The sequence below is a fragment of the Sphaerodactylus townsendi genome, linkage group LG01 (assembly GCF_021028975.2).
Source record: "Sphaerodactylus townsendi isolate TG3544 linkage group LG01, MPM_Stown_v2.3, whole genome shotgun sequence".
Taxonomy (NCBI): domain Eukaryota; kingdom Metazoa; phylum Chordata; class Lepidosauria; order Squamata; family Sphaerodactylidae; genus Sphaerodactylus; species Sphaerodactylus townsendi.
The window spans coordinates 114,852,795-114,985,380 of record NC_059425.1 but is presented as its reverse complement, the minus strand read 5'-3'; the positions used below and the strand labels follow the sequence as shown (position 1 = coordinate 114,985,380).

The window sequence follows — 132,586 nt, the reverse complement described above, 5'->3', positions numbered from 1 at the left end:
GTAGACTCATTTTAAATATACTCCCTTGAAAAATATGTATAATTCCCTGTACTTTAAATGACCTAAACTGAGGTGTAGGTCATTTAAAGTACAGGAAATTATACATATTTTTCAGGGGAGTATATTGTTGTTTGAGTTCAAATAATTGAACCCATAGGAATAAAATGGCTGAAACTACACGTCTTACATTCCTCATTGACAGAGGAGGGCAAGAAGGGACTTGATAAACTTTACTGACTATTACTTTGGTTCCAGCATTCTAGGCTATCCTCAGCATTCAAGCACTAAACACATGCCCTGAAACAACCCTGCCCAATTGTTTAAAAAATTTTTATAAGTGGCAAGTGTGCCTATAAACCTGATAATCAAGGTCTTGTCAGAATTTTGCAGACAACCAAGTTTCTGGTTTGCTGACACAGGAAAATTCCCAAGTTAGAGAAAGGAAAAAATAAAGGGGGGAAAAATCAAGTTTTCATCAAACCACTTTTTAATTAGAAAAATAAATAATGGACCACGTCTCAACTGTCCAACTCCTGCAAAGATACATGTGGTTTGCCATAAAGAAATGTCATGCTATCCTATAAAATGGCTTTTGATAACTGCTGAAGCCTGATCAATTAATACATCTTCTTAGGAGTGGGTTCTTTAATAGGTTTAGATAAAGTTTATGCCCATATGAATACTACAGTTTGGTATATCAAAACACCATGTAACATTCTGATAATATTTCAGATTCCTTCAGTCTGAATATATCTGGACAAGATGTGATCTTACAGTCTCTATAGGGATGAGCCAAATTGATTAGTTAATTGCTTCAAATTAGAATATCCAAAGTGCCCTGAAATATTGGTTAGTACCCTCGTACTAAACATTGGTTTTCTATCTTCTATCATCTGTCTAATTTTTAGCCAATAATTAAATAACTTGATCTCTATCCTGAGATATATTGAAAGGAAACCTACCCCAGCCCCTCAGAGTTTCAGGACAGAACAAATCTGATAACCAGCATAGCCATATCAATGTTTGAGTAGTCCTTAAAATGTCTTTTAAAATCCAATAAAAGTAAGTATTATTTCAAAGGGAGTCCTGTAGAGAGCACTAAGGGGCCATCAGAAAAACTCTTAACCAATGACTTCTCTGAGATTAAACAGAAGCTTTAATAGCAGTATCTGGTAGAGACAGTTCATTCTAATACTTTTTGACAGAGCTTTCCCCCAACTTCCCATTACATTAATATTTTGCAGAAATCTTCCTTTCAAGCACTCCTAAGCCAAAAGTGGGAAATTAGTGATGAATAAGTAACATAATCTACTAGTCCAATAGTTTTCCACAGCAGCCATTTCCATGGCAGGGGAACAGTGTCACCTGAAACCTCTTGCAACTGTTAAGTCAGGAAATCATATTTGCTATAGAAGTATATGCAGTCTCCTAAATCAACAATGTTCAGATTTGTCCATAAGAAGAGGAAAAAAGGCTAGAAATAATGCACATCACCTTGTCCAATGTATGTTCTGCAGTATATTTATTTAGATACTTAATCTCTACTTTTCTTCCAAATGCCTCTCCTCCCCGTCTTCCCATGCTCTACTTCACATCAGGAGGCCATGGCTTCCTTCAGTAGCTAATCACAAGGTTTCAGTGTTGCATAGGGCTATGATTGATGGATGTCCGCAGAGTTGTTAAAGACTCAAGTGCAAGTGCCATGTAGGGGCGTTCTCCCAGTTCATCTCACTGTCTTCCCACTTCCCCCTTCTATGAACTCTAAACCAGACACTCAGGAGCCAAATAAGGTTGCCAGCTCCAGGTTGGGAAATGCCTGGAGATTTTGAGGATGGAGCCTGAGAAGGGCAGAATTTGTGGAGGGGAGAGACTTCATTAGGGTCCCTTCATTAGAATCCATCTTTCAATGCAGCCATTTTCTCCTGTTGAACTGATCTCTGTCATCTGGACATCAGTTGTAATAATGGGGCATCTACAGCCCCTACCTGAAGGTTGGTAACCTTAGCATAGAATAATAGCCAGATTTGAATGTTTGCAAATATTATCACCCTCATGTTTGCAATCTGGATTTGTGACAATAGCTGTATTGAACAGCGAGTGCGCTTCATCTTTGTTTTCAGTAACTAATGTTTACCTGCACAACCATAGTAGATTGGTCAATTGAATCTCCCTCATGTAAAATCTTGTACAGGAGCTGATGGGAGGAGGTTGGGACCCAGGCTCTGACTGATGCCAGATGGGCCACAATACGTGGGACAATCACAGATGGCAGCATGAAGCCTGCAATTGATGCACAGGGACATAAGAAAGGAGACAGTCCATCAGATATGTGGATCCCTGATCATGAAGAGCTTTACAAGTCATAGTCAGCACCTTGAACGGAATTTAGAAACAAGCTGGCAACCAAAATGAGATCCTAGTAGCTAGCTCCTGACTATAGTTGGGCTGACACATTCTGGACCAGTTGCAGTTTCTTCAAAGGCTGCCCCACATAGAACACTTTGTAGTAATTCAGTCATGATGTTACATATGTTTGGATTATTGTGGCCAGATTGGCTGAGTGTAGGTAATTAGAGAGTTTGTGAAATGTATGCAGCTAAAGGTGCTCCTGGCCACCATGTTGACCTGCTTTTCAAAGAGCAAGGCAGGGTCCATGAGCACATTCAAGTTCCTATCCTGTTGCTGCTGTTAAATTAAAATCACTGGGTTTCAAATTGGTCCAGGAAGATTGAACAGGATCATATTATGTTACTACATAAAGGAAGATTTAACAGGACAAACACACAAAGACATCTTCCAGTACAACCATTTTTCTTATTTTAAATCTAGTTTAGCAGCCAGTAGATATGATTAACATGGCCGAGTATTAACATGAGTGAGTACTAATTCTCTGGTCTGATGGCTCATTCTTCTCCTCTGAATGTGAATAACATCTACCCCAGTGGAATGAATAGAAAGTACATGAATCCCTCATGGCTTTGTACAGATGTTCAGATGTGACAAGCTGAAGTTGCTCGGGAGAAAACCCACAGCTATGGGCCATCTGGTTACATATCATAAATTTTAATCTCCCCAGCCTGATATTTGGCAAATCTGCAATTGATAGGGAATAATTTATTTCTTTGCGCTAGGTATGGCCAACACATTGCACAAACAATGGCTGCAGGCATATTTTACATAAACTACTTAAAGTTTAAACTAAGTATTTTACTGCAATTAAGAGTTATTGGATGGTGGATCTACCCTTAGCAGTCTCAATGCTTTTCAGTTGGAGTCCTCTGAGTGGCTAAAATTCTCTTATGCATTTCTGTGTACCTTCAAAGATATCTTATGCAAAATAATAATTAAAAAAAGGAAAACTATATATTGCCGGAATCAACAGGACCAGCTGAGTACAACTATGTACTTTTTGAACTGAAAAGGTCCCAGCCTCTCCTCCCATTAGCTCCTGTACAAGATTTTACATGAGGGAGATTCAATTGACCAATCTACTATGGTTGTGCAGGTAAACATTAGTTACTGAATACAAAATAATACTCAGTTATGGACCCATAGCAACAGTGGGGCTTACAAGGGCAACCCCACACTCCTGGGGCAATCTTCACCTGCACACAAAATGTTGGGCACAAACTGAGCATGAAACTAACCATAGGCCAAAACAATCGGGTGATAAAATAAGATGCCTACTGAGCTCTGCATTCCACACACCCAGACAGGAGATGTCATGCAGGCGGTTTGGAGGAAAAATATGTACTTTGAAGCATTCTCCAAAATAGATGCCTTGAGCTAAAATAAGGCATCCCGAGGACCTCTTGGGAAGAAAGCTGTGCAGAGTGCCTTCCCAGGACACCTTTCTTAGCATACCTAGGATTCTCATTTTGTGTCAATCACCTCACAGCATCACATTGATGACCCATCCAACTTCAAAACAAGCAACATTTTGAGTACTTTTGATCTGTGCAGATGGCGGCATTTTGCATGGCAGCTGGTCAGATAACTGTTGAGGGTGCCTGCTCAACAATTTGCCAGATTGCTTGGATTGCATGTGCCCCAGGGCTCCAGGGCCATTTAAAATCAGCTATATTTCAGGTATGTGTATCGCTTTCTCCACTCTGCAGTCAGCTTACTGGATCATAGCACAGTTCCCAGGCAACAGTGTGAGAACATACAGAGTAATTGTGATCCAGTTTAGCACACTCAACTAACACAAACACTGTCTGTTCTGACAATCAGGAGGCAAGGCCAGAATACTACCAAGATAAAAGAATCTCACTCTCTCCACTCCCAGCAAGTCAAGGAATCAAGGAAAGAACCCCTTCCATTAGTTAGCTTTTTACATATCAGGTGGAATGGGTGAATAGTGGACAGGGGAGAGGAACCAGAACTGCTATGGGGAAGTAGTGTAAGAATTCACAGAAAACAACTGCAATACAATTTAGAATGATTTCAAATATTCAATTAAAAAGCCATTTTAAGTATTTGAAGAAGCATCTTTGTCTATGTGACCAAATCACAATTTAATCAAAGGTGTGTTTGCCAGTCACTAATTTAAAGTGCATTTGTGGAAGGATGGGCCTAAAGAAGATTAGAAGTAGGACCCAGAATCACCTTTGATGCATTAACTCTAAGCACTGTACAGAGCTCTGACTTTCTGTGGAAAACACTCCTAGCTTGTGCTATTTAAAACACTTTTAAAATTAAATTATGTTAATATGTTCAGTAATAGCATGAGTGATCCTGATGTAAAAAATTGTAAACATGGCAGGCAGATTTATAGGGAAATGGGAGAAACAGAAATTCATGTAGCCAGAAGTAAAATTAATTTGGTGTTCCAATCCAATCCAATCCAAAAACCTTTATTAGACATTAAATATCTTCTCTCAAAAGAGAACCATAGTATATGTAAAAATTCCCACAGTAATATTATAAAAGCATTTCTAAAAGAGAATATTACATAACATTTAAGATACATAAAGATTAATATAAAATACTTAACATTTAAAATTTGGTTATAAAACATAATACATAAAATATAAAGTGCATAACATTTAAAATTTGGTTATAAACATGTTGTGTACCTAACCTGTGAGAACAATAATAGGCAGTGTATCAAGGCAACAGAAATATATACAATAAGTTTTTTCAGAATTTGCATTCTGGTTCTTAACACTTCAGCCAGGAATTCAGCCACTTAGACAATAATCTCAGGCACTTGATCATTTAAGAGATAGCATAAAGTATTGGTGTTCCGAGGTAAATTTCTGGATTGAAATAAAGGAAGTATATGAGTATTACGTGAGGCGGTATGAAAATGACAGTCTAATATGATGAATTGTATCAAGAGTATTGTATCAAGAGCATTTATAGGACAATTACAATGTCTCTTATTCAGTGGACGTCTTTGATATCTCCCTGTCAAAATTTTGGAGGGAAAACATTAAACCATGCCAATACAAAGTCTCTATGCTGTATAGGACTATCTATATTATGGAAGCTGTTTTCCTATGGGAGATTGCCAACTTCAGTGAAGAAGGGGAGCAAGTTGGTGGGTGATGAGGAAACATTTTCTGAGATTCCAACTCGAGAAGTCTTTGCTTTATAAGTCTATAAATATAACTCCAATTTAAAAGTACAAGGAAACTAATAGAAAAGCCAATTGAGCAGTTTCTTTCTTCTACATTGGAAAACCAAGAAATACTGTCGGTCTTTTCTTATATGAGATATAAAAGAATTATGGTTATAGCTAAAATGAATTTTAAGCCAATATCTAAAAAGGTTTAATTGGCTTTAGTTTCTGTAGAGTGTTGACCCAGCTCTGCACATATGACAGAGTTGGGTACATACTTAGGAGCTCCAAGAATTCTGCAAAAGAAGTTGGTCTGTAATCTTTTGATATTACCATCAAGAGCTTTTGTCCAAACTAGAATTCCATATACTAGTTCGGATACAATATTTGCTTCAACTGTTTTAATAACTGATAGTATAAGATGGTTTCCTTTTAGACAGAAGAACTAATTGATTGAGAAAAGTGAACATTTTACTGATTGACTTAATCAATCTTTGTGCAAAGTCTAATGAAGATTATATTGAAAAGTAATACCCAGGTCATTGAAATTTTCAACTTGTGTAATAGGTTTATTGTTCACTTTCCATTTCTGGAGTTTTCAGTTTTTGAAAAATATCATGATAGGCAGTTTTTGAAAAATATCAATTTTGATTTTGAAAAATTAATTGTAAGTAGATTTTCTTTACAGTAATTATAAAATGTTTGTAAATATCTCAGAAGCCCCACTCTAGTAACTGATAATATTGTGGTATCATCAGAGTAGGGTAATAATAAAGGGAATTTGGAGTGAAAAGAATATAAGATTCACAAACTCGCATGGCACATAGGCACTGGCTCAAGCTATATTACCTGTTAGTTACTTGTAAAGTATGCCAAATTGTTGGCTATTAGACTTATCAAACTATTATATCTCCATAACACATATATATCTCCACTTTAAATCCAATTCATGCAACAATTTATTACAAGACAACCTTCTCTCAAGTCCATAATCATGTATTTGTTAAACCAACAATGTCCATAATCTTGTAAATATTATTGCGTTAATGTCACCCGTTGTGACTGTAATACAAGTTCATAACAATTAATTAAAATCCTGAATTGGTGGCTTGAATTACTTATAAATACCGTCCCAATTCAAGGGCAGTCAAATTTCTCATCATTTTCATTAGATGCATTTTGATACATCCCCCTCATGCCATTATTCTTATACAATTCTCCTAAGCAGAGTTATCCATTGACTTCTAAACCCATTGACTTGAACTCTTCTTAAAAGAATACTGTCTATTCTGTCAATTTTCTACATGTATGTTCTAAAATGAGACAGCCAGTGTGGTGTAGTGGCTAAAGTGTTGAATTAGGATCTGGGAAACTCAGCTTTGAATCCCTACTCTGTCATGGAAACTTGCTGGGTGACCAGTTGCATACACTCAGCCTCGCCCTGGCAAATATTTGGATGAGAGGCCTCCAAGGAATACCAGGGATATGATGCGGAGAAGGGCAGTGGCAAATCATTTCTGAACATTCGTTTCCTTAAAATCCCAGCAGGGATTCTGATAAGTCAGCTGTAACTTGACAGAAAAAAAAGTTCTAAAATAGGAAAATGGTATGGGAGAAAAGGGTACCCTTCACTCCCAAATTAGCAGATACCGCCCCCAACTCTCTCTCTCTCTCTCTCTCTCTCTCTCTCTCTCTCTCTCTCTCTCTCTGCATTCAGTATTTAAAGTCAGGAGATCAGTCACTGATATTTTTTCTTTTTTCTTTTTTGTTGTTATTATTAATAATAATTCAATTTAATATCAGTAAATAGAGAACTTTAGTAAATGTAAGGCAAGAATGAAGAGCCAGTTCAGACTATATTTAAGTTCAAGTAAGCATGTGATACTTACATGAAGTTTTGGGAGGAGTCAGAATACTACTTGATGTCTTTATGTCACACACAGGTTTTTAGATGGAAGTGATGTCATACACTGTGTAATGTTATTTCCACCTTTCCAGAGAGTAAGGGCAAACTCATCAGTGGGAACTTTCCCACCAGAAGTGGGCTAATTAAAAAAACTGCCTATTATTTATGGCTAATTTAAAAATCACACATGTCAACCAAAGAAAATATCTCTTGCAGAGCATTAATCTGTAACAAATCTTTCAGGAGACAAACAGATCAGAGGCAATTTTGTAAGAAACACCTACCTCTGCACTCAATTCCACAACAGACAATAAGACTGACTATGGCAGTCACTGATATCAAAGCATAATGGGCAGATTGATACTAAAAATGCTATTAGCAATACAGATGTTAAGAGGGATTTGCCATTGCATCATACTCCTGGTATTCCTTGGAGGTCTCCCATCCAAATACTAGTCATTATCAGGGCTGAAACTGTGTGACTGGCCCAAGGTCACCCAGCAAACTTCCATAGTGTAAGTGGGAATGTGAACCTGGACTTCCCAGGTCTTGGTCTAACACCTTAGCCACTGCACCACGTTGGCTTTCACTGTAATGATGAACGATGTTTATTCCAGCATAAGATTTTGTAGACACAGGCTCACTTTTTAAGATCCAGTATGTCTTAAGAAGCAAGGTGTAGCCCATGAAAGCTTATGCTGGAATAAAATGCTTTACAGTATTGAAAGCCTCCTGCTTTATTTTAGTAGAAATCTATGAGCAAGATGGGCTGTTATTGGCATGTTACAGAACAAGCATGAAACTGTACCCAGGGAGATGAAACTCCATGGTTTGTGAAAATGGTTTGCAAGGTGTTAAATCTCACCTCTGTATTATTATGATAACATTTTGCTCACTACAAGAATGACACAAAGCAAAAATAATTTTTAAAATTCCAGTTCTATCATGCTACTCAGATTCAGTTTTTCATTCAGCGTTTCTATTATGTCTCCACTTTATTTCCTTTGCTTGATAAATGTAAGCACAGTTTTATTGATCTCTTTTATCACTCCTGCCTTTATAGTCCTGGAACTAGAGTGTCTTCTAAATCAGTTTGATATTGCAACTGTCATCAAACGTGTAATGATTTTTCCAACTCTCCCATCTTAAAGTAATATAAAGGGAAGATTTATACATCCAGAGGTGCAATATTATTTGCCCAGTGGCAAAGGCAAATTTTGCATAGCTGAGAGGACAACATAATCCAAGAATTTGGACGCTCCATATACTGAATTACAAGGGCCGTTTAATGTTTATTATGTCCTGTTTATTATTATCCTGTCCTTCCTTGCTGGATCCTGGTCATCATTTTTATTGCACTTCTCAGGTACCTCACACAGGAAGGAGGCATTTCTTTCCTGTTGCATTTTGCAATCATACAAAGGAATGAGGTTTTCATTTTATATTAAATCTGGGAAAATATGTCATTTCTTTTTTCTAACATTCACTAATGACCTTGTTCCATTACAGATAGACAACAAGGAGCCCTTCTACAGGACAAGCAGGATAAGACCTAATCTCTCCTCTTCAGTCTTCAAGCCTCTTCACATCTTTAGCTCCAACCTACCCAGTTCCCTTCCACATTCTCATCTGGCTGGCTACTGCTCAGTAGGTACCATTCCCATAGACCAGTGGTTCTCAATCTTCCTAATGCCGTGACCCTTTAATACAGTTCCTCATGTTGTGGTGACCCCAACCCTAACATTTATCCATTTTACAGATGGAGAATACTGGTGCAGAGTGTCCTAGGTGACCCCTGTGAAAGGGTCGTTCGACCTCCAAAGGGATCCTGACCCCCAGGTTGAGAACCACTGCCATAGACTTTCCTAACATCCTACTCCCACATAGAGACTCCTTCCTTCCATCTACACCCATTTCCCTATCTACCCTCCACATTTTTTTTTGTATTTCTCTTGAGACAACCCCAAAACCTTTCTCTGTTTTTGGGTATCTTTTCTTATGAAGTTGTCACGTGGGAAGGACACATTAACCATAGAAATAAATGTATCTGAACTGGACACTAAGCTGTTCAAATGGAATATCATCATGGACTGAACTAATTGACTAGCTGCTCTATTTTTGACTACTTAGGGGTTTTGCTCATGACTTCAAAGCTATTTTCTCTCCTCTTGCTACTTGGTATCTTACATATCCTGATGTGGGCATCCATTTTGGTAATACAACAATACCAATAATAATTTAAGGATATATCTGAAGATATGCTGGTCAACTGAATGAGGCCTATAAGAGATACATTCATTTTTGTTTTAATTAAATTGTAAACTTTTTAACCCAATAGATTTTCATTTGTGCAACTTAGAATTAGTTTAAACCTGCTGGGAAATGTTAAGAGGCAGTAGGATTGAGAATACTCTGTCTTGAACTATATGAAAAATATAAAGGGAAAATTCTGGGGCATATATATAAATAAATGGTAGATGATAAGGAATTCATGATAAGAATATTGAATCAAAAATGGGAGAAGGAAGGTTTTTTTAAACACTGGAAAAAGTGAAAAATTAATAGACAGTTGGAAAAATATAAAGATTGAGAAATATATGGAGTTGGAAAGAAAAGTGATATTGAAATGGTATAGAACACCAAAACAACTAGCATATATGATAAAAGGAGATCAGGATGCATATTATTGTCATATGTGGATGGATTGTGAAGAAGTGAAAAAATATTGGGCAACTGTATTGTTATATATTGAGAGACTGGTGAAGATTAACATTGTTTTAAATAATGATTTAATGTTCATGGGGGTAATGGAGGATAGAAGGGTGGATAAAAAATATAGTTATATGTATAAAATAATGACTAAAGCAGCCCATGCAACAATAGCTTTAGGCTGGAAAGAAAAGGAAAAAAAGGACAATCCAGAAATGGTTGGAATGGATGAAAGAAGCTGGAGTCAACAAAGAAATATGGAAGAAGTGGCTACAAAGAATGAACTTACTGCTGTTTGATAAAAATATGAAGAAGATATTAAGGGAAGAGGAAAAAAAAGGGGGAAAATGTATTGTTTGAAAATGTATGATGAAGGGTACTTATATAAAATGGAAATGGGCTTTTGGAGTGTCCAGCCGCTGATGTGCCCCTTCTATTCCTCCGACTTGGAGTTCCTTTGCCATCTAGGGGACCCACTTCTCTGCTCTGTTTCCCCCCTCTCTGGGAGGGTTTTAATTGGGGTTATTGCTGACGCCATCTTTGTTAATTACCATCTTTGTTAATTACCGCTGTGTTTTAATATAATTTAAATTTTAATGGGGTTTTGTTTGTATATGCTGTGTGAGGAAATTATGTTGTGCACCGCCCAGAGTCCTTCGGGGGTAGGGCGGTATACAAAACCCATAAATAAATAAATAAATAAATAAAATAAAATAAATAAAATTCAAATGATACAAAAAAAAGAGAACAACACTCTGGACTTCAGGGAATGGATTTCTAAAAGTGTTTATTTCATATGTAAACTGCAAACAGAAAACTAAAACTTCAGGTTAAAAAGTTTTGCTTCCTGTTTTTTGAGTGTTAGCTGATTTTGTTTTCAGATAGATTTTAAGAATGGCAATTTTCAAAATGTAAATTTCAATTATTCTCCATCTGCAGTTTTAAGTGGTGCAATCTCTTTTACCATCCCATTTTACCAACTTATTCCCACATAATGTTCAGTGTGTGTTTGAATCAGGCCTTAGACAATGCCCTTGAGGGCTTTTAGAATATGGGGACTGCACGGAACCAATGCTAAATTAATCTGGGCCTACCCAGAAGGAACAGGGAAAGCAAAGGCAATTAAATTTGGGTTTGAAATTTCTCTTTCTCTGATTTCATGATGGGATCATGGCACTAGTTGATTGATAATGCATTGTAGCAGACCTTGAATCTGCCATGTCTGACTCATCTTCAACTGAAGCTGTAGTTGGATACAAAATGTACAGTTTTTATGAGGCATGCAAGAATGGGCTTGAGCAAACTGATCCAAATCTGAACAGTTATTTCTGCCTTAGTCATTAATGAGTACATCAGGCACAATAAGAGACACACAGGAGACACCTTACACTTAGAAATCAATAATTAATGTTTTGTGTAATTAAAGAATGTGATGAATAGCAGAAGGGAAGGTGGCAGTGACCTTGGGGAGAAGCCGTGATAAACCATATGCAGTTGACTGTTTTGCACATTCAATTTTTTTCAACCTCATTAAATGCTATTTTGATCCTTTTAGAAAATATCCGGAAAGAGATAGTGCCATAGTGTTGCTGTTGCAAGGCATGGTAGACTGTGACTTGCTGCAATCATAAAATGAAGATTGAGAAAGCTCTTTACAAAGTTTGTACTTAAGATTATACTGCAAGGTTATAACTAGTGCAAAAGATTACACAGCAGGCTGAGAAACATTATAAAATCTACAGACATGTGAAGGCACTAAAATCCATATTAATATCTTGGCAAATGGCGCTCACAACCCTTTGCTGTGTTTCAAAATAAAATCCCCTTTTTAAAAAAGTCTAATACATTTGTAGGCAGAGCTTTGCAAAGCTCTGGAGTGCTTTCACCTCCCACAACAATAGTGGCTTTCTCCGTTTAGAAATGTAAAGATATCATCTGTAATTATGTATGAAATTTGATAGAGTTATATCTAAGAACTCAATTTGAGTCAGGTGAGGTGCAAATAATCTGGAAGTGTGACTTACACTAAATGCTATAACACCATATTTAGCACTAAGCATCTGCAGATCATAGTTTGAGGTTCATTTGAAGAGGCTGGTCTGGGTCCTGGGAACCTGTTCTGCTAGCAGTGAAACCTTCTTCCAGTACAGTGGTTCTCAACCTTCCTAATGCCGTGACCCTATAATACAGTTCCTCATGTTGTGGTGACCCCCAACCCTAACATTTATCCATTTTACAGATGGAGAACACTGATGCAGAGAGTGGCGTGGGGGCATCAGAGGGGGCAGGCAATCTGCAGCCAGCCTCCCCAAAGGTCCGGCGGAATCATTCATTTTTGCAAGCCCTGTGGAATTCACTAAGGTCCCGCAGGGCCCGAACAGCTAATGGAAGAGTGTTCCACATGACCTGGGTAGAGGCCAGCCGCATCATGGAGGGGCTACCTGCAGAATGCAGAGGTCTACCTGGGACATATGGGGTGAGATGGTCACGAAGGTATGAGGGCCCCTGGCTGTGAAGGGCCCTAAAGGTTAACACCAACATCTTGAAAATGATCCGGAATTCCACTAGGAGCCAGTGTAGGCAGCGCAACACGGGGATGATATGATCTCTAAAGGAACCACCCACCAGAAGTTGTGCCGCCGTATTCTGGACCAGTTTCAGTTTCCAGATCAGCTGCAAGGGAAGGCCCGCGTAGAGCAAGTTACAATAGTCCAGCTTGGAGGTGACCGTTGCATGGATCACAGTGGCCAGGTCGGCCTGTGAGAGGTAGGGGGCCAGCCGTCGGACATGACAAAAATGGAAAAAGGCAACCTGAGTAACATGGGCCACCTGGCTCTCCATAGAAAGAGAAGAATCCAGGTGGACCCCCAGTGCAGGCCAGGGGAGTTGGGGTTAAAGAAACCTCCTCCAGTACTGGCGGCTGAAAGTCCCTGATGCCCTTCTCTAGTCCTGTGGCACATCTCCCATCCTCTAAGAGAAGTTGAAGATGATGGACAAAGGCTCTACAAGCTGTCTAGAAAGTTCTTTGAATACTCTTGGGTGAATATCTGGCCCAGAGGATTTGTACTTTTCTAATACATCCAAGTACTTCTCAACAACCTCTCTATCCATGTCAGCCAGCAGCCTGGACATTGTACTTTGCCTTCTACCATCTCTAGATGGGCCTATTCACTTCTCCAGGGAAAAAAATTGAAGCAAAATAGGCATTGAACATTTCTTATTTCTCTCTATCTTCTATCAGATGGCCTTTCCACATGGGTGATACGGTGGCCCAGGGACGGCAAAAATGCCGTCCCTGGGCGGCTGTTTGAACAGGAGGAACTGCTGCATCACAGCAGCGCCGTCCTGGGCGCCAGAAAGCGGCTTGAAGCCGCTGCTTTTAACCTCACAAAACAAGCAAGGTTTTTGCAAAGGAGCATCTTCCCAGTGGCACAGTGCTTCCCCTATTGCCTCCACTCACTGTCATGTCCAGCATCGCCCTGCAGCCCTCCAGGGCGATGCTGGACATGACGGTGAGTGGAGGGGGCTGATCGAGAGGCCTCTCCGGCTATGCGGGGAGTGGGGGCTACTTGCAAGCTAGCGTGTGAACAGTCCCAGAGCCTCCATCGGCATAAATTATGATGGTGGAGGCTTGTTTCCGCCCTTGTGCGGAAAGGGCCAGAGTTTCTCCATTTTCACCTAACTGTGGCCTATTGCCTCTTTTGCCTTGCATTTTCTCCTCACCTATCTGGAGAAGCTTTTCTTATTGTAGCAAGCCTCTCTGACTAACCTCAGCTCACTCTGAGATTTGATTGCACTGATGGCTGACTTGCAGTGCATAGCAGCCCTGGCTTAGATACTCTTCTTTAGAGGTATACCCTTCCCTCCATTTCTTGAACATTTACTTTTTGTTCCTTAGCTCATCATGGAATTCTCTGCTCATTCTCATTGACTTCTTTGATTTCCTGCTATGTTTCCATCTTGCTGGAATAGTGATGACTTGAGCTTGCAAGAGCTCTTGTTTTATGAGAGCCCACACTTCACTTGCTCCTTTCCCATCAAGCATTCTTGCCCATGAAATGACTCATCATGCCTCTGAGTTCATTAAAGTCTGTCCTACTAAAATATAACATGCACATACGTCCTTAGCTCCCTACGGCAAAAGGAATTCTAGGATGTCATGGTCACTTCACTGTAGGATCCCTGTAGAATCTCCACCCCATCTGCCAACTCTTGTTTGTTGTTGTTTGTTTGTTGGTTAAGTATGACCAAATCTGTTGTAGTTTCCTCAACTATTTGAGAAAGAAAGGTGTTGATTTGGAGGATCCAACCCATTACCTTCTTAATTTTAAAGCCTGTTTCTATATGCTATTGTGCAAGCAAATCAATGTATGAGATGGACTTAAGATCTGCTGGATTAATATAATATCACTGCTAGGATGCTGCTATTGAGTGCTTTCATGGGACATGAGACCAGCAAAGTGGCATGGCTTGGTGTAACACATGAATGTGGAAACCTTCATCACTACCAGATGAGTTTGAAACTGTTGGATAGCACTGAACATAATTAGTGTGACTTTCATAGTATTTGGGGGAGCTTTTGGATCTCCTTGTTATGTCTGTGGCCTGGAATTTATTTTACATCTACACTTAATGAGCAAAGTATATTCAGCCAGTGGTCATGATGAAATATTATAGTAGGAAAGCATACAACCATTCAACCACAAGCATGGAGATAGCTTTCATTGTAAACTGTGCCCTACATTTGAGTGCCCTACAGTGCAAAGGTTCCTATGAAAAAAGAGGAGGAATGATGGCATAACTATTTGCCCAGCAGAGTGCTGGACTAGATGGACTCTGGTCTGATCCAGCAGGCTCTTTCTTATGTTCAGTTCACATTGCAGACTATCTGCATGGGAAAGTCTTTCACACCACTGACCCACTAAACTGTAGGGATGTGTTGGATGAATAGAGCTGTATCTGGAAAGTGGGTATTTGGCACCAATTATCCTTGCTTTTTTAACCTCCAGAGTTTCTTTCTATAAGTTGCTTAACATGGATTTACCTTAAGAAGCATTCAGAAGATGCAGCTATTGCAAAATGAAGTAATCCATCCTTTAGATGGGGCACACATGAAAATGTTGCTCTAATTTGAATGTATTGTACTATGTTTTGCACTAGTATCTAGACACAATTTGTAGTTCTGGTTTGGTCATTTATAGATTGGTTCCAGTCCATTTTTCAGAAGCATTCTTTCTATCAAAATCCCTTCTGTCCAATCAGGTCACCAGCTTTCGATATTCACTGCTTGCCAAGCAACATCAGGGGAAGAGGAGAAGAATTAACTTTGTATAGTTGTAGCTCCAGTGGTATGAAATTCCTTTCCTAGGGTCACTCACCATTTCCCATGTTTACCTTTTGGAGATGATCATGTTTTTAATCTTTTCAGGAATTAAATATGATCTTACCTTGAACTGATACATTGAAATGTATTGTTAAGGATTTATTTTACCTTTTTTAGGAGTATTAATTGTTAGAATTCACACTGGATTCGTTTATGTAGAAGAGCCTAGTAGAAATATCTTGAATTAACAAGTAAATATAATCCTTGGCCAGGGCAAATCTGTGCAGCTAATGTGTTCTGTTCCCCAAGTGAGACATCTTAGGTGCCCTGTACTTGGCCAGAACAGAGTGGGAGACTCACAAGCAAGGTGTAACAGTTTTTTTTAAAAGGGGTTTTATTGCATAGAAGAATTGAGACCCTAACTCCTCCCAGGGTCTGACTAAAACAAAGTACTTGCTTGACTGGAACAACGTGAAGCTTGAGACTGATTCTTTCTTGACTTCTTCCAAGAAAGTCCACTTTGTCTGTGCTTTCTCTTGTTTTTTTCAGTGTCCTCTATCTGGACTCTACTTTCCGTAACACCTTAGACTTAATGCTCTTTATACACCTTAGACTATACACCTTAGAATGTTATACTCCTTATACACCTTAGATGTAAGAGGTATTGCAGCATTCCAGCTCTACTGGTACCTTAGACTAAATTGAACTGAACAGGAGCACTACTGGGTAATAAGGAAGACTGCCTCCAGGGGGCTCCTTAAAGGGACGTCTAACTACAGTTCTCTTCCTTAAAACACTATACAAAGGAATTAAACCCACACTAACTGAAGGGACAACTGAGACTTAATAAAGAAAATAGTAAGAGCTTCTCTGGAGGCATGACACAACGTCTGATAAAAAAACCGGTTTGCTCTAGTGGTGTAATTGACAAATAAAATACCAGTTTTGCTTGCCTTGTATGTTTGGTTGTACGGAAATGGCCCCAGTGCATCATCACAGCTCCACAAAATCCCAGCATAAGGTGGAGTACTTTTGGGCTGATGGATTAAGCAAATTTATTGATGCCTTTTCATTCTGAAATGTTTGGTTTATCTATGCTGCCACCTTGCAGCACACATTAATCTTCCTGTGATTTGAATGCACATCAGGGAACAGATGCAGCCCACAAGTATCTGTGTGGAATATTGTCCTGGACCAAAGAGGGATGAATCAGGAAAAATGGGAGGGGTGCAATTTGAGGAAAACCTCCCTGAGAATAGGCAATGAACAAAAATGTGGCAATATGTAAATCTACATGAAGCTTCTCTATTTCTGACCCACAAAGCCAAACACAGTCCCAATTCATGCCAACAGCTTGATACTATTTTTGCATCCTGCCTAAGACAGCAAAATGAGATTTGTCAAGTGCTTTATAGGTCACAATAAATAGTTGATGGGCAGTGTTTTGTTTGATGGTGTTAGATCATGCAGTGTAAAACTAGCGCCCACCCTGCAGGGGCCAGGGAAGCAGCTGCACACCGAGGTAAATGAGCCCAGTTCAGCCCTGGGGCCGTTTGCAAACTTCCGTGTGGATGCCCCGAAGCTGCTGCTACTCGCAGAGGCACCTTCTCATGGAGGTGCATCCTTTTTGTTTTTAAACAGACCTTCTCTTCCCTTCAACAAGGGGGCATGCCCCCATGGCCATGTCAATGCCCCAGGGGTCGGAGGACAGGACGTGTGTCCCCTCATCCCTCCGGAGCTGTGCAGGAAGAGAAGGTAAGCTGGAAAGAAAAAAGGATGTGCCTAGAAGTGGCACCTCCCACTGGTGCCGTTCGCTCGGCACTAAGTGCAAAGCAATGTTTGAAAAGCTCATTTAGCAAGTTTCAAAAACACAGTTTCTCCACTGGTTATGGGGGAGGGGGAACCATGGTGCAGCCTCATTTCGGAGGTGGCAGCCGTGCAAAGTTCTCCTCCAACCGGTGTTTTTACCAGGCCCGCACCAGTGTTTTGGCCTGTGTGGAGTGGGCCTAGGAGCCCTGTGGATTAAGAACTGCTATGATACACCATCTGGAGCTACAGACTGGAGGGCAAAACTTCAAGTCAGAAAGATATGTGATTGTCAGGGTCCCCCTCCAGAGTATCACAGGGGAGCCCTGATGCCTTCCCTCCAAACCCTACCCAGGGTTCTTGTTCCCGGCCTCACCCCTGTTCTAGGGAGGGGTGGTCAAACAGTGGGGCCTCAACCCCCTCAGGGCCCGCCTGGCCTCTTCACACAGTTCCCCTAGGGGAGCCTGTTCCTCACACAGGACTCCCCTTTGTTTCCCCGAGGGAGCTTGTTCGCTCCACAAGTCTCCCTTTCATATAACTGGGGAGCCTGTTCTCTCCACAGGCCTCCCCTGCTCTCCTCCTGCCCCTCAGTGGGCCCTTCCAAACTTCCCCTTTGTCCTTCAGCTCCCAAGCCTCTCTCTGCACACCCTTCCTTCTGCCTCCTGTCCTACAACTCCCCCAGCTGCTGCCGTTCTTCTCCCTTTATCCCCTCGCCGCCTCCCACGTTCCTTAAAGGCCCCTCGCCTTGCCGGCTCCGCCTTCCCCCAGACCTCCGGGCCCGCCCCGTCATGCCGGACGAGCCCGGGAGGGCCGCATCGCCGGTGCCGTCAGCTGGCCAGGCCACGGAAGTCACGCGGGGCTCCCTCCTGGGGAGCGGCCGGCCAGCAAGTCCCTCGGCGGCAGCGCTGTAGCGCTGCAGGGCGTTGCTCCCTCGTCGCCGGGGAGGGCCTGTCCAGCCGTCCCTGGTCGCTGCCTCCCCCTCCAAGCCTGGACCGGCCGCGGGGAGGCTTAGCGGGGCGGGCGGGCCGGAGCCCGCCGGAGCGTTCGACGGCGCGCCGCCGGAGGGCTTTCCCGCCCTGACCGACTGCCGCCGCGGGAAGCCCCCGGCCTCCCAATCCAGTTGCTGGGGAGGCGTCGGGCGCGGCGGCGAGGCGGACATCGGGTGCGGGGCCGGTGGCGGCAGTAAGTCCGGGGAGGGGGAGCTCCCTGCTCCCGGACAGTGATAAACTCAGACATCCATTCCATGGGCTTGTACAAGCCAGAGAAAAATGACTTCATTTCCCTTTCCCTGTGGCAGAGGTTTATGAGAGTATGGGATATTGTGCAACTTACTGTAGACATTGGATAGCACGTTTCTGAGGGTGCTAGAGTGAAGGCGGTCAGCCATGGACATGACACTGGTCATACTTGTTCATTTTCAAAAGAGAACCTGCATGGGCAGCAGGGGCAGAGCAAGGGGAAACTGCACCTGGGGCATGCGGGCACCCTGCCACAGAGCCGCCTGCCCCACCCCGGAACACCCCGACCATGCCCCTGCACCAGGCACGGTCGGGGTGTTGCTCCCTTCCCCCTGCCTCGTGGGCGCTATGCCACTGATGGGCAGATATCCTGGCAGCAGGGCCACAGGGATTACATCCATGCTGGCATTCCTAGAAAGAGTGAAATAGTATCCAGAGGATGCCATTGGAGAGAACCAACTAACCATGCATCAGCAGCCACAGGCAGCTGTCACTGGGCACAGAGGCAAGGAAGATCCAGACCCACGCACTACCGGTCCGGGCACACTATACACCCCTCACTTTTTTAAAAGGCACAATCCCACATCATAGAGAACAGAGGCAGCAGCACTAAAAAAAGGGAAGGACCCCCCAGCACCCTGCACACCAGAAGCAATTCGTGGTCTACCCAGAAATAAGCCACATACAACACAAAGAAAGCAACCCCAGGAAAATGGCTCAGGGAGAGCAAAAGGAACATTGGGCAGCCCACAGGTGCCAAAGAGGGCACCTTTCACTACTATAATCATGGGGTTGAAAAAGGTCTGAGTTACACCCAGGCAACCCCTTCTGCTACCACCAATAGAGCAGGAAGGAGACCACATGCCTGAAGGTCAGATGGCATTCCACAAGCAGGACCACAGTACATGCCTACTGCCTACCCACGCTCCCAGTAACAGCCACCAGCCACTTGAGGTACCCAGTAGATGCTGACTGAGTGGTTGTGAGGCCCTACAAACACTAAAGACCCTGGACCACAACACTGCTCCACTCATGCTGGGTCTCCAGCCATCCCCTCTTGATAACTGCCCACATGGTTGAGAAAAATGCACTAAACTAGGTGCAGACTCTATGCCTAGGGTCCTAACAGAGGCTTTGAATCTTAAGCTCCACTGGGGACTGTACTGGCTACAGGATCCAGGGCACCTTGACTATGGCAGCCTCCCCCTCCATTTCAGCCCTCATCCTACCCTGTTCACTGCAAAGCCTTGTCCACAACTGCTCATCCTGGGGAGTCCATGATCCCCAAGGTTTAGGGACAACCACCTTGGTCTTCATGGCCCACCTGAAGATACTCCATGATACCAGTTGAGAAAGAGCTGGGGGGGGGGGGCAATGGAGACTAACACATCAGTCAGAGGGACGAACCTGAACCACACCTGGTCCATGGACGTGTCCATGCCAATAGCCACCTAATCAATATCCCCATTCAGCCCTGCAGCCAATGCAGTGGAGCTGGCATCTCCATCAGTGACCTCCAGTTCCTCCTAGTTTGCTGTTTAGGTATGAGTGATAAGGGAACTGTTGTTATTTTTGCAAGCGTCTGTCACAATTTAGTTACTAAAGGGTTAACTGTTTGTGTGTAAACCAGTTGCTGAGGTCACTGTTTTATGACCTGCTCTATTGATGAGCTGTTGGTCAGTCAGTCAGACCTTGGTTACATGCCAGTGGTCAAGTAGCCCAAGGTTATAAAGTTAACTCTATTTCTTTGTTTGAGCAGACTTGTTCAAAGCCACAAGGCTTGTTAGCAAATTAACTGCAAGATGTACTCTTCTACTGTAAATATGTAATGGAGAAGTATAACTTGTTGTTGTTTTATCCCATGTAACCCTTCCTAAGCCAGTAAAATATATTTTTATTCAAAAGCAACTCAAAGCATCCCTGGCTATCTTTATTTTCCATTCTGCATCTTTGCTAAGTATCTCTTTGAATATATTAAAACCTTACAGAAACAGATCACTAGAGACCCATCATAGAAGTCATTCTGTGGCTTGCCATTCTCTTGCCATGGGTCTTCAGCCAGGGCCATGATCCCTGAACATGCCGCTCATCCCACCTTTCCAGCTTTGGCACCCAATGGCCTAGCACCTGTCTCTCTGTTCAGAAGTCACCTGCAGGGAGCAAGGTGGTGGGGGACAACATCTGCAGTCTGTCCAAGCCTGTACAGAACCACTGTACGAAACCTTGACACCATACCCAACATGCAAGAAATTACATGCAGCATGGCAGACTCATGCAACAGGCAGGCTCTCTCCCCCACTGCCTGCAAAGGTCCACCTTTCCGCAGAGGGCAGCAGATTCACAGGAGTCTGCTGGCTCACTGCAGATGCTTCTGCCACTTATTTGCCACATCCATGAGTTGTACTTCTGTATGGTGGATCCATTGTCTAAGTGTGTGAGACACCCCCACAGTGCAAGATTCTAAGTCCCAGGTTGTATGGCTGACCAACATAGCCCCATGCTGCACAACCCACTCACTCCACTCAAACTTGGAAGCTCTGTTTCAGTTGCTCCCACCATCTGAGGCTAGATGGGTGGCAACCCAAGAACAGGTCTTCTCTGGTGTTGTGGCACCAAATGTTTGGAACTCTCTCTCAGGAACATTCATCTGTGTCCCTCTTTTGCCAGAACATGAAGACTTTTTTTGTTTTGTCTAGTATTTCTCCAAGAATGATTACATGCCCTCTTTCTAGTGTTGCTTGTTTGTATGTTTTTAACTGAATTTTATATTTTAACTGTATTGTTTAAATGTATATGTAGATATTGTTGATAGTTGCCAAGGGCTGGGGAAGAGAAGCAGGCTGAAAATATTTTAATCATAAATAATAAATTGATGAATGAAGAGCTTTATAGTAGCAAAGGATAAAAAAAGATATTTGTAATACCACAGGCTGAAGTAACCAAACAACTGTACTTTAAGAAGGTGACAGATGAGCAAATTCTTCTCAAGAACTCTGAGGGGCGGTCAGCACATTATAAGCCATCAAACAGACAAAATATGATGCTTGTACATGTGCACCCTTCCTGTTTGGGTGTGTAATTAATTAATGAATATCTGATGATGTCTGACATTTTTAGAGATGTTGGGATGTTTTGAATTGTATTATATACCACACATGTTTTATCACTTCTTTTGAATTCTATGAATTCTGCATCTCCAAAATGTCATGCCTGAAAAGGCTACACATCTCAAATAAAACAATAAATATACAAATAAACAACAATTGGGATGGGGGTTAAGTACAAAATAATGGGAGGACGTTTAAATACAACAAGTAGGTTAAAATCTTCTTTACTATAATTAGAATTTTATTCTGAAAGTTTGCAATTTTTAAAGACTTAGGGGCAGAATTTTTTTGGGTAAATAAATGTCAGAAAATAAGTTTAAGAGCAAAAGAAATGGATCAGACTTAGACTAGTTTGCCCAGTGGGTCTAGCAGTAACCAGCGGCAAGCCAACAAAAACAGTGTTCAAAGCAGACACCAGCCTTAATAACTCATTACAAACTGTTTTAGTCATAGTGGCCTTAATTTTGTTATTGATTTATATTAATAACCTACTTTGCTCCTTATTGTAGATCCAAAGCAGCTTACAGTATTGTTCTCCCCTCCTCCATTTTATTTCACAATAACCTTGTGAAATGGGTTAGGCAGAGAGAACAATTGGCCCAAAGTCATTCAGTGAACTTCTGTGGGAAAGTGGGATTCCTACCTATCAGCTCAATCCAGAGCTGTCAGGTGGGTGGTGACAGCACCGCTTCTCCACGCTCTCCAAAGGGCTTTCCTGCAGCACTCTCACCTTTGAATTCCCCATAGGTGAGAATGGAAATTGGCATATCTCTGGGGATTCTGTTGGTGCACAGGGGACGGAGCAGGCTCTGAAGGCTGACTAAGGTTGGCTCCATCCATGGAACGCCCCCACCACATCAATGCAGTTGGGAGTGTTGGCACAGAGCTGGGTGCAGCATGTAGGCATCCCAGGGTCCCTCAGCAACAGGGCGCTGGTGAATTTGCCACACTGCCAATGTAAGTGCCCTGGAAAGGACAAATCCAATGGCATAAGCTTGTGCTGTTTTCAGAAGGGGATCCCCCCCCTGCCTCTGGATTGGGCTATCTGTCTTCTAGATCCTAGCCCAACGATGTCCACTATTTTATTTCCATGCTGGATAGCCTTATGTTCCCCCTCCCCTCCCAATTTCATGCTCTAAACATGTGAGAGAATAATCAGTACTTTTTAAATTGCTTAATTAAAAAACCCTAAAAAATAACAATGTCCTCCATGTAGAATTTTGGAACTTCAAAGTTGTATGGAGATGTTAACTAAGTAATCTATAATATCTGAGCAAGGAAGTTAATTAAATATTACTGCACATTTTTTTAGAGATAGGGAAATAGATTCCAGGAGATTGAGAGCTTCCAGCAAGGTTAGAAGGCTGCATTTCACAACTATTTAGACACGAGTCCCTCTATTTCAGGTCCTGGACAGACGAAAAAGCTACTTCAGCTACCACACAATAAGAGAGGCCCTGGGGAGAGCAGGTAAAAACTAAAGCAATATCTTTTGCTTTGCAAACTGAGCTGAGAAAAAAACTTGGGCATTAACGGACATTTACAAACACTCTAAATACGCATTTTAAAATTCTTGTTACCTTCTTATTACTTTTCAGTGATAGGCACAGCTGTGCAGACTGCAGATCTGGGGCAGCTAAAGAAATCTTCTGACCCCTTGGAATCAGTCATGAGCAGTGGAAGAACAAAAGTCGACATCATGCAAGGCCCTATAATACATTCTTGAATGCAAAAGTGAATACAATTTCCTTCCAGCACAGAAATATGTGTCTTTAACATAACAAAGTATGTTAAAAATGTTCAAATTTCCTGTCTCATAGTACAAAAAGATATCTTTATTAAAATTGAAGTGCTATATAAGCATATGAACTTCCAGAGGTCGTTTCCAAAATGGAATGTTAAATCTGCTGTTGCAGAGAACTGGATCAAAGGTATTCCAGAGGCTAAAAAGGCAAATGAAACCTTATACTCGCAACAAGAGATGAAAAATGTAAACAATATTGTTCTCTCTCTAAAATAACAGTTATGAGGAACTGATCTGTAACAAAAGTAGATATTGACCTTCTCTCTAAGAGTCCCACAAAATAGAAAGTACATGTTACTTGGAACAATGTTGGCAATACCATAGATTTACTCAAGAAGTAAAATTGCAGCCATTACTTAAACAATGGAGCCATTAGAACAACAACTACCAGAAGAAATTCAATGGTGTCATGTATGGTTGAAGTTTGTGTCCCATCACAGTGGAACTGGCTCAAGTACTTGGAAAGGTGTTCCAGTCATTACTAAGGAACCAAATTTTGTTAATTCCAAGATTAAGTAACTCTTGTAGAATGTGTAAGATTTATAATATTTTATAATAACACATCTAAATTGGTATCAATATATCTAACTAGCGGGGCCCGGCCACGCGTTGCTGTGGCAATTGTCCTTCTCATCACAGTCCGCAACCCACACAGATGTCCATACAGGTCCAATGATCCCCAGCATTTAGTGTAAGGTAACCCTTTCCATTCCACAATGGAACTGTCCAGAGTGCGAATCCCGCTGTCCGTGAGGCTGGTTGACACGCACAGTCCTGGCTTGGGTAAGGCAGAACGGAGGCAAGGAGACCATCTCAGTCAGGCAGCAGAGCAGGGTGGTGAGGCGTTCAGATCGAGGCCAGCTCCCTGGGTTCTTAAAGGGCCATGTGCAAAAAAAGCGGAGCCAGTAGTGTCGAAGGCTTTCACGGCCGGAATCACGTGGGTGCTGTGTAGTTTCCAGGCTGTATGGCCGTGTTCTAGCAGTTTTCTCTCCTGACATTTCACCTGCATCTGTGGCTGGCATCTTCAGAGGATCTGATGTTGGGAAAGCAAGTGGAGTATATATACCTGTTGGAGTGTCCAGGGTAGGTGAAGAAACATTGTCTGTGAGTAACATCTAAATAGAAGGTGAGGGCATCTAAATAGAAGTATGAGTAACAATTACGTCTATAGCATGGGAGTAACAATGAAGATAGCAAGGTCAATAGGTGGGAGCATCTGAATAGAAGTATCCTGGTCTTGTTTCCTTCGTCTATAGTCATCCTATGTCTACAGACCCACCATGAAAATTCAACAGATGCTAAGTTCAGCAAAGGATAAGAGGGATCCTCTAGCTACTGCAGGAGTCTATCACATACCATGCAGCTGTGGACAAGTCTACATAGGAACCACCAAACACAGCGCTCAGACATGTATCAAAGAACACGAAAGGTACTGCAGACTATTTCAGCCAGAAAAATCAGCAATAGCAGAACACATGATAAATCAACCTGGATATAGAATATTATTTGAAAACACAGAAATTCTGGACCACTCTGACAACCACTACGTCAGACTACACAGAGAAGCTATTGAAATCCACAAGCACATGGACAATTTCAACAGAAAGGAAGAAACCATGAAAATGAACAGAACTTGGCTGCCAGTGTTGAAAAATACTAGAGTCAAGACAGTGACTAATCAGCTCCACACAAACATAGGATGACAATAGACAAAGGAAACAAGGCTAGGATACTTCTATTCAGATGCTCCCACCTATTGACCTTGCTATCTTCATTGTTACTCCCATGCTATAGGCTTCATTGTTACTCATACTTCTATTCAGATGCCCTCACCTATTGACCTGGCTGTCTTCTTTGTTACTCACAGACAACATTTCTTCACCTACCCTGGGCACTCCAACAGGTATATATACTCCACTTGCTTTCCCAACATCAGATCCTCTGAAGATGGCAGCCACAGATGCAGGCGAAACGTCAGAAGAGAATGCTGCTAGAACACAGCCATACAGCCCGGAAACCACACTGCCATTAAAAGTTTCTGAATTCTGTATCCAAAAGAGCTTCAGTATCTTGTCTTCAGCAGCAAAATTAAACTTTTCATATATTTTTTCCTTTATAAGTCCTTTATACAATGAGAATTGACATCAAATGCTATGATTCCATATTTATGGCTTCACAATGCAAAGTACAGGACTAAATACGTTTTAGCATCCAGGTCATCAAATATAGAAATGACAGAAAGCCATATATCTCTGAATTATACTGCAAGTGTACCAGTAAAGGTCACAGAAATCTAATGGCATTTAGGAACGTATAAGGATGTTTACTGGAGACAACTTCTTTTGACACAGAACAAATGTGTGCATCCAGGCTGCAAAATGTATTAAATGTCTCATAAAGATTAACTAGACAACCCTGTTACTCTGGTAACAAGTCAGAGCATCATTATGTACCACAAAGATGCAGGACTGTGTAACAATTTACTTTTATAAGATGACAGCTGGGTGGTAGAAATGGGAAAAAAACACCGACTGGATGGACCGGCTTTTTGCCCATTGTTCTTTTTGAACATCATCAAAATACATAGTGAGGGTGCTTATGGTTTGGCCACCGTAGTATGTGACTATAAATCCCATGAACAGCTACACATCCCTCCTCTCCCAGAGTCATTCATAACTTCTCTATATTTACGAATTAGCTAGCAACATAACCATTATAAATTGTGAAGTAGAGGCTCTATGTACTAAAAAGAACCTCCGGAGTAGACTGTGTCCATTACATACAAGGATATATTGTGGTCTCCCATGGTGTTCCTCTCAGAGAAGACTGAGACACCTGAAGTCAGCTGTCTTAACTTGAATTAGACCATTGGTCTGTCAAGGTCAGCCACTCTCCAGGGTCTCAGGTGGAAGTCAGGAATGGGCAGGTTTTTACTCTACTATCATGATGTGAGAGAACCAGAACAGTGTAGTGGTTAAGGTGTCAAACTAGGATCTTGGAAACACAGGTTTGAATCCCCACTCTGCCACTGAAACTTTCTGGTAACCCTGGGCTAGTCACACATTCTGAGCCTTGTCATTGGCAAGTATTTGGATGGAAGATCTCCAAGGAATACCAGATCATGATCTGGAGGCAGGCCATGGCAACCCTCCTCTGAACATCTCTTGCCTTGAAACCCTAAGGGGTTGCCATCAGTCAGCTGTGATTTGATAGCACAAAAAAAAATCATGATGTGAAAAGCAGATATCCAGTAGGACTTTTGGAGGTCTGCCTTCCCTCCCTCGCTCTCTCATTTATGTGTATCTTTACCTCAACATTACATCACTTATCTGAGATGAAATTGACAAAGCGGATACAGTGAACCTGGCCTGTGTCCCTCCCCTATCATTACTTTACTATGTATATTACTTTACTAATGGCAAAAAGAAACACTTTTAAAAAATCCTTTCCAAAACAGAGGATGAGAGGTAGGAGAAAATGGCTAAAGGGGAGATTGGGCAACTACATTGGGGCATGAATAAGGGCCAGATGTTTGATGGAGTGAAGAAATAAATATTGTTTCAACATAGTTGCAGTATAAGTACTGGGGAAAACAATGGAAGAAAACTGAAGGGGAAATGTTTCCAGAACCAAATGGAGGGGGAAAGTGCAGAATAAAGGAAAAAATGTAGCATTTCACAGCAAGATATGTTGTAAACAAATCCTGGTGGGCAATATTTTGTTATTTCAAATTCTCTTCAGGCATATATAGACCTCCTTCTCTCCCCCCCCCCCCCCCATTGAAAGACTACAGGGGTTGCTGCTGGCAGTTCTCATATTGATGCTCTGAAGTGAGAGCTAAGCTCCAACACATCATGGGTATTCGTCTTTCCTGTCCCAAACCAGTTGCCTCTTCAGCCAGGCCTCGGGCACCCATGAAAGGCAACAGCAACTCATTCCTACTGCAGTTTGGGAATCTCAATAGAGTGTGTGTGTGTGCACGAAGTGTAAGGCGGCGTCGGGAGTTTTGGAGGGCTTTTGTCGACTGCGTAATGGTAAATAAATATTCAAGCGGTCTGCTGGTGGATCATGAAAGGATTCAGCAGCAGGTGCAGAAAGGGGCAAAGGAATGGTGGGGGCTATTCTTGGAAGATCGTTCCTCCTGTTCCCCTCCCGCGCCTTTCCTTCAGCTCCCACTCCCAAGTCGGAAAGGGGGGGGGGCACAAGCTCGTGCCGGGTACTAACAATGCGCGCGGGGGCGGGGGATTCGATCTGGAGTAAGTTGCAGCAGCGGCTGCCGCCCAGGGAACCTTGATTGACGTAAACCTGCTCGAAGCCGCGCATCAAACACAAGGCAGAGCAACAGCGGCAGAAGTCGCCGGCTGCTGAGGCAAGAACACAAAGGCGGCGGCGGTGGTAGCAGCACAACAGCCGTCCAGCTCCATCTTCCCTCTTGGAAGAAAACCTCAGTCTCCTCCACGCCCTCTCCGTGGTCAGACGGCATTAGCAGCTGGGAAAGGGATAGAAGAAGCGCGGGATCCAGGGTCAGGATCGCAGCCCCCTGGAGCCCACATGGGCATGTCCTTGGCTGGCCGGCTTCATTCTGCCCGCTTCTCCCTTGCCACCTCCCAGCAGAAGGAGTTGTTGCTGATGGATGCCGGAAGGTGCCGCATTGCCTTGTGTATGTTTTGCCCGCTCGGCTGGTAGGATTTACTTGGCTGTTCTCCCCCCCCCCCCTCGCGCCCCCGAATGCTTTTTTCTTCTGGGGGATTGCTGGTGTGGGGGGTCTGCGAAACGTCTGAATCCACGCTTTCCTCTTAGCGAGGGAAAGAAGCAGGCGGGAGAAGACCGGAGACCCTGCGAGAGCGACATACGACAGCCTTGCTGGTATTAGATGAGATCACTGTGCGTGTAGGAGGGGAAGAGGGGCCATCCAACTCGAGGTCCATGGGCTAAAAGGGAAGGTTTCAAACAAAAAACCCCTCCCCAAACCCGCTGCCTGCTTCTTGAACCTTAGCATGCATTGTCTTTTAAATGCACGAATCTCTTAAAAAGCCTTTGGGGTAGCTTTGAACTACCCTTTCATTTCCCCTCTCCCCCTTTTCTATAGCTATTGCAGTAGGGGGAGATCACTGGCTTTATCATGGAACAGTGGGGGGATATTAAAGATCAAAATTAAATCCAGCATTAGCACCGCCCCTGATCGAAGGGAGAGTCCCAGTTTGGCTGTCTGGCCTTGGTCTCTGTTATTATGGGGCTTCATGGCAGCTACTGATCAGGGCATTTGATTACCCAGCTGAAATGCCCATTTAACAGGGCAACACTGCAGGGGCAGGTATGAATCCCATTGATTGAGGGGATTATAAGGATACCATCTACTTGAGGCCCTGCAGAGCCTTTACTCCTGTCAATCTGCGGACAATTGCAGCAGAAGGATAGCAGAAGTGCATTTATACGCTGGCTGTACTTTTACTGCAGCTTCAAGTCATTGATGGGTGCTGGAAGGGGGAGTGATCTGTGTTGGGAAAAAGCAGAAGCTTAGGGGGGAATAACTGTCCATTGATCCAAGTGAACATTTGTCATGAAAAGTGCAAACAAAAATTGAGGGTGTTCTTTAGATCAAAAGGCATCAGGCAATGCTGCTGGAGAGATTCATGTTGTAAGGAAAAGGAACACTGAATCAATTGAATTATGGAAAGAGAAGGATCCCTTTAATAACAAAGGATCGGCACACCAGAAATAGTGATACATTTGGGGTTTATATTCTTCCTTCCTTCTGAGAGAAGTGGACGAAGCAACATTGGGCAAACTGGCACGATGACTCATTTGCAGGCAGGTCTGTCCCCGGAGACCCTGGAAAAAGCCCGGCTAGAACTGAATGAGAACCCAGACACCCTGCATCAGGACATCCAGGAGGTACGGGACATGGTGATCACCCGGCCAGACATTGGCTTCCTCCGCACAGATGATGCCTTCATTCTTCGCTTCCTTCGAGCCAGAAAGTTCCAGCATTTTGAAGCATTTCGCTTATTGGCCCAGTATTTTGAGTACCGGCAGCAAAACCTGGATATGTTCAAGAGCTTCAAAGCCACTGACCCAGGCATCAAGCAGGCATTAAAAGACGGCTTCCCAGGAGGGCTGGCCAACCTGGACCATTATGGCAGGAAGATCCTGGTGCTCTTTGCTGCCAACTGGGACCAAAGCAGGTAAAGGCAGAATTGAAGTTATAACCTGTTGTGGGAAGCTGGGGTAGGTTGAGATATGCATACAAATTTATCTCAGCCCTACTATCTGTATGTTTCACATTGAAAATAAGTAACTTGTTGGGTTCTGATGGTGAAATTAAGATGATAACATTGCATTCCCTACCAGCAAAATGCCTGTCTTTACTTCTCACTTCAGTGTGTGGAAATTATAATTGTGATGAGAGATCCAGTCTACTTTAATCTAAGTGTCTCCTGGTGGAGAATTAGACATATGTTATTGAAGTTCTTTCCAGATTTACACCTCTATGATAGGGAAATTGAACATACACGGATTCATAGCTTTACCTGTCTTCCTAGGCTGTAAAATGATGGAGCATGGAACAATCATCACAACAGATTCTAATTTGCACCCTTTACATTTATATTGTTTTCCCAGAACAGTGCCTTTGCATGAGCTTAGGTACTGTTCACTTGTAGTAACATTTATCATACGGAGTTTTGCCTACTTGTTCTTAAACAGTTGTGGCACAAACTTTTGGTACCTTTGGTAGAACTCATTTGGTTGCAGTGGCATATCTACCTAGGGACAAATGAGCACCCCTTGTCCCCGGGCACCATTCTTCTGGTCATGTGGGGGGCGCAAAATCGGGGGGCCCCATGTGACCAGGAAGTCCTGCTGCCTCGTCGCATGCCTCGACCCCGTCCGTGTCAGTCGAAGCATGCAAAAACGATGAGGCAGCAGGACTTCCTGCACCCTCAATCCCACCCCTGGACTCCCCCTTCCCTTCCCCTCCTGCCAGCTAGGCTCCCAGCCAGCAGCCTGCAGTCTCTTCTGACCTCCCCTCCGGGCAGGCCAGAAGAGACTGCAGTCCCAGCCTTGGAGGCCTGCTTTTATAAGCACTGAGGTGGGGGGGGGGGCTTGGGGAGCAGGAAGGGTAGGACTTCCTGCTCCCCAAGCCCCACCCCCTGGCCTCAGTGCTTATAAAAGGAGGTCTCCAAGGCCGGAACTGCAGTCTTTTCTGGCCTGCCCAGAGGGGAGGTCAGAAGAGACTGCAGGTTGGGAGCCCAGCCAGCAAGGGGAGTCTGGGGGGGAGGTGGGCATCCTAGACCTTGCCCATGTCCATGGTGACATGGGCGGGGTCAAGGGCAGTGGAGCCAGGATGGTGGTGGGGCAGAGCCTGTGGGGCGTCCTGGAGACAATTAGTCTCCAGGTGCCATTTACCCCCGGTACGCCTCTGGTTGTCACCTACTCTTTTACTAATGAGTTATGTCCCAGCTCTTATAATCAAAGTAAAAGTTTGAGGTCATGCTGTATTATTTTCTCATTCATAGAGGACCATGGTCTTCAGAAGAGATTACAATTGGAAAATGACATGTTCAAAGCATCTATGATAAGATTCTTTGCACCAATGTGGTTTCAGCATCCCAACATTTGTACTAGTCACTGGCAAAAACTAAGATACATTAATTCAAGGAGAGAAGTATGGGCATTAAGAGGAACTGTGACTGATTTCTAAGCAGAGTTTTGATGTCAGAGTCCGTTGATTTTAGTGGTTTTGTGGATTTAGAAGAGTGTAGTTCTGCTTACGATGGCATTGTGAGTTACCTAAGATTACACAGTGGATTAGAGAAGGTGGCTTTTTGTGTTTCTACAAGTCAGGACTTATTATTGCATCTTCATCTTGAGGAAAAGTGTGGAAAATTTACTCTACAAATTCATTCCACTGAGTTAGACCAGAGTAAAGGCACTTCCCTTTGGTAATTTCTCACACTATATCAGTAATGGCTGTGGGTCCACAGTCCATGAGTTGTACAGATCACATAGATGCTTCTCCGCGTAGCATTCTACCTTAATTGAGGTGCATTGAGAGGTGTGTGGGACATACTCATATGAAGCAGAAATTCAGATGTTACAATTGGAACATGAGAACCAATCACAAAAGGGCAAAAGTGCACAACAGCAAAATGTTGCCACAGAAGTAACATTTGAAAAATTACCTTTCCTGGTTCAGATGAATACTTTGGGTAAAGTGATGAATGCTGATGATCAAGTACTGTGGCAAAACGTTACTGACTCCATGAGTCAACGTATCATGTACACGTGGTCATCATTCTTATAGGTACCTTGAAAATAAAGCACTTTATCTCAGTCTGAAATGATGACTCCTGCCAATGTATTTATTATTAAAATAGAAACTTTCCCAGAGTAAAGCCTGAGATGTAACAATACAATTAAAATAATTAAATTATTAACAAGATCAAGGGCAGAGCCTGTCTCACAGCAACCGACTGAATATTCAGCCAAAGAGAAATATCTATGTTTTATTGAGATCCAATAGGGAGAGCTCAACTGAATCTCTGTAGTGTACAGATCGCAGGGACCATGCTGTTCCTTGTCTGGTGGATATCTGGGAGACAGGTAAGGGACAAGCCTGGGCTGACATGACAGGAATATGTGACATGCTGGAGTTGAATATGCATTCAGGAGGTCTACCTCTTCAATATTGCAAGCAGTTGTGCCCTCAGAGAAAATGAACACTTGGTTCTTCTCCTAAAGCAATCTTGAGTACTCAGCATCTTTCAGGATTACCAGTATACTAACTGTTGCCTGGAGTAATGGCATTTCTTGCAGAATTGAGCAAGCTCAAATGCTTGTGTTCCATCGCTCAACTTTTAATATCTTTCCTTAATTATGGTAACGGTGCACTGCCTGTCTGTAAATTCAGCATGCAGGTGTAATCATCAGCAAGTTCATAAAAGAATTACGAAGATGGTGATTCTAAAATAAATAAGTGCTATGCCATATACAATTTACTCCCTGCACTATTCGCTTGTAATTTACATCTCTGATTAGTACTGAGCCCAATTAAAGAAATTTAAAATTGGGTGTGTGAAAAATACTTGTCCTCGTGCTGAACAGTTGAATCCTCAGGTTCTCAGGTAGCAACATTGGAAAAACCTTGGTGAGCCACTGCCAGTTGGAGTGGTCTGACAGGGAAGAAAGACTAATTCTTGATTCAGGGACACACTTCTTTTGATGTAGGAAATTCATGAATGGATCACTGGATGTTTTCCCTATTCTTAAAAAGCTGCTGTTGTGTATGTGTGAGAGAGAAAAACAGAGAGAGATCACAATTCAGACCATGGCCATGCTTCTGGGGAAGAGAGTTTTTAAATTCTTCCTTACCATTCCCTTGACATAAAATGATTTGCTATGTGGCAGGAAAAAGACAAACATCCATACTACTTTGGTAGTGGCGCTTCAGGGGAGCAAAGAAGAGCAATTTTTTTGGGGAGGAATAATATATGAGAAGAGGATAGACCAGGGGTAGGGAACCTGCGGCTCTCCAGATGTTCAGGAACTACAATTCCCATCAGCCTCTATCAGCATGGCCAATTGGCCATGCTGGTAGGGGCTGATGGGAATTGTAGTTCCTGAACATCTGGAGAGCCGCAGGTTCCCTACCCCTGGGATAGACTAACACTCCTCTTTTATCATGCCCCTAATCCGCCCCCTGACTAATTTTAAAGAAAATGTAAAGATCTGATCATAGATATGCAATGTAGGTGTCTCTATAAGGTAGCTACACCATATGACGCTACTGTGAGTTCATGTGACAAACAGCTTCATGAGAGACTGAAATTTAGAGATGATGCTGTATTTAGATATGAAGCTGTAGGTATCTTCTAGTGAGAGCCAAACTACATGTTACATGGAAGGTCCATGATCAGATCTCTCAATAACGTAAATTCAAGTGCCATGATGAAGAGCCACTATGATAGAACAGAACAAGACAACAATTCATTTTCTAGGGTTAAGGTGCTTGATAACTGGGGGTAGGGGGCTGTAGAAGTGGATCCATTATAGTATCTGGGCACAGGAAACTTCTGTGTCACTACGCTTTCATGAATTTTCAATAGTTTCATTCATCAAATGCATGAAATGAAGAGACTAGGAGAACTGAAGCATAGCAGGGGCCTCCTAGGGAGCCTCTGGTTAAGGTGCATAATATTTTTGGCAAATTCTTGTTTATCCCACAAAATGTTTACGAAGTTTGGTCTGTGAGTATGTATCATGTTAGATGCCTACAGAACACAATTCTGAGACAAGAATACATTCTGCAAATACTGCATGTTTTGCAAATACTCTAGTTTAATTTTGGAAATTAATTTTGCTCCTGTTATATCTGGAGCAGGCAAAAGGCCTGTTCAGGACTTATTTGATCACTAACAATACAATCCTGCATTGAGTTAGTGATCAAATAAGTCCTAAACAGGCCTTTTGCCTGCTCCAGATATAACAGGAGCAATGAGTTTAAAAGTGTGCAAATCTGTTTAGGATTGTTCTGTCAGTGTAAGTTGTTCTTAGGATACTGAATCTGGTATGTTGCACCTATTCTTCACTTGTTTAACATAATGAAATACATAGCCTGAAGGTGAAGCAAAGTCCATCAATTCAGTTTTCCCAAAAAGACATTTTAGTTGGGCAGAAGTTCACCATTTATGTTTTGTTTCTATGGGGTTAGGCTGTGAAGACCTGAATTCAAATCTCTACTTTGCCTCAAATGTCACTGGATATTCTTTGATCAATCTCCTTCATTGAACCTAATTTACATCACAGTTTGTTATGAGGATATGTGAGGGGGAGGAGAGGAATATGTACTGCGCTACATTTCTTGAAGGAAGGATAACATAAAAATTAATTAGTAATATAGAGGTTACATTACACCAGTGTAAGTAATTCAGTTTGTGAATTGTATTGAGAATTGGAATCAACATGAACGAGCATGCCTGGACTATAAACACTTTCCAGTCAGGAAGCGGTATCTTTTAAAACACATTATAGAAATGGCATAATGCAAGTGCTTTTTTGCGGCACGCATAAAGAGAAGTCACTAGGAATAGTTAAATTAATTATGAATCTTAGATTGTCTGTAGAAATTAGTTATACACTACTGAGTACATAAATGTGACCCATGAGAGATCAAATGAAAAGGAAATTTGACTGAAGTCAGCTGGATGTAAAACAGGTTTTATGTTTTCTCACATATCAATGCAAAAATGGTACGTGCTACTATAATTTTTAAGACTTTTCTGGTATCTTCTATCTTTCTTCTGAAAAAAATTGAGAAGATAGTGATGGTGGGTGAAAGAAGAAGATATCTAACCTGTAAGAATTAGATTTTGTCACATGGATCCTCCAGTGTTGTGCCTGGGCCTCACACTGAAAAAACCTCTTCTATAAGCCACACATAATGTCTCATGAGGCAAACTGAATACTCCTTACTTTGAACCACATAAATGTTATTGACAGGAAAAGCATCCAAAGGGGGGGCCAGCGATGCTTCCACTTCTATAGATGTCGTTTTAACTAGCAATCTCTCAGAGATTTAGGGTATTAAAAACCTAAATATATTTAATACCCCAAATCCAAGAAATCCTATCATTAAAATGGCATTTGACAAAGTGGAAATATGAACAGCCTCTCTTTGTTGCATCTTTTTGCTAAATTATTGTGCACAGAGCTTGACATTATTATGCACAATACCATATTTGCATATTTTATTTTACTGGAAATGTAAATGTTTTAAAATAATATATATATTGAGAGATAAATATCACCCACAAATACTAAAGAAAGTCAGAGAGATAAATATCACCCACAAATACTAAAGAAAGTCAGACATTGGCCTACCTTTCAACAATGAATTAAAATGTTACCGTAATTGAAGTACAAAGATACTTTGTAAAATGGTGTTACTTGTTTTGGCGCGATTTATTTGCTGTTATGTTGTAAACTGTGCTGTAGAGATTGATCATTTAGTTAAATGTGATTGCCTGATGTATTTCAAACACTTAAGTCATGTTATAAATTGTTTTGGACAATGGGTAGAACAATGGCATGGAACTGAAGAATTTATTCATTTACGATATTTATATATCTCACTTTTGTCTTGAGAAAGTCAAGATCCAAAGCAAGTAACAATGATAAATAAATTATAAAAATAATCATGTATTGAAGTCAGTCAGACATAATTAACAATGCAGTCCTAATCAGGGTGGCACCAGTCTAAGTCCATTGAAGTTAAGGGGTTAGAAGGATACAACTGCTTAAGTCAGCACTGTAAAACAGATAAGCCATAGCCAAAATCTGTAACCTCTAGCGTGCTCTATAGGCTCTCTTAAGTAATGTCATTCTGCAGATTCTCTAAAAGGCCCTGAGGAAATGTTCCCATCTCACCCCTTTTGGGAGGGTGTTCCCAAGCAGCTGGATAGACATGACTAAGGCTCAGACTATAACAGATTCTGTTCTTCAGAGAGAGGGGGAATGGTTGGGAAACACTGTTTTGAGGAATACATAAGATATATAGTTCATATTAGGAGAAAATGATGGTGCACAGAGAAAAGATGAAGGAGAAATTAGTAGTTTTTACAAACATTCAAGGGATATGCGTACTGTGAATTTAATGGGAGATATTTTAGCTGTATGAGAGCTGGTGTGATGTAGTGGTTAAGCAGTTGGACTAGAAACTTGAAATTCGGGTTCAAATCCTCACTTGTGCCATGGAAGCTTGCTAGGTGACCTTGAGCTAGTCAAACACTTTCATCCCTGACCCTGGCCAGTATTTGGGCAGGAGACCTCCAAGGAATTCCAGGATCATGACACAGAGGCAGGCAATGGCAAACAACCTCCAAGTGTCTCTTGCCTTGAAAACCATATGGGGTCATCATAAGTCAGTTGTGACTTGATGACAAACATTTTTGCTTTTTTGTTAGCTGTATTCACAGAGCTGACATAGAGATCCAGCAAACCTTGATTAGATCTGAAAGAAATGTTAGAAAACATTCACAGTGAATTTGCTTTGAAAAAGTTGGGTATATGTTCTCCTAATTCAGCTGATCTACAGATTACAGAGATCAGTTCTTCTGGAAGAAATTGATGCTTTGGAAGGTGGACTTTATGGCATTTTATCCCACTGAGATCCCTGTCCTCCTCAGACAGTACCCCCACATCTCCTGGAGTTACCCAACCTGTATCTGGCAACCCTAATTTCAGTATGAGCTTTCATGAGTCATGACCCACTTTGTCAGATAGATTTGTTGTGGAAAACTGAATTGAAGAATTTTTATGGGGAATTTAGGGGGTCCCTTCCTACATTTTCTATATTAACCACTCCATTCTCCACTTACCTCAAGTTGTACACAAGAAAGGCTCATTGTGTAACTTACCCCAAATCTTGACACACACACACCCCAAGTCTGCCCCATAAACTTCTCCAGTAATGCTTCCATCACATATCTGTCTGATAAAGTAGGCTGTGGCCCACGAAAGCTCATATTGAAATAAACATTGCTGTCCTTTGAGGTGTCACTAGATTTTAGTTTTACTTTGCTGTGACACAACTACCCCTTTGAAGTTCATATAATTTAACAGGATTTGTGTTTTTCAGAGTAAATTTTTGATATTGTTTTTTAAAAAAAAATAAATTGGCAATTTTATTTTATTTTAAATTTATGCCAACATGTCATTTCTGTTCTAGTTAATGCATATTTTTCAAATCCCCAGAGTGTACTTCACAGTGGAGCATGTGTTGTAGTAAGTTAATGTTCCTTTACAGGCTTGTGACAGATGACTTCAGGTTTAGGTTGATCTGCCCTACTGTGCTGCCAACATGAATATAACAATAATGACGAGGTGAAATGTTGGATACTGCAGGTCTAGAGTGAATTTAAGATGAGCTTTTATGCAAATAGTTCCTTGCTGTGCAGAGACTTTAATGCAGCGGTTTTAATCACAATTCATTTGACAGAGCTTTGATGCTGACACTTTGAAAACAAAAGCTTGCAATCTGCAAAAACAGCAATATCAACTGTTATTGGAGGTTAAAGCTTCCTGCACCTCAGTATTGACCTACAGTAAATTTTAGAATGCTGTATTAAATTTTCTGTACTTCGGAAAAAGGAAACTTGTTTATTTACTGTTACATAAGCCTCGAAGAACACTATGCAAAAAAAAAAAATCAGGTGTCCCGCAGAGATTGCATATTACCTACTATTTTCAAATCCCTTTGATAGGGCATTTTGGATGAACAGGGTTTTCTAATGGCCTATACTGCAATCTCACAAACACTTAGGTTCCTGTAATCCCATTGATTTAAAAAGGCTTTAGGCAGTTTAACTGTGTGTGGGACAGAAGTCAATGTTGCTGCTATCTCTTGATAGGTAATGAAACCAATTTTGTGGTAGCTCAATTACGGGGAGGTGTGGGAAATCATGGAAATCTTAGTCATTCTTCAAGAAAGAAATGATTTTGTTTTGTTATCAGCCAAATAGCACTATAGTGGCTCAAACCCAGAATATTTGATATGTGTTAACTAGCATAAAAGGCTGATTCACACAGTCATTGCCTATGTGGTCTTACCGTTTTGGAAACTCACACTAACACACTTTTGGAAGAGTTGTATAAGCATGCTGAACCATAATTGACAGTGAAGCCATAGAACATATTCATCATATGCAAACAAACAGAACGCACAAAATACTCACACACTGTGACATGGGCAGAAATAGCAATGCCCTATTTGGACACATTTGCCTAAAATTTAATCAGTTTCCTGGGTAGCAGTGATTTATTGTAATTCATTGTGTGATAACAAATGCCCTTTCATATAATGACCACTTTATAATTGTCAAGTATGAGGACATCCTCAGCCTGTCTTTTATGCCTTTTCAGTGTGGGCACTATTTAATCACTCTTGTAAATATTTGTGTATGTGAGTGCAATACTTGGAACGGTCCTGGTTCCCTGTTGTGCTAAAACCAATTTTATGTAATTTATTACATCCACTTCTTACAGGCTGCTTTCACACACATTGAATAATGCACTTTCAATGCACTTTGGCAGTCATTGGCCACATTGCACACAGAAAAATCAAAAATGCACTGAAAGTACACTGCCAAGCTTGTATGAAAGTAACCCATTTGATAGCAAAAGAAGTTGTTTCTTCTGGCATCTAAACATTGTTAACTAGCTTAACCCAGTTCCTTCTCTTATATGTTGACAGATATACGCTGGTGGATATTTTACGTGCCATACTTCTCTCACTAGAAGCCATGATTGAGGATCCAGAGCTTCAAGTGAATGGATTTGTTTTAATTATAGACTGGAGTAATTTCACTTTCAAGCAGGCTTCTAAACTGACACCAAGTATGCTTCGATTAGCCATAGAAGGCCTTCAGGTAAAATCATTTTAAAATATTTTATCTGACTCTATGTTTTTTTTTCCTGAATGGCTGGCACTATGCTTATGCTGGTTCCATTTTAAAGACTGAGTATGCAGAACATGCAAAAGGAAAGGAGTGCTGATTGAAGTGATTTATGGTCTATGGAGAATGGTTCCTTCACAATGTCCTCTTTTTGCTTATATGAAGAAATATTTGATAAGAGATAGAGTAATTTGGCGGGGGGTTGATAGCTGAGTTTTATTTAAGTTCTTAGAGGAGTATATAAAAAAGGTATAAGAGACAAAAACACAAAAACAGTTTTGCAAAGGACTGAGAAGATGTACAGTTCAATCCTAAACAGAGTTACACCCTAGGCATGAGCATAAAAGACATTGTTTTCCAATTTTAGTATATTGAATATGCCTCTCATAGCAAGAACCCACAAGCCCAAAAGAATCAAAGCAGAAGCCAGGAATCCCAGTAGAACTTCAAGTCAATGTGGCAAGCCCAACAGAACCAATATCACACTGGAGAACCCCAGCACAAAATTCAAGAAACTGGTGCACCTATGTAAGCCCAATAGAACCAGTGTCTAACAGAGAAGCTCAGCAGAACCCTCAACAGCAATCCACAAAAGCTGAGGACAGCAGTCTTAAGCACACTTTTGTATGTCCAGCAGAACTGACTATAATGTGCAGTCAGAAGCCCAACAGAATGCAGGACCTTTTTGGCAGTGTAAGCCCACCAGAATCAATGTCAAACCAGAGATTCACTGCAGTGAGCCTCTTCACTGTCCCATCCCAGCCAGAGTTTGGGGTGGTGGAAGGTGGCTGTAGAGTGCGCCTCCACACTGGTGGGTGGGGGTGGAGGTTGCAACCCACCCCTTCCTTTCCACTTCTCTAGTCCTCTCCTTAGCCTTTCTACCATTGCCCTACTATATTCCTTTCCTCCTGCTCACCCTGTCCCCAGGCCAAGTTTTGTCTGGCTACTTGTGGAAAGTTAGGTACCTAGCTATGTGCACTACAACCTAAAAAAGTGTGAAACATTCTTAGCAGCATTACCCCCCAAACACCCCCCCCCTAAATTTTTGTTTTGTAAAGAGGCATTTAACCTAACTTCTTTTAGTGGTTTTCTTTTTTTCCTCTTTTTAAAGAACTTGTGAATTTCTATTCTAAAAGCCTGACTAAAATTTAATTGAAAGGATCAATAAGATGAAATTTGAAAACTTTTATAAAAGTGTAAAGGAACTGCATTGAACTTTTCCTGACTCTTCTGGAATGAGCACCCAGTTTCCTTTAAATAATTTAGGATCTCCCTTCTGAAAAATGGAACTATAGGACAGCTCAAATCACTATTATACCAAAACCACCCATGTTCAATTGTTGTGAAACTCAGAGCAGACACCATTTTTCCCAGTTAATCTATGCTGCAGGGTTCCTCAGGTTATCGTATATACTCGTGTATAAGTCAACCAGCATATAAGTCGAGGCACCTAATTTTACCACAAAAAACTAGGAAAACTTATTGACTTTATGTTAGCAGTACCAACATTTCAGAGTATCTTTAGGAGACCCTCCTGATGATACCACCCAGGTTTGGTGAAGTTTGGTTAAGAGGGTCCAAAGTTATGGACCTTCATTGGAAACAATGGGGGATGGGAGCACCCACTTTGGGGATCCATAACATTGGACCCCCTGAACCAAACATCACCAAACCTGGCTGGTATCAGCAAGAGATTATCCTGATGATACCACCCAGGTTTAGTGAAGTTTGGTTCAGGAGGTCCAAAGTTATGGACCCTCAAAATGTATTCCCATATACTATTAACTCCCATTGGAAACAATGGGAGATGGGGGGCCATCTTTGGAGGTCCATAACATTGGACCCCCTGAACCAAACTTTACCAAACTAGTATCATCAGGAGTGTCACTTGATACCCTGAAATTCTGGCGCCGCTACCCTAAAAACTGCACCCCTTGCTGGCCAACAAAGTAAAAACCCTAAAATATTTTTTAAAATACAGCTGACTCATATATAAGTCGAGGGGGGCTTTTTCAGCACAAAAATGTGCTGAAAAACTTGACTTATACACGAGTGTATACGGTACATGCTTTTGAATCTCTATGTAAAGCTCTTTGGACAAATCACTGGTAATTTGGGAGTTAGTTTTCATCAGTATGCTGATGATGCTCTTTATATTCTTATCCAAGTTTCATAAGCCCTTTCTGCACGGGCCATTTACAGCACCCTAGGGACGGCAAAAACGCTGTCCCTAGGGAGCTGTTTGCATGGGGGACGCAGCTGCATCACAGCCGCGCTGCCCTTGCTCCCCCCAGAGGCGCGAAGCCGCTGTTTCCAAACTTGCTCCGTGAGTGAGGTTTTCTCGAAAAGCGGCTGGAAGGCACCCCCCTTTTCCGATCGACTTACCTTCCCTGCGACCTTCTGGCGCGTCGCCCAGGCCTGGGGACATGCCCCCCTGCCCTGCGACTCCAGAGCTGTCGCGCAGGGCGGGGGGGGGGGTATGTCCCCTGGCCTGGACGACGCGCCAGAAGGTCACAGGGAAGTTAAGTCGATCGGGCGACGGCGCAGCGCTGCGCCGTCTTCCCTGCCTTTACTGGGACCGTTCATGCGAACGGTCCGGGGTGTGTGTGTCGGCATTGTATACGCCGACGCACCCCCCAGTGTTAGGCATAGTTAGGCAATAGAGGTCCTGAATTGCTGCCTAGCTGCAGTGGTTAACTAAAAGTGAACAAATTGAAACTAAACCCTTTAAAGACAGAGATAATGCTTTTTTGGGGGGTGGGGAAGAGGTCTTGAAGGAACTTGTTTACCCCACTTTTGATGGAGTTCAGCTGACCTTTGCTGACTCAGTTAAAAGCTTTGGCTATCACATACAAAGCATTTCATGGCCTTGGCCCATCGTTTATAGAAGCAACTCTCTTCCTGTTCTCTGCCATGACAACTTCGTTGAAGTCAGCAGGGGCTTCAGCAGGTGCCAACTTGCAAATGGGCAGAATCAACAACTGCCCATGCATATACTTTCTCCATTGAGGATTTTGTTTGTGGAATGGCCTGCCTGAGGAGGAAAGGTCCCACACATATAGCCTTTCACAAACTATGCAAAACTGAATTATTCAGGAGGGTTGTTCTGTGTAGGTAATAGGATTTCACTTTACAAAATGGTTTTACAAACTTGCTTGGACAAATTAATAGGGACTATGGCCTATACTGCTGTGTATATCTTAGTGTAAGTAGGGTTCTATTTCTGTAATTTCTGTACTGTTTAATCTGTCGTGTGAATACTTATGCTGTGCTTCAGTTATTTCTAGTGGTTCCAGACTTCTAAAACCATAATGCACTGATTATTCAATGTCCCATTTGTTGACTGTTCTGACTTACTATGTGTAATCTATCTTGAGTGCCTGTAGGAGAGATGTAAATAAATAAATGTGGCAAAGTGTGGATTAAGTGAAAAAGCAGTCCTTAAAACTGGGAGAGGGTGAGGTTCCAGTAAATAATCACATGGTATCAGCTGCAGGTTGCACCATTCTGTAATAGATTAATTTTGAAGTTCTTTCATATGTCCATTCCCCATTCACCAAATGGCTCACATGACTGAGTCACTTGGAACTATTGGATCTGGACACTTCTGTGATGTTTCTAATCTCTGGCCGTAGTACATTGTTCAGTAGATTAAGTCAGTTGTCTTGGGTGGAGGAGAGAGATTGTGGATAGATAGGTTTTGAGGCCAGAAATGGAATTTTGGTCTTTAACAATGATTCCATCTCAAGCCCATCTTCTTTCACTGGAGCATGATGAATGAGTACTTGTATAAATGAATGAGATCTTACCTGGCCAGCATCATGGGTAGGGTGGTATCTCTGTACCAATTCAGATATTCTTTTTACCATGGGGATTGCTGTCTTTATGGTGAGGAATTCTGCCTTACTGGGGGTCTCCCAAAGGTACAACTGATTCATTGACAACAGAGATCCGTTCCCCGGGAGTTAATGACTACTTTGGTGGGTGGGCAATATGGCATTATACCCTGCTGTGGTCCCTCTCTTCCCCAAACCTTCCCCCAGCCCAGGCTTTCTAGGAATTTCACAACCCAGAGTTGGCAATCTTGCCCTGGCAGCAGCCACCATGGACTTATCATGGATTATGGCTTATTCTGAAATGGTGAATTCTGCTTCACAATACATTGGAGACATGGGACGCTCACTGCAGAATAATGATCCCTTTGACTGGGCATGTGTGAAATAGATTAGAATAATAGTGCTGGGAAAGTATAGCAGTTTAATTCTTTCTGCTGTACTATTTTCCCATTAGTCTAGTTCACAAGTTGTAGCAGATGTAGGTGGAAGCCATGTACAATTTACTATACGCAGTTTTAATGTAACTTTCAATGCATATACAACTAAACTTGTGATTGCAACAGCATATTTATCCAAGTTTTGGCTTCCAGTTTAACTTGTAAAGTGAAGACACATTGGCTGTTTCTTACAAAACAGAAGCACTGATATACAGGCAGGATGTACATACATTCACTAAACATGAACATGAAAATGTAAATGTAGCTTCAGGCAGAAATATAAGGCTGAAAATATTCTGAGAAAACCATGAAATGAAAATCTTCCAGAACAATTTCCAGAGCTTTATTTGCCTGTGGAAAAAATTCCATTTCTAAGGATGCAGTGCTTCATGAAATTTAAAAGTGAATGGACACTGTTGCCAGTACAAGCTTTAGTAGTTTCAAAGTAATTCTAAAGTTGTTAATGGCGAGGACAGTTCTTTGGGTATGGTATTATGAGGAATGTGTTCTGGCTTTTTTTAGATTTTACTTTTGAATTGGCATGACTGATAACTGCTTTCAGAAATTAGTGTGTCATCAGTGGTTTATTTTGTTTTATTTTCTCCTTGAATTTAAAAAATGTAAGAGAAGTACATTCTATATTGTCTTTGCAATTTTACATGTATTATTCCATAAAATAATTTCCGTATAAATCATTTAATTACTTGAAACATAAGATTTAAACCACACTTGATATGTTTGTTTTTCCTCCTTGTCAAATATTTCAGTTCATGTATATGTTGCTATTGGGACATAAAAAACATGAGGTACTTTAAAATAAATAAAGAATAAACAAGCTAAATTAATTTACCCTTTGTTTAGAACATCAGAGGATTTTACAGACAGTTTAAAATGTTTCCAGGAAACTCACATCACTGATTTCATGATGTGCATTATGTTGAATGTTACCACACATATAATGCCTGATATTTTTGAAAATCCAGCTCATTGTGAGACTGGAATTATTAGCAGACCACCATTCCATGCTTGTAACTGCCTTTGAGAGAAGGCTGGCATCTTAATGTTTAATAGTAGCTAATGTGAGGGGGGTTGTTTCTTAGCCATTTACTACTGACTTGATTAAAGTGAAGTATAGGCTAAAGTGCTTTTCTTGTATTGTTAACTTTTTTTGTATCATGGTGCCTAAGTGCTTTATGTGGTGTTAAATAAATGAAAAACTGTCTTCATTAAAGTAAATGCTTACCTGAGGGGAAGCTTAATTTTTCATATCCAAATGTTGAAGTTTTATTCTGCTTACTATATATAGGCCAATTTGCTTTTACACAAGGAAACACATTCATTTCCTTACATTTTTCTTAAAGTACTGAAATGCTTTTATGACTTCTATAAAGCACACCAATAACTGTCATTGTGATGTTTTATGTGTTCCGATACCATAGTGGCATAGTCAATTTCTGCAGGGTTTGCCATAATTTTCTAGTAGTTTGTATTTAAGGTTATTTTCTTATTTTAAATTGCCCCCTTCCACGTTAAATAATCGTGGCTTCATAAGGTTACAGACTTTCACAAAAGAGAGTTAGATAAAACCAATTAATCTGGAGAAAAGTTGCCTAGTTGTCATTGGTTTTTCTGAATTCTGAAAAGCTTATTTCATTGCTGGAAATTTTGAACAGTTGTGCTGTCTTAATTCTGTTCTTTTAGATGCTGTTTTCTTTGCCCTCACTGCCGTGTTTGTAATATACCATCATTTAATTTTACTGACTGTGGTGACTCCTAGGGTTTTTGCTGAGCATCTCACTAGAGCAGATATTTTATTTATTTATTTAACTGAAGCATGTTAATGCCACCTTTCCACCAATCAGGATCCCCAAGGATGAACACATAAAATCTTTTAAACATTTGACAATTAAAAACAACATTTCAAATTATAAGAAAATTCTATAAAAACTCATTAAGAAAAAATATCAGAATCCAGGATGAGAGCCAATAATATTATTTGGTGTATGCCAAACCAAATAAAAAATAGAGTGAGATGTGATTTTTGGTGACACAACTGAGAAAGTCCTTTCTTGGGTTGCTACCTGTGTAGCTTCAAATGGTAGCGGCAATTATGCAGAACCCAAAACATGACTGGAATGTAGGAATAGGTTCATATTAGAGAAGGCAATTCTTAAAGTATATTGGTCCCAGACCAGTAAGGGCTTTTAAAGTCCCTTGAGTTGAGCAAACTGGAAGCCAGCGTAGATGGAAAATGACTGAAGTGATACGGTCCCTTTGACCTACTCCAGTCAGGCCACAGCATTCAGTACCAGCTACAGCATCTGTATAGTTTTCAAGATATTACTTGAAGATATCTGGGGTTGCCAACAAAGTGGGAAAAAAATGTCCTGACCCTTTAACATAGAATGATGGGCTATTATTTACCAGGTGATGGTATTTACTTCCGTGCCCTGAAAAAGCTTTCCCTAACTATTTCCACACATTGAGCCTTTGTTAAATAGGACTAGGCATTTTTTCTCCAGGTTGCAACCTGGAGAAAAAACCTGAACTAACAACCAGCTTAAATCTCTACAGATTGGTTGGTCCGGGCCTGCAGAGCAACCAACAATGACATCTTAACCATTGTGTAGTTGTTAGGTTATCTTTCATCCTGTCTTCCCTTTTCTAGAATGGACCAGGCAACCTCACCATACACACCATGGCTGTAGGCATAAGATCAGGAATGAGTGTGAATATGGGGTGATGCTGTTTTTCCAAGCTGTGTGGCTGTGGTCTGGTAGTTTTTGCTCCTAACATTTTGCCCACATCTATAGCTGGCATCTTCAAATGTATGTCACAGTAAGATGTGTTTTTCTCTGTGGCAGAGTGTGGAGTGATTGTGTCATGTGGTGTGTGTTTTGTCTACCTCACAGGTGGGAGGGAGGGTGTGACGCAACATGTCTTATCTGTGCATGTGCAAGCCACAAATGCAGGCAAAACATTAGGAGCAAAAAAAATTACCAAATAACAGCCACACAGTCCAAAAAACCCACAGCAACCTGTTGATTCTGGCCATGAATGTCTTCAACAATACAACATGAATATGATTCTTCACAGGCTTCTTTTTTTAGACTGTTGCCAATTATTTCACTCTTAGTGGTGAAAGGTGGTTCATCCCTTCCTCTTATCACCTTGTATGATGCCATTTGAATTCCAAGCATGTATTGTGATTCTTAGAATAAATTTATACAGACCAGACTGTAGATATCTGCTTTCTTCTTTAAGCACAGCATCAAGTGCAGTTTCCTTTTGGAGCAGAAATGGATGTTACTTGTAACACAGCTCTATTCTGCACATTATTCTATGTATAGCTCCAAATAGATAAATAGAGATGTCAGGTATCTCTCAATGACACTGCACTACTATTTAAAAGACACTGAGGGAAAAATAGGAAAACTAGCACAATTCTTATTCCAAATATAACCAAGGGCAGATACATCAGCAAGGAAGGAAAACTGCTGGGGGTTCATATTCACAGAATCAAATGAGGCAGTGCTGGTGGCTGAGGAATGGTGGTGGTTTTCTTTTCATACCAAAGTGCAGTCCAAGAGTAAGATGGTGGCTTTCCAGCTGCAGGTACTTGGATCAGTGCCCACCAAAAGCTTTAAAAGGCCTTGCTGAACCTCATCAAAAGTCTGTGTGAACTGAGCAGCAAAGTGTAGGCCATGAGGAGCTGAATGTGATTGAGCAGCTATAGCCAAATATTTGAAGTTTGTTTCAGAAGAAGGGCGTCCTTATTTGGTAGGTGGCACAAGGCTGAATTCCCTGCTGCTCCCTTTGAATGCTTGCATTGATCCACCACTTGTTCATTGATTGACCAAATGTGTTGTGTAGATAGAATTAATCTTCTTTGTGAAGCAGGCTGAAACTGAGCAGACTGGAGAGGTGAAAAATCAATTATGTGTGCAACTCTGAAGCCAAAAAGACCAAGCAAAGTGGGAAACAAGACAAAAGAGACAAAATCTGTATCAGACTAGCTTTTGTTTAAAATCCTGAAAGGACACTTTGGAATTATGCAGAACTTTTCTTCAGAGGGGTGTTCAGAGCTCACCCCCTCCCCCCAGAAGATATGGATCAGAAGATCAGGAACACCCCCCACCAGTACCAGCATGGGCTCCTTTGGCAGAGGAGTGCCAATACAGTATGGTAGCAGCTTCCACTTTTGGGGAGTTTGTTCCAAGTTTCTGTCAAGATGCTATAGATTTAGTTGAGTAGAGTCAGCATGAAGTAGAGTTGTCAGTGGTGACTGACATGCAACGGGAGACTGGGGAGCTGAAATATGAGGGGCATCATGACAATGGTTTGATATCATTCATGGGATGGATTTGTGGGGTGATTTGATGCTCTGAAATTCAGCAGAAACTCTGCAGTTTTACCATATGGTTCCTAGAGAATCCTAGAGCATTGATGATTTTTAGCTTACTTTCCTCCTGCTGCCCTGAGCAGCAATGTGGGCCAAGGGCCCCTACTGGGAGGTTTCCCATCATAGCAAGATAGCAGCCCTAGTCTGGCAGTATACTTCCTATGCCCCTTTCCTCATAGGAGTGGCCTAATAAAGTGAACTTTCAATAAAAAAGTATGTAAAAAACTGCTCAAAGTAAACATCACATATTTTTAAAAATAAATTAGTTATCCTAAATAATAAGATTTTATTTAACAGGACTGGGGTTTTTTCTGAGCATGTTCAACTTTTAAAACTAGAACTCTGTACTGTTGTTGGCATTCTTTTGATTACTTCGCACCTGAACTGTATCAATAATAGGGAAAAATCATGCATTTATGTTACTTTGTTTACTTGTGAAAGAGCTGTAAAATATGACCATAGAATTACTAGTCTGAATATTTGTGTATTTATACTTCTGAAGCTAAGCATGTCTAAGCCCAAGCACTTGTGTGAGAAACTTCATGGGCTGCTCTGGGCTCCTTTGGAAAAGAACTGCGCTTACATTCCATCCCATTATGCGTGGCCCATAGACTCTCAGGACTGCATTTTGGGGGATTGCAAAGGACTGCAGTGGAAAAGGGAGCTAGAACATTCTAGCACAACATGGAATACCATGTGTAGTTGTTTGGATCCAAGTGATGGATCATTATCATAGTAGGGTAAATACGATCATGTATGCAGGCTAGTGTTTTAAAAAGCACAAGTATTGTCTGTCCATGGAGTATCACTCCCTTGCCTCTCCCTCCTGGGACAACCAAAAATGTCTCCCAAATACCTGTTCCTAGTAGTTTTCTTTTATGCTCCATTGGTGGAAATCCTTGTGCCTACCAAAATGCTAGTCTTGACCTAAGCCAGAGTCCAATAGTAATGGGGAGATTTATTTTCATGTGACATATTATTGATTTAGAAAGGCCACCATGTTCTTTGCAGGGCTAAATGGTTAGTGTACCAATTCAAAATCTGCCTGAAAAATTGCATTACTTCCTGTGATCTTTTTTTGGCTTGGAACAATTAGAATATTTGCATTGTTTCCCCAGGAAAGATATTTCAGTATCTGTTGGCCATCGTATTGTGATTCTAAACTGTTTCCATTCTTTCAGACAAGCTAATCATTAGTGGGTCTTTGGTTCTCCTTCAAAACAATGGTTTCTGTAACTTCCTGAGAGCAAAACAAGAAGAGGAAAGGTGGTGTAGCAGACCAAGCAGACAAAACCCAAAAAAGAACCTGCTATGCCAAAGCTACTGGCTTAAAGATATCAATAATTTAAAGAGATAGGGCTAAAAGTGCTGGCTAAGCATCTATTTCTTATGTTCTTATTTATGCTAACTTGTCTTTTGTGTGTGTATCATATGTCATATGGTAGTACTCTTGTACACCCTTTTTTAAACTGAGTCCTTTTCACACTCATATTTCTTTAAATGATATTTATCAGCCAGTATAGCAGGTATAGGTATACCAGATTCTGTAACTTCCTGTGCATAGTAAGCAATGACATGAGATATGAAACCTCTAAACTCTGGACATAGCAATAGAAAATTTCTTTTTTTAAAAAAAGAAAAAATCCTTTAACAGTTGCAACAATCAACACTGATAGCAAGTTTTTTTGCTGGACATCACATCAGCCAGAAGCATGGGGTAACCTATATAGTATAGAGCAGGCCATGGTCTCCCTGCTTAGAAACCAGTCATTTTATTATACATTTGTATTCCATCTGTGAATCACGAGTAGCTGAGAGTTATTAAGAACAACATAGATTTTGTGTCTGTTATAAAACCCTCTTAGTGAAAGGGTCAAAGGACAGAATTACAAATCATTCAGTGGATGATGGCAGGAGGTGCATTATCTATCAAAACCTTGTGGTCACATTGACTGTCTTGATACACATCACCTGCTATCATAAAGGCAGAAGGATGCTGGGAGATTTGTAGATTCAATCACTTCTCACAATCATCTTCATGATGACTTGTGATTAGGGCTGGAATGCATAAATTGGGCAAGTGACAGGCCCCACTCAAGGACAGAATATGGCACTAGTCTCCCCCACCCCAGGAGGGGCTTTGCTACATAAGCTCTGTAGAGACAATGCAGTAATAACGAGGAGTTCTTTGGAACTGAGACCTCCTTTGGTGCTTGTATAGTCTTTTGGTCTTCCCTTTGTTCCTTCCCTTGATCCTCCCTTTGTGACCCCAGTAAAATCTCATGAAATTCAGCTGATTTTAGATCAGAGCCTAATGTGGTAAAACATTATTTACTACATTTCTATTCTGTTTGGACACTCCTTGATGCCACTAAACCTTGATCACTCTATCCCATTCTTGGATAAGTGGGCCTTGCCAGAGTTGTGCCTTTCAACCATACTATAGTAGCTCTTCAGATCCTCTCTGTACTGCTTATACAGAGCATTGGGTTACCCCCATTATCCTCACTAGGGTATGATCCAAATGAGGTCTTGCACAGTTCCCTTGACTTTCACTGTGACTGAATAAATAGATATCTTTGTGATAGTAATGTTCTTGAAAACTGAACACCTGGTGTTTAAAATCTGTACTTGTTTCCTTTTCCTTTTTATGTTATTATATCTAATTGGCCTTCACAAATCACTGAGCATTTTCAAATAAGCTCATTAATTAATTAAACTAAAAATTACTTAATAGGAAACCTTTTGAGAACATACAGCTCTTCCATGCTTGAGTATATTGAGATATTAATTAATGTTTCTATAATTTCTCACACTTTCAAAAAGCTCAGAACGTATTGTCAAAGGCTTTCATGGCAGAATCATTGGCTGTTGTGGGTTTTCCTGGCTGTGTGGCCTAGGTCTGGTAAGTTTTGCTCCCAATGTATTGTCGAAGGCTTTCACGGCCGGAATCACTTGGGTGCTGTGTGGTTTCCGGGCTGTATGGCCGTGTTCTAGCAGCATTCTCTCCTGATGTTTCGCCTGCATCTGTGGCTGGCATCTTCAGAGGATCTTTGCTCCCAATGTTTTGCCTGCTTCTATGGCTGGCATCTTCAGAGGTATGGCATAGTGTGGAGTGACTGTATATTGGGGTATGTATTTTACCCACCTCTTGGAGAGGCGTAAGGCACATTAGCCTGTGTCTGAGTGAAGTTCATTTGCAATCATATTCACAACTGTATTTACATTTGAATTTGTAACTGCATTAGCTCATGTCTGAGTGGCGTTCATTTGCGTTTGCCTTTCAATATCTTTGGTTTTTTGGTTTTGGTGTTTTTTTCAGTACAGAAAGCCAGGTTTTGTTGATTTTCAGATGCTTCTCTTTTTTTGTTGAAACTGTCCTGGTATTTATGGATTTCAGTGGTTTCCTTAGGTAGTTTGTCTGGAAGCTGCTGGAGTTATCAAGATTTCTTGGTCATCAAATAAGATTTTATGTCCAGCTTGGTTTAGAGCAGGGGTAGGGAACCTTTAACACTCGAAGAGCCATTTGGACCCGTTTTCCACGGGAAAAGAAAACACTTGGAGCCGCAAATAATTTTTGACATTTAAAATAAAGATAACACTATATATAAAGGTTTTTTTTAACCTTTCACTCCGCTCATTCTGAGAAGCGCATGGATACGCCCACCCTGCTGCCTGCAGGGCGGGCGAGGATGAAGCCGGCAGCTCAGCCTTGCCGGCTGCCGGGAAAGCGCCCGCCCCGCTCCAATGGGGCGGGCGAGAGGGGAAGCCCGCAGTGCAGCCCAGCCGACCATGGGCAGTTGGTGCGCCCGCCTTCTGCCTGCAGGGCGGGCAAGGATGGGGCCGGCGGCTTGGCTCGTGGAGCCACAGTGCAAGGGCAGAAAAGCCGCATGCGGCTCTTGAGCCGCAGGTTCCCTACCCCTGGTTTAGAGCATGTTCAGCTACTGCTAATTTTTCAGGTTGAATTAGTCAGTAGTGCTTTTCATGTTTTTTAAGTTCTTGTTAGAAGGCTGTGTTCCCAACTGAATGGTATGGAATAGACTCTGGCAGAGGTAAGAGTGCCTCTCTTGTCCTTTGCTGGCCATAGCATTTGTAGCATTTTTCTGGTATGTCTGACGGCTATTTGAAGGCTATGTTTATCCCTCAGTTTTTCCATTCGATTGGTGATCCCCTTGGTGTTTGGTAGAAATATCTTCCCTGTGGGGGACTGCTTTTCGTCCTGTGTTTTTCTCTTGGTTTTATAGCTCTTCTGATTTCTGTTGTGGAGTAGCCACTAGCTTGCAGAGGCCAGTCTAGGTGATTCATTTCAGTGGTGAGAAGGTAAGTTTTCAGATTCATTTTGCATAGTCTACCAGAGTTTTGATTATGCCTCTTTTTTGTCATGAGTGGAGATTGGAGTTTTTATGTAGATATCTGTCTGTATGGGTTGGTTATCCATAGACTGTGTTGCCCCACTAAGACAAGTGCAAGTGTGCCTCACTCCCCTGTGAAGTGGACAAAATACATGCCCCACCATACAATCACTCCACACTGTGCCATGGACAGAAACACATCTTGCAATGATATGCCTCTGAGATGCCAGGCATAGATGCGGGTGCAACATCTTGATATTTTCTGTTCTCACTCCTGAGTCATGCCCAAAAATGCCTACATAATCTTCTGCTTCTAGTCCTGTACTGATCACTTCCAGTGACCTGTCTGCTAAGACTGCTACAAGTTTTCTTTAGTTCATGGAATCAGTGGGTTCTTCTCCCAATTTCTTTCATCACTTTCCTTGTCTTTCATCACTTTCCTTGTCTTCGTTGTGTCCTCATGATTTAACACTCTTTCCTACTTTCTCTTCAGAAGCATATCCATTTAGAAGTTCTATAGTCTGTCAAGACTGCAGTTCCTTTGAAGATGAAAAGAGATGTAGTCAAGAGGGAAATAAGGTTGCAATAAAAAATAATATATAGTAAACCAGACTCAGAATATTTGAAATTCTTCCAAATTAGTTTTCCTTGAAAGGGAGACAACTTTTAAACAGTTCTCATGAACTCTGCGGTTTTGTAGAATCGCAAAGATATTACAATCAATTATACCAGAATGTTTAGGGGAACCTCCTGGATAAGTGTTTGGAAAGGAAATATTATTTGATTTGTCTTACTTGATTGGTTTCATTAAGAGGAGTGCGTTGAGACTTAGCAGGGTTACCAACTCTGTTGGGAAATATGTGGAGATTTGGAGGCAGAACCCTGGGAAGGGGGCAGAAGCCTAGTAGGGATGTAATGTCATAGAAACCATATTCCAAAGCTGCCACTTTCTTCATGTGAATTGATCTCTGCGGTCTGGAGTTCAGTTCTAATTCCAGAACTCCAGGCTCCACCTGAAGGAGGGCAACCCTACTTTATCATACCTATCAAGGCCTACTGAGTTGAACCTAGAAAATTCCTTTAGCACAGTGTCAGCAGCATTTTTTATTTTCCTTAGCTAACGATAGCAAGCAAGTGGTATTTGTGTTTACATAGACCTTTCCTGAGTTGTTTGTAAAATCCTATCTCTTGGCTTTCAAGCTGCAACATCAGGGAGAAGCAAAGGTAGAAGTTATGATCTTGCTCCTCCCAGCAGCTTTTACTTGCCATCCCATCCCATAATGACATCAAATTTAGCTTGGATAGTTAAATTCAAGTGTAGGACCACCTTAGAGTGTTGACTTTCAAAAGCTTATACCCCATAAACCTTGTTAGGTCTCTGAAGTGCTACTGGACTCACATCTATATGCTCTACTGCAGACCAGTGTGTCTTCCATATTAAACTTCTTAGGTTGGATGCGAGCTTTATTGTTTGTGGATTTATTTATCTGGAACAGTTTGCTGGTGAAGTTGAGGCAGATGCTGCTTTTTAGAAAGCATGGCAAGGTGGTCCTTTTTCAGAGGGCTTTGACAAATGATAGCCAAGTGTTAAGGCAAGGGATTGTTTTCTTTTTGGCAAGCAGTTTAGGGTGTGAAGTGCGTGGTGTTTTTTTTTTGCTTTGTTTGTTGTATTATTGGTATACTTGGCATTCATACTGCAAGCTTTTTTTGGCCTCTTTTTATAGGGAATTGCAAGGTATAAATATTTAAAGTTTAAATACCCCAGCATTTTACATGGATAGGGAAAGATAAATGCACCTGCTATTTTATATCAGTTGGGGAGTAAACATTATGATTAATGATACAGAGTACCAAGAGGCTTTATTTTTCTTTCTTGCTGTGTGGAATATATCTCTATTTACACCATAAGCAGAATAATTTAGCAGTGTAGTTTTATTGTCAGACTGGAGATAAACTTTTCAGACTTTGTCATGAAGTTCAGTGAGAGACCTTGGGTTAATCACTGGCTCAGCCTAACCTACTTTACAAGGTTGTTGTAAGGATAAAATAGAGCAGGGAATAATCATATCCACCACACTGACTTTCTTGGACAAAGGCCTGTATTTAAATAAATGAATATATTAGAAAAATAACAACAGAATGTGTTGGGGAAAAAGATAGTTTATTTACTGGAAAAACAGGCTAACAGCAAAATCCAGTCCAGCTGGCAGAGATGGCATGGTGAAGGCCAGAGGCGTTCCAGGGGTAAATGGCGCCCGGAGACAAATTGTCTCCAGGACGCCCCCAGCCTCTGGCCCCCCTCTGCCCCTGATGCCCCCAGGCTCCACCCCCACTGCCCTCGACCCCGCCCATGTCACCATGGACATGGGAAAGGTCTAGGGTGCCCACCTCCCCCCCAGACTCCCCCTGCCGGCTGGGAGCCCAGCTGGCAGGGGGGAGGAAGGGAGGGGGGAGTCCAGGGTGGGATTGAGGGTGCTTGGAGGCAAGTCCTGCTGCCTCATCGTTTTTGTGTGCCTTGGACGGAGTCGAGGCACCCGAAAACAAGGAGATAGCAGGACTTCCTGGTCACGTGGGGGGCTGATTTTGCGCCCCCATGTGACCAGAAGAGTGGCGCCCGGGGACAAGGGGTACCCCTTGTCCCTAGGCAGATACGCCACTGGTGAAGGCAGCTCCATTGACCCAAATGGCTTACGGCACACAAAAGTACAGCGTAAGTCAGGGAGCCCAGGGGCTAGTGGTCCCAGGCTGGAATGCCAGTGGAAACTGACTGAATCCACATTTTGGGAATTCTCCACAATGCCTCCCCTCCCCAGCTTGTGTCCACTCAGGTTGCCAGTGCAGCTCCATGACACCCCAGACTCCCAGGTTTCGGCACCACGGAGAAGAGGAGCTGCTGTTTGGCTCCTGAGTTGGTGGGGCTGCCCCTCATGTGGTGGGGGGGGGGGAAATGTGCTGGTGTGACCCTCTGTCATTTCCTCTGCAGATTCACCACCCTCCCCACCATTTTGGATTGGGCTGAATCCCTTGTACCTAAGGTAGCATTTGGTTCTCTTAGTGGATTTTTTGTGGATTTATAATGTATTATAGTAAATTATTTTGAAAGGGTTATTGACACCCCTTCATCAAGCATGGACATCTCTGGATTCCCTTTCTTCCCAAATCTGTTGAATGGAAATGGAAGCAATCAGTACTTCCAGTAAAAAAAAATGACAGTACATGTTCCAGTCTTCCTTCCCATTTTGTGAACCTCGTGAGTTTTCCCCTCATGAATTAAGTTAATTACACTGGATATCTATTGTAGTGTCATGAGAAGAATCACGCTGATGGCATTAAAATATCTTATTCAAGCCAAGCTAATTAACAGTTCTGGTTTCAGGCCATGGTGAACTGCTGTGAATATTATGACAGATTAATGGGAGAAATATTGTTAGTTATCCATGTAGTTTTCTATTCACATGGTTCTCCCAAACCTATTCCCCAGTTAATTTGACAGGTACCACAGTAAGCCTTGATCAGTTAATTTCCAAACATTCATTAAATTGTAGTACAAAGGATTAGATCTTGGATGTTCAAAGTGATAAGTGCATGGTCAAAGGCCATATGAAGACAACTGCTCCTTTTTTGACTGTACAGAGGTTTATAGCCCATACTACTCCTGAAGGTTTAGGGGCATGTATGTATGTCTTAAAAACAATAAATAAAGCATGAGAATAAAAATTAGATCTATTAAAATACCATCTGTCTTTAGTAGCTTTTGCCTAGCAGTTAGAGGATTGGACATATTAAAAGTACTGAAGTTCCTGTATAGCATACTTTATTGGACATTTGTAGAACTGGAGTTTCTCATCACGGTAAGCCTCCTCATTGTCCATGTTTGATATTTTTGAGGGGACTAGTCAGAACTCCATGGAAGAGATTACAGCTGGATGGGAGGAGAGAGAAAGAGAGAGAGAGAAAGAGAGAGAGAGAGAGAGAGAGAGAGAGAGAGAGAGATTTTCACAGATATGATGGGCCCAGGCCATGAGGGGCTTTTGAAATTGTGACCAGCATCTTGAGTTTTTCTTTTCTACTTTTAGATTTATGTAGGGTTTTTAAAATGACAGTATGTTATATATCCCAGTCTTCCTTCCTACTTTGTATAACTCATAAGTTTTTCCCTGTGGTAAAGAGAAAAGAAGAATGGGATAGAAAGGACAGTTTCATCACTCTGACTTATAATAATAACTGTGTACCTCGGAGACTTATATGTCTTTCTACAACTTATATTCTACTTAGACCCATTCTCAAATATACTCTTGCTGTTCAGAAGCTCAACAATTACTCTACAGCAGATATTACCAATCTACACAGCTAGGATATTAGTAATAAACCAAACTGAGTCTCACAAGCATTTTTGTACCCATTGAAAAATGTTCTGTAGCTTTGGAGACTTTTGAGGGAAGGGACTTAACAGGGTGAAAAATGTTCGTGAGGAGGATGTGCATTCCCATTGCTTCAACAATCACAACTCTACACCTCATTTTTCCTTGCTGCATCACAACCATGAAGACATATTACTTCCACTTAGAAACCTTAGATCCAACTCCAGTTATGCCAAAATGTACATGTGAACACACACTCAAGAATTCATGCCCTTTAAAGCAATCTAGTGGAGGTAGACGACATCTGCACTGAGATGCTCACGCAAGGTAGCCATCCATATCTGATTGACTCTGTGGCTCCTTGATAACATTTTGTTCATTGTGTGATCTCTGGTGGGATGAGACCATGTAGTGAAGATGAAAGAAGAAACCCTGGTAACCTGTTTTTTTCCAGTGGTGCTGAAGCATTGACTGATAACTGGACATTGATTGCAGACAAACACCAAAAAGCTTTGGGAAATGAAAGACAGAGTTTTTTGGAATGTTTTTCAGAATCTGGGGGCTAAATGTCTAGGTAGAGGGAGTAAAAATTCAGCGCAGTTTGATTATATAATAAAACTAACTTTAGGAACAGTTTGGTTCATTTTGTCTAAACCCATCACCCCCAAATTATTTTCTCTAGTTCTTGAATAGTCAGATGTAGGAAATCTGGAATTGATTTCTTGCTCCCAATTAATCCAGTGTTTCCCAAATTTCTGATAGGCAAGGATTCTTTTTTCTGAATCAAAACTGGAAACACATTTTGCTCAAATTCTTGTAACAATAAGAATTTCCCACACTCAGTTCAACCCACACTCCCTTTTTAAAATATTCATCCTGGCTGGACAAGCACTTTAGTAGGATCTCTGAGTGTTGAAAAGTCTTCTTCATCTCTGCAGGGTGACTGAATTCTCTGAATACATTTGATGCAGACAGAGAGTACAATTATCAGCACTCAGCAGAAGTTCATTGATTGGGTGGAGGGCTAACAAGGAGACCGTAATCTCTGGGTGTGTACTTCAGAGAGCACAGGATTTTAATTAATTCGTATCAATGTAAATTTCCTTCATTGCTCAAATTAGGGAACTATTGAGTGGATGCTTTCACAACAGTGATTCTGCACAACTCAGCCATTAAATGTCTCTTAATAGATATTGGGGTCAAAAGCAAAGGTTGCTCAGGGTTGGAAGAGAACTCAAATAGAATTTTTTTTTCATAGCCAACCAATTCATCAGGTAAAATCTCTGATTTTAGCAGCACAGAAGCTTTGTAGTTGCAGAATACCAACATAATTTTTATTTTTATTTCTGTTTTGCTTTAGAGGCTACATTCATCTTTCAGGCATTGGTTTCTAAAATATGCAACTGAAATCTGGAGAAAGAAAGTGAATAATGTAAAAGTTTTGCTTGTTTTGCCTTGAAACTTGAAGGGATAGCAGTGTGCAACATATTCCAGTAGGTTATCTGTTCTTTTAGAGACCTGTTTGAATTAAGTCCAAAATATTTGTTTGGGGAAGAGAAACCATGCTGAAAATTAATTTTAAAGGGATTTACAATGAGATGATAGCATTGGCAGAAAGAATCTTTGTAATTGGGGCAGTTCCTTCTCTAAGTCACTGCTATGGGTAACATGGAACTGTAATATTGAGGCAGCTGTAGATTTGGATGATCCAGGCTAGCCTGATCACATCAGATCTCACAAGCTAAGTGGGGTTGGCCTTGATTAGTACTTGGATGGGAGACCACCAAGGAATTTGAGGCAGGCAATCGCAAACCGCCTCTGTTTGTCTCTTGCCTTCAAAATCCCATGTGGGGTCACCATAAGTCAGCTGTGACTTGAAGGCATTAAGACAGTTAAACAAATGTATCTTGTTTTATTTCAACACTAGCTGTGTTGTGTCATTTACACATGCACATGCTGTACATGCACGGAAAAGTGGGATGGTGCCCTTTGACTTCACCTCTGCATGGCTGCATGTACAGATGAACATCTGTGGCTGGTATGCATATGCAAAAGTGTGAGTTAGATCTAGCACAGCACATTACCTGTCCCCCCAGAAAGAAGCATGTGAGGCTGTTGGCAAGATTCAGATTAGAATTATTATTATTATGAATATAATAGAGCTGCCTCTCTATCTAGAGTTTCCGTTACAGCCACCTAGGCCAAGGGGCAAGGGAACTCTTCTCCCCTCAAGCCAGAGGGAAGAAAGAGAGGCAAAGGTTCCCAATCACAGACAAAAGTCTTACTCAGAATAAAAGCAGAGTTTATTTCTAAGCCAGCACAGATCCCACCTAAAATGAGAGCTGCCCCGAACTGGTGGAAGGTCCAGGGTTTTTAAAGGGTCTCTTTGGGGTACATCAAAGCAGAGTCACATACGTTGCAAAAGATTTAGGATTGCAACAAATTATCCCACGTCAAACATTTGGTACAAGTTCCCAAGCCACGAGCATTTTCTAAACCAAGTGAATGTGAGAACAGTTATCTATTGCATCCTGGCTGCTCGGCTATCACCGTGTTTATGGTACTTCTTGTAACAACAGTAAGGTCATCAAGTTCCTGAGAGGCCAGGGAAAACATGGACGGGTGTTTAGACATTCAGGTTGTTTATGGCTATCTCTGCATATTGGAAAGGGTTATCTTCCCAATATCTAACAGTAAATTAGCCCTATAGACTGAGGGGCTCCTTGTCTGGGTAATTAACTAAGGAATGTAGTTAGCCTAACCTAAGAGCATAGAGGAGAGATCTATATAAGTAATGCTACTATATTGATATCCTTATATTGTATTTCTTTAAAGCATTACCTCCAGTTCTTCAGTCACACACAAAATCCCCTTTAATTAATTGTGCCTGAAGGAACCTGAGGGGAGCACACACTGAACCAGGTTCAGTGTTGCATGCCTGACTAGGTAGAGACAATCTTAGGACCCCACTGTGGAAGGCTACTGGGGAGACGCCAAGATTGTTAAGTATTCTACAGTAATGTTTTCTACAGCAATACCATATATTTGTAAAGAATAGTGGGGACAGGGGCGACAGGCAGGAGCTAAGTAGGGTGCAATCCAATAACTGTGAAACGGGAGTTTAGAAGGGGTAGGGAGCATATACATAAGGGCAGCTAAGAAACTGGATCAAAACACAAAGTAAAAAAACAAAAACTTTAGAGTATTAACGCGAAGTTCTGCCTCTCAGCCTCGCTGGTGGTCCTTTCCAGCCATGTCTTCAACCGAGAGTTCCGTATTGTTGATTCAACACAAAATATAGTTCAGTGTCACAGGACACCGGGTCCCTCGAAAGGAAGAACCCGACTTATGCCTCTACTGAAGACTGAAGACTGTATCAGGAAAATACTCCAACAGGTAGTTTAGATGTTCGCTTTTCCGGCAAGGTTAGGGCTGCGCCAGTTTAGATCCCTTCTTCAGCTTCAGGTGCCGGAGGGGTGTTTACAGTGGGCTGGCTTTCTGCGGAAAAGCATGCGCAAATCAGATCCCAATTCAGCCGGACGTTTTCGTTTCTCTAGCTTCCACAAGGGGTGGTGCTGCCAGCTGTGTTTCAGGCGGTAGTGATGGACCCAGGCTTTACCTCCGACTTTCAATCGAAGCTTGAGTGGGCGCGAGGACTTGAAAAGGGGCCCTTTCACACCAGAATGAGAGGCTCCTTCTTGTAGCCTTTGATGTAGACCCAGTCTCCCGGCACGAAAGGATGCAGCGGGGCAGTCAGTCCTTCTGGTCGGATTTCGTTCAGGTCATGGTGCAGCCAGGGAGACTGAGGCAGCTAGGCAAGAAATAATATATTCGACAGTTAAAGCATCACCCACCCTGGCTTACAGCCAGGATGGTCGTGGAGATAGAGGGTAGGGTCTCCCATACAGGATCGGTTGGAGGAAACGCTTGTCCTGTTGGCAGATAACACAGTTTTTTTGTAATCGCTTCTGCCTGTGCTCTGACTTTGGCTCCAATAAAATATAGATCAAACCAATTTATCAGACCCTGACACCCAATGTGGGTGCCTGTGTGGAGGTTCTTCAAGATCTGAAATACTAGCCCTTCAGGCACAAAGATCTTTCCCTGCTCTGTTTCCCACCAGCCGTCCTCCCTGGAGTGTAGTCCACTCCCTTCAGCGAATTTGTTTTCCTTTTGTGTGTATATTGGGTCTAAGTCCTGCACTGCTGGGATGAGAGCTCCTGTTATGGCAGCATGTTCGTGTTCCCACACCTCTTGGGCCCATGCTGCCCTTTCTAAATCTTCCTCGTCCTTTCTTCCATTTCCTCCCAAAAGTTTTTCTAGGTCTTTGTAACCTTTCAATGAGGGCTTGTGCAACGGCTTCCTTAGTAGTGTAGTAAAACCTGCTTTCCCCTGCTGCTGCTTTTGCAGCGTGTTCGCCCTTCTGTTACCCCGGCCAGGATGGAGTCCCCTGCCGTTATGTTCCTTGCAGTGTACAATTGCAAGTTCACAGGGTCCGCTTCTATGGCCTCCAGAAGGCCCAGCACAAGCGAGGCATGTTTGATTTTTTGATCCTTTAGAGGTTAGTAAACCCCTTTGTTTCCAAAGTTCCCCAAAACGCATGTGCAACCCCAAAGGCATATCTGGAGTCTGTGAGTATATTTGCCCGCTGGCCTGTTGGCCAGGACCAGCGCCGTGATACAGCCATGAGTTCCAAGAGCCTGTGCAGAATATGTAGGGGCAGTGTTCTGGCTTCTATGACTGGAGTTCTGGGTGACAACTGCAAAGCCAGAAAACCGCTTCCCTCCACCATAGCTGCTCCCATCTGTCCAAAATTCTACCTCTGGGTTTTCTAGTGGCTGATCCTGTAAATCTGCACGGGCTGCGTATGTCATGTCTATTGTTTCAATACAATCATGCAGAAGAGGACTCTCATCAGGCAGAAGCGTAGCTGGGTTCAGCTTGGTGGAGACTACACATTTTACCCCTGGGCTGTCAATTTGGATGGCCTGATATTTATAGCTGCTGAGTTAACCAGTGGCCCCCTTTCCGTTCTAACATCGCTAAAACTGCATGAGGAACATAGACAGTCAGGTCCCCCCCCAGCTTAGAATTTTAAAGCATCCTCTACTAATAGACAAGCAGCAGCTACAGCAGGTAGGCACGCGGGCCATCCCTTAGCTACCAAGTCAAGTTGTTTTGATAAGTATGCTACAGGTCTCTGAGTGTCAGCAAACTCCTGGGTCAGGACTCCTTTGCCCCTTCTGTTCATGCAGGAACAGAAAAATTCTTCGCGGAGTCAGGAGGCCCAGTGCCGGGCACTGATAAGAGCCTCCGTTTTACTGCCTGAAAAGCGCATCTCCAGTGTTTCCCATTCTATTTTGGCGAGTTCAGGCCCCGCAGCATCTCATACAGAGGTTTTGTTAAGGTAGCATAGTCTGGGATCCAGTTTCTGGTGTAACCTGCAAAGAACTTCCTTAAATCCTTCCTGGTCTCGGGTTGCTTTATTTTGGTTATCGCATCTTTCCTAGATGCTGTCAAGGCTCTCCCCTTTTAATTGATAAATCAAGATAGAGCACCCGATTCCTGAGTGGATTTTACCACCGGCGAGACCTGGAACCCCTCCTGTGCCAAAAAAATTAAGGAGAGAAATAGTGGCATGCGTGCATGTAAGGGCATCAGCTGCAGAAAGGGAGAAGATCATCAACATACTGGAGAAGGTTAAACCTCCGGGGATCCTAAACCTGCCTGTGTTCAAGAGCAGGACCCAAAAAGAGTGGGGCTATTCTTGAAACCCTGAGGCAAGCTGGTCCAACGTGGATTTGTTTTCACGCCATCCGGTAAGACCACTAAAGCAAAAATATCTCTACAAGCAGGATCTAGAGGCACAGAAAAAAAATGCATCCTTCAAATCAAGGCAAGTAAAATATGCATGATCAGCGGAATTAAGGTGAGCAAAGTGTAAGGATTTTTTGGACGACTGGATGGAGATCCACCGTAAGGCTTGGTTGATGCTATGAGGTCATGGACCATGCGAAAAGTGCCGCCCTTCTTTGGGACTCCAATGATTGAGTGTTGTGCGGAGAGGCGACTCACTCCAAAATGCCATTTCAGCAGGAGGCGATCAATCACCGCTAGCCCAATCCGCATTACGTTGTGCAATGAGATACTGTCGGAGACGGACCGGAAGCGAGGTGCGGCTTGTTGAGCCAGCACAACCTGGGCCCTCAGAGGGAAAGTTCCCGCACATACCCGGTCAGGCGAAGTGCTTCCTGCGCTCTGAGCCGGAGAGTGCCAGTAGGACTGTCTGCCAGTCCCTCAGCTGCCCTAATAATTCTAGCTAACTTCTCACTTCAGCTTGAGTTTCGCCCAAGCAGCCGCTGCCGCTTCCCTGGCTCTTCCTGTCCTCCAGCTCGGCGGCTACTAGTTGAGTAAGTTTTCCTGCCCCCTTTGCCTTCAAAGGTGCTGGGGCCAGATTCTCCTGAGCCTGATCCTGAGCTGGGTAGGCGGGCGGAGTGGGAATCAACGGACATACGGGCGAGGAATGGGAGGGTACAGCTCATCCGGGAGGAGGCAAGATCGAGCCGGAAGCATGGAAGGGAGTGGCCAGTCCCTGGCGCTGCTGGCGGGCGTCTGTAAACCACCAGGGATGAGCCATCAGGAATGGTATAGTTGCCGGGCACAAGCGATTTCCATAAAAGTGGCTTTCAAAGCTGCCCTTGCTGGGAGCCGCTCTGGAGGTCATAAGGACCTGGTAGAGAGATTGAATGGTGGCGAGATCCAGGGTCCCTCCGGCGCCACCGGCACCTCCGGCCCAAATAAAAGAGAGGCCATTCCTTCACACACCAATCAATCAGTTTCTCCCTCTTTCCTCAAATCTTGCATTTGAGAAGTTTCCAATATGCAAAATACAGGCAAGAGCTGAGTCCTCAGACTGGGGGCCCCCCTTCTCATCCTTTCGCAGCTTTGCTAGGCCAAACCATGACGGAATCAGAGGAAAGGGGGGGGTGTTCCACACAGTTCTTATCAGCCTGTTACAGAGTAATCAGGTACCAATACTTAACCCGCCTGTAAAACAAATCAGCACGGACCTCAGACGCCTGGGCTTTTATCTTAAAGGTGGCCTAGGGCACTTGGCACAACACAAAACAAGACGTAAGCTTTATTCAGACCAGACAGAAACAAAACAAACACAGATCTCTACTGCACCTGGCTTGTCGTCCGGAGAGGTGTTCTTGCAGAAAACTGGAGCGTTGTCCCTAAGAAAAAAGGGTTGGGGAAAAATAGAAAGCCGCTGCAGCCCTCCTGAAATCAGCTGGCTGCTCGGATCAGTACAGCACAAAGGCAAAGACACCCAGGCCTAGGACCTGATGAGCCCTGAGCCAAACAGGCAGAGGGCCAGCCCACCAGGCCAGGGAAGGGGCAGAGCCAGAGGGCTGTATTTAAAATCCGAGTCACGGCACCACTTGTTGGCAAGATTCAGATTAGAATTATTATTATTATGAATATAATAGAGCTGCTCTCTTATCTAGAGCTCAAGCAGCCACCTAGGCCAGCAAGGAACTCTTCTCCCTCGGGCCAGAGGGAAGAAAGAGAGGGAAGGTTCCCAATCACAGACAAAAGTCTTACTCAGAATCAAAGAAGGGTATATTTCTAAGCCAGCACAGATCACTCCTAAGATGAGAGCTGCTCCGAACTGGTGGAAGGTCCAGGTTTTAAAGGGGCTCTTTGGGGTACATCCACGCAGAGTCACATAGGCTGCAAAAGATTTAGGATTGCAACAAATTATCCCACGTCAAACATTTGGTACAAGTTCCCAAGCAGCGCATTTCTAAACCAAGTGAATGTGAGAACAGTTATCTATTGCATCCTGGCTGCTCCGGCTATCACCTTGTTTATGGTACTTCTTGTAACAACAGTAAGGTCATCAAGTTCCTGAGAGGCCAGGAAAACATGGACGGGGTGTTTAGACATTCAGGTTGTTTATGGCTATCTCTGCATATTGGAAAGGGTTATCTTCCCAATATCTAACAGTAAATTAGCCCTATAGACTGAGGGGCTCCTTGTCTGGGTAATTAACTAAGGAATGTAGTTAGCCTAACCTAAGAGCAGAGGGAGAGATCTATATAAGTAATGCTACTATATTGATATCCTTATATTGTATTTCTTTAAAGCATAATTTCCAGTTCTTCAGCGTCGCTCACAAGGCTACAGTGGGAAGGCGAGAATGTTACTCTTAACAGGCAGCAATTTTTTTACCCATGGAAATTTTGATCTGAATCCAAGCTTTTATATGCAGGTTCCTCCCTGTGTTTAGTTATACTGCTGAAATCAGGATCACAAAACAAAAAAAATATGGGATTAACAACTGCAAATTTTGAAAACCAGGTGGGACAAGAAAACCATGTTTACCCTTCTTTTCTGGAAATGCAAGTTGAAATCTAATATTTCTGGAAATCCAATATTTGCATAGTCATGCAGGATGTTTTCAGGCTTGTTGGCAACTCTGCTGAAAAAAAGTAAGCGGCATCTATGCAGTGTTGTTGGGTGTGCTGATTACTATGCTGTGCATAGAAAACAGTATTTAGAATTGTGTCCTGAGTGCTGGGCGAAAATGCAGAGAAGTAGAGAATTCAAGCAGTGCACATAGATCAGGGAAGCCTTTGAAAAAGTGCACTTCCTTCTTAAGGACTATAAAATCTCTTAAGTATTTGTCCTCTAATTTAATCCCAGGTTTTTGAACAATGCCTCTAGATATTTTTGTTTTCCCCTGGTGTTCATCCATCCAACTAGAAACTTGGATGTGAAAGACCCAATAAATATATATATATATAATATATCATATATCATATATAATATGACCATGGCCTGATGTTTCATCTGTCAAGCTCAAATATCAGGAATGCTTTAATTTTTGTGTTATATATGTGCAAGGGTATATTAATCTGTCAGCATCTCGTTTTATTGAAAAAAATGCTTTTAAAACAATGATATTATTTTCGTATGGCTGTCTGTTTATTTCTGAGAAGAAGCCTCAAACTGTAAAGATCAAAATGAGGGTTTATTCTCTATTTTTGAATTGCAATGACAAAGATTTCTCTTTAGTATACATTCAGCTTCCACTGACAGTCAGCTTACGATACTATTTCAAGGAACATCTTTTGCAAACTATTTAATATGGTAAAGATGGGAACCCTGTATTACTTTAATTTTCTTTCTCTTTTGCATTTTTTGACGTTATGGATTCCCCATGCATTTTAATAATAATAACTGCATTAATACAGCAAAAGCTTTTTTTAAAAGGAAATGCACCACAGAATGATCTTGCATTAATAGAAACTGGAATATCATTGAACAAATTGAATTTGTAAGGTATCATACAACCCACAGAAGTAAGATCAAAATGTGAACAATTTTTACTCTAGGTTTCAGACCATCTTAAAATCTTGACTTTGTTTTAAACTGCCAGTGTTTGGGACATGGGACACCCAGTTCAAACTGTACATCCACTTGTTGACATTAAAGACCTGCAAGATACATAGTGCAGTGATTTGTGCACTGATTTGTGCAGTGATGCACAATGTAAGTGATTTGCATGTCCATACCGGAACATCAAGGTCTATGAGCTATGAGCATGAGTTAAACACACACAGAGTTATACTTGCCTCTCCATACTGTGATGCTACCTGCTTCTTGGCTGGATAAAGTACAGGAAAAATCACATCAGGATATGGTGTGAAAAACAGATAATCATCCCCAAATATTCTGAGACATGTTTTAGGGAGTCCTGCTGGCCTGTAGTCATCACATCTGAATACTATGCTGATTCAGTACAAGCAATGGCCTTAAACTTACGTGGACCTGTATTTGTGGCTGTGGGGTGGAGAGTGTAGCTGAGAGTGAGCATTTTATCAGTCTCAGGCTGACGTCAGTGCATGGGTTCCAGCAGCTGGCCAAGGAGGTTCTTTGGGAGAGGTGGAGCTCCAAGCAGCTCCTGACCAATTTATTTGAGCAGCTGCTGAGTCTCAGCACTTTGGGGGTGGGGGGAAGAATAGAGCACTTAGTGAGGAAGGCTGCATTTCAAGGTTGCAAGGGGGGAAATTGGTTAATGTGCTCCCTCTTTTTTCATGTTGAGCTCCATTTCTGGGGCCCCTTTGTATTCGTGCCCCCCCCCCCCAACTCATCAGGTGAATACTAGACTTCAGAGTTGACTGGCCCATGATCTGATCCCACTGGTAACAAGCCTTATAGATTGCTATCCTCCCCCCCCCCTATTAAACAGATGGGCTTGCTCTCCCCCTCAAAAAAGGAAAGAGATTAAAAAAAACAAGCTGCCTTATCTTTTTCTGCCCCTACCTTCCAAATAGTCATATTTATAATAACAGGTTTTTTTTTAAAAAAACAGTTAATAATAACAGGAAATATTAGAAGGGGATAGAGAGTTATAAAGGTGCATTATCTCCCTTTTACTTGTGAAGACTTTATTCTCTCTTTGGCCATGCCACCCAAGAGGGGAACCACTGCTGTTCAGCAGGCACTAGGTGCTCACAGACCCCCAGGGGGACCCGAGTCACAGGGCCAATGGTACCTTTGGCCAGCTGCCAGGCCAGAATGACCCAGGACCCACTGGTTGCCGATGGCTAGGCCAAGGCAACTCAGATCCTGCAGGTGATCAACAGCAAGGCCACAACAACCCAGGCTCCATCGGTAGCTACCTAACAAAACCCTTTAGTTTATGCACAGGCTTCTTGGCAGGTTCTCTCCCTCCTCTGATAAAGGCAAACCAGGTAGCCATCTGCCAGGCTGTGATGCAGGCCCTGGATTGTTTGTCAGAGTGGATTGAGCCCCTGCCATCCCAGAATCCATGAGCAGATAGAGACCCTGCAGGGTCTGATACTTCTAGTGACTCTAGAGAAGTTACTTCAAGGAGAAGTGCCCTGGCAAAGAGGAGTCACAGCAGGCATTATAAGTCTTGAAAGTCTGCAAGAGGTTGTCATGCTTCTAACAGGGAGTAGACCTTGGTTGAGTCTTCATCTGGGAGGAATCTGCCCATACATAGGGGAATTAGTGGGTGGTGATAGTAGGTGATATCTATCCAAGATATGCCTACCATTGTGACTCAGAAGGTAGCTAAGGAAAAGACAATGGGCAGATTACTGGTCCTTTTAGTTCCCTTCCCATTCACAATCTTAGGGTTTTCTCCTAGAGTGGATTATGGAAGTACTACTTGTCAGTTAGGTCCTGCCCTTAAGATGACTGGACTGTAGTTCAAAATTGTAAGTTGCTTCAGCAGTTCAGGCCTTGCTAAGGAATTATTTTGGTTGCTGCTAATTTAATACCCATAGAGCACCCCCCAGTTTCAACCTTGGGAGAGAATTCTCAGAAGTTTGCTGCTTGCCTTCCTAGTTATTTCCACAGCTGCAAATGTTAGTTAATCTCTGGACTCTGATTGGTTCCAGGTTGCCTAGTGTTAGGTCTCGGAACCTTAAGCCAATAAACAGACTCTGAAGTATCAGTCAGCAGCATTTATTGATGAGGTATTGAAGCACCATACTTGGCAAAGCCAGTTCTAAAGAAACTGGCATTTGCAGACCCATATATCCCCTAACAAATCCCTTCTCCCTACTTCCCAGAGGCAGCCTCTGGAACTGAGATGGCCCCAAGGTCAGCAAAGGGGCCACCTGGTCTTCTGCCCACAAGAAGATAACAGGTGTAACTCTTTTCTCACAGGACAGGAGATGCAGGGGATGTCTAGTTTACTACAAAGCATGCAAAGCCATAAAGCATAGGTCAAGGAAAGAATGCACAGATGGCAGTGGCAACATATAGCAAGCTGGTTACATATATCAAAGAGGCAACTTCAACTGAGATTTATTAGGCATATCATATCAAAGAGGCATTGATTGATTATATCTGGTGTTTACCTAGTTTCAAGAATGCATTTCATTTACTCCCCCTGACACCAAGCACACTGGGAAGGTCATAAAACACCCGTTGTGCCCCACCCAGTTTCTTTTTCTTGTTTCTTTTTTGGCCACTTTGCTTATTTTCAGGTGGAACCCCATAGTGCAGAGTGGTAAGCTGCAGTACTGCAGTCAAATCTCTGCTCCCGACCTGTGTTCGATCTCAGGGGAAGTTGGTTTCAGGCTCAGCCTTCCATCCTTCCAAGGTTGGTAAAATGAGTAATCAGCTTTCTAGGGGCAAAGTGTAGACGACTGGGGGAGGTAATGATAAACCACCCCATGAACATTGTCTGCCTAGTAAATGATGTGATGTGACATCATCCCATAAGTCAGTAATGACCCAGTGCTTGCACACCTTTCCTTTTTACTTCCTGGTGATTGCCTGTTCCTATGTGGACCACAACATCCCTTTGGGAATGTGGCATGCTTTGTTTGTCTTTGAATATCAGTAAACCTTTGAGATGGAAGATTGGTAATTATGGACCTTGCAAACTAATTAGAGAGCTTTAGCTAGACAGAATAACAGTTAAGACAGTTAGGGAATAGGGGTTTTATAGTTATTAAGAAGTTTTGCTTTGCTTGTAATAACGTGAAAGTACTTTGCTTCTGTTTTAGCTCTCATTAATAAACTTTAATATATTTTATAAAACGGATGTGTGGAACACTGTTTGCTTGTGATTTCATTCCCCCAGAGATAAACCGGAGATTGGAGAGACATGGCTTGGAGACAGGGAGAACTCGCAGCCCCTTTAATCAAATGAATTGCACTTTGCTGCCTGGAGTTTGAAGAGGTTGTGGTTTTGGTGCTCAGAGCAAGGGCATGATATTGTGGGTTCATACCAGGGGTAGGGAACCTTTGGCTCTCCAGATGTTCAGGAACTACAATTCCCATCAGCCCCTACCAGCATGGCCAATTGGCCATGCTGACAGAGGCTGATGGGAATTGTAGTTCCTGAACATCTGGAGAGCCGCAGGTTCCCTACCCCTGGTTCATACAGTTCATACAGGATAGTGCCCAAAAAGTCTGCTGTCGATTTCAAGGCTGATAGTCATCTATCTTACTCCAGCAGCCCCTCCATTAACAAGACAATCACTTTAGAGTTCTGTTCCATGTCTTCCCCCCCCCCCCATGCTGTTTACATAGTCATGTCCTGCAGCCCTGGCACATATATAGCCAAGTGCAGCATACAGTCTGCTTTCCATTTGTTACCTGTGCACCCCAGTTCAAATTTGACAGCAGCTGGTACTCGACAAAGCCATGCCCATGGGCTGTTCCATGGCCTCTAGGGTTTCAGAGACGTTCAGTACATTCTCAGACAGGCTATCAAAGACCACATTCATTCAAAACACACAATTCAATACCTGAATGATTTCTTGTTCGCTGGAAGGTTGTCTTCCTGTACCTTACACTTGGCTGCTTTTCAGACCATAGCAACCAAGTTGGGGATCCCTCTAGCACAGGACAAAACAGAAGGCCTCTTCACGCAGCTGATGGTCCTGGGAATCCTACTACAGGGCTTCTCTTGCTTATCCAATGTCCTTTTAGTGGCCTTGCAAGCTTGGTTATGTCAGGTAATTGACAGAAAATGCACACTGAAGGAGGTCCAGGTGATCCTCAGGTACCTTAGCTTCACCTGCAGGTTCGTATTTCTAGAGTGGGCATTCTGTGCTCATATCGTCTGAGCCACCTCCAGAGTCTCCTCCTTGCGCCATCATATTAGAATTACTCAAAGCCTGAAAGAGGACCTTCGAGTCTGGTTCTACTCTCTATGAAACTTTAATAGGGTTTCCAGTCACCACTTGATCTGGACAATTCCTTGCAAGTTCACTCAGACATGGCAAGTAGTCTGGGTTTGGGGAACTAACCTTCGGCTTGCTGGTCTGCCTGGAACTGACTTTCCATTGGACCAGGTTCGGCATACTAAAAAGAACTTAACTTTGCATTTTCCAGTTCTAGTGGTAGTTACGGTCTCACCAACCAAACCCTTAAAGTGCCACATACTACCAGTGCCACCATTACACCAGCAGCCAGCCACCACAGTGCAGGCAGCCCTTAGTTATATTTTAATTATACTCACAGTTACACCAGTGACCGGTCATCACAGTACAGACAGCCCTTAGAATTGCGCTGCTCAGCACAATTAAATGAATGTTCAGTTTCTAGACTATCCCAGGATAGAGTTTGCTCCTTTTTTCTCAAACACTAGTCATTTATTTCAATAGAAAAAATACTTCACATCTATGCTGTTTTTGTCCAGTTCTGCAGAGACTGAAACTAAGCTGGCAGTACAGACAGTAGAGAAATAAATGCACTTTGCTGAAATAAATTAGTGCTCTTCAAAAGCATAAGTGCAAATGTATTTGCAGATGGCGTTCCACCCAATTTCTAAAAACTATATGCTCTGTGTTATTATTTATCAGGCATTTCAACAGTAGACTGGAACAGCAACTAAACTCTGTAATTATGTATTTAAACAGCAGGCGATAACTGCTCCAGAATAGCCATTAAAGCCTGTCTGATCAATAGTGTGTAACTTTTTGAATGTTTACTGATGTAAAGCCCATAAACATATAAATTTATGTCTTGTGGGATAGTGTTCTGTTCTTTTTTAATTAAGGCATGCATCTGTAGATAGAAAGTCATTTGATTCAACTCTTTTTTTACCAGATCTCTCCCCCCACCCTCAGTTAGGGGATGAAATAGTTAGTTTATATATTCATAGAGTTCTAAAGAATCCAGAGACCACAACGTGCAGCAGGGCAATCCACCAGCACCCCATAGATCAGTTTAGCTAGTCCATATTGTGTCTCAAATGGGGAATAGGTGAAGACATTTAGAAGCCAGTACCTCATTATAATTTATAATTTTTGTAAGGTGTGCATGTATAAATCTTGTGCAATTGTTTTTTCCATTAAGCAAATATAACCACTTCTGGCATCTTTGCACACATTTACTTTTCTTGGCTATTTAGGATGTCAAGCAAAATCTACAACCATATATAAGGGAGTTTAGAAAGGCAGGAGAAATTACTTCTGTTAGATCTTCAGCAGATTCGATAAGATAACTGCTCTTATTTTCCCAAAGTGTCCAATTCAAAGCACTTAGGAGTGTTGGAGGGTATATGTCTAGCCACCAGGATGTAGATTGTATCCAGAGAAGAGAAACATTGTCAGTAACCCAGCTTTATGAAACTAGAAAACAGGATAATTGATACCTCAAAGCTTGACTATGGTGGTATTTTAGAATCATAAAAAATCCAAAGTTTGTCTTGTATTAAACAGCCAGCATTAAGTGGAGTAAAAGGAAATGGCTATTAGTTTACAGTGTGTTTACCTTCGATGTGACCCTACAACTGTAGGGCTTGCACTCAATGAGTAGCAATGCCACGTGTTATCGCTAGAGGGTTTTTTTTGGGGGGGGGGGTACTTAAGAAAACCAGGTCAGGTTTGAAGCCAATCCCAGTAAGCTCTGTCCTGCACAGCAAAGAGCAGGGAACATCTGATATACTGTGCAATCTGCCAGTAACTCAAAGATTTTTTCTGTTTCCTTTGCAGCTAGTATCTATCAAGCTTACACAGTCCTTATTCTGTTGCTTTAAACTTAAGTTAAAAGAAGGGATGACAAATAGTAATGATAATAATAATACTAATCAGAAAGTAAAATGGTCTGTTTTCTTACATACAAAGAGATTAGGGTGAAACCATTCATAGCTATAAACTGATCCCTCCCCCAAAATAGACAATAGCATTTTTCTTCTGCTGTGACTTTTCACCTGTTATTAACTCACTGAAGCATTTGACTGCTTGCTTCTTCTGTGTTTCTGTCTGTGCGAAGGGTGTGAGAGTGCCTTTTTGTGACATAATCTCTAGACTGCTTCACCACCTGCATCTTCTGTCAATGACATTTCACCATAACTGGTGTCTATTTGCATCAAGGAGAGCAATATTTATTGTGTTTCAACTTGTCAGATGGCCTCGCTGAAGGAGGCTGCCTTCAGCTGGTAAGAATATGCTTCTTCTCACAATGACTTGACTGTTCAATTAACATATTATAGTTCTTATTCTGGAATTACATCTTCACTCTCAAAGTATGCTAGAGACACAGATGATAAGGAGCATGTTAGTGTAATTTTTCTTGTGTTGCAGCCTTGGATCTTCATTCAGCTGTAGCCATGGACAACCAGTTGCATGCAACAACTAGTTACGGATGATGCACTTGATTCACCTATTTCTGTGGCTTGGTTGCCCTGGAAATTTCTGCTGATGGAAGGCATCTCCTTCAGTGGAGCTTGACTTTCTCACCTCACCTGCTCACTGGAGCCCAAAAATGCATCTCCCCAAATGCTGTCCTTCGGGAACAGGGAATCCCTAGGAGGAGCATGAGAAGACTTCTGTAGCAGCAGGAGAGACTCAGAGAAAATTCACCCCTCCTTCTATGTGTGGAAATCCTTTGCAGAATCAAACACCATGTCAGCATCAGTTGAAGTGAAGCTTGCAGGCATTATTGATAATTCCTTCATGAGATTAAGTCTACACAGTAAAGAGAGTCTTCTCTATTGTAATGGCTTGTCCTTGGAGAAACCTTCCCAAGGAAGTTGGGAAGACTGTGTGTGTATGTTACATGAGTTCTGAAATGTTCTTTTTGATCTGCTCTCCCTCACATCCTGCAGTGACTGTATGCAAAAAAAACCCAAACCCTTTTGGTGCTGTCCTCCCAGAGGCAGTGTTGTGTAGTAGTTAGGGAAGGTGAACTCTAATCTAAAAAAACAGGTTTGATTCCCCACTCCTCCACATGAAGCTTTATGGTTGGCTAGTTTCTCAGAACTCTCTAACCCCCACCTACCTCACAAGGTGTTTGTTGTGGGGAGAGGAAAGGAAGGAGTTTGTAAGCCACTTGGAGACTCCTTAGGTTGAGAAAAGCAGGGAATACATCCAAAATCCTCCTCCTCCTCCCATTCTTCTTGATTTCTCTGTTACCTCTGGCAGTCTGCTGCTCACAAATTTGTCTCAAGAGATTTTTCTACTATTTTAGCTGTAAAGAGGGGAGGGTTTTAACACCTTGGGATGTTAGATAAGAGGTGCCTATGTTTTGTTATGATTGCCTTAACAGGGTATGTACATGGTATTGTGTGTCAGGGGAATTATCATTCTATCTCCGTGGTGGTGAACCTTTGGCAGTCCAGATGTTATGGACTACAATTCCCATCAGCCCCTGCCAGTATGGCCAATTGGCCAGGCTGATGGGAATTGTAGTCCATAACATCTGGAGTGCCAAAGGTTCACCACCACTGTTCTATCTGTACTTTGTTCTTTGATGTTTAGGGTAAACAGAGTTGTCCTTGTTGTGTTTTTGTCCCTGAACTATGCTCATTTTAATATTCTAGAAGAGTAACCCCTTTCTGCAAGTTGGTTCATCAGTATCCCAGCCTATGAAAGTCCAGATCTGCATTGCAGTTCCTCTTAAGTCTTAATGGTTGAGAATATAGTTTCTTTTTAAATGATATGGATGGAAACTATCTCCTGCTGAATAGGAATTGGCATCTTTGGGCTTTCTGTAGACATCTATCTGTAAGGTAGATACCTGGCTGTCAGAAAATGCACTTTAACTTTATCAAAGATTGTGCTGTATATGGTACTGAGCAACTGACCAAAATTAACAAGAGACACCTTGGTTCCCTCCCAAATCTTAAAGATATCATCAAGGCACTACAACAGCTCTGACAAAGGCGGAGCAATAGTCATCTGGGGAAAAGAAGATTATATTACAGAGACCTATAGACAACTGAACCACCCTATGCACTATGCTAGAAGCACAGGGAATCCCTCTAAGCAGATTAAGAAAGGAATAGTATGGAACTTTTAAATCACATAAATATTATTCAATTTCATACAGAGGATTTGGTGTTTATTACTTTAGATGTGATGTTGCTTTACACCAATATTGCACAAGTTGAGGCCCTGGAAATACTTTGGGAGATGTTAGAGAAAAGAGATCAACACTACAACCCCCAACATCTGTTCTTTGTCATATTGCAGAGCTATGCCTAAATATTGTTTCCAGTTTAAAAAATTGTATGCAATCTTTTTGTGTATACCATATAATAAATATAATTATTTTGTTATACATTTTATAGTTTTTAGCTCAACCTTTGATGCTTCCTATATTTTTTGTAGTTGAGTTCTCCCCCCCCCTTTTTTGGGTGTTGGACCAGCTGTAAACCTCTTTTTAAAAACTGAGGTTACGTTTACTATTTCCAATCATTCAGCACAGAGGAAGATTTTAACAAATTACATATACTTGTTAGTAGATCAACAGTTCCATATTTTTCTTTAAGAACCCTCTAGTATATGCCATCTGGACCTGCGGACTAATCAGTTTTCAGTCTGCATAGTAATCCTAGAAGTTCTTCATATATCCACATTTCTTCATATATCCTTTCTTAAAACAGTAGTTCCAGCCTGGGTATATGCCCCACAACTTCAGCAGTGAAAACAGATGTAGATAATTCATTGAATTTCTTTGCCATTCCCCCTTTCTTAAGCAGATATTTTATTGCTTAGTTATCCAAAGGCCTAAATACTTCCCTACCCAGTTTCCTGCTGCTGATATATTTGAATAAATGTTTGTTGTTTGTCTTAATGCTTTTGGTCATCCACTTCCAAAATTCTCTTTTTGCTCTCCTTGTTGTCAACTTACATTTGTTTTTCCAGAGTTTGTGCTCAAGAAGCCTTTTATGCAGTATGGTATATTCTCTTTCTCTCCCTCTGTGTGTGTGTGTGTGGGGGGGGGGGGGTTCTGTTTGCATGAACGCTGAACTAAATTTCATTGTGGTCACAGTTCCCAACTAGTATAACAAAATTTACACCAAGCACCAGGTCTTGAGCTCTGCTCAGAATCAAGTCCAAAGTTGCTATACCTGTTGTTGACTGTGACCAGCTGCTCTTATTTAGGATATCTAGAAAGCTTGTTTCTGTGGCATGACTCAAGCACATATTTGTCTAGTCAATGTGAGGGTAGATTATTGCAACATTGTCCTCTTTAGTCACCACCCTTATTTCTTTTTCCATCTTGAAGTCTGCCTCCTGATTTTGGTCAGGGGGACAATAATATACCCCCTTTTTTGAAATAAGTAACACTTAGGACCTGATATCCTACCCAGAGTGATTCTGAGAGTTTCTTCTCCTAATATTATCTAGCTTACTTGACTGTATTCTGTCTTGGATATATAAGGCAACAGGGACTTCTAGCATTGGCTCACAGGCACCTGTACCTCATTTCTCTTTCTAAGGATCTCTGTCCCCCACAGTTGTCCAGTTTTCTCACATGGCCCTTCCTTTACTGCAACAACCTCATTCTCAATTTCTAGTTCTCTCCCATCAATATTTTACCAACAATTACCACGCTGTCCTTTTGGAATGAATTGCTATGGACCAGAGACCATTCAGCTCCTGTCAGCTTTCCCCATATGTTAGTTTAAAAGCTGCTTTCCCACCTTTTTGATATTATGTGCTGGCAGCCTGATTGGGTCAGGGATGAGGCAAATGTATGTGCCAAACAAAGCAAAGAGCGTGGTTTGCATTTTTATCTGTGACAACACTTTCAGCAGCGGTTTTTCACACTTAAAATGCCATGAAACTATTGCTAATGATAGTGTGAAACACAGTTATCAAGTTAAGAAGTGTCTGTGTCTCAAATAATGAGCTAAACAAAACACTTTAAAACTAAATAAACTAGTGAGGAACTTTTTTAATTTATCAAGTAAATTGTTCAAGAATTAGGAAAAAGATAATATACTGACTGTATTGTATACAGTGCCTGTCTCAAGTCAGAATGATGTGTGTGTAGTTTGTTATCTATTTGTTGGTCTTTTGAAAAGGAATTCTTAGGGCACAGGAATGTCAAAATGCCTTGTTGCGTCTAACTAATTTTAAACAAAGCTTGTGAATATAGCAGATGGGATATATAACATGTGAAACAACCCCTTATTTATAGTTTCTGTTTGTGTGGCACATTGAATATAAATGTGGTATAATAGTTGGAATGTCAAGTTAGGATATGGGAGACCAGGTATTGAATCCCCTCTCTGCCATAGAAGCTTGCTGTGAGGCCTTGGTCTTGTCACACCTCTGCCTTTTTTCTGTGACATTGTGATGTCTCCCTTAAAAAATTTTTTTCTCCCTTTGGTATGCAATTAGAACTGCTAACGGAAGATGTCCCACCATAGCAGGAGGTCTGGAAGCCTTAGACCTCTGTTTACCATCCCGGTACAGGAACTGCAAGCCAAACACAAAAAGGACTATTGAACCAAACTACCATGTAATGGAACAACGGGAAATATGAGATGACATTTGTTTCAACTGCTAAATATCATGTCCATGTATATCATATTTTTAGTCTTTCCAAATGCTATTTGCAATGTTTTGCAATCATGCTTTGCTACTGTATGGTCATGAATATTCAGCAATTTCTTTGATGAATATTTTAATAACTGGATTTCTTTCTTTATCTTTTTTTTATACCCTGCCTAGGAAGGAGGTTTGTTGTTATCAAGGTTCTGCTGAAATTTACCATACAAAATTCCGGATCTTTTATCTCTACTCATAATTGTGTTGTAATTTTTCTCCCATGAAACTTGGGCAATGCAAACTGTCTGCACATTTGGATTCTCTGTTGCGGAAGGCTTCCACCCTTTCTATTGCACAGAACATGCAAAACAGAAATATTCTGGGGAACATTGGATCTATCATCTTGCTTTTGTGTGTTGTGGTACATTATGCATTTGTTTGCATCATTGTCCGGTTTTGTAATCCTAGTCCTATTGCATTGTTTCTTGGATAATGTATGCTGTCTTGTTGAATTATTTTTGTACTCCATCATGAGTCTCAGTGAGAAAGGTGGGCTATAAATAAAGCAAGTAAATAGATAAATAAATTGCAACACTGAGAAGGTATGCTATAATTAAGCTAAATGTGACAAACAGCATAGGAATGTAGCATCCCTGCAGGTTGTGAAAATATGAAGAGCTGTGTACTCAGAGAACTTGGACTTACTGTGAAGGTGTCTTCTCTTCAGTGGGGCAAAATCATCCAGCTGATGGGGTCACACACCCCAATAGTGCAGGCAGGGCTATGCAAATTTGTATAGTGCCTCCTGGACTCTAGAGAGCCAGTTTTTCCAGTTGTCCCAGAGCCCTAGATTCTTATACTTTCCTGTAGCTCAAGTTTTATTATTTCCAACACCCCTTCAGGCAGAATCTAGATGACTTTGCCCCACTGAAGAGAGGACACCTTCATGGTAAGTCCAATGTGTCATTTCTCCTTCAGTGGAGCTTCAATCATCCAGGCTGATTATATGCCTAAACTGGAATGCAAGGTGGGAAACAGACAGAGAGAAGAGTAGATGATTGTCCAGCCCTTGTGGTTCTACCTCCTCTCCCCAGAGATACCTCAACAGAAATGGTTGGTCCCAACTGTACGTTGGTTTTCCTCTTTTTTGGCCCCAGCTAAGTGACCTGTCAGAAAACATGTCAGAGAACAAATTTCCAAACCATTAGCCAAAGATGCCTGCGCACTCAGAATGCCTTCTACCTGGGCTCTGGCATAGACTGGATTGTGGCTGCATGACATGCCAGCTGTGCCTGGGCAACTCTCTGTGTTTTTAGTAATATTGTCTTATCCAGCATATGATTTGAATCAAGATCACACAATAAATTATCTGTCCCCAGACTATGAACCCAGTAAGGATGAACATATGAAGCTACCTTCTGCTGAGTCAGACCATCAGTCTGTCATAGTCAGCACTGTCTGCCCAGACCGGCAGCGGCTCTGCAGGGTCTTAGGGTCAGGTCTTTCACATAATCTACTGCCTAGTTCTTTAAATGGATATGCCAGGGACTGAACCTGGGACTTTCTGAATGCCAAGCAGATGTTCTACCACTGAGCTACGGTCTTAGATAGCACTGCAGGGGCCTTGATAGATAGGAAAGCTATCTATCCATGTGACATCTTCATCGCAAGCCTATTCCATCTATCTAATGCATCCTTAAAACCATTCCTTCATCCTAAGAAGAATGGTTCCTGAGTATAATGCAACCATTGGAGTGTCCCTCAAAGGATCCTACAGGTTTCCGCAGCCTCTGCAATTAACATCCAGTATTTCCTGAAGAAGGGCTTAGGCCTGAGCTGGTTCTCTCATCCTTAAGAACCTTGATAGAATATCAAGTAGGGGAGAACCTGATAGATGTTAGATCAGTGTGACTGATTAACCCACACTGAAGGGTTAATGTGTTTTCTAAGGTGCAGATTAGCTGGCCTAGCAACAACAAGCCAAAGTATAAAGCACACTCCTTATTTGGAGATACCACCTGATTGGCTGGGAGAAGGCACAGTTCGCCTAGAGCCTCAGGTAGGGGGAGCTAGAAGTGCTGGTTATATATAAACAGGAGAAAGCCTGTCAGAGTGACACACTTGAAATCTGAATTGTTTGGATCTTGATCTAAAGAGAAGTTTGACTTTGTCAGCAAGAGCTCTTTGAGCAGTGAAAAGCTTTGTTAAGATGAGGTGAATCTAAGTCTGTGGAAGATGACCCGCACCTTAGCATCCAGTCAGAGTGTATCTGTCAGTACACAGTTCCATCCAGTCTGGGAGTGAAGTCCAGAGGGTAGTGAAACCCAATTAGCCATGCTGGCAGGGGCTGATGGGAATTGTAGTCCATAACATCTGGAGTGCCAAAGGTTTGCCACCCCAGCCTTAGAGCCTGTGGGGGAAAGAAAGGGTGAGTTAGTGACTGCTTTCTCTGCTTCGCCGTCTCCTGCCTTCTTCTCTGCCGCCCCCTTTCAGCTGCTTTCTGTGCCTCTTTGTCTTTTCCTCCACCACCTCTCATCCCGTTCACCCTCCACAGCTCCGAGCTTATTCCCTCTCCCCAGACCCACCTCGTCCCTCCTTAAAAAGCCTCCCAAAGGCTTCTGGGGTGCTCCTTTCCCCCAATTGCGGCTCCTTTGCTGGCTCAGCACCCCACCTCCCCATGGACCTTTCCCACCCTTGACTTATATGCGAGTCAATAAGGTTTCCCAGTTCTTCAAGGCAAAATTAAGTGCCTCGACTTATATGCGGGTCGACTTATACGTGAGTATATACGGTATCTAGTAATTGGTGTGGCAACCCCTCTTTTAGGGAACCACCAAAAGGATTCCACTTGGAACATCCCGGAGGAGTCCACCTTCTCTGGCCACTTTCTTTCCTCCTGAACAGGATCCTGTACCTTCAGGAGATAGGCAGAGATCGAGACCCCCAGTATCACTACTGGTCACCTCTGTGTAGGGCAAAATGCTCCACAAAGAGTACCCTGTTTTGTAGCCTGGGAGAAGATTGTGAAGCAGAGGAATTGGCCTCTCTCCCATCAGTATCCCCTTCAACTTGCCTAGTGAGTCTATGGGTCCCACTCCCAACAGTGAGAGCCTCATCCTTCAACCATGAGGAGTTGACTCAGTATGGGGAGGTAGGTATGGCCCAATGTGTGCGTTGATCCCCGCCCCCAGGAAAAGCCCTTCAGGAGGATTTAGTATGATGAAAACAAAGGGGGGTGGGCAGAATCGGTACAGATGCCATTTCAGAAGTTCTGTGTTCTGCTTTACTCCCTTCTCAGTGGCCTAACTAGACTTACACTCTGCCACCTGTCATAGCTGATGCCTTTTTGCTAAATAGAGATAACTTATTCCTTGCAGTAGAGAGCCCACACATATGGGGAGGCGGGGGGAACAGCCACTTGTTGGCTTCTTCCCTTCATGAGCAGGATAATCCCCTTCATACAATCCAAGCCTCAGTGTGAAAGGGAGTGAGAATTCGAGAAGAAGATAGTAGCAAACTTTGTCCTCTAACTAGAAACATTCATGATACAGTCTCTTTGTACAAATTGTAAGACACAGGCCTGTCCATCTAGCAGAAACCCCACTTTTCCCCTTCCCCCACTAAATTTTATTTTTATGCTTGAACTGTGTGAAGAGGTCTCTTGAAGGAATGAAAGAAAAATGTTGATTGACCCAAACAGAGAGAATGCAGCAGACAGCAGGTGGCAATGTTTGCATACAGAATTAAATGTTAAGATTTTATTTCTAGCTATGAGGACTAGTAACTTGTGTTTTAATATGAAAGCTAAGATTCCAAGGTTCCAGACCCGTTACAAGATTCCTCACAGATTGTGTGAGCTGCCCACTAGTGCAGTAGAAACAATTATTGGTTACAAAATTGGTTTGTACAGTTGAATTTCCATTTTTTAAAAATGTTTCTTTACTAATTGTATATGGAGGAACAGCCAAAAACAGTTCAGAAAGAATCTCAGTGGAGAAACTAACTTCTGTGCATGTAAGTTGGACAGCAGTCAAAATAAATATTGGGTACATATTAACCTGCGAAGTGAACTGACCTTTTTCCTTTCTTGGTTTTTTTTTAGCTGTTTGAAAATGTGGAAAAGATAATATGTAACATAAAAAGAGAATAATGGTACCAATTGCTGTGAAATTTAAAGAGGAAAGAAAGTGAAACATAAGGAGGAGGCACATACGTTGAGAGCAAAAATTACAGTCTAAAATGGAAATAAATGGAATTGTGTGGAACCCAAAAATGTCATCTGTATTAGAATTCTTGAACCATTCTCAGGAAATTGGGAGCCTTAGATATTATTTTCCTTGAAGGTAGACTGAAATCCTGTGCTTTGTGCATTGCCTCAAAGCTGTGTGTTATTGTTTTTGCCTTCTTAGCTTAAAATAACACATGGATCCATTTTAGTATGAAGAATGTTGCTGACACACAAAATGTTGTGATGGAAATGATACACTCTTGGACTTGAGTTGAGGAGACCTGGATTTTAACAGTTGCTTAGCTGCAATTGTACAGTGTAGTCTCTCAGCCAAATCTATATTCTAGGTTGTTGCAAGGATGAAGTAGAAAATTCTTTGGATGGAGTGCAGATTACAAATATGATGAATGAAGGAAACCAGCCTAACACTGCTTTTGGTTTTTATATCCTTTCCCAGGACAGTTTTCCAGCTCGCTTTGGAGGAATTCATTTTGTTAATCAGCCATGGTACATCCATGCCCTCTACACAGTTATACGACCTTTTCTGAAGGAAAAGACAAGGAAAAGGGTATTTATCCTCTTCTTAATTTTCATGCTTTTGAAAAGTGATACATTGATCATGTTGAAAAATAAGTGCGACTGTCATGTATAGTTCTACTCCTTTCTCGTACAAGATGCCAGCCCTGCATAAGGAGCTTTCAGTGCTACATTGAGAGAGGCCTGAATGTCCATGAATTGGGATGCTTTGCAATATTAATTATTTTTAAAAGCTTAAGAATAACCATAGACATGCCCAGTACTAAATAATTTTAGGTAATAATGTAACGAAAGCCTTTAAAAGAGTTTCAGCTATTAGGACTTGATCTTCAAAAGCTTTCAAAAACTGACTCAACATGACAGTTGCCCAGATCAGAGATGCTGTTGTTCAGACATATACTTTTATGGGAAATCATGTAAGAACTGACTCCAAGAAATGTTATTCAAGCTTTTAACCTGCCCCCCATCCCCCACCGGTGGCCAGGGGGCATCTGTCATCCTACTGTTCCTTGATTTGAGCCATGTAACATTAAGAGTAGACGTTTCAGATGCTGATGCAATGTGCTTTCACAAACCACTCCTTGGGCGATTCCGCACACGAGCAAAATAAGTTTGACCCAGTTCCCTGAGAAGGGTACTAACCTAGGTCGAAGCCATTGTTGTTCTCCACTGCAACCAGCTTGATCCCAGCTCAGAGGGCGGAATCATCCTGTGCCTCTTCGCCACTCTGTTCTGATTGGCTACTGTGCTACGACCATGTTCCATCTATCCCCACACACATTATTAAAAAAACTGCCACAGGAATGGAGGAACCAAGGTGCCGTTTTTTGCTTGGCCAGCTGTATGCATGCCCGAAACACTCAGCTGTGATTGGCTGAATGGGGGACTCCTGGCACCAGAGATTCTTCACTTTACTGGAATCGAGCTGAGTTTGAGCGTGGTTCCCTGAAAAAGTAGTAGTTCCCAACTGGAGTTGGAAATTTGATCGTTACACGGGGCGAAGCTGGTACAAAACCACGTTGATCCCAGTGGTTGTGCGGAGCACTTAGGTCAAATGCAGCTCGAACTTAGGTCGATAGCGCAAGTGCGGAATTGACCCTTGACATTCTACGCTCATGTATGCTTTCAAATATCTGTTGAAGGAGTACCTGCTTATTTACTTACAAAACCATTTGAACACACCCTTTAATTTCATATAGAATCTCCAAGGTATTGTACACAAAAGTGTTTGTGTGTGTGTGTATATATATATATGTTTATATGTAAGCATTTGAACTATATATATAAGCATTTGAACAATATATATAAGCATTTGAACTTCTTTTGCCAGAATTAAGCATAGTCAGTACTGCAGGCACCATTATCGCCTACGTCGCCCTCACGATCAGTCACCCCACCCAGCCCACCAGTTTCCAAAAAGGTGGAGGCATCCCTCTAGTCCCACAGGCTGCTGGAAGGAGAAACCACCTTCCCCCACCAGGGTCAAAACAACCAACATTCCACACTACTGAGAAAGCTGCAATAGCAGGTGGCTAATGAGCTGATAATGAGTCTGAGAGAAGGGAAAGGGGGAGGCAGTTCTGAACAGATAGCCTGAATGTGCCCAGGTCCTGGGCGGAAGGTGAAACATGGCAGGATCAACCAGAGGCTGATCATGACAACTGGTTCCCAACCATTTTGGTATGGTGACCCACAAATTCAAATTTACTAGATATGTCAACCCATTGATTTACTGTCACATAAATTTTGGACTGTAGAGTTTTGACAGCCATTTTTTCATGCATTTTAACTGCAAGTTTGCCTGTTTTATAACCGTTACTGAAGCTTAAGTTATTCAAGCAAAAATTTACTTAACACACCTATTAATGTGGAATTTGGTGAAATATTTATTGCACTTAAATAATTTATTCACAATTTTTATGAAAATGTAAGAGCACAACTATTGGATTGCAAGTTACAGCTTCAAGAGCTATAAAAATTATAGAAATATCTTGTTGAACCTTGAGGGCTGCCAGATCTATTTATTCTTTGACCATGTAAAATTTCATTTTAAAAAAGCACCAAGAACTAATGCATCATCTTTCCGGTGCGATTTCCGGTGGAGAGAGGAGCTTCGAGAACGGTCGGAGCGTGAGAGGCACATTAAACAGTCCTTTACAGTTGGCAAAGGCTGCAATTTATTTCAGAGCTCAGGTATAAAGAGCTCTGCGAAGGGTTTCGTGCGGGTAGAAGTCTGAAGAGACGACGGGCACACCCAGCACGGCGCGGACGACGGAGGCGGTGAGTTCCCGGGGCTCCGGAACGCCGCAGCCCGAGTGCCTAGAGACCAGCAGCCCCGCGAAGTGAGGCACCAAGGTGGGGTGTCGAAGAGCGGTGAGCACTTTGGCGAACGGAGGGCGAATTCCGGGGGTGCGGGAGCCCTGTTCGTCACTCACAAGCGCCACGGGGTGCAGGGGCGTTGCCTCAAAAACTTTCTCCCTAGCAACATCTCCCGAATGTGTCTAAAGCCAATAGGCGTAACTCTGCCAAACGCACCGCCGAATAAGAAGAGTCTAGCCAACTGATTTTGTTTAAGTTCGGAATCTGTGCATACTTATTGACTTTTAGAGAGCTGAATAAAGCTCAAAAGTTGAACTGCTTTATAACAGACTTGTTAGTCAGAGACTTGTGCCATACCCCTGTGCCTTTAAGTGCCTTAAATCTACTTCTATGCGGGAGGGCATAAGAAACCAAAGATGACGCCTAGAAAACAGAACCAGAGAACTCAGCCCACAGCCCAAACAAACACCCCTGATAAGCTTGCTATCAGCGAGGTTCTGGCCAAACTGGATCGAATCACTGACACAATTATAGAAACCAATGACAAAGTTAAAAAGATAGAAGAAGACCTAATTGGAATAAAAACTGAAGTCAAAAAAATAGGAACTTTAGAACGTGGTATGAACCAGATGATTGATGAAATGAAACATATGGACCAGAGACTAGAAGGTGTCGAAAATAGAATTGAAAAATTGGAAACAGACAGAGACTCTTCTTTGGATGACAACCTCTGGCTGGAGATGAAACACAAAGAAAAGTTTCTGAGATTCAGGAAGCTTCCAGAACAGGAAAATGAAGATTTAACAACTAGAATGGTGAATGCCTTAGCAGAATTTCTGGGAAAAACAAACAAAGAAGTGGAACAAGAAATAGATGAGATCTACAGGATCAACTCTAAAGTAGCGAGGGAGAGAAATCTCCCAAGAGACATCATTGTCTCTTTCCTAAAGAAATCTTTTAGAAATGAAATCCTCCACAAACATTATGATGGGAGACTTAAAGTGGGAGGGATAGAAATTATTATTCTTAAGGAAATACCTGCTAAAATATTAAACTCTAGAAGAGAATATATAGACTTAACAGCTACTCTTCAGAAGAAGAACATCTACTATAAATGGGAATTTCCTGATGGTTTATCTTTTCAGTTCAAGGGAAGCAGGAAATTCATATCGAACAAACCCGAGGCACTGGAGTTCTTGAAAAAGTTTAAGAAAGAACTGAAATAAGTGGTACTTAATATCTGAACTAACTAACCTCTTTGGTTGGTTTTAACCTTTTTTGTTTTTGTACATAACTTTTTGGTTTTCAAAATTAACTTCTGATTAATAAATAATGAACATTATTACATGGAATGTTAATGGATGTAACAATCCGGTTAAAAGGGAAAAAAATATTTTTTTAATTATTTATATAAAAGAAAAAGAAGCTCTATATAGTTTGTTTTGCAAAGAGACCCATGTCTTGGCCTAAAGAATACTGGCTTACTTAAAAATTTGAAACTTGGAAAAGAATTTGCTTAGCATAGCCAGAGAGAAGGCAAAGAAAGCTGGAGTGGTGATTTATGTTAAAGATATTTTTGAACCTTACCTAGTTGGTAAAGACCCAGAGAAGATTCGATTTCTTTTGGTAACTGTAAATTGATATAAATGCAGGTTGAAAATTTTTTGTTAGTTGGTGTTTTACAGCTCCTAACTCAAACAAAATGAATTTATATGGAAAATTATTTGATTTGGTTATGGAATTTTTGGACTGAATGCACGAGGAGTCTCTTATTTATAAGGTGATATATGAATGGAGTTGTTAATGTTGATTTAGACAAATACTATGGAGGGAAACCAGCATCCTCAATGGATCAAGGAAAGTTACCTAAAAATTTTTTTTGAAGGTTTAGAAATGTTTAATTTGGTAGATATTTGGCGTTTCAAACATCCCAAAGAAAAAGACTTTACGTTTTTTTCTTCTCAATTTCATACAGGTACTCGGATAGATATGATGCTAATATCTCAATCGCTTACCAAGTGGGTTAAGGAGGCGGAAATTTTGGGTTGTACCATGACTAATCATAAGCCTATGCTTCTAAAAATTAATTGGAAAGAAGCAAATCGTGAGCTTAGACGGTTTTTGGACAATAGATTATTACTAGATGAAGACATCTTAGACGATTGCAAAGAAAAAATTAAGGAGTTCTTCATGATTAATACTGAAGATAGATTTCCCAAAAAATTAATCTGGGATGCATTTAAAGCATTTGTTAGGGGAATCCTAACCAGTCATAAAATTAGGAAGAAAAAAGAAGTGAATATGGCTATATCAAACATAGAAACACAAATAAAAGACAAAAGAAAAGACAACAAATGATGATTAAAAGGTGGAGATAGGAATTAAATAGAACAAGCTATTGCAATTCTAAAACAACAATTTTACCAAATACAGCTCACAAAGAGACACCTATATAGACAAGGAATATAAATTTAAGAGACAAACCTTCCTGCAGGCTGATAAATGAAACAGATGGTTTGCATGGAAACTGAAAGAAAGAAGGCAGAAAAAATGATACCTAAAATTAAAATGTAAAATGAACAACTTATTACACTGACAATGAGGCAAATTAAGGAGGAATTCCACAAATTCTATTCTAAACTGTTATCAGAGAAAAAAAGTCTATCTGAGTGGAGAGAGGCGATATACACAAATTAGCTCCTTGGTTTAGAATAGAACCCTATACAAACTAAATTCAGGATTTTTTTTTGAGCGAAAATGATTACAAAGAGGAAGAAATTTTTTGGGGCAATTGAGAACCTAAAATTGAACAAAACCCCTGGGCCTGACGGCTTGACGAGCAAGCCTATTCCATACAGAAATTTGCTACTTGAGAAGAAATAATTGAATTTCTAGAGAAATTGTTTAATGATATACCAGAACAAGGTATACCTACAGATTCATGAAACATGTGCTAACGTTTCTCTTATACAAAAGAAGGTAAAAGATAAAAGAAACTGACATGCATGGAAATTATAGATCTATTTCATTGATCTAACATCGATTACTTAAAATTTTTGCTAAAAATTTTTGGCTGATAGAATCCAAAAAAAAGTCATGGTGAAATTATACCCCACGATCAAGCAGGTTTTGCCAAAGCGGCACATGAAAAGACAACACAAGAATAATTATTAACATTATAGACTATTTACTTGAAACCATCGAGACTTAGCTGGCCCTTCTTTTTTCTGGACATACTAAAAAAGCCTTCGATAGTCTAAGTGGGGACTGAGTTATAGGGGTATTGTAGAGGAAACAAGTTGGCGAGAAATTTACTAAGTGGATAGAAAAGAATCTATACAGACCAATTACATGAGGATAATAATTAATGGAGAAAGAACTCGAGAATGCCAAATACACCGTGGCACCCGTCAAGGATGCCCCCTATCTCCCTTATTATTTATTCTGGTTTTTGAATTGCTTATTGACAAAATTAGAGGGGATAAGCAAATTCAAGGAGTCAGGATTAAAAAAGAGAACTATAAAATTAGAGCATTCGCATGAATGACCTTTGTTATAATTTTAGAAGATCCATTACAAAGTCTAAAATACATAAAAAGAACACCTAGATCTTTATAGTAAGAATTTCAGGTTTAGAAGTTAATAAAGAAAAGATCTTGGTGAAAAAATATGAAAAAAAGCAAAGAAAGAGAATAATTTTGTGAGAGCTCAAGGGGGGGGGGGGATTTCCCAGAAAGTCAAATATCTAGGAGTTTACTTAACTCCAACCAATTTAAATCTTTATGAAAATAACTATGAAGTGCTATGGAAAAAAGATTAAAAGCAGATTTTTACTAGATGGAATGAAACTCCAACTGTCTATTATAGGTAAGAAATAACAGCTTTAAAGATGTATGTCATCCTAAAATTACTATTTCTTTCCCAGCATCTGCTCATTATCAAAACTAACAAAACCATTTAAAATATGGCAAAAAAGACTTATTAAAATTTTTTGTGGGGAGAAAAAAAAAAAGCCGAGGGTTAAGCTACAAAACACTTGAAGTGACTCTGTAGACAGAGGGAGGAATGGCTGCACCCTAATAACATAAGGATATATTATGAAGCTACTAGTTTAACATGGTTAAAAAGAATGGTTCATATTGAAAAAATAATAATTTACTTACCCTAGAAGAAGCCGACCTAAGATTTGGTATTCATGCCTACTTGTGGTATGGCAAAAGAAAAGATTAATAAACAATTCCTACACCACCCTTTCAGATTTGCCATTTTTTTTAGGACTTGGCAGAAATACAGAAAGTTATTATATAGAAATACTCCAATGTGGCTTTCCCCACATGAAGCCCTATTAAACAGGAAACAACTTAGAAAGGGATGAAACTTAAGTATGTGACTTATTAGAAAAAGAAATCCCCATGAGGGGAATACAAAATGGAAAGCTTAAATCAATCGCAAACCTTCATAAAGAAGGATGGAAAGTTAGCTGGTGGTTATATCACCAAATTCATAATATATTCACTAAAGAAATCAAGTCCCCTTGGAATCAAGGGGAAAAAGATATACTAGAACAAGAATTGATAAAGAAAGATGATTATTTAATTAAGAGAATGTATAAGATTTGTTTACAGCTAGAACAGGAAGACGAACCTGTCAAAGACTATATGGTCAATTAGGGCAAAGACCTGGAGCCATCCAATAATGTTTGATGATTAGGGAAAATACACATGGAAGCTAGGGTTGGAAATTCACAAACAGTAGTTATATTATTAAAGAAAATGTGTTTTAAAGAAATTAGATTTAGATGGTATCTTCAAGCCAACCCAAATATCAAAAAATTACAAAGAGGAAACCAAGCGGTATGTTGGGAAATCTGCACGGTTCTTCAAATGGGTAACATTTTTTTTCACCAGTCAGGTGGGCTTGCCCAAGAATAAAAATGTTTGGACTCAAATCCATAAACAAGAAGTTGAAAAAAATGCTTAGAATACCACTAAAAAATGTAAACCCTGGAGTTGTATCTATTGGGAATGTGGTAGTAAAATAACTGATAAAGAAAAAAATGTGATATTCCAATATCTGGCAACAGCAGCCAGACTGGTACTTGCGAAGAACTGGAAAAATTCAAATATTCCAACCTTGTTTGATTGGCATTTGAAAATGTTAGGAGGCTTATAAAAAAGATTGCTCAACTTCAAAGAGGAACGAAATACTAGAAAAAAACCTATAATTTAAAAAAATCAATTGGGATCAATGGAATAATTACTTAGAACAAAAATACGGCTGTCCCAAAGGCTCTTAAATAGGAATGGATCACGTAATTGTATATAACAACATTAATGTATGTACAGATAGAAATAGAAGCCAAAGAAGACGAATATAAATTTGCTGAACGATTATCTTTTATTGTTTGAAGAAATGTAAATACAGATTGGAAATGTAAACCTTCTTTCTTTTCTCTCCCTTATTCTCTTCTTTATTTCTTTTTCTCTTTCTCCTGTTCCCTATTCTCTTCCCTTCCACTTATTATTTCTCACTTATTTCTCTTCTTTTTCTTCAATATTACACCATCTTCGCTCTTTTTCTTTTCTTTTAATTGGGGGATTTAAATGTAAAGATTACTATAATATCTTGATTATTTGTATTTGTAAAAAACCCCAATAAAAATCTGAAAATGCAAAAAAAAAAAAAAGAACTAATGCATCTCTTCCGCATCCCTGTCAGATTGCACAGTCTTATGCATATCTACAGTCTTATGCAAAGTAGATTGAAAGTGCATTATTCTGCATGTTTGGAAAGGGCCTCTGAGATACATTGCTGAAGTCATAACAACTGGAATTTGATTAAGGTAAAATATGTAATGTCTATGGTGTGCAGTTCAGATCTCACTCAGCAGAATATTTTAAAAAACTTTGCAGGGATACAGTGCTTTGCTTTAGAGTTCTGAAACATAAAAGAAGCTATGTTCTCGAAAGCATTTTCTAATTTTTCTCTTTCTTTTCAAAAACAATGTAGTTTTCCTCAGTCTCATGTTTGATTTTTTTTTCATCTGGAAAATAAACTTGGAGAAATTTCAGTATGCTTACAAAACCATGATTCTTGATTCTTTTTAGACAATCAAAAGCCATCTTGAAGATTTGTTTGTATTTTATCTTAAGGATCCGCCAAAACAGTTCTAGATGCATAACATTTATTTCAGTAAAAGAAATAGTGGAAGACATCCAGATTTTAAAATTGCAGCAAGTATTTATTTATTTATTTATTTATTTATTTATTTATTTATTTATTTATTTGCTTTTTATACCGCCCTATCCCCGAGGGGCTCCATATGACTTCCAATAATCTAGGAACTTGAACTAGTTATAAAACTGCAGCTAATTCTCCCCTTTTGTCCAGCATTTTTGTGTAATGTGTATATATATGAAGCTATTATCCATGATACTGTTTTTAGCTTTCTGCTTTATATAGCAGATCCTTTTTCCAACTCCATATAACCATCTCTTTTTGAAGGTCCAGCCTATTTTAAAGGAGGGTGGAGCTGAGTGTGAGAAACACAATCTGAGAACTCCTTGGATATGTATAAGTTGAAACATTGTTTTTTTAATCCCTTACCCAAAGGTTGATCCTGCTGATTGCAAAACAAAGGTGTTCATATGAGCATGTGGTCCCTAACTTCCCCTCCACCCACTAGCTCACTGTGACCCATAGAAAGACAGTGTTAGGGTGAGGATGTAGTAGGAGGGGAAGTCAGGCAAACGTGCTCCCTGCCCCCCTCCTTGTACTAGTGAATTAATCTGAGTAGAACAAGCTCTCCTCTTGTACAAAAGGCAAGTAGTGATTTCACATCAACATGATTCCCCCGCCTCACCGCAGCCTCCTCTGTGCTATGGCATTTTGTCTGCAAACATTCCTAAATCACCAGCATTGCCTTTTCAGCTGCCTCAGTGGGCTGCAGGATAAAGGGGATGGTGGGGAAGATACCCCAAAATACCGACAAATCACTGGATCCAACCCATCATTTTTAATAATTCCATACTGTGTCTTTCCTTTTAACCCAATTGCATTTTGCTTGTCTTTTCATGTTATCGGGATAAAGCCGCTTGTTTAGTAGTGTGTGTTGTTCAGATATAACACCTTTTGTGGAAAAGATATTGACCCTGTGGTTGTATCATGTAGCTGGACTTCAGTTTTTTAAAAAAGTTTTTTGTGTGCTTCTGCCAGCCTTTCTGAGGACAGTGTTTTTGTCTCTTATTTTAAAAGATATTTCTCCATGGGAATAACCTCAACAGCCTGCACCAGCTGATCCATCCTGAGATTCTGCCTTCCGAATTTGGAGGGATGCTGCCCCCCTATGACATGGGAACGTGGGCAAGAACACTACTAGATCATGAATATGATGATGACAGTGAATACAGTGTGGATTCCTTCAACACTTCTGCAAAAGAAGCAGAAAAGGATCTGTCTCCCAAATCCATGAAAAGGTAATTCACTTGAAACCCTAAAGTCCAGTGACACAATGTATAACAAACTTCTCTCTGTGATACACCTCTGAAGATGCCAGCCACAGATGCAGGCGAAATGTTAGGAACAAGATCTACCAGACCACGACCACACAGCCCAGAAAACTCACACAACCAATAAGTCAAGATTATTGGAAGATGTACTATTGTCAAAGTAGGACTCATAGGACAGGAATGTAGGTAAATCTTTAGTCTGCCCCTGCTTTTCTCACTTCCAGTGAAATGTCAGAAGAGGGAATATTTACATGATTCCTGAAAAGCAATGTGAATCCCAGAATTAAGGATAGCTGTGGTGGAGCTAAACAGATTCCCCATTCAGATGTTACAGTGGAAACTTAAAAAGTGAAATTGGAAATGGCAGTCAGTCAGACAGGCATGCCCTCATTTGTCATACTTAACCAATTTGCTTCTACAGTGACATCTTTGCAATCAGTGTCATGCCCCCAGAGACACCCTCACTATTTTCCGTATTTAAGACTCAGTTGTACCCTTAGTTGGAATGGGTTTAGTTGCTTTATGTACAACATTCTGTGGGAGGGAACCTTAGTTAGACCCTGTCCCCTTAAGAAGCCCTCTAGAGGCATTAGCAGTTCCTATTTTTACAGTTTGTTTTTAGTTCAGGTGTCTGGGGAAGGCTGGAGACAATAATATCTCAGACGTTAAAGGTGCAAAAGATCTATAATATTTTAAGTAATCCAGTTTCAACAAAATTGCAAGGAAACAGAGTCCAAGTAGAGGACACCGGGAGATCTCAGAAGCAATTCAAGGAGCACAGACTTCCTTAGAAGCAGTTAAGAAAAGAGTTGGTGTCTGCAAATTCTTCAAACCATCTCCAAACGTTTCCAGCATCGCAAATATTATTTTATTTAGATAGACTTCATGGGAGGAGTCAGAGTCCTAAACTTTCAATATTATTAAACCATTTTTGAACTGTTACTTATTTGTCTGTGGGTCTTACACTCTGTTCTGGCCAAGTGCAAGGCACCTGCTTTTTAGTTTGCTTGGGAAACAGAACAATCAGCACTATGTAATGTCATTTATTTATTTATTTATTTATTTATTTAAAGGATTCTAACACACCTTTCTCCAGAACCAAATTCAATTACAATAATAATTTTAAAATATTTTAAAATATTCAATTAAAAATCCTTAAGAACTAATAAACAGATCTGGCAATAATCAAAAACCATTAGCCCTCCTGAATAACTGCACCTTATGCAACCTGCAGAATCTTAGCTTCGGGAAGGCTCTTCCATAGGGATGCGAGTGCAATCTGGCTGTGATGTATGACTTCATTAGCTGCTGTGGCTAATTCAGCTATTCCATAGAATAGGGGTAGTCCATGCGGGGGGGGGGGGGACCCTCTAGATATAGCAGTTACTGATGTACAAACCTTAAAAGAGGGAATGGCCATAGATTTTCAGACACTGTGATACTAGTTTCCTACCTGGATCACAGAACATTGGGATCAAAGAGATTGTAGAGGTCTCATCTTCAGATATTTTAAAGAGTATGCTGAATTCAGGTTTATGCTGAAATATGAACATGCCAAATTCTAGGGCATCAGTTACAGCATATTAAACAGTATATGAAAACAGGTCTTTACAATAAAAAGACAGATTCGGTAATTTTCTGATACATTGCAAAGGAAATATTTAAAATGTTAATGGAGTATAGATGCCTCAGTTTTGAGGCTTGCTCTGCACTTATTTACTCAAGCTCTTCTGAAGGAAATTCTCCATGCCCAACTCAAGCAGATGCTATCAGGGTTACTTTGATGACAGAAATCAGCTATTCCATTCAATTCAGGTTGGTTAGTTTGAAAATCACGTTATCACCTCTTTGTCTCTCCTCGAGCTGTACAGTATAACCCCCGGTTAAATTTTTAAATATTTCTTTTTTGCATTTTTAAATTTCAAGTCACAGAAAGTCAGCAGACAACATATTTCACAGCACAATCCACAAGGGGAGAGGACAAAAGTGATCTGGAAATGGCATGACACCAGCGCTGGTGCAAGTGGCATAAAATCCCTGCATAGGGGCACATATCAGAAGCGGCGCAGGAAAACAGAGGAGGGGTGCCGTTGCCGGGTCTTGCACCAGCACCAAAGAGGGTGGGGGAAAGGCTGAGATTAGTCAGCTCCCTGAGCCCTTTTGGTCTGGGAATATCCACTTTTGCAGGCACAAGTTACACCTAACAAAACCATGGCTCAGCCCATAGGGCACCATAATAAACATTTCGAAAGCGCACCCTCATTGGTGCACCCCCACCTCCAAGGTTCAAATATGTTCAAGATGCTGACTAGCTTCCTGGCCAATGGTGATTTCCAAGACTGTATGCTCAGCCCCAGGAGTTAGTGGCGGTAGTCCAGTGGTGGGATTCAGCAGGTTCCCACCACTTCGGCAGAACCGGTTGTTAAAATGGTTCTTGTAAACAACCAGTTGTTAACTTATTTGTATCCCACCACTGGGCAGTATCCCAAGTCATTTAAAAGCAACAGCAAGAACACAGCAAAACCCCAAAAGTAGAATAGGATGCTGGGGTCTTGGGGGAAGGGTGGCATACATTGTGGAGGCAGGAGCATAGGACACTTACAACAAACAACAGGGGTACAAATCTCCACATGAATTCACCCACAAGGATAAAGTCCACACACTCTGGCTGACCCCCCTACACAAGCTCCACTCTGGGCACAATGTATCTACAGCCAGAACCTGATGGGGTGGTGGCACCAGTACAAGTAAGCCAGGCAGTGCACCCCTGAAACCTCCTTCCCTGCCCCATCTGTCGAATTGGGCCTGGTCAGGAGGGGAAGCAGGGTAGATGTGCCCTTGTGTGCCATTTCCTATAGACATGCACCATTAATGACATAAGATGAACCATAGCAGGACAGACAGGTGGTAGAGAAGCCAGTGTCCCAATGATGAGGCTGGATGGGGCTGGACCTGTGCCATCAATGCAGCAGACTCAGCCCTAAATTCATCCAACTGAAACAGTTCGACATTCCAGCTAATCAGTCATGTGACCACCAGGGAGCTCCCAGGCTCCATATGAGGCTCCCAGGCTCCATGTGCCCTCTTCTGTCCTTTCAACTGACCATTGTGCGAAGGGGCTCAATATGTGCGGCACTGCACATGGCTGCAAATCCCTCGCTCCACCCAGAGGCAGAGCATCTTAGTCAACATCCTGTCCAAGTGGACTGGCTGCTGTCAAACAGCCTCACCTGTGGGAGAGTAGGTGACCTGGAAAACCCCTGCAGGCACCAGTGGTAAGAGAGCCCTCAGGAGACTTGAAGGCAGACTTGAAGGCAGAATAAAGATTCCTTGGCTGTACCCACTATGTGATTCCAGTTCTATTGGGTTGGGTGGCTTGGGGGGGAGAGTTTTGGAGGAGAATACTGGATGGGAGCTACCAACGTAAGGCCAATGCCCCCCCAAATAAGCCCAACAGAGGCTGGTCACTACCCTGAAGCCCACAGCCCACCCCTGGGACATCAACTGCAGCCTCAAGAGAACCAAGTAATTGAGGGGGGGGCATAGGAAGGGAAGGACCTCAAGGGGGGATAACTTTGAGCCAAACTTCCACATCAGCTGCCATCCCGTGGGGAATAGATTGTTTACAGGGAACTGGCAGAAGTGGGGGAAACCAGAATTGTGGCAGCTGTCATGCAGTTCCCTGTGTGGAGAGCCAAAGGGCCCTGCTCCCACCAGGGCAGGGCAGGGCCTATGGAGCTATTGCAACTGGAATATGACTGCTGGGGCAATGGAAGGCCAAATCCACCAGTCAATGGGGGGCAGTTGACAGTGGTTACTGTACCCGCAAATACCATAACCGACAGAGACACTGGCCACATCGTCCTAGTCATTGTTGTGCCAGGGCTTGCTCTTCTCTGAGCTTAACATGGAGGATCCCACATGGTTGGAGCAAGGGCATGCATGATTGATGGAAAAGGAAAAGAAAGCACTGATAAGCTCCCTTCCATTGGCACCCTTGGCCAATGTTATAGTCCTGTACGGGGGCAAGTGGGGCAATGGCCTTTTCAGCCACCCCACCGAACTTACACTATGGAAAGGGAGCACTTAGTGTTATTGGGTGTTCCAACTCTGGGTGCCTTGTTGGGAATCCCTTCCCCTGGTCAAAGACAAGCACCACACACACCCTCACCAAGGTGTCACCAAAGGAGGGCATGGGAATTGGGGTGTATGGGTTGTAGGGGTACTGCTGGCAGCTGGCCTGGTCTTCCACCAGTGGATTAGGGCTAGGGGGGAATGAACAGTTGCACGACCCAGTGACCATCTCCAGTACCAACATTCATCTCAGAAAAGGAGCTAAATGGTCCATGCCAAATGAGACTATATGTGCGATAGGGCCAGATTCAGCTGCCAGTTGTGTGTCAGATCTCACAAACATCCAAGCTTGGGTGGAGGTGGATCTTGGATATGCTCACCAGTGGATTAGGGCTAGGGGGGAATGAACAGTTGCACGACCCAGTGACCATCTCCAGTACCAACATTCATCTCAGAAAAGGAGCTAAATGGTCCATGCCAAATGAGACTATATGTGCGATAGGGCCAGATTCAGCTGCCAGTTGTGTGTCAGATCTCACAAACATCCAAGCTTGGGTGGAGGTGGATCTTGGATATGCTCACAGGGGGCCTCAGTGCTTGGCTGCCCTCCAGTACCACTGGTTAGACCTGTCCAGAGAGGTTGCCTTCACCAGTGTGACCATCCATTGGATTGCCATTGACCCCTCTCACTTCCCCTAGTGCTTCCACTGTTGCCTGGTGCTTCATAGCCAGCCCCAGGGTAGTGCCCCTTCCCTCTCTCTGCTTTCTTCTTTCTAGGACACATGGGTGTGACACCTCTATTGACTCTCCTTTATTTTTCTCTAGCCCTCCCTTGCTTTTTTACCCTTCCCTTGTTCCTTCTGTCTGCTGGCTGTCCGCCAACCTGTCAGTCATGGCCCCAACCCTACCCCCTCCACGCTGGTGCTCTTGTGCCAATATCTGTTTTCTCCATCAATTTTTTTTACTACTATCCCAGAGCTGGACACAGTGCACAGAGGCTCAGCTACACCATTCCTATACCATCCTTGGCATACCTGCCCCTTTCCCCCAGATTTTGCTGTCTGTGTTTGTGAATTTAGCTTTTGGCTGTACCCTGGATTAGTAGTCAAGTTAATCAAAAGAGCTAGTATGTTAGCTGAAAATTATTCTGCTTTATTTCTTGGTGGAACATCATTTGGATTGCCTATTACTCCTGTGCTTCAAAAGACCAACAGTACTTCCAGGCAGGGATGTACCGCCCAGAGGGACATATGGGGTCAAATGACCTCGGGCTGCAGCCATTTAGTCACATGGGGGGCGGAAAATCACTCCCCACACCCCTCCTCCTTCCCCTCAGGTCTATAAACTGACTTCAAGACCTGGGGCAAAAAAACATTGTTTGGTCGTGGTGTGGAAGGGCAGCCACCCATGGGGGTGGGGGGGTGGGGGGGAGGTGAGGATGGAAAACTCAGATTTTGCACCAGGCTACAATTTTCCTAGATATGCCTCTGCTTCCAGGTAGTATGTGATGCCAATATCAGAATACTGTTAGCCAGATGGTGTATTGGAACTATTCCACAGCCAGCAACTTACAGCTCACAGCTCTGATTCATATGAAGTTGGAGCTCCTTTCCTGTGACTATCATGAAGGATTTTACCTAATTACTAGACTTGACAAATGAAGATCCTTCTAGGAAGCAAACAAACAAAGAATAGTTTCCCAAGAATTCAAATTAGATTTTTTTTGAAAACTTGGTTGTTTTATGTGGGTTTAACTTAATGATAGTTATTTTTCTCCATGTACATCTTAAACTGCAATGATATAAGTATTTAAAGACGTAGTGTAACTAAACCTAAATCAAATCCGTATGAAACAGGAAAACAATAGGAAAAAGCCTTGAATCCCAAATAGGCTATGAATAACCCTAAATTATCTCTGCAGCCTTTCATATGACCTGTTCCCTTTGGTCTCAATCATTTGTCAGTGCAAGTAAAGTTACTATATTATTATTGACACCAATGCTCCTTGTAATTTAATTATGAATGAAATCATTCTAGCTGATACCATACCATATGAATGAATTTAAGGTATACACCTCATGTCATTTCAATCTCCAATTAATTTCTGCATCCAAAATGAATACTTTAAAGTGAGTTGAGAGAAGGACATTGACTCATGGCAATACTAGAGACCCTTAACTGATTTCAGTTTTATCCTGGGGCAGAAGATTGTGTGGACAACTTGAGGTTGATCTATCTGATGAGTAAAACTTAGTTCCACAGAGAACAGGTGATCTGTGAATGATCCAAGAAGGTTTGACTGAGAGCTGACTGATTCTATAGGTAGGACTAATCTCACAACATTCTTGAAATAAGAAATCTACCTTAACTATGTGAATAATTTCTTAGAAGTGAACGCTTCTATTACCTTTTGGGTGCAATTGGTTTTTTTCTTCATTTTCTCTAAAAATGTACTTTCATTTGTGTTATTGTGATCCATCTCATAGTTTTTTTAAAAATCTTTTTCAGGTCTCAGTCAGTTGTGGATCCTGGAGTGTTAAAGCGCATGGATAAAAATGAGGAAGAAAACATGCAGCCTTTGCTTTCACTTGACTAACAATGTCTGAGAATGGAACATGAATTGGGGTGGAAGGTATTCCCTTTCAGCAACAAGAGAGCCATTGGGAGTGAATATACCAGCTGAAATCCTATTTTTCATGTTAATGTAGCATAATGTAATAAGGCAGCAGGTTTTGCCAATCAGCCTGGAACATGGGTGCCCTGGGCTGGAAAACAGGGTGGAAAAAATGAAAAAGAGAAAATATCAATAATATATTCTGTAAGTGCCAACCTGTATGTAAATAGAGTCTTCTCTTCCTTTCTGCATTTGTAATTAATGATAGGGAAATAGTATAGGAAACTGAGAGAGTGACTACTAAAATATGCCAGTTGAATGCACTGTAAGAAGAACAAGAACACTTAGACAAAAAAAATCAGGCTTAAGTAAATGTCATCCTTTTTATACAAAGCCATATTATAGCTTTCATATGGACTATGCTGTTTTCTTTCTACAGTTCTCATTTAAGAAGGGAATATAAGATTCCATAGACATCATTGTAATTGGTGTGTTATTTCCTGTTTATACAATTGTATTTGACAGATAATGCTGTGATTCACTGCTGATATCAGGATATGATTTGAATTGTAAGGGTGGAAAGAGGAACTTTAGAAAAAGGGCTATGCTCTTTTTTTCTGTAGGGGTTTACAAGGCATTTAATTTTTTGATATTTTCACACAAAGTCTGGGTTTTAAGAAACACTTGGGTTTTGATCATAATATGGACCTCAGAAGATCATCCTCAAATTGGGTCAACTTTTAAGAATGCTGTAGAACTTGCTTTCTCAAAAGGTGGGTAAATGGCACTGCTCAGCATTTGTTATCCTAGCAACTGTTTGAAATTTGATTCCTAAACCTTACAAAACTAAAGCCTGAATACATATCTGTATATTTTTACCAGTCTCTGCATATAAAGTGTCATTGGTAGATAAGTATATTTAATCAAGGATTTATATATAAAAAAGATCATACCTATTTGGTGTGCTTAGAGTTTATTATAGATTGTATATTGAGACAATGTAATTGTTAACAGTGAAACATTTCATACAGCATTTACTTGGCACAAGACTGAATTGTTATAAGTAAGTTGTGGTACAATATCATGTCAATGCCACTTTTTGTTTTGTGATGTAATTGTGTAGATGAAACATGTGCCATACAAAAATACATTTTTACCTCAAAAACCAAATGGTTCATGCTGTGGACCAAACATAGTTAGCTATAGCTTAGGAGAGACATATAGCTTAGCAGATACATTTTCATCTTTGATGTTTGCTGATATGCATGTATGTGTTCATTGTACATCAGGACAAAATGTTCCCTACAACAATTTAGACCTCTTTCATCAGAATTTAATGTTCAAAGAATGAAAAATCTCAAGGTCACAGTAAACCAAAACATTACTGCTGAAGTCTTAAGGGCTCTGAAGAAGTAAATTAGAAATGTATTGTCGAAGACTTATTAGAAATAATTAGTGGCCACTTAAGATGCCTAGAATCCAGTTTGATCTTGGGTAAATTTCTGTTCCCACAGAAAATCTTCAGAGGTCTCCAATCCCAAGGAATAGGTTGAGTTGTTTGTTTTAATCAATGCTGTAGCATTCAGAGATCAACAACTGATTAGGGAATTGTAGTATATTTCCTGTAGTGTCTCAGCATAAGTCAGACACTGATCCTATCCAGACATCATAAACATGCCTAGTATAATGTATTGTCGAAGGCTTTCATGGCCGGATTCAACTGGTTGTGGTGGGTTTTCTGGGCTTTGTGACTGTGGTCTGGTGGATCTTGTTCCTAACGTTTCACCTGCATCTGTGGCTGACATCTTCAGAGGTGTATCACAGAGGGAAGTCTGTTACACACTGTGTCCAGAGAGAAGAGAATGTTTGGGGTATATATTGTCCATATTCCAGGTTGGGGAACCAATCAGTAAGTGTTTGGGTGGAACTTGTTACGCAAAGATGTGGTTGATAGTACTGTATTGCAGGTGGGGCTTATCAGTCCAGGGAGTGATTCATATTTTCATGCCCTGCAACAGCAGCAGTATTGGCAAACCCCAAGGCAAACCCCAAGGGCATGCTAAATTCAGGAAAAATGGACTCCACCCAAACACAGGAGGATTTGCATTCACCAATACCGCTGCTGTTGCAGGGCATGAAAATGTGAATCACTCCCTGGACTGATAAGCCCCACCTGCAATACAATACTATCAACCACATCTTTGCATAACAAGTTCCACCCAAACACTTACTGATTGGTTCCCCACCCTGAGATATGGACAATATATACCCCAAACATTCCCTTCTCTCTGGACACAGTGTGTAACAAACTTCCCTCTGTGATACACCTCTGAAGATGTCAGCCACAGATGCAGGTGAAATGTAAGGAACAAGATCCACCAGACCATGGCCACACAGCCCGGAAAACCCACCACAACCACATGCCTATTACTTTCAATTGCTGGCTCCTGTTAAATTGATATGCTAGACCAGGGGTAGGGAACCTGCGGCTCTCCAGATGTTCAGGAACTACAATTCCCATCAGCCTCTATCAGCATGGCCAATTGACCATGCTGGTAGGGGCTGATGGGAAAGCGTTCTAGTAATGCTGATGCACATCTTATATGATCAGTATTCTGTTTGCTTTGTTTGCATGTTTTATGCTTTTTTAAAAACAGTTGGATTCTTCACATGCTGTAGTAATGCTTAGTTACATTATTAAAGCATTCTGAATTCTAGTAGAATTGAACTGGATCCAACCACATGATTGGGGTTCAGAGGTGCTCTTTTCTATGAGTAGAGGAGCGCTGTTAGATCCAGTTACGTGGATTCAGCCTTTTGTAAGCAAGCAGCATGTGTGTTAAGCATGCAGATAAAACAGTAGGAGCATTGTGATCAATGTATCAACCAAAAATGTCTTAGAATTGACAAGACCAAAACTGATCTTCTCTAGAAGCTGAAAAAATGGTTGCACAAAGTAGTCATTTAAAAGCTTCTGGCACCATGATGCATACCAACTTTTGTGGGGCTATTTGCATATAGCACCAAACTTTGAAGCGATAGCCAATCCCAGCATTCCAACTACCATTCTTGTAGATACACACATTTTCAAATACATTTTCATTACATTCTCACTTTACAGATTAAAAATGTGTACCTTAAAAAACTCAGGTGTACACTTAAATATAATGTATGAAAAGGCCACAGTCGGTGCAACTGTCCATGCGATTAGGCAGCTTACATGTGACTGAATTTCAAAAAAGCTAATCAGTCTTGCATAATACAGCAGAGTTCTGTTAGAAATAAATCTTAGTTCCTTTCACTGTATCAGCACTTAGACGATCACATAATGCCTGTCATCAGATGGGGCTCCTGCTTCAGTGCTTTAGGCAAATATTTGTTATTTCTACACTGAATCTCCCTAATTTTAGATGTCTTCTGTACAGCACTGCACAGCACTTCTTGCATGGTACAAGAATGCAAATTTCAGAAGATTGGATTCTTATTCTGTACTGAAATTATATAATAATCATTGAACTGCTTTGAACTGCTGCCTTCAAATAGGAATTTATTTTCATGTGATAATTCATTAAGTAAAATGGTAAAGATAGCTCACTCTCATAGAATAAGATTACCTACATAAACTTTGTTAGGGAGACACCAGTTCTCAGCCATGTAGAATCATTAAATCAGCCATTTTTTGCAACAAGTTTGATGAAAAAGAGGTGTAAATTAAAAGATGAAAATAATTAATCCAACAGACTCTGATAGAAAAATCTTATTGCATACTTGAGAACAGAAAGGTAACAGATGTATATAATACATGGCTACGAAATTATAGCATGCTTTGGGGCTCTTGAAAACTAGATTGTATGGCTTGCTGTGGGAGGCAGGGGAGAAAAAGATTGGACAAGATGACATTAGTAATCCACTTCAACTCCAAATCCATCTCATGCATTTGTATAAATAAGAAACTTATGACCCCCACCTTCCTCCAAAGAGTTCAGAGCAGTATACATCATTCTCCCCTCCTCAATTTTATTATCTCGGGTAGGTTAGATTAAGAGAAAGTGGCTGGCCCAGAATTACCCAGTGAACATTGTGGTCAAATGAAACTTTGAAAATGGGTTTCTCCTGTCCTAGTCTGACACTGTGCAATTCTTTTGCAACAATACAGAAGTCCACTGTCAGTTTTTCTGTAGCTTATACTTCTAGCTTGGCCAGAACATGGAGAAGGCAGCTGAAACAATGGCTTTTGGGAGACTGTGTGCTCACTGTATGATGGGCTAGAGGAGCTGCCCTTTCAGCAAGTCTGTTGGCATCAATGTGCCATCTAGTTTCCTTGTTCACCTAGATAGTAGCAAAAAATACTCCAGTTCAAATATTCCAGAGTGTGTATGGGCACCATGGCACCTACCAGTTCCTTTCCTAGTGCCCAACAAAGGTCTTTAGAAAGTGAGCAGGGCCAGGGGCTTTTGCCCATGAGGGCATCTTATTGGCCTGTGAGGATCAAATTAACAGAACATAATTTTAAAAATTGCTTTGAGCAGCTTTTGCCATCACAGCACAAAGATCTTCAGTGTGTGACTTAAGGTAAGCTGAATATATGCAGGAAAATATTTTTAAACAATATGTTTATTTTAAAAGGGATCATGTTAAGCAGAATTTACATTTGAAATGTTGAACTGTTACTATCAGAGTTAAGCATAACTTCACATCCTGATATTTTGTGATTGGCTCTGCCTCTTTTGGCAGCCATTTTATGGTTGCACCTTCTACCCTGGGTCAGAATTCCAAAGATGCCCAAAGACTCAGAAAGTCCGGGGATCCTTGAAATAGCCTGAGACATTTGGTATCAATTAATCTAGGTTTCAAACTGGTTACATTTTTCTATTATTAAGGGTTGTTGGATGATTCTCTGCAAATATGTTCTGAACCTGGGAAAGATGGCCTGTTTCATAGGTTAATATTTTTCATTTGAAGCAATATAGACTTGGGAGTATTTTCCTCCATATAGGGTGTCAGAACTAATTTATCTAGTGTTAACATGTTCCATATTTAAGTTTCAGTAAAATCAGTTGTTAAATCACAACTAACAGTTTAATATACTAGGACAAAACTGCAGCCACTGCAGCTTTATTTACTTCTTCAAACAGCTAACAGCCTTCTTCCCTGCATTTCATTTAAATGTAAAGGACATAATTTTTGAAATCTTTACTGAGCTTCATGGAAGAAAAAGCAACATGTCATTTTATGAAACCTCTAAATACGAAATAGCTAATTTAAGCTTTATTTCTACATTTGAATTCACCACTGTGTATACCTGTTATGAAATGCACCCTGCTGTCTAATTTGCAGCCCAAAACAGAGGGTGGGGGCTGGTTTCCCCTCTGGATGCTATGTGTGCTTATGCCAACTGAAATGCCCTCCCTGGGGCATTTACCCTGGCGGAAGGGCAAATATGCCAGCACCTAGCTGCTGTGGGGCCCTGGGTTGTCTGGCCCCAATGGCCAGGTCTCCATTGGTGCTTCCCTGCTGGCCCAAGCTGTGTCGGCATGGCAGGACCATTGCCGGGGTGGAGCCAACAGTGGGCTTCCACTGCCGGCTTAGCCCCCTTGCGCCAGCAGAGCAGGGCTCAGACATACACTGTGATTTTTGCAGTGTATATTGCTATCCTCTGTGGGACAGTTGAAGGTAAGTTTCTCTCTTTAACTTTTTTGGGCTTCCTGTGAAAGCCCTTTGGAGCGGCCAGAACAGTGCCATCCCCACCTGCATGACAACTCTGGATTGGGCTGTTAGTCACTAATACAATGTGTGCTCAGAAACTCTTGCTATAAATTTCTGCCTTTACTAGCAAAAGAACAATAGAATAAACTATTCAAAAGGATTTGGATGGAGGACAATGTTATTTCCTGAGAGCACCAGTATTTGCAGTACATGTGCAGCTGCTTCATATTAACACAGCAGTATATTTTAAAAAGCTGAAAATTAATGTGGCAGTGAAGAATTAATAACTAATTCGTTTGAGTTGAATTTCTTGGATTTCAGAGTTCAGTAAGGTTTTTAGTACCTGCAGTGAAGAGCTAAAAGGCAGGCCAGTCTCCGATGGTTATGACCTAAACAAAACTGAAACCAGACCTTTTTCTTCTGAGGTTGTGATACATAGTTTCTCTTATTTGATTTAGCCATCACTGAGTACAACACCAAAGTAACTTTTTTTTAAAAAAAAAGTCTGTATTTGGTTTACTTACTGATGTGTTCTAAACAGTACCGAGACTTACAACTTTGATGGGGCTGTTTTATCATATTAGAGGTCATCATATGATCAAAATTCTGCATCTTATTTTGCCTAATGGTTGCTTTTCTGTTCTCTGCAGTATCCATCAGGGGCCTAGAAAACATTATGTGATGCCGTTGTATTTAATCTCAGGTTCCATTTCAAAAGATTAAGTCTCTAGTCCTCAGGGTCAGGTTTAGATGAATAGGCCTTAGGCTATTCTACCTGTGAGGTCCCTCTCAATCCTCCACCCAATCCCTCACAAGTGGAGGAAGATGGAAGAGTGTTTTAGACAAAATTGAGTAAAACCAAGGATGATGACCGGCATTTAAAATTCTTCAGTTCACAAAATTATTGCAGAAATCAGTGCTAGTATTGAGTTATCAGATTAAGGCAATATTATTCTGAAATGGAGTGCAAGGAAAATTATTTGTTTCCTCTAGGTTGTTTGAAGACTACAGTGCTTTATGACAGCAGGTGTAAGAAAGGTCTATAATAGCATTAAAAACATTACACACCTTGGCTGGAGGCCCCCAATATTTTGAAGCCCTAGCCAGACATTAGCCTGCCAAGCCTATAATTTGTTACTGCTTGTCCTGCATAACCAGGTGGTATTAGAATCCAGTGACTAGTACGTATAACTGAGCTCAAAAGCATTTAAAAGCTTACATACAATAACATTGAGTAAATTGGAGTGAGTCTTCTGATAAAGTATTCTCTTTCTCTGCTGCCCAATCCAGAGAGGGTCAAATCTCCCTCTGGATTCAGCATGGGCTTACCCTGGCAGAAATGCCCTCACCAGGACGCTTACCCCGGCAGAAGGGCAAATCCACCATCACCTGGCCACTGCAGGGCCCAGCTCTCCATCAGCGTTTCCCCTGCATCAGTATGGTTGGGGCATTCCCAGGGGCGGAGCCAATCTTAGTTGGCCTCCACTTCTAGTTTAGCCCCTTTTTGCCAGCAGAACATGGCTCACTCTTGAGTTTTTCCCTACTCTTCACTACTATGACACCATTTGTATTCTGCTGCTCCATTCTAGAAGGATCTAGAACAGGGGTAGGGAACCTGCGGCTCTCCAGATGTTCAGGAACTACAATTCCCATCAGCCTCTGTCAGCATGGCCAATTGGCCATGCTGGTAGGGGCTGATGGGAATTGTAGTTCCTGAACATCTGGAGAGCCGCAGGTTCCCTACCCCTGATCTAGAAGCATGTCTGCACTCCAAGGCTAGCAGCTGTAACAGCTGTATTTATTCCAGTCCCAAGGTGGGCTACTTCCTGGGAAACTAAGGGAACAAAAAGTGTGACCGAGTTGATACCAGGGATGACTTTTGCAGCAAAACAAAGAATAAATACACTCAGAGGAGTTTTCTGCATAGCAGTATCTTTTTTCTTCATGGATAAATAAAATAGGCTTGTTCTCAATCAAGTTTTTTCTTTTATTTCTCCCAGTGTCAGTGTAATCTGTATTGTATTGGTGTCTGTAATTCACCCTAATTTGTACATATACTGCTGTTTAATAGCCCAGCAATGTACTTGGATATTTATACATTATCCTTAAAGCTGACTCAACCATCCTGCAGTTATTCGCTTGCATATGCTTGTGAGGAGTTCGCAGAATGGGGTTAAATACTCCTAACTTGGTATTGGATCTTGGCCATTCCATCTCAGTATCAGCCGTAATATTGTTGCAAATATTGTCTTTCTTATATAGCATAACGTATATGTAGTGAAAAAAGTTCTAAACTTTAAAAAGATTACAGGTCAGTAAAAGTGATTTCTGAGCAGATATCAGCAGGCTAGAAGTGGTTACTTTTTCCTAAATGACGTAGAATCACACTTAAAAGATCAATTAGGTCTGTCGCTACAGTCCTCATCGAACAAGAAAATTATATTTGATTTGTTAACATTAGTAAGCTCCTAAGATATATCAGAAAGGTATGATCACTGAGGCCATCTCTTTTTAAATGAGATATTTGCAGATATTTTAACTGCTTTCTTTTGGAGTGTTTTTACAACCCAATCCAGAGCCCTGGGCAGCCAGGGACGGTGGTGCTGCAGTTCCACCCTGTCACCTCCAGATGACTTTCTGACAGCAGGTGGAGGGAGAAAAAAAACAAGCAAAAAACCCTGCTGTTGAAAAGCCATCAATTGGGTCCAATAGACTTATGCCACCCAAAAGGCAGCATAAGTCCAAGGGCCAGAGTGCCATGCCCCAATCCCCAGGTAGAAGTTGACTAAAGTCAGCTCCACCCCCAGGAATGCCCCTGGGAACCCCCTGCCATGCCAGTGCAGCATACTGCAGCTGCTCCAACTGGGCTGGGACATGACTGCCACTTCTGAGGTCTGGTGCTACTGAGCCACACAGTTCCCAGTAGCCTGTGTAGCTGGCCCCTCTGCTGGCCCATTTGCCACTTGTGCTGGCAAGGCTGTGCCCGCTCCAGAGGTGAGTTTGCCTCTCCCTCACTGGATTGGGCTGTTATTATGTTTTATAACAACAGACAGCATTATTATTGAAATCATATTCATACTTTGCAAACATTAAATGAAAGTAACAGGAAGCCATTCCATTTCAAGACTTTGAAATACATTTCTGAGGTACTATATTAATGTATATACAAATGCCTGTTGGATTTGTAAAAAACATGTATTGCTTGTCATATGCTGACTGGAGTCAGGAATTTTTGTATATTTCCATTGCCATTCTTCAGGAAGGAAAACAGAGAACTTGTGCCACTGAAACCACAATTTGCATGATCATTTTTTTATGTGGAAAAATCAGATTGTAACTTTCTCACATCACTTTTGCCAAATGCATCCTTTTAAAAGTATTTTTGTTGCTTTGCTCAGTAATAATGTTCTGAAGAACTGCTGGAGGCTACTAGAAAATATTCATAAATGACCCATAAATGAATTTTCATCACATGAAATTTTCAGGGAATGAAAACGTCATGGTAATTTTTGTGTTTAAAATGATCATGTAAACCAAACAAATGTCTCCAGACAGATTTCTTTTCTGGAGAAATCACCACATTATTACCAGAGCATTATTATTTCTTGTCCACTCTATAATATGTAAATCTATTCTTATGTAATTTAAGCATATTTCATAGTTATAGACATTTCTGTGATACCTCTAGGTGTTGGTAAATAATCCATTTATATAAATTATTTTAATTTTTGCTAGGCTGGGTAAAAATATAAAACAAATGAAGCTGAAAAAGCTTGATTAGTACAGGGAAAAATAATTACTTTGAATGGAGGAAAGGAATTGCAGCCAATGTATTCACAGGAGAAAATGGAATGCATCATTATGCAGCGTTATTAAAAGTGATTCTGTTTTCAGACAGAGACCAAAGTCCCATGCTTGCTTTTGATGATGTAAAGTTATCACACAATGATGTCATCTTTTCAATTTCACATGGTGATTTTTTTAATGAAATGCACCTGACATGGTGCCATTTGATATTTATGATATCAGAGACAACACTCGAGGCCTAAAGGGTGCCCTTGGGGGACAGACAGACCACTGTCACTGCATGGAATCACTAGGCTTAGAATGCACCCCCATACGAGACTTACAAAGTAAAATCATCTTGTGAATGACTGTGGAAACTGAGCCAAAGCCACATTGTTGAGGAGAGTTCTGCTGAGAGAGATTTTGTTGTTGTTCAGTGTACTGATGGGGAAGAGCTGTATTTATTGTACTACATTTGTGCCAAAACTGATTGGTGTAAGAACATAAAATAGAATGTTTCATATTCATTAATTCACAAAAGACTTAAAAACGTTGTAACAAACCTTTTCACTGTTTATATAAATATATATATATAAATATATTATATATATTTGAACAAAAATAAAACAGCTGAAGCTAATTAGTAATGATGACTTCAATTTTGTCAAAATAAAGTTTTGATGAAAAAATGCTTTCGGACAGTCTGATTTTTTTCTGATACCATAAGATTTCACAAGATCACTCTCACAATACAGACAGTTCAAAAAGTATTTTTAACGGCAATTTTCTGATGTTTGCCATAGATGAAATTAAAAACAAAATACAAATAGTTAAAACTTGAATTTCAGAGTTAAAGATTACTGTTTTTACAAAAACTGCTGCTGAATATTTTGAAAGTAGCTGCATATTATAAATTAACTGAATGGTAAGTGTCCTTGTTCAGTGATTTATTGTGGATTTGCCTACAAATGCTGTCCCATTCCTATTTCTGTGTGCCGTCCTTGCAAACACAGATCTGCTCCAAGTATTGAACACACAAGAGCCTTTGTGTTGATCAGGATGAAATACTTCAGTGTGGAATTCTATTTAATAAAAGCACACCAAACAAAGCTGACTTTTAAAGTGTGGTAAACATCAAGATACAATGCTATAGATGTTGAGTGTTGCAAGTAAGTACTTGACATCCATAACTGTAAAAGCATGAGGCATTTATGCTTGAGTACAAAATCCTGTCTAGTATACAGAACATACAATTCAGGGGGAAAACAATCTCCAAACAACAACAAGCCAGTTCTGGAATGTGTTGTGTGTGTGAATTTCTAGCAGGAAGATACCTCTAGACCCTCCGATCATTGTCTCAACTTTCCTCTCATTGCCAGCTCCCACTTTTGCCATCTTTTCACCCTACTTGCTCAAGAACTTTGTTCTCCCAAAGCGTTCTCTTTGTGTAGCTGATGGTTGCAGTATTCCCCTCTCCTCTGGGCTCTCTTTTGCTTGTCCTTCAGTCTAGCCTGGGTCATCCCAAGACAAGGTTACTTTGCCTAGCAACCCAAACTAATGTCCAGGATCTTCTAAGGTAGACTCAGGAGTTCTTGCTGATTTAATGTTGTTTGTATTTGATCCCATCTTTGTAACATCTACCCTATCCCTGGATTTCCCAACTGTACAGATTTGTTTGATCTGCATGGTGGGGGCCACATGTAGTTATTAAATATATGACGTGGAAACCTGCAAGGACTTTACTTAGAAAAACTGTGGCCCAGTTGTGTGATGCCAGCTACTGAGTCAGGCCCATTTGCATGGTAGGGAACTCTCAAGGACTTGTATGGGGGAATCTCACTTTCTCTCCTATTCCCTTGCACACACTATTTCCTAGTTCCTTACCCTCTGGCAGTCTTCATATCCTCCCCATTCCCTGCCTCATTCTCTCTTTCTCAGCCATTCACTAACCCATCTTTTATCTACCTCCCATCTTCAGTTATATTTATTATTTATATACTTCATTTTACCCCATTTTTGTCCACAATGGGGACCAAAACAGCTTATATTATTCTCTAAAATGGACCACAATGCTATGGGGAAGCATAGGAAAAAACTGCTTCCCATCACCAGTTTTGAATCTGGGACAAATAACCTGTGTGGAAACATCCTGTTTTACATAGTAGGAAAACAATGTAATAAAAACCAAAACAAGATGTGACATATAAGAAATACAGAACTGGATTACATAAATTAGACAACAATACAATAAAAACAAAATGATACATACAACAAACAAATAGTGCCATATACTATGGCCCTTGAACCTTTGTAAAGGGTTCCTCATGAGCAATTCTTTTTTTAGTACAGCCCCCTAACTGGCAGGGGGTGATTCTGCACAGGCCAAATATAATGGGTTCAGGCCCTTTTAAAAAGTGTTATGGGGGAGAAGTTCCCACAGAACTCCTCCTCAAACGCTTCTAACCTATTATATTTGCCTGAACCCAGGTTATATGAAAGTCATTAAATCAACAAGGTGTTTTTTTTGTCAACCTGGGTTTCAGAAGCTTCCTGCTTGCTTATGCAAACTACGGCAAGCAGAAAGTGTTCTATTCCCACCCCCTTCTGTCCACCATTATGATGAATTCGCCAAGTTGCTGCCATTAGAGTAGATTCTCTAATAGGCGTCTGTCATGTTGTGCTGGTAAGTGGGTGGAGAGATTCTTGGGTGGGGGTGGATTCTTGGGTGGGCAGATTCTCAGCTATGTGGTTTGCAGGGTGCATTTCCTGTGTAAACTGTACCACCTCCTGCCACTGGAATCCAAGTGATCCTGGCTTCCGCCAGCACCCGCCATACAAATGGCAAAATAGGCAACACACAGTTCATTTAACCCATTACTGTTGCCTGTGCAGAATCAACCAGTGGCTCTCCAAGGAATCAGGAAAAGATATTTCACATCATCTACTACCTGGGTTTTTTTAGCTGGAGTTGTTGATGATTGACTCTTGATTGACTCTAGATTCTTCTGCACACACACACAGTAGAGATAAAAGCACAGAACAGGCCTGTCACACTCAGAGTAACCAGTTTCTCAGCAGTGTTGTTGTGGTGGTGGGGGGTGGAATGATGCATGCTATCCTGAGCCACTTGGAGAAGAGCAGGATAAAATGCCCTTAACAAAAATTAAAGGCAGCACACATAAGGGACTTTCCGAAACTGGCAACAACCAGACCACATACGCATAGTTTCAGGAAAGCTGCTGGACAATGTTCCATCCAAGTAATGTTCCCAGAGTGGCCCTGCTCTTATGCTTTTAATAGCAACCTGTCCTGACAAAATTTGACCCGATAAAGCTTTTCCTGAAAGTTTATATCCATACTAAACAAGGTTTCACCTGCTTAACTTATTTCATCCCAATGACTGTAAGACGCACAAAAGTCTAGAAGCACCTTAGAGACCAAAAATAAAAATAAAAATCCAGTATAAATGAGTCAGGCTAGCGGTCTCATACTGAGCACCAGGAGAGGGAAGGGAGCAGCAGGAGTCTCCATGAAGCCAGGTTCTTTGCCTGACATTCCCCCATTTGCCCCAGTCCTCTTCTTGTATGCAGTCCCCTGGGGCAGTCCCCTGTGCCCCAGTCCCCTGTGCCCCTTGCACCACCAGCCTTTTTCACTGGGACTCAAGCTCCAATTCTGATGCTATGTGCCTGAGGCTAACCACTGATTGCACAGAGTTGCTGCCTGTTATCATAGAGACTCTGAAGCTATGGCAACTGTTTATTTTTCCAAGAGGGGAAAGTCAGAGAAAACAGAAAAACAGACCATTTGGCCTACCTTTCATATAAGCTGATGGGGAAGAAGGGATGGGGGCTACATGCCAGAAGGTCCCTTTGGCAGAGAGCTGGGCATCTCCCATGAGGGGCAATTAAGAGTAAGATGACTGGGGAGGGCGATGGCACCCCCTCCCCATAAACATAGCTTGCATAGTAAATGCCATGATGTAACGACCCAGTTCTTGCCAGGGGACCACCTTAACTTTTTAACAAAATGTCTTTCTTGATTAAGAATGTATAATCGGTCTGAAATCTCACCCATATCTTGAAGACTGCTTCTAAATGCTAAGGACACATGGACAAGGGGGGAACTACAGTTATTGAAAGCTCTGCACTTTGCACTTGTTCAGTCTTACCAGGGTACTCCAGCACTAGTTACTCAAGAGGCTGGGTTTTGCATCTTGGGGTGGTGATTGTGATGGAGAGAAAAAATACCTTTGCATGCAGACAAAATATGGAACACAGGCCCAGGTCAGGACTGTGGCTGCTTTCCCTCCTTGCTGGTTTCAATGCAACCTTCACTCAAACTCTCCTCAACTTGTTGGCAACTTGCAGCAGAATTCTCTCTGTACACACCCACATTTTGTTCCTACAAATTGTATGTGCTTCTATTGTGCCCCTTGCAGATTCAGTTTTGCTGTTTTTCTCATCCAAGCTGGTTTCATTCACCCTTCCCAGCCCCCTCACATCTTTCCACCCTACCCTTTGAAAGCCCCTCACTTTCCTTGCCACATGCCGCAAACTGCCCTCCTTCTCTTTGTCTGACTGGACTCCTCTGCTCACCACAGAGCAGTATTCCTAGCACATCAGCAGCATGGCCTGATCCCAATATTGTGCTTCAGAGAGAGAAAGCCATGATACAGGGGTGGCAGGCGGGAGGTTGGGTTTTATGAAGTCTGGTTTCTGAAGTTTAATAGGCTTTTAAAAAAAATAATTGTACCTGACAGGAAATGAGTACCTTACAAGACTGGTCCAGCTATTGGGCAGGCTCTAGGCACCAGGCATATAGGAAGCAGTAAGTGAATTCCTGGGAGGAGGAGTATGGTTGTTGAAAACATCGGGACAGGAGTAGAGAGATGACTAATAGGATATGCCTTAGGGCAGAAGGAGAATGGGTGGTTCTTCCCAGAAAAAAGTGGAGAATTCCTGCCATGCAGGAAAGGAAGTTGAACTATGTCTTTTGAGAAACTGCTGTAGTTTTCTGCTCCCACAAAAACTGTAACAGTCCTCTTCACGAACCCAGAAGATGATGACAAGGCAAAGTTGATTGGTTGTTGCTGGCTGTCTTCTACCAGCTGCCTTGGTGAATCAAATTACAGCCCATCTAATCCAACCATCACAAATAGAAGATGATGGACATAAGTACTTGGTGTTCTTAGATCCCTGCATTTGTTAATCAGAAGTATAACTCAATTACATGGAGGTCCCATTGTTATCTATCATGGCTAACAGCTACTAATGTCATGGAGTTTGTGACAAGAATTAGTCTGGTTTATTCTTGGGCTTTCATGCTCCCTCCTACCTTCATGCATAAAGGAACTATTTATATGAATCGTTTTAGAAAATAACTAAAATGACAGTGATTTTATTATTATCATCATTATAAACTATGAGAAAGTACAAAGAGAGATACTACTCTTTCCTATTTCTCTTTGCACTTTCTCATAGTTTATAATGATAATAATAATAATAAAATCACTGTCATTTTAGTTATTTTCTGAAACAATTCATATAAACTGTTCCTTCATTGGGAAGATGTTCTATACCCAGATTACTATTTTTTCCTTTCCCTAGCTCTGAATTATTTTCTAGATAGGGAGTTTGATGCCTGTTATACAAAACACAGCACAAATGGGCAAAGCTCTCCCCCCCCCCCCCCGCCTCCACTCCTCCAATCCACAACCTCATTTGTACTTTACTTCTATGGATTCACTTCAAATAGAAAAGGCAAATTACACCCATTCTGTCCTGCAACTGGCTCGCCTTTTGAGTAAATGGGAAATGCCCTTGGGGAGTGCTGTGTGTTCACTGGATTTCATGCCTGTGCAATGAAGAAGCTGATGAACTTGGTGCAGGCTTTTACTTGCTCAGTCTAATACCTGTGCTTCATTCACAAAACTGCAGGTTGCAGTATGTTCACGATCTGTATGCTTTTTCATTACAGATCCACTTTTTGTAAGTTGTTGGGCTGCCAGAATTCCTTTCTTCAATCTTCAGTAAGGATTGCAATTTCATCTGTTAGGTATAAATATATGTGAAAATTCAGCTGCATGATAACTAGCAGAATGAGGATTGGCTTAAAATAGGGTTGCCATCCTCCAGACAGAACCCAAATTCTTCTGGAATTGCATGATTGCAGAAATCAGCTCCCCTGGAGAATGTGGCATTTTTCTGATTGAGCAATTTGTTTCTGGATTGCAATGGGAGAGCACGTACTTAGCTTTCCCCATGGGATTATAGTCCATGACTGGCTGGATCAGCCCCCCCCCCCCCATGTGAAACGTTTTTCTCCCTTAACTATACTATAATTGCCCATTATTGTAATGGGGGTGGGGGAGAGAGATGGTCAGTGTTGCTGTATGACTTTGGAGGGGGAACTTGTGACTAGGAAAGGAGACCCTTGTGATGTGTAGCTTCTCCTATTTCTGTCCGAATTGCCATGGGGGATGCTGAGCCTGCTATGTAAACCTCTCTTTGCCATCTTCACATAAATATCATGAATACTGAAAGTCAATTAGAGACTGAAATATCAGAATCACCCATGAGTCTCTATAGTTTCTCAAACTTCTAATATAGATACTTGTTCAGTTGCCTGTTTCAAGGACTTCTATTGATATTTTGTTTCTAAAACCCTGTTCCCTTTGTACCTCATCTCTTTACTGTCTCTGCATTTACATCCATAGCATCCCAAGATCAAAAAGGTAAGTTGTCCAAATCAGTTTTATATTATGGCCATAAATGGAGCAATATCCTGAATCAAAAGCATTTCTAGCTTTGGTGATCGATTCTGTACGAATACCTATTCTGAATACTAACTGCATTTTTTAGATGTATGGAGTCATAACTATCCTTTCATGGAAAAGTTACTGTGCAGTTCTTAAAGAAATGAAATATATCAACTGCATTGTTTTATAGGATTTGTACCAAGTCAGCCGGCATAATGCCCCTTCCCATTCACATGCAAGAACAGAAACAGGACTATTCCATTCCCAAGGTTCCTTGACAGGTGACTATATATCCAAATCCCACCTGTGCCCCCTATTGGCAGATAGTTATACCCAAAATACCTTAAAAACTAAAAAAAATAAAGCTTAAAAAACTAAAAAACTGAACTTTAAAAACTAAAAAATCTCTAAAAATTCTCCCCCAAATGAAAACCATCAAACTTTCATGGCTGCCTCCCTTCAGTGGCGTATCTGCCTGGGTCACCCATATCCCTGAGTGCTTGCCTTTTGGTCACATGGGGGGCGCCTGACCAAATGGCATGCACTGCAGCCACCAAGCCCTGCCCCCTCCATCCTCCAAAGCCAGAGCTTTTGAAAGCACAGAGGCAAAGAGGGATGGGGCAACATCCCTGACCTCTGTACAGGCCAGGGGATGGGGCTAGTGGGCAGCGCCCCATGTCTCCCTCCATGCAGGCAAGCCAAGCTCCCCACCCCTGATCGCCACCCCCTGGTCTGCATGGAGGTCAGGAGCTTGGGGGCAAGGTTCCGTCCTGAGCCCCACCTTTTAGCAGGCCCAATCCTGCCTTGGGCTGTCTTTTCCAGTTATGGTGATAATGTCAACAACATACCCATGAGCCTTTGCTAAATATGCAAATTACCACATCCAAATATGCAAATTATCCACCCCTAAGGCCTGACCTCTGCCTCTGTGCTTTTGAAAAGTGGCTGGCATGGGGGAGGGCATGTGCACAAGGGGGCGCCCGGAGAATGAGTTGTCTCCAGGTGCCATTTTCTACTCATGCACCTCTGCCTACCTTGTCTGCCAATCAGACCAGGTGTAGAATGCCTGACATTGACACTCACAGACCTGCTTGGGCATGGAATTCTTGCCCTCAATCCCCGCTGTCCAAGCTACCCATCTGTCTTTCACTGAACAGGACATATACAGACATGCTGCTCACCAATGTCTCACATCAGCCTCCCACTGACTCACCTCCCCATGTGTGAAGGATGGCTTTATACAAAGGTGCAGAAATTCTGCATATATAGATAGACAGACATTCAACTGATCAGTTTTTGGTGAAGCCTTATCTATTTCACTTCTACCTTTGATATGACTGTTTTAGGTATAGGAACTGCCTACAAACCAAGACAGGAAACCTATCAGTCATACCTTTTTCTTTCACTTGGTAGTGCTCAGTAGTAATAGATTTGATAATGGTAAAAGCAGTATTATAGCCAATAAAATATGAAGGAACTGTAGCAGGAACTACTAGTAACAAACTATGAAGCAAATTAAAAAACATTCTGCAATTATTTTAAGGACAGCTAACTGCGTGGAAACTGTTTTTCCATCTGTGCCTGTTCATGGCTTAGATAAAATTTGCATGACCTACACACATTGGCAAATACTGCCAATCACAAGGCCTATGTGGAGAATCTCTATAATTGCCTTGTTTATGTTGCTGGGATATGTAAAGAAAGGGCCCTATCCATCTGCCTTTCACTGAAAGAACCTTACTGCCCCATCCCAAGGGGTGTGTGTGTGTGTGTGGGGGGGTGAATCTGCCTGTGGAAGCAGCACGTGATTGTGCTGGCAAATTTGCCATCCCCAGGGCTCTTGCTCCAGCTGAGAGATGAATCAGTCAGTGTGCAGCCACCAACGCCCTCCCCAGTGTTGGGATGTGGTGCCAGTATCCCTATGCCCCACCCCCAGCATAGTGGGGGGTGGTCTGGGTGTGTGTCTGGGGGGAGCTGACTTTAGTCAGTTCCCTCCCAGCTGTTTGCTCCATTGTGCCAACAGACAGGACAGCTGCCTTACACCACCAAAAATGTGGCATACATCTATTCTGCCCAATAGGTGCTTCCTGGTGGTGGGGAGGCTTTTGATTTTTTAAGCCTCCCCACACTGCTAGGAAACCTCTATGGGAGTGGCAGAGTAGCGCTGCATGGCCCCGCAGCCTGCAGCCCCCTGAGTTTGGAAGGGGCTCTATGAGATCTTAATATGAATATTAGAAAAACACTTAAAACACCAGGTTACAGATCTGCACAGCTCAATTAAACACCTGGGTGAACTTTTAAAAAGTCACCTGGTATCTAAAATTAATGGCCTCAGGCAAACTATTGTGGGAAGAGCATTCCAGAGCACCACCACAGAGAATGTCCTGCTACTAGTTACTGCCCAACTAAACCTTCCTACTGTAAAAGTGAAGGCAAGTGTAGCTGATGATCTGAACCTAATCTTAATGCTGCACAAGTTCAAATTTGAACAGGTGAACCTTCAGGAGGAGCAACATATTTTACAGAAATAATTCATATTTGACAACATGAAAAACATGTGGTCATATACTGGTATATTAACATTAAGTTAGCCAAAGTCTATGCATCACATGTACTACATTACATCATAGGTCTTCTGATTGCTCAGTATATCTCCAAACTAAAAGGAATACCTTTGACAAACTCATAAATATTAATAGTCTAGAAATAACTTTTAGTATAGCGCCTTATTAATTGCTACATTATGCAAAAGAACAGCATGCAAGCAAAGACATACCAACTTGTGGGAGGCTATTAGAATGTCCTGGAAGATCTAGCTAGATATCTAAATCACATTTTCTAAATACCATTATTCCCTTCAATTTCAGAACTGGAATTCTTGATGAGATTTATTATAATTTGACTCCCCAGGTGCTGAAGGATTTAGAATGGCTGTCAGAAGCTGTATCTTCAGGGAATTACAGTCTCTAATAACACTGAAGGAAAACATGTTTCAAAGAAATAAGAATTACATCAGCCATTACCTTGGTTTTTGTACAATTCAACCTTCATTAGCTGAAACAAGTGTATCACTGAATGGTATTTCCCCAGGAATCACAGGACCTACAGAGGTGCTAAAGTGTTGTTGGTTTTTTTGCCCAAAAATAGGTTACATGGAGTAAGGTGTATTGATCACAATAACAGTGCAATTTCACACAAATCAAATTTGACTCCTTGTTTAAAAGATGGTGTTTAAAGAAGACCATTAATGGAGATGCTTAGGACAAACAGGAATTGTATTTTTTTAAGGCTTGGGACCTTCATAACTGCTGTACCACAATGTAGCATGATAGAGTTAAAATTAGTCAGAAATGTTAGCAATTTATTTGTTCATTTTGATATTTATGTCTCATTTTTCTCCTCAGTGGAGAAACAAGCAACATCAAAAAGAAAATGTAGTACCATTCCTGGGCTAATCAGGGATCCAACTGGACCATTTCACTCAAGACTACATGCTGTGAGTTAAGGGCTAAGAGTCCTCCATCATATCTCTATGGCCATACCAAGGCTTTCACACTTGAGACAAGTATTTTTGAAATTACAGCACAGTCTTGACCTTCTACAGTTGGCAGACATGTGCTGTTCTTAAGACTCCCCTCCATGAATAGAGGTAAACTAGTACTGAGGAGACAAAACATGCAATCAAGATGGTCCTTGGCTAGCTAGAACAGAATCAAACAAAAAGGATACTTTTACAAATACTAAATTAATCTTCATTACTACCTTGTACTCATCAGATTTGTCAACATGCCAATAAGGAGACACCTAGATGCAGGGAAAATGCACTGTTGATTTTGTATATCAGCATCTTTTCTTTATTAAAATAATATAGATCAGATAGTTCCTTGCTGCTACTTTCAGTCAATGCTTTGTGTGTCCACTTTATCTGTATTGTTAGGAAAGATTATCCATTAGAAATATTATATTTTTTGTTAAGTATTATTAAGAAAATTTGATAACAGCTTGTTATGGCATGCAGCTAGAGAAGTTATGATCAGTTGTAGATGTTAGGTGGGTGTCTACAGTATGATGACCAGACATCCTGCTTTGGGCGGGACAGTCCCACCTTAAAACAATTTGTCCCGCGTCCTGCGGGTTTTTTTAACCGTCCTGATTTTTGGAAGGCTGCCGCATACAGCCACAGGAACGCACTGCCTTCTGGGGCGCTCCCGTTTCCCGCCCTGTCACAGGGAGGAGAGATTGACAGTTTCCAAGAGGGGACGTTGTAGCTCATCACTTCCAGCTTTCACTAGCCATGATAAGCATGGACCCAGGGACCAGATGGTCGGCTTAACAGCTGCCAGTACTCTGTTAACATCAGCTTGTGAGAGCAGGCTAAAGTGGTCCAATCATGGACCAGGAAGATGGCCACAGTATGGAGACTGTGCTGGTCACTCACCATCATGAATAAGCTCTGGACAACTAGACTGAGGTGGGTCAGTGCTGCTGGTGCTTTTAGATCTCACTGCAGCATTTGACACAGTCGACTATGATCTTTTGGCCCACCACCTCACCATTACCAGAATATGGGGAACAGCCCTAAATTGGTTGACCTTATTTCTTTGGGAGTGGGGACCATGGGTAGCATTGGGGGATGAAGCATCCCAGTGGCATTCTCTTGTGAGTGGGATTCTTCAGGAGGCCATCCTTTCCCCAATATTTTTTAACATTATATGTAGTCCCTGGCACAGCTGGTCTGATGATACCAAGCTTTTTCTGTTGATGGAAAGCCAGCCGGCTGCTGACATGGATAATTTGGACCAATGTTTGGAGGCCATGGTGGAATAGTAACATCAGAGCAGGCTGAAATTAAAGTAATCAAAGATGGAGGTGCTGTGGCTCGGATGAGGGGGGCTGGACCATGGATTCAAACTGAATATATTGGATTCTTACTAATAAAGCCTGGGTGTAATCCTGGAATCCCCGTTGTTCATAGAGTCCCAGATCACACATACGGTCAGGACAGCCTTTTTCCATTTATGTCAGGCCAGGCTAGATTATTGTAACTCAATCTATGCTGGATTACAAAATTACACAATTAGGTATGGTAAAAGGAAGTTAAGCACTCGCCACTCAAATATTCTAGTCTATGGCTGAATTGGGGCCATTAAAACTTTTTTTCCTGCAAAAAAATATATAACATTATCATTCATATCATAGCAGCTATGTGTATTACCTTTCTTATCTTGAATTTTCTTAGAAATTGTTGCTGTCCCAGTAGCAGTCAATTCTATTACTCTGAAGACCAATCTTCTCTTTGTTACATTTGCTAAAATAATATCACAAATGCAAGCACTATATAGATGACTTGATTTACAAAATTGCTTCAATTTTAACTTTGCTGTTGTTCTAGTAAAAGCAATGAATGTAAAATTGGTGCTACCCCTGGCTCATTGCTTGTTATAAAGATTAAGATAGTGGCTGTGGTTTTTAATTTGTGTTACTCAGATGGGGATATGACTATTGCAGAATTTTATGTACTTGTTTTTAATTCTCTGGTCATCTTGGTTAACAGAAGTGATGAACCTAACTGATTGAATTATACCATCAGGTGTGCTAATTGGCAGAGGTGTAGCAGAAGAAAATGATGCCTGATTTTGCACCCACCTCTTTTCCCCATGCTGACCCGGCTATGGATAGACAAGACATGTGAGACATATGACATATGAGAAATATATTATTTTTTTTTCTATTGGGATCCTTCTTTTCTCTGTCCGCTGCAATGGTAAAACTGAAAAGTCCCATGAGTTTCTGCAAACGAAAGTTCTCCGAGGAGGCAGTGAAGTGTTGTTATAACACAAAGAGAATATATGCTAGCAATTCAAGTATCAACAAATACATCCAAATACCATCAACAATAAATACTCATAAGCAATGGTTTTCCTTACAGTCTATCATGTTTTTCGAAAATCTTCGGTTCAAAGTCTGGATACTGAGAAACACTCAGTTCTGCTGCCGCAAATATGTTTCTGGGTCAGCATCCACAGAAGCTTGAGATAAAAAACTTCTAACCCATCACAGGCCCCTTCCACACACGCAAAATAATGCGTTTTCAAACCACTTTCACAACTGTTTGCAAGTGGATTTTGCTATTCCGCACAGCTTCAAAGAGCACTGAAAGCAGTTTGAAAGTGCATTATTCTGCATGTGCGGAATGAGCCACAGCCACAGAATAAGCATGATACCATGTTCTCATCGGTGTTCAGTCACTTTTGCTTTGAGCTTTTCTCCACATGTGCTCTAACAGTCTTCCGCATGTTTCTCTCTGTGGCACAGTGTGGAGTGCTTATGTAGCTGGATATTTTATTTGTCCACCTCTGAAGTGGGAGGGGATTGCTGTGTCTTCACATTTTTCTGGATGGAGTTCATTCGCATTCGCAAATTTGCATTTGTACGTGTGTTTCCTTGTGGTTTGAATGTGCGTGACTCATCTCAGAAATCAGAGTTAGGTGCGGGGAGGGGGAGGAGTTTGTAGCACCTGGTGTACTGTCGAATGGTGATTTCTTGGTTTTGGTGTTTTTAGTACCAGCAGCCAATCTCATTTTCTAGACTCTCTTTAGTACCAGCAGCAGTGGTGTAGGAGGTTAAGAGCTCATGTATCTAATCTGGAGGAATCAGGTTTGATTCCCAGCTCTGCCGCCTGAGCTGTGGAGGCTTATCTGGGGAATTCATATTAGCCTGTACACTCCCACACATGCCAGCTGGGTGACCTTGGGCTAGTCACAGCTTCTCAGAGCTCTCTCAGCCCCACCTACCTCACAGGGTGTTTGTTGTGAGGGGGAAGGGCAAGGAGATTGTAAGCCCCTTTGAGTCTCCTTACAGGAGAGAAAGGGGGGATATAAATCCAAACTCTTCTTCTTCTTCTTCCTTTTAGTTGAAATTGTCTCAGGGTTTGTGGATTTCAGTAGCTTCCCTGTACAGTCTAGCATAGTAGCTGTCAGGGTTGTCAAGAATGTTTGTGTCACCAAATAAGATCCTATGTCCAACTTGGGTTAAAGCATCTTCAGCTGTTGCTGATTTCTCAAATTGGTTAGTCTGTAATGTCTTTCATGTCTTTTATTCTCATCTTGCTGCATTTTGTGGTCCCTATGTATACTTGTTTATAGCTGCATGGTAGGCTCCTGAGAAGGTAAGGGGGTCTCTCTTCTTTGCTGACTGTAGCATTTGTTGTATTTTTCTGGTGATATTTTTCTGAAGATTGTTTAAAGATTGTGTTTTTCCATTTGGTTTGTGATTCCCTCCATGTACTGTAGAAATACCTTCCCCGTGGGAGCCTCCTTTTTCTCAGTTGTGCATTTTTCTTTTGGTTTTATAGCTCTTCTGATTTTTGTTATGGAGTAGCCATTTGCTTGCAGAACTCAGTCCTGGTGATTCAGTTCATCAGTGAAAAAGTGAGGTTTGCAGATCCAGATTTGCACAGTCTGCCAGATGTTTGGTTATGCCCCTTGATTATGTCCAGGGCATATTATTCTACTAAGGGAGAGAATTGTCCTAGCAGAGTAAGTGGCTTCAGAGAACCAAACCTCTGCGCTGCAGTAGAAGGCAAAATACTTCAGTATCTCTAATGAAGACTTTTGCCACATGCACAACCCTCTGCTTGAAATCCATGCCCTCTGCCAAGACTGAAGACTCAGTGAGAGTCGTTCAGATCACTAGTCTTTGCTGATCTAGTTTGCTATGCCTCAGGGAAGCCAGACAGCATTGTGGCACAAATCCCATTAGTATTGCAAGCGTTCAGTGCTCTTGCCTACAGACCTAAATGTGTTTGGCCCAAGCATTTGAGCTGGCATGAAGGAAACAAGCTATTTCCACTCATTACTGATGGGCACAGAATCAGTTTGAATTAGAGATTGTGAAGAGATAAGATGTTCCCCATTCCCCTACAGCCCTGGTTTCTTTTTTGGCCTCTCAGCTCTACAGTTCTCTTTTTCAGATCTATCTTTTCAGTCAGCTGCTAATTTTGACAGCTTCCTTTACCTTCTCTGACTCTTGGCATTCCTTTCCAGTCATGTTTTACCTTGTTGTAGCCCACCTAGCACACAGTCTCTCCTCTGCCCTTGCCCTCAAGTCTCCTCCACCCCTTGGCGAAGTTGCAGAGAGAATGTGACTGGCCAGTGAACTTCCATTGTTAGAGTGGAGATTTAAACCTGAGTCTTCCAGATCCTTGTCTGATGCTCTTACCACTACACCATACTAGCTGTAGCTGGTCTGAACAACGTTGTTCCTCACTGGAACAGTTATCAGGCATTGCTTTAATTAGTTTAACCAGCTCTTCTATTTCTTTTGCTATTATGTTTTTACATTGTGATTATGTTGTTATATAATTGTCTTTATTCCTCTGTTGGATTTTTTATTTTATTTTGAGAAACCTTTGACTGAAGAGCATATTATACATTTTGATATAAATAAATCCACTGATTCAGCACAGGGGAGAGTCTATTTTTATGCTTCACGTTGGCCATAAACCAGCAAAGAGAAAATCCATGCCTTTAGCAGTGACACTGTTTATCAAATGTTTGGGAAAGGGAATTTGGAAGGGGAGGGGGCAGCGGAGAAGCTGGACTGAATCCACTATCAAGAGAGCTCAAAACATTGGTTTGACTGGCAGGGAGATTTCTTCACAGATAGCAATCACAGAAATACTTTGAACTAGCCCATGTAATTCCATAATAAAGGCAATTTCAAGTACAACTGTGTAAAAAGAGAGATCAATGTATATGTTCTCTACTGAAGCAGGAATTTATCCTCTGCCAGATCCTGGCTTTATTCTTTTAAAAAGAGGAAGTACAGCTCAGCTCTATTTTTGTTCCTGGATCCGTCCATTATGATGTGATACTTTGTGTGCAGCTGAAGCTATTTTGATTTTGCTGCGCATCAGAAAATAACACAGATCTCCTTAAGGGGCTTTGATTCTGCTCACATTTTTTCTAGTGACCTTCAGTAAAGGAAGTTCCATGTTTTCAAGGTCAGAAAGCCAAAGCTATGGTCAGCCATAACACCAGAACTGGCAGGAATGTGTCTGTCAAATATACAACTTCCTAATTACAGTACAACTAAATAAATTCAGAATATTAACTTGTAGCTGCTCAATGTATTGTCGAAGGCTTTCACGGCCAGAATCACTGAGGTGTTGTGTGGTTTCCGGGCTGTATGGCCATGTTCTAGCAGCTTTCTCTTCTGACGTTTCGCCTGCATCTGTGGTTGGCATCTTCAGAGGATCTGATAGTAGGAAAGGAAAGCAAGTGGAGTATTATACCTGTGAGTAAAGATCAATAGGTGAGGGCTTATGAATAGGAGTGGCCTGGCAAGTGAGTAACAATGGAGATAGCAAGGTCAATAGGTGAGGGCATCTGAATAGAAGTAGTCTGGCCTTTGTTCCCTTTGATTGTTTTATTGTCTATAGTCATCCTGTGTTTGTGTGGAGCTGATTAGTCACTGTCTTAACTCTAGTGTTTTTCAAAACTGGCAGCCAAGTTCTGTTCATTTTCATGGTTTCTTCTTTTCTATTGAAATTGTCCATGTGCTTGTGGATTTCAGTGGCTTCTCTGTGTAGTCTGACATAGTGGTTGTCAGAGTGGTCCAGAATTTCTGTGTTTTCAAATAATATTCTGTGTCCGGGTTAGTTTATCATGTGTTCTGCTATTGCTGATTTTTCAGGCTGAAACAGTGTGCAGTGCAGTGTGGTTTCCGGGCTGTATGGCCGTGTTCTAGCAGCAGTCTCTCCTGACGTTTCGCCTGCATCTGTGGCTGGCATCTTCAGAGTGTGCAGTGCCTTTCATGTTCCTTGATTCGTGTCGTGTCTGAACTACCAAACGCAGTGCTGAGACATTATTTAATATCTATATGCGCTCTCTTACTGGATTAATCTGGAGGTTTGGGCTGGGGTGTCATCAATATGCTGACGACACCCAACTGTATCTGTTAATGGCCAGTCACCTGGGCCATTTTTACACGGTCAAAATATCCCAGAGTGAGCATGGAAAATATCCCTGAGCAGCCAAGAATTCCACACAGCTCCTGCTTTGGCCTGGTGTACCCCTGCGATATTTACCTTAGTCTGGGATTTTCAAAAATTTCCAGTCTGGAGGTTCTTTTTAAAAATCTTGGTGTGATGCTGCTTGTTCCTGTGCCATGCAAAAACCAATTAGGAGCAGAACTGGTTTATTTTTCCCACCCAGCCGGCTGATCTCCCCGCCTGACGTTCATTCAAGCTGCCACTCAAAAACAGCAGATAATCAGAACACAGGATACTGGGCAAGCTCACAGGTGCTTGTAGCTGCCACTCAAAAGCAACAGCCAATCAGAACAGTCTATTTTCCTCAGTACAAACTTTATTTTAAATCAATTAGCAGATCTGTACACTAGTTTTCTCCCTCTGACAGCAAAATCTTATTTTAAACCATTAGAAACACAGATCAATTTCTTCCATTCCCACAGCACATACTCAAAAACATCAATCGGGGGCAGTCCAAGTGTATTGTTCCTGCCGAGCTGGCTGATCTCCTTGCCTGATGTCCATTCAAGCTGCCACTCAAAAGCAACAGCCAATCAGAACATGGGGCACTGGTCTTGCTCAGAAATGCTTCCAAAGCAAATACAGAAGTCTGGGTCATGCAGCGCAAACTGGAGCATTACTAACTCTGCTCCTGGGCAGAAGCAGGGAACCGTGCATACACAGAAACTGGGATAAAATAGCCCAAGTATGTATGATCCCAGCTCAACCCCAGTGTAATTGTGCTGTGCAAAAATGGCCCTGGACTCTGTCCCAGATGTTCTGACCAGTTGTTTGGAGGCTGTGATGGAGTGGTTTAAAGAGAGCCGATTTGAAATTAAATCCAATGAAGATGGAGGTCCTCCTGTGGTTGGGTCTGGGGTGGGGGTGGGGGGTGGGGAGAGGATGCCTATTACCAGCTCTGTGTGGTGTGCAGCAGAGCTTAGGCATGCTTCTTGATGCCTCCTTACCAGCAGAAGCTCAAATAACACAAATGGCTCACATGGCTTTTTAGTAACTACACCAGGCAAAAACCAGGGCCAGGACTTTCTCAGTCTTGGCCCCTACCTGCTGGAACATTCTGTCTGGGAAGACTGGGGCCTTGTAGGATCTAATGCAATTCTTCAGGGCCTGTAAGGCACAACTATTCCTCCACATGCATAGTTGAGGCAGTTATGGTGGTATTACCATTTAAATCCTCTCTTCCCTCCTCTCCTCTCCCCGCTCCTCTTCCCCTTTCTTTTTCTCCATCTTCCCTTTCCCCTTATTCTTTCCTTCCTTCTTTCCTACCCACTTTGTATCTTCTCTACATTGTCTTCTTCAGCTACCCCCATCCAAATCCCATTGTAAATGTGATCAGGAAGATAGGGCTACAAAATTCAGATGCGATAGGAGTGCAACTGCTAAATTTTAGAGTTAGATTTTAACAAATAAATCTGCTGCACCACAATCATAAAGCTTGATGGATGAGTTTAGGCCAAATGGTTTATTAGCCTAACCTATCTCACAGGGCTGCTGTGAGGATAAAATAGGGCAGGATGGCTTCTCAGAACTTTGGAGGAAGATGGAATAAAAATGCAGTAGATAGCTTGATATACTGAAATACAATGCAAGTAGCTGCTAATGATGAGAAGAAGTTCAATATGGAATGCTTGCATAGGCCTTCTCTGTATTGCTACTGATGGTCATATTTTAATTTTCCTTAATATATTTATCTCAGTCAGAGGACTTTTTGCCAGTGCATATTTCCACTGCTCTTACATCTGCTTGGAATATTGTGTGCAAACCTGGAAGAAAACAAACAGCAAGCTATCAAAGTAAATTGCAGTCAGTTTAAAAGGCTGAATTGAGGTTAATTCATTTTTTTAATGGATGCCTACTTCTGCTCTTTCCTTGAGGCAGCTCTGCTTTTTCATGCTCCATTCTACATTCCCAATGGCTTTCTTTAGAATTCTTTCCCTTAACATAAAGAATACATTGACTTTCCCCCCTGTATATTACTTTAGAACATTATTGCTATCTGTACATACACTTGGTCTCTCTGCATGTTAGCAGGGTGTAAATGATGTGCTGCATGAAAACGTAAATGATGAACTGCATTTCATAAAATAAAAAAGTGGAATTTCTTTTTAAAATTTAAAAGTACATGTTTGGAAACAATGAACAAAATTTCATCATTCTTTTTCCAGCTCCAGCTGAAATGGTACAGTCATACTATACCACCACATCTGCTGTTTTGTGAAAATTGAGAAGTTTACGAAATTTGAAATTAAATTAAACAAGTGACGGTTTGTGAAACATGCTGGGAGAATCTCATCTTCCACCAGGTCCCAACACTCAACTTTGAGCCCAGCAGCAGCCACCAACGCATCCTCCACAATAACAGCTGGGCCTGGAGCCTTTCTCAGAGGCTCTCCTTCATCCACCACAACCACAGCAGGACCTGGAGCAGCTCCCTACAGAGGCCACCACCATGTGGTGATGTACTTGCATTGTCTCTGTGTGCACAGACAGTGCTGTTTTACTTGCGGGGAGGGGGATATATAACACCCCTCTGCGTGCGTGTACAACTGTGGAAATAGGAAGCCCTATTTTCTTCTTAGTTGAGCAACCAGTGATCCGCCACCCCCCCCCCCCAAACATCAAGCTGTGGCATGTGCATATGCAAATACATCACCAGCATTTTTGTTGAACCTTTTAGGAGGGGTATTTAGAAGAAAAATACAAGTATCTCTTTTTAAAACAAAACTAATTTGGAAAAGCAAAAACTGTCATGAAATATGCACTCCAAAATCTCTGTAGGATGGCTTATTTGAACATTGAACTGCATCCCAAGTTAACCTGTCCTGAAGAGTTGCATTTGTAAACCACAAACAGATATTTGCAAACTTTCACTGATTTTAGCAATCAAATGATTTTGTGAAGTCTATCAGTGCTGTAGGCTAGTAACACATTTTAAGGAAAGAACAGAGTGTCAAAACATGAATACTCTGCTGTAGGGCAAGAGGAACAGTGTCGAATTAAGATTATGCTGAATGCAGTTCTCTCCTTATAGTTTCCTTGGTAAGCAGAAGATAGCTTGATATGGCTCCAGCGACTCCGAAGCCATGGCTTTAATTGGGAAAGATTTGAATCACAGACTACAGTTCTGTTAATGTTTCCTGGGAAGTTTCATTGCACGGCATTCCCTATACAGGCGCATGTCTTCTGTTATTATTTGCCATAGTTACAAAATGGGGTGTTTCTTAATCTAAACCACCTACTATGAAACGAGTTCATAGTTTTCTTTCCTTTCCTTTTGTCCTGGTTTCTGTCATTATGGCAGTGTATGATTCTACTGATTTCCTTTTTACAAAGCAGGCAGAATTTTCGTAATAAGGAGATAGTGTTCCTTGGGAGATCAGAGTGTTCCTTAGGAGGAGGGAAGAGAGGGCCTGAACTTCTTTGACTGTAGGCTGTAGCCACTAAGATTACTTACGTGTGTGAGGTATTCCATTCCTGATGGATGATGAGTAGGACTTGGCCTTCTTCTCTCTTCCCAACACCTTTTCTGCTGTGCCAGATTTTTGCTTGCAGTCTGCATTCTCCTGCTTGCCTGCTCTCCAAACCATATTGCCTGCCCAAGCAAATCTACCTCAAGGTTCTTCTCCTGCGGCCCACCTCATCAGATGTTTTACACTCTTTGTGCCACTGAATGCCCTTGCCTAATCAGTCTCTTTCTCATGCTACTGTTCTGCAAGCTAAGAGGCAGCAATGGTTTCTTTCCGATCAGTTCTCCTACAATCTTTAATGCTAATCATGGGTGCCTTTCATTGTTCAAAAGAGAAAGGATTTTACTTTATTATATCTTTGTGAAACTTGGCAGTGTATGAATAAGCAGGGAATACTTGCCATTTGCCAGGTGAGTCTTTTACTGGGGGAGACTAGTCCACTGGGGTCAGGGTTTTTCCAGCAGCTCAGCCCCATTTCTTGACTGCTCTGGCTTCAAAAAGCGCTGCTCCCTGGGGTTGCCTGTGTTTTGGCTTGATAGGGGAGACTATGAAGTTCTGTAAATCACCATCCAGAGTTAGGTCTTTTAGCAATGATTGTTTAACTGTTTTAAAATATTATGATTTTAATGTGTTTGTTGCTGCCCTAAGCCCCTTGGGGACGGGCGGGGTAAAAATCTAAAAATAAAATTAAAATTAAATTAAAATATTCAAATAATGTCCACTGGTATTTATCAAATAACCAATTGTTTATAGCCTTAACTACTAACATATTAATATATTCATTTAGTTCCTCTGAATCCAGTCTCCATTATTAATTGATAACGCAAAATATAAAAATACAATTTCTATTTCTAATCAAACTTATGTTTTGACTGTTTACAAGATTCATTAGTTTAGCTATGGTAGCATACCAATTGGAATATCCATATTACATTTAAAGGGCTCAAAAAAAACTGGCAATCTTCCATCTTTCTTTGGAAAGGAGTGAAACTCCAAAGCAAGAGAGAAACATCAGGGTTTCTCCACTCTTACTACCTGTGGGGTTTCCAGGAAATTCAACACCGCAAGTCAGTACAGAAATCTCTGCCCCAGAGCAAATTTATCCTCACTGTGAAGCAGAACACCAGTAAATCGTTGGCCTCAGTTATGTGACCTGTTTCCATTAAAAGCTATTGTGCTTGCCCTCCAGTTGATATAAGCAGCAGCTGATGAGATCAGTGGTGTAATGAGGGGCTGCAAGGGAGCTAGAGTCCCAAGCACCACACACTGGGGTCACATTGGGGGTTGAATTGCAGGGCTGCCCTTCTGCAACTGTGCCCTGCCCCCAAACTCCATGTGGAGCCTGCTTGTTGGTGCTCAACTGTGCCCCTGCCCCAAACTCCATGAGGAATTCCGAAGCAGGGCACAGCTGTGTGAGGCAGATACAGGTGAGACCCAGATACTGTTTTAGACAGTTGTGCCCCTGTAGGAAGCAGCCTAATGTCAGTTAAAGGTAAATGCCCCTACTTCTTGCCTCATTTTTACCATTTTGGCTACTAAGGCCAAATGGTGCCTTCCCCAACAATAAAAATATAACACAAATAATGGTGACCTGAGATAGCGCTCAGATTCTGTTGCAAGACTTCCATGTAATGGGCAGGCTGATTTGGCCTTGCCCTGTTCAATGAATTTGGGTGCTGTTCAGAAGGGAAGAGATCATGCTTAAGACTTCTGATTCAAATTGTGTTTTTACTCCCAGATTAGGAAAACAGCTATAACAATAAGGCTAATAGCTGGTTGGATTCATACATTGCCCATTTGGCAGGCTTTATGCAGCCACTGAATAAGATGCTGAGGGGAACTCTTTCTTTATAATGTTGTTGTCAAGACATTGCCTCCAGAAAGCATAACAGGTGCCATTATGTGAAATCCAATTCAGCTGTCTGTTTTTGCTTGGATTTGTCTGAACTAGTGAAAGAGAGAAAAGCAAAGTGTCCTTTTAAAAGAGGGGGAGGAGGAAAGATCCTGCATGTATGTTTCCTCAGAAAAGTCCCATTGAGTTCTGTAGGACTTACATCCAAACAACTATGCTTTAAGATAATGGGATAATTGAAAGACTGTTTTCTCTGTGCCGGTAATCAAAATGCCAAGGAGTTATGTAATCTGGGCATACAAATTTTACTTTATGTTTAAAGGGCTGTCCTGCTTATGGAAATGATCCTGGAAGCTTCACAGTATAACTGGGGGAGGGGGGGATTGCTTGGTGATTAAAGCCTTGTTATTTTTCCCCTGTGTGTCCCATATTAGAAAAGGATCTGGGTGACCTGATAGAGTTGTCAGCTGCCTGGAGAAAAGTGTCTTGTCCTTTTCATAGAGACTTAGTGGTATGCTGTTTACCAGGTTATGCTATTTACCTCCACGTCATATAAAGCTTCAACAGCCCATTTTCATGCTTGAAGTCTCTGTTAAAGGGACAGAGCAATTTTTCTCAAGGCCTTTTGGTATCCATACCTCACATATCTATTACTCAGATAATCAGTCAGAGTTGATATAATGATCGTGGGGGAAAAATGAAACCAACTAGGGTCCCTACTCTAATAGTTGCCACCACCTCACCTCCTTTTATACTCAGGTAGATAGGAGTTGCTAGATAGCATTGTTTTTCATGTCACATAGGTAAACCAGCTGGTAAATAATATCTCATTAAAGCCTCTGTAAAAAAAACCCCTGGACATCCCACCCCCCTTTCTTGGCAGTTGGCAACCCTTCTGTGCAAAGTAGCTTAGTAGAAAGCCCTATTACTCTGTTAAAAGTCCAGTTCACCATACCTGTAAGTAGCTGTGTGGTGGCTTTCTGTTTGATATGTACCACAATCATCTTGGTGGTATATCAAATAGCCAGCCACCTCACAGCTTCTTACAGGTATTAAGTAAGCTTTGAACAGAGACTCCACTAAGCTAGATTTTTAATTTTCTGTCAGTAAAATAATGGGTAGTACTAATAGCAAAGTAACAAGGTTGTCTGCTAAATGTTGCAGATCTACCCAAGACTACATAGGGTGTAAGGCTAGTTTTGCCTCTGTGTGTATTTGCTTTCCATCTCCCATAAGTGTCTCTCCTCACAGGGTAGGCTTGCCAACTCTAGGTTGGAAAATTCCTGGAGATTTAGGAGTAAAGTCTGCAGAGGGCAGGGTTTGGAAAAGGGAGGAATCTCAGTGGAGTATAATGCCATAAGAGTTCACTCACCAAAACAGTCATTTTCTTCAGGGGAACGAATTTCTGTAGTCTGGAGATGAGTTATAATTCTGGGAGATTGCGTGGACCACCTGGGGTTGATAACCCTGTCATAAGAGCATATACCCTGTAAATGACTGTCTCTGGGACTTCCTACTGCTTGGGAACTCAAAGAGAACACAATATGTGTTACATTGTTATAGAGTTTTTATCTGCTGCATTCTTGACACTTGGGACTTTATTAAAGGAATTGGCAAATGCAGCTAGTTTATCATGGGAGAGAGATTTATTTTCAAAGGCTACTGAACACAAGAAGTATTTGAAAAAAAATCTATGTAAGCATCAGCCACAGGCAATTACTATGTTAATGATTATGTACAGTAACAGAGAAGTTAACAAAATACATTTTAATATTTAAGTACATACTGATGTGTCCATTTCCATAATGAAATACTGTGGCATACTAAATATTAATTGGTTCCTCCCTAGTAGCACAAACGATAAAATGGCATTGTTCATTCATGTAATTACATTCAAATTACTGTTGTAGGCTATTTCCACACATTTTTAATTAAGAGCAGTGAAGCCAGACTGACCTGTCTCCAGCATGTTAGCATATAAACAATATTAGGAAACACAGCAGAAAGCAACAAACCATGGAAGGGGTTTCAAATCAAATGCAGAAGGTGCAAGTAGTATTGGCAGATGACCACAGTGAGAATAGGCAATTAACATTAATGGGAAAAAAGTATTCATACCAGAGGTTTGGACAGATATGAATCAATGGTCCATCCTGCGCAGCACAAAAAAAGAGAGACTTCTGTGGGATGCCTTAAAATGAGGCAACTTCTGGTGTTCTTTCCGGACAGCAAAGGCATCAGAGGAGAAAAGAGGCTATTTCCTGTCTCGCCGTTTTGCTCTTTTGTCAGTTTCACCCTCAGCTTGCACTTGACATTTTGTGTACAGCTGAAGGGATTCTCCCTGCCACCATTTCCTGAAGATTGCCCCCAGACAGGTACTGCAGGCTCCAAACTGGAGCAACTTTTCAGCCCAAAAAGTACATAGTTGTACTCAGCTGGCCCTGCCAATGCCAGCAATATATAGTTTTTCTTTGGTGGGGGAGGAGCTATCTTTGTAGCTATACAGACACACATAAGAAAGTCTTAGGACTTGGAAGACATATCTGCTGCCCATTGTAAAGCATTGGGCTGACCTGTCCTGTACAAACCAACAAGGTTTTTCACTTTTTTTTTTACTGCACAGAAAATAATGGGGCCATGGTGGGCAGGTCAACCCTATGCTTTTCAGTGGAGAGGCAGACAAGTGTTATGAGCGGCTAAGATTCTCTTATGTGTGTCTGTGTAGCTATAAAGATAGCTCCTCAAAAATAAAAAAAGGAAAACTATGTATTGACGGAATTGGCAGGACCAGCTGAGTACAACTATGTACTTTTCGGGCTGAAAAGACACTCAGGATTGGAGCCTGCAGAGCAAATGTCCTGAGGCAACCTTCTGCAAACAGAGGCAGGGAGAATCCCTTTACCTGCACACAAAATATCAAGTGCAAGCTGAGGGTGAAACTGACCAAAGAACAAAATGGTCAGGCAGGAAGCATAAGATGCCTCCTGAGCTCTGCATTTCACACAGCCAGGTAGCAGATGTCTTGCAGGTGCTTTAGGAGGAAAAGGTGCATTTTGAAGCATTTTTTTAAAAAAAATCTGTCTTGAGCAGAAATCAG

The 132,586-nt window shown here is 41.6% G+C and overlaps 1 protein-coding gene across 1 annotated transcript; it reads left to right on the top strand.

Annotated features, from left to right (window-relative positions):
* The first annotated feature begins 27,748 nt into the window (after positions 1 to 27,748).
* CLVS2 (clavesin 2) lies at positions 27,749 to 98,823 on the top strand. Its single transcript, XM_048491896.1, has 5 exons — positions 27,749 to 29,644; positions 38,710 to 38,884; positions 81,273 to 81,383; positions 90,926 to 91,146; positions 97,762 to 98,823. Exons 1-5 carry the CDS (start codon positions 29,256 to 29,258, stop codon positions 97,847 to 97,849), a joined length of 984 nt encoding a protein of 327 aa, XP_048347853.1. The 5' UTR covers positions 27,749 to 29,255; the 3' UTR covers positions 97,850 to 98,823.
* The last annotated feature ends 33,763 nt before the right edge of the window (positions 98,824 to 132,586 follow it).

Coding starts and splice junctions, on each gene's coding strand:
- CLVS2 (XM_048491896.1), top strand. CDS start 29,256: ATGACTCATTTGCAGGCAGGTCTGTCCCCGGAGACCCTGGAAAAAGCC. Junction 81,384..90,925: donor AGGAAAAGACAAGGAAAAGG/GTATTTATCCTC, acceptor TTATTTTAAAAG/ATATTTCTCCATGGGAATAA. Junction 91,147..97,761: donor TCTCCCAAATCCATGAAAAG/GTAATTCACTTG, acceptor AATCTTTTTCAG/GTCTCAGTCAGTTGTGGATC.